Source organism: Oenanthe melanoleuca, chromosome 14, assembly GCF_029582105.1.
Source record: "Oenanthe melanoleuca isolate GR-GAL-2019-014 chromosome 14, OMel1.0, whole genome shotgun sequence".
NCBI lineage: Eukaryota > Metazoa > Chordata > Aves > Passeriformes > Muscicapidae > Oenanthe > Oenanthe melanoleuca.
Window position 1 is genome coordinate 2,806,211 of NC_079348.1, and position 143,834 is coordinate 2,950,044.

At 40.2% G+C, this 143,834-nt stretch overlaps 2 protein-coding genes across 3 annotated transcripts; one reads left to right on the forward strand and one right to left on the reverse strand.

The window, feature by feature from the left end:
* Positions 1 to 9,389: 9,389 nt before the first annotated feature.
* Positions 9,390 to 17,898, reverse strand: TMEM130 (transmembrane protein 130). Its single transcript, XM_056503159.1, has 8 exons — positions 17,329 to 17,898; positions 14,626 to 14,916; positions 13,570 to 13,735; positions 12,989 to 13,158; positions 12,238 to 12,322; positions 11,758 to 11,960; positions 10,683 to 10,792; positions 9,390 to 9,950 (listed from the first exon to the last, which is right to left on the reverse strand). The coding sequence occupies exons 1-8, from the start codon at positions 17,396 to 17,398 to the stop codon at positions 9,774 to 9,776; spliced, it is 1,272 nt and encodes a 423-aa protein (XP_056359134.1). The 5' UTR covers positions 17,399 to 17,898; the 3' UTR covers positions 9,390 to 9,773.
* Positions 17,899 to 18,216: 318 nt separating this feature from the next.
* On the forward strand, positions 18,217 to 91,093 carry TRRAP (transformation/transcription domain associated protein). Of its 2 annotated transcripts, XM_056503161.1 has the most exons (72): positions 18,221 to 18,314; positions 18,457 to 18,530; positions 19,042 to 19,192; positions 19,552 to 19,601; positions 20,566 to 20,676; positions 21,221 to 21,325; positions 21,925 to 22,008; positions 22,755 to 22,811; positions 23,360 to 23,485; positions 23,805 to 23,882; positions 24,108 to 24,196; positions 24,448 to 24,544; positions 24,918 to 25,056; positions 25,551 to 25,629; positions 26,598 to 26,832; positions 27,587 to 27,914; positions 28,023 to 28,120; positions 28,764 to 28,958; positions 29,461 to 29,652; positions 31,050 to 31,215; positions 32,440 to 32,696; positions 33,232 to 33,432; positions 35,193 to 35,344; positions 36,942 to 37,141; positions 37,878 to 38,095; positions 38,215 to 38,412; positions 38,845 to 39,105; positions 40,070 to 40,231; positions 40,539 to 40,635; positions 41,085 to 41,206; positions 42,659 to 42,829; positions 43,556 to 43,624; positions 45,315 to 45,434; positions 45,759 to 45,878; positions 46,233 to 46,397; positions 46,801 to 46,982; positions 47,253 to 47,451; positions 47,865 to 47,993; positions 48,664 to 48,930; positions 49,457 to 49,663; positions 50,541 to 50,699; positions 50,786 to 50,920; positions 51,092 to 51,202; positions 52,042 to 52,188; positions 52,505 to 52,718; positions 53,393 to 53,518; positions 55,194 to 55,340; positions 56,501 to 56,703; positions 57,373 to 57,494; positions 58,335 to 58,548; positions 59,235 to 59,414; positions 59,736 to 59,882; positions 60,526 to 60,645; positions 60,941 to 61,228; positions 61,755 to 61,892; positions 62,271 to 62,383; positions 62,899 to 63,034; positions 65,082 to 65,273; positions 67,115 to 67,310; positions 67,789 to 68,054; positions 69,366 to 69,466; positions 71,605 to 71,806; positions 72,871 to 73,035; positions 74,900 to 74,990; positions 76,439 to 76,638; positions 77,358 to 77,619; positions 83,569 to 83,794; positions 84,176 to 84,393; positions 85,054 to 85,238; positions 87,652 to 87,855; positions 88,782 to 88,976; positions 89,816 to 91,093. In XM_056503161.1, exons 3-72 carry the CDS (start codon positions 19,093 to 19,095, stop codon positions 90,098 to 90,100), a joined length of 11,514 nt encoding a protein of 3,837 aa, XP_056359136.1. In that variant the 5' UTR covers positions 18,221 to 18,314; positions 18,457 to 18,530; positions 19,042 to 19,092; the 3' UTR covers positions 90,101 to 91,093. The 2 variants fall into 2 exon arrangements, with proteins under 2 accessions (XP_056359135.1, XP_056359136.1); XM_056503160.1 differs by lacking the exon at positions 18,457 to 18,530 and having other exon boundaries at positions 18,217 to 18,314.
* The last annotated feature ends 52,741 nt before the right edge of the window (positions 91,094 to 143,834 follow it).

The following is a 143,834-nucleotide window of genomic DNA, read 5'->3' on the forward strand; positions in this document are numbered from 1 at the left end:
AAGCTCCCGTAAATGATTAGTAGGAAGTAGATCAGGGTGTGAACTGAGAGCACATCAGCTAACACCCTGAATTCCTCTGTGTGAAGCAGCTGACTTTACCCAGAAGGTGGCTGGACAGATGCCCCTGTGCAGGTTCAGCTAAGCAGAGAGAAGATGCTACAGATGCAGGTGTTCCTCAGTGCCAGAGGCTGCTGCCCCTTCCTCTTTGCTGGCAGAAGGGGTGTGCCTGGCCATGGACACCTTTGGTCAGGTAGCATCAGCAGAGCCAGCACAACCTGGCCGTGCAGTGGGTGTGAGCTGGTCCCACGGGATTGCTGATGTGAATTAGGGAATCTCCCAGGGGCTGCTCAGAGTGGCAGATCCAGTGCAGGGGCAGGCACCAGCAGCACCTCGCATGGAGGAGCAGCTGCCTGAAAAACGGGCGCTGAGGGACAGCTGAGCTGTGAATTCACACCCCTCTTGCTGCACATTGGCTTTGTGCTTCCAGAGGGTGATTATCAGGTTGCTGTGTCACTGCCAGTGAACCATGGCACCCACCCACCTTTGCTGAATACTCCATGTTATGTTGTACACAGGCCTTGATTATTGTTGTCTTCCTCACTGACTCTCAAGAGTATCAATGTTTTACAGAAGCACAGATGTTACCCAGAAAATTCCAAAGCTGTAGAATTGCCTCATACTTATAATGCTTTTAGCTTCAATTTGATATTTCCCTGAAGGATGCAATGCCTTGTTACATCTCTTTCTGGACAGAAAGTCCCTTTATAATGTACTTATTGCAGAATTTTGTTTCTTCTTCTCCTTCATCTTCTTTTTTTTTTTTTTTTTTTAATTTAAAAGCTTGGTTTGCGAATTGTTTCACCTTACATGACAGTCAGTCCCCAGGAATTATTTCACCTTTCCATAATATATGTATCTGTGTTCTGTCTGTGGTGTGAAAACCAGCAGAATGCTGGCTGTTAATAACAACTGTATATCCACTGCTTTCCTATTGCCCCATGACTCTCCCCAAAGCCACTGGGATTCCATAATCTTGTAGTAACTCCTAATGAACAGCCTGCAAGGGGTGAATTCCTGATGGTTTAGTGTCCTCATTGCCCCTTCTTGTCCTGAAGGATTCCATACTCCAGAGGACAGTTTCAGTTCACCTGTTACTGAACTGTGGCCACCTCTGCAGTGGGCATGGCAAGTATTGAACAGGGTCCATTTGATCAAAAATAATCTGTAAAGGTAGAATCTCTTGATGATTATTTGTGGCAGACATTTGCCTGTCCTGCAGTGACATAGGAGAGCAGCTCCTTAAATCACAGGACTGTCAGGAGCTGCAAACATCTGTGGATGTGGGATCTGTAATCTCTCAGACCTTGACGTTGCTGCTTAATCTCTTCTATTTGTGACTACAGTTTTTTTTTTTTTTTTTTTTTTTTTTTTTTTTTTTTTTTTTATAGGAGTCACATAAAATCCACTGCAGGAAGAAATCCCTGCACATTTCTCATTTGAATGGCAGTAGATACTGCAGGAGGACATGTATATAGACACACATATATATATATATGTAAATAAAACCACAGGGAGCTCTAATGCAAACATTACCACATACTGTGAAGCTAAATGGAGGCCACAGATATGGAGGCATGGGAAGGAGATGTTGAGTTTTCAGGTGGTACAATAATGAAAAGTTGATGTGCCTTGCTGTCCTGGTGGTGACACCCATGAGAGGCCAACACATGCCTCAAGGACAACAGAGCCAGAGAGGTGCAATCACTCCCTATTAAAGTGCTCATTGTTCTGGAACCAAGGACTTCCTTTACTGATCAAAGAGCTGCCTTTGATTAATCAGTTTTGAAATGAATGAATTTCTAAGTTCTTATTTTTCGCTTTTCTTAGGGGAAATATTTCAAAAGCCTTTTGATCTTTGGTGATAGGCATTTAGTAAAAGGCAGGTATGCTTTTACAAAAGGAACCCTGGAAGTCTTGTTGTAAAGGGTAAAGTGTATCAGAAAACATTTAGAACATGTTCAGCAGGTGGACTGGCTTCAGCAGGCCCCTGCACACTCACAGAGTTGCTCTTGTGCTCATTCTTTAGCAGGATCAACAGTTTTAAAAGGTAAAATCAGGCTGCTGGTCTGTGGAAAAAAAGGGCAATATCTACTGCAAAGGTCAGAAAATATTAATGTGGCATCCAACACTAACAGGCAGCACAAATCTCTACAAATAGGCATCCTGCTGGTAACCAATTGAAATGTAGAAGGTAGTTAATGTCTTTCAATTGTAAGTGTCATTTGATCCCCAGGGAGACATTTAATGGATGGTATTTTCCTACTGAGACTCCTGTCTTCTTTCTGTACTTCATTAGTAATAGTTCAGGGTCCTCATGTTAATAAAAAATGTATGTACTGCTTACCTGATTTTTCACATTTCACACACGGTATTAGGAAAATTGATGTTGTTCCTACAGAATTAAATAGAATACTTAAATTACAGGGTGTCTTCCTGTCTGCAAGCAGGTTTCCCCCACTACTTATTAACAAGCCAAAGAGAAGGAAAGAACAGGGCAGAAAAGATAACAATACCTGAATAAAATAATGACTATTTGGAAATCAATTTGCTGTGAAAGTTTCCTCCCTCCTTATCCAAGCTGTGTGGTCTGGATTGGCCTTAGGGATCCTTCAGATTGCAGGTCCTTTCTGAGGTATTTGTGAGAAATGGATGCCTGACTTCTGCTGGAGGTGGACCTGTGATATGAAACACTCATTTACTGAGTATGAATAATTTTATCCATAGGTGGAATCTTGCAGTTTTTTGACAGGGTAGAGCATTAATAGGCTCCTTCCACCACCCCAAGGAGCTGCTCCTCCTGTGTTTGCACTTACACACGTGTTTGAGTGACCAGTTTCAATATTGACTTGTTTTTGTAAAGTTGAGCATGTTGTGTTTTGTTACATAGCTTGTGGTGGTGAGAAAAATCCATTAAACTTGAAGTTAATTAGTATGGGAAGACTGTAATTTATCGAGATTGCCTGAATGGAAGTAAGGGCATTGCTATTTAATTAGCAAGTGCATTTGGATTTGTAGATTATTTTTTCTTTTTGATTTTATTCAAAATATTGTAAGTGCTTTGCATATAATGAAAGAAGAATAGATTGAGGACAGGCAACTGAAAAGACATTAAAAACCTATGGCATAATATTAATTTTTTTTTGCTATTAAGTGCATGCTTTTGATCAGATAAGAGAACTTTTATTGCTGTGGTCTATTCTCATTTTGTGTCTTAATTATGTCTGAAAAGATTCCTTAAATGACAAAGTCCTCATTTATATTACCACAAAGGACCAATCTTACAGAGTTATTAAACCAGAACGTGCCTGTTTGTTGCTTCTTCTGCTTCCCTGTTTCTGAGACCTTCCACTGGAGTCATGGGCACCTTCAGGTGATTTCCATAAATGTTTATACTCTGCTGTGTTTTATTCTGTGGGATGTTTTCTTTTCTTTCCTTAATGTAAGTCATTGTAGATTGAAACTTCTGACTGACATCATGACTTCTCCAAATTAAAAAGTCGTGGGACAAGAGGAAATGGCCTCAAGTTGCACCAAGGAAGGTTTTGATTGGATATAAGGGAAAAATTACTTCACCTAAGTGCTGTCAAGCACTGGAACAGGCTGCCCAGGAAGGCACTGGAGTCCTGATCCCTGGAGGGCTTCACAGCATTTCGGCACAGTGCTGACCCCGAGTGTGATCTCAGTGTGACCAAAATAGGAGTGTTGGTCTAACACTGATACTCAGCTGGGACGGACAAAAGACTCTCTAACAATTTAAAGTGAGAAAGTGTGTGTTTATTCAGTGTGAGGTAATCCTCTAATGCACACTGCCAAATCACAGGTGATCACAGAGTCTATTTATTGGCAAAGGACTCAAACAAATACATATTCATAATAACAGCCCCTCCCATCCCCTGCTTCCTATTGTAATTAGCTTGAATGGCTATTAAGCATTGATTCTTCTTAAATTAAATCTGGGGTCGTTTTCGTGGGAAGGGGTCTTAAAAGGAGGAAGTAAGGGGAGTCTTCCTCACCCTAAACTCCTGACCTTTTCTATCACTGATAATACAAATGATTTCTGGGGATAGTCCAGTCTTTCAAAGAATGGGTTTCTGGTTGCATTGTCTATGTTCCTTTGTGTCTGCTCACTAGTTTTGTCTTTTCCCATTGTAAACGCAGCTGAGAAAACATAAAATGACAGACAGTCAATTATTTAAGTTTCAGATAACTACTCCCTTCTAACTTTTAATTATTTTCAGCAAGGTAACTAAAATCCTAATTTTGTAAGATTAGTGTTTCAAGTGCTGCACGGGGCATCACTGCACTCTCGCCGCTGTTTTTCGGGACGGCGGCCGCTCCTCAGCCTGTCCCTTAGTCCATCCCTCAGACTGTCCGTCAGTCTGTCCTGTCCCTCAGACTGTCCCTTTGTCCATCCATCCCTCAGACTGTCCCTCAGCCTGTCCCTTAGTCCATCCCTCAGACTGTCCCTCAGCCCGTCGGTCAGTCTGTCCTGTCCCTCAGCCTGTCCCTTAGTCCATCCCTCAGTCCGTCCATCAGTCTGTCCTGTCCCTCAGCCCGTCCTGTCCCTCAGTCCGTCCATCAGTCTGTCCTGCCCCTCAGCCCGTCCCTCAGCCCGTCCCTCAGACCGTTCTGTCCCTCAGCCTGTCCTGTCGCTCATTCCGTCCCTCAGCCCGTCCCGTCCCGTCCCTCAGTGCGTCCCTTAGCCCGTACCTGGTCCTGTCCCGTGCCTCAGCCTGTGCTGTCCCTCAGTCCGTCCCTCATTCTGTCCTCTCCTTTCCCGTCCCGTCCCTCAGTCTGTCCCGTCCCGTCCCTCAGTCTGTCCCGTCCCTCAGCCCGTCCCGCCCGGTCCCGCCCGTTCCCGCCGCCGCCATGTCGCTGAGGCGCTGAGGGCGATCCCCGCGCGGCGGGCGCCCCCTGGCGGTCGGCCCGTGCGCGGCGGGGCCCGGCCTGGGCCCGGAGCCGCAGGGAAATAAAAACCGAACACCGCAGGGAAAAAAACACCGAACAGCGCTTTTCTAAACCCTCCGGGCCGGACAAATAAACCCCCTGACACCGCCCTTAGTGCCACCGAGTGAGCTGTTCTTTGCTCTTGCTCCAGAGGGGATGTGTGTCTGTGTGCCCCGCAACATTTTCTGGCCTCCACACAAGATGCTGATACAAAACTTCTTCACTTGTTTGTATATTTTTAGCAAACAAAGAGCTTAATGCTCACAGATTCCAAATCACACAATTCGTTCATTAATTAGTATTCTGTCCTCTCTTGGTTATGGATTTCTCTACTATTCCTGCTAATTTGTACTTTTAATCTTCTTAGTATCTTTTTTCCTCCAGCAGGGATTTTCCAACACAAATATACTGTTTGTTATCTTCTTCTTTACTAGTCCATACATGCTTCACTTCTTGTATCCCATTTCAACAATACATCACTCCCTCCCAGGCCTTGCTCATTGAAGCATATCAAAGTTAGCTTAGCAAAACTTTAGATTTCTATAGTTTTCCCTAAAATCCTGCTCATGCTAAATTTTGGCTGAAAGTGATAGAACACATTGCTTATAATTTATAAGCTAGTTATGATTAAATAAAACGAATTAATTTAAATTAGTTTAAACTGTTAATTAAAAATTAGAAAAGTTATATTATTTCTAATGGACAAGGATTTGGTAGGTGGTGATAATCTTTTTAATCTCAAATTTTATGCAGGTATTTGCAGCTGCCTGTGCTCGAGCAAGCTCCTTCTCTCTGCAGGGCTCCCTTCTGCCTCCAGTGAACAGTGATAATATCACTTTAATGCCTCCCAACATTGCTGTGAGTAAATGCATTAGAAAATTATTTGGCTGGGCTAGTATGCTTAGTATGATCTGCTGCTGTAGTTGGGACAGTTGCACAACTGCAGTGGTTTATAAAACACCAGGCAGAGGAAGGGGATGCTGCCCCAGCCCTGGGGCCCAGCACAGCAAGGACAGGGAGCTGTTGGATGAGTCCAGAAATCAGAGGAATGGAGCAACTCTGCTATGAGGAAAGACTAGGAGAACTGGGGTTGTCCAGCCTGGAAAAGGGAAGGCTTTGGGGTGACCTGAGTCCCTTATCTGAAGGGAGATGACAGGAAAGGTGGAGAGAGACTTTCACAACAAAGTGACAGGACAAGGCAGAATGGCTTCAAGCTGAAAGAGAAGAGGTTTAATTTAGACACCAGAAAAAAGTTCTTTACTGTGAGAGTGTTGAGGCCCTGACACAGGATACACAGAATTGTAGATGCCCCATCCCTGGAAATGCTCAAGGCCAGGCTGGTCTAGTGCAGCCATGGCAGGGGTGTGGAACAAAATGATCTTTAAGGTCCCTTCCAACCCAGGCCATTTTATGATTTCATGGTTCCATGATCTGCTGTGACTGCTCTCTTTGTGCAAGCTGCTGTAGGAATTATACATGCTGGAGATGAGTATACCCAGCTCTGAAAGAAGTTTTTGGAACTTCTTTGCCCCCTGTTTTAGTGGCTGCAATTCAAAAATCCACATTTGTAGAGTATAGTGTGCTGTCAAAGCTGAGATCTGCAGGATCTGAACAATTTTTTGACAGCTGCAGGATGGCATTTCAGTTTCCACGGAAACTGGCACAAAAATCAAGGTGAAGTGTTGGCTGATAATCTAATAATAAAGCTGAGCATTTAAATATGAAGTTCTTCACCTTTGTTTTGCTGAGAAAACTTCTGCTCCTACAGCACCCAGCAAATGCAATAGAGGCCTTGTGTCTTCACAGTGTGGTCACAGCTTGGGCTGTGTAATCTCCTTCCCAGAGATGAAAGACAAAATTCAGCCTTGACCCGTTCAACCACAGAGCCTTATCCTCTGCTTTTAAGATAAAGGGCTGATTTGTCCCCACAATTACTGCACAAACCAACACCATTGTTCATATGACAAATTACAGAGTAACAGAAGTTCTTTTGCTTTACCTGTGTTTTTCTACTGTGCATTTCCAGAACCTTTCTGTGCTCAAATGAATTTCCTTGTAAAAAGTTCTCATTGCATACACTTTTTATCTGCCCACACTCTTGCTTATCACCTGAATTTAATGGCTCTTTGGCTTTGCACTCACTGGACTATTGTTTTGAGTCAGTGAGTTTGATGGTTTTGCTGAACATTCCTTTTTGCAGGTCATTAATTTCTAAGGTTAACAAAATGAATCCTCCTACTGATACTTGCTACGTCCCACTAATCTCATTGCTATATCCTGAGCTGCTCAATTACCTTTTGTCTTTAATTTCAGGTGCATTTATCAAACCCACAGATCAGTCTTTTGTGCAGGAAGAAGTTTCATATTGGATTCAAGAACATATTCATGTGAATATTTCTCATACTTATATTTCAATTTGCTAAGGCTGTTTAAATTTTCTTGCTTAATTTGCTTCTTGACATACCCTTTTAAGTGTACTTTCTCCATTGCTTTTTTTTTTTCCCCAGAGATGTCTTTCTTTCTAACCTCTATTCTTTTTTGCTCTTGAAGAAGTGTCTTCCAGAATTTGATAGTGTTGCCTTTCTACTTTGCAGCACTTTATCTTTTCTACCTCCCTGAATCAGTTGGTTCCTTTGCCATCCTTTCTTCACTCTAGGCAGAGAGTAAAAGTATTCAATATTCTTCTGAAGGACATTTAATCTTTTTTTCTCAACAGGAAATTGGGGATTTTCTTAGGCCTGTCTTTTGTATCTCTGATTCCATTTCCCACTTTTTTGACAGGGCTTGAGAACTACTTTGCCAGGTTTGGCATGATCAGTTGTGTCTTGGCCTGGACATATGGAGGAGAACACAAATGCAAAAACCCAAAGCAGCAAAGTTCATGGCCTAACACCCCCTGGCACCCTTTGGATCACCTGGGTATACATTCAAAAGGAGGCCAAGCATAAGTCTTATTGTTTCAAACCCAAAATATGCCAGTTTCATGTGTCTATAACTGAGTCTGCTCTCACAGATATTGTCTTTGCTAGCAGTACAGTATGGAGGAGAAAGGCCTTTTTTACACATTCATTAACATGTCAATGGGTTGTCTTTAAGAGCATCACAACTGTAAGGGCCACATCTTTCACAAATGTAATGAAAGAAGCTCAAACTAAATTCTGGCTGCAGAAACCCCTGTGCAGTCTGTCTCAGGACTCTGAGCTGCATTTTGCATATCAGAGATCTCTTCTTCCCACTGCCCAAGGACCATGTAGCCATTGACAAACCACACTGACATCCCAGAACAAGTCACTGCCTTTGGCAGTGGCTCAGAAGGCTGGGATCTCAGGAATAAACAATAAAACTGAAGCTCTCAGGCACAGTAGCTTCTTTGCTAATGAGAGGTACATTCTTAGCAGTAACTGGATACAGCTGGAGATAAGAGTTTGATACCAGAGCACAGAGAAAGAATGCAAAGAACACCACTCTTAATCAACAAGCTTGCTTAGAAATACCATTTCTCTTTGGAATTAAAGCTGAAAGAAGTTCTCTTTGGATGGGACATTTTGACAAACACTTGGGTTTATAGGATTTGTTATCTTACATGATCCTATTCTATTTCAAATGTATCAAGTTAATTAAGGGTCATGTAATTTCTTTTACAGAAGAACTGAAGCTCTGGGCTCCTCTGAGGAAGCAAAGAAGTTGGACATGTGAGATGAGTACCCCAAAAACCTCATGGTGAATCCCCTCACATTCAGACAATTATCTTAGAATCATTTTAGAAGCTATGAAAATCCCCAAGCCCACAATCCTCAATGCTTTAAGCAGAGCTGGGGAGGGTGTGTCACATTTTAAAAAAGAAGTGGACACAAAGGCACTTCTGTTTAAAAGCCTCCAGGGTACTCTGAAATGCTGATGGGCAAAGCCTGGCTGAGCAGGAAGCTGATAGTAAATGATAAGTCTGCAACAGACATGGAGTTTATACAACCTTGAACATTGATTAGGAATTTCAATTATATATGCTTTGCTGAGCAGCTTTGAGCCACTGTTTGTTGCATTTTTTGGAAGAGGACCTTTGATGGCTAATTGGGGAGCAACATGTGATAAAAAAGAAGCATGAATAGCCTAAAAACAGCTACTTATACTGATTAGAGTGCTGCTCTATTTTAGAAAGTGGTGGACATGTGGAGGTTTCTGCAGGACCAAAATACTGCTAACAGGTGAGTGTGTCATCACTACTGGAGCTTGACAGAATCCTTTGGCTTAAAAAGGGGTCTTTTAAGACAGGAAAAAGGACAACATAACTAGGTAATCTGGCTCATTGGAAACACCTCCTCTGTTTTCAACCTGGACACATCAGTTCCTTGATAGAAAAAATACCCATTCAACAGTATTTTGGGTGACTTCCATTCCCAGTAATATTGTTGTACATAGCAGAAGAGGTATGTTTGTCTTAGGCATTTTCCTCTTTGAAACAAACAGCAGAAGGAACAGAGAAATTACAAGAGGTAGTGAATTTAGCAAACCTGCACATAAAACAATCTTTCATAAGAATAAAATGCTGCATTTACAGCTGTAAATGTACACCCTGTATAAGTTAAAAATACAAAGCTACTTTTACTGTGTTTCTTGTTTTCTTTAAGTTCAGAGAATGAAGTACTCAAGTGCTGGACTTAAAGTGGTGAACCTCATTGTACTGGCAAAACCAAACCATTCATGCAGCACCAGGCTTTTGACTTAGGCTAAGTGAGAAAGTTAGTGCAACCAAAGTGCAAATGTGTTCTTCACAGTGTGTACATTTTGACTGGCTTGTAAAGTGAGTGTAGAAGTTCATGACTCTCCCAAGCAGCTTCTTTTGATGATTGAAGAAAACATGATCTGCAACACACTGGGCCACAGCCAGACTTGGGATGGTTAGACCGGTGTTCATCAGACAGTGGAGAAAAGTCAAAGTCAGCTACCTGGAAAAGGAACATCAAAAAGATAATTTTAGCTCAGTTCCCACTGGCTCAAGTTCAGCAAGAACACACTGGGCTACAAATGGCACTTGGCCCTCAACCATTTTCACTCAGGCACTAACTTCAAATAGAGTTGTGATTTATAGCTGCTGTGCACATGGCTCATAGGCAGTGTCTCTAGAGTGTATCATTTATATTGTGGCACAGTGGAGAGGGTATTAGGTACTTTCCAAAGTACCAGGAAAGCTACTTTTGATTTAAGAACTCATGCTTATTGCAAAAGCCTTTTGTAGCAAGTGAAAGTATATTAGAGATGGAAGGGAGCTGGGGAGATGGAGGCCACATATGAGGGGTAGGTAACAATTTAGGACTGATTTAGGTTACGTACCCCTCCATTTTTATTATCCTGTATCCTCTTGCACTGTCTCCTTGCTTTCTTTCCTGTAACTACTCTGATGTAGATCCTCTGAAATGGATGCTTCAATGCAAGCATCTGCTTGGGGAATATTAACAAACTGCCCATTATTATTCTGGCAATTTAGAGTTCTCTGCAACAAGCCAGAATATGGCTGTTTCTTCATTTGCCTACACTGTTTGGGTTTTTTGGTGGAACAGATCACATGTACCAAGGAAATTCTCCCTCCTGCTCTGTTTGTCTGGGGATTAAAGAACCTTTCCTATCAGATACCTTTCATGGCTGAACTATCCCAGCTCAAACTAAGAGTAACTGAATACCTCCACAAGATCTTTTTGTGTGTTACTTCGAAAAGTTGTGTACAGCACCAGTATCAGCATCACTGAAACCAGAGCAGTGCAGAGCAGGACAAAGAAAGCTGGGTGGATTCCTAGGAAAAAGCACAAGGACACATTCCTGGAGTGACACAATGCTCCAGAAAAAGGCAACAGCGAGAAGGTAACAATGAAGAAATGTTTAGAAATATTTTTAGGAAAAAGAAGGGATGTGTGTAAGAAGGAATAAACTTTTCAGCCCTTATCACTCCAGATTTTTCTAAAATCTCAGGAGTGGGAGAAGGGTTTGCAAGGGTCTTTCCCTTTATACCCTCTTTTCTCTTGAAGAGCCTAAAAGCCTCCACCCGGTTACATATGTTAGCTCCTGACTCCCCAGGGTGTTTGTGGTACCCCAAGAGGACAGGAAGGACTCTCATCTCCCAGGAGTCTCCAGCACAGAGGATCCAGCCCTGAATGCACACCAGTGCCTTCTGGGGTGCTGCCCTGTCTGCACACAGCTGGCTCACAGTGACATGGTGTGACCAGTCTGTCACAGCCTGGCTGTGCCCTGTCCTCTTCACTTGGCCACCTAACCACTCTCCCAGATGGTTTAGGGACCCAAGAGTGTGACCATGCATGGGGGAGCCAGCAGGAGGGACAGAGACTTGAAATGAAATGGAGGCCTAGAAAAATCTACCCTCAAAAATCCATAACTAAACTAAGCAAAAAGAATTGGGACTGCTTAATTAAGGCAGTATTACAGATGCATATATTTTCCTAGTTATCCTCTCTAACTACAAAAGCTGGACTATTTAAACTGAAAAAAATATTTCATTTAGGTAATACAGCCCTCCCAGTGTACTTATTAGCTTCAAGACACTCTTGGGACTAAGGGTTCAGCAGAACACAAGAAGCTCAGAGCAATTACAGCAGGCACATTATAAATTCTCACTTCCCTTTTGTTCCTCTACTTTTAGGGATGTACACCACATTCTTGAAACCTCATCTGCAGGCTGGTTAATCCGTGTTTGTCCTAAAGGTGTTTGGGACTCCCCATGGTGCTCAGAGTCCCTGCCCCCACCTGCTGGCCGCACTTTGATGCCGTGGTACGTCTGCAGCATGGTCACGCCCTTCTCCACCCTGACACTGAGGCAGTACTGTCCCGCGTCCCTGAAGGTGTGGCTGAGGTTGTAGCAGGAGCCGCTGATCTCCACCAGATGGCATTTGTCACCTTCCAGTGGAATGCACTCGGATTTTATAAGCCAGCATAATGCCAGTGGTGGGCTGAAACGACAAGAGCAAAAAGGCAAAATTAAAAAAAGGTGCTTTACATACAAGGATTGTACTTTTCTGTAGAGATGCAGGGTCTTTCAGACTCTTAGAGCTCATGGCATTTCAAGTCAGGAAAATGCAATATTCAACAGTATTTTCTGGGGGGGAGGAGGTGGTTTTGTCTTTTAAAGATAATTGTTCTGTGGAGTTCAACTGACTTTTTAGGAAACACTGGGGTAAACACTTAGAGAGACAATTTTGGGGGAAAGAAGTTGAGTTTGCTACTTACGTGCCATTGATATGAAGAGATAAATTCAAGTTTTCCATTACATGAGTCTCTCTGGAGCCCACTATGTTAATACTTTTAACAGCATCTGAGAAGAGATGAAAAGCCAGCAAGTCACACTCCACATATAAACTTGAGTCTCTCTGGTATCCCCATGAAGGATTGTTTCCACAGACTTGCAGGTTTGAGCTTCATCAGTCACACAAATAAAACTATTTGTCTCACACCACGAAAGGAAACCTACCACTAGAAATATTATAAGTTTCCTGAATTTTTGTCTGACTGCTTTTTAGTATGTATAATCAACTTCATTAGTTCTTTACATTTTTAATTCTGTGTTATTTACTCTTGAAGCTAATCAAAGCAATAAGACTTTCCTGATGCTTGATTTAACTAATTTATTGTTCAGGGATAGCTGGTGTAAAAACTGAACAAACAATTCCACCATAAGTTACCATACCAAACTTCATTGTTTGAATTATGTGAGAGGCTTTTACAAAAGAAAGTAAAATTATAAGATTAAAAAGAAATGAAATATTTTATATTTCCCCCCTATTTTTTCTGCCCTAGAAGAGCACAATGTCAATTCTGCAATGGAAACACATCACGGAATGATGTTACGCAATCATTGCATGTGAAACAATGTTGAAGCTGTGTTACCACGTCAAAGCTAGATTGTATCTGTACATACTAGCTTGTATCTGTTCATGCAGGGTTAGTTCTGCACTGAAGGTGCAAACCACTTCCCCCTTACCCAGGAGCTCCAGAGCTGCGGTAAAATCCCCAGTTTTCTGCACAGTTTCTCTCTCGTGTATGACACTGCCAGTTTGCTCCCATTCAGCCACAGCCTTCAGATGCACTGTGCGGTTCCCCTTGGAGGAGCAGTTGCAGTAGACAAAGGGTTCCTTGGTAATCTGGTACACCCTGTGTCCAGCAGGAAAAGATGTAGAATCAAAATTGCCTTTCACCAAGTGCTTGGCTATTTCTGCTTTAAAAAGCTCTAATTTATTTTCTTTACAGACAACGTTCCAGTGGCTGTGATTCTAATTCTTCTTTATGTCCATATAAATGAGGATTTATGTCTGGGGTATTTCCTATAGAACTACAATTAGTACAAGATCCAGAGTAAATCTCTCAATTTTTAATTAAACAAACTAAAGATAATGCTAAAAGAATTCACCAAATTGAATAGGAATAGTCAGTGAATTATGAAAATAACTTTTATAGCAGGTAGACTGCTAGCTAATAGTCTGATTTAATTGGAATTTTTCTGAATCAGAACATCTGAATCAGAGCCATCTTGAATACTCATTAAAGCAAAGTAACCACACCTACCCATCTCCAAAATCCCAATTGTAGACAAATGATGCTGACTTAAAGTAATGACTTGGGTCATGAAGAGTGAAAGAAATTCGGGTCACTGTGTCCACGGAACTAGAACCATGTGTGGTAACTCTGCTGTCTTCTATCTGGGCAATGGTGAGATTCCCTGTGATAAATTCTGCAGAATGAAAAGAATGAAGAAGAATGACAACATATGTGACAGAAGAATGACAGCATACATGACAGAAGAATGACAGCGTGCTTCCACAGCACACTCTGTGTACCAAAACATTCTTTCAGATGTACTGGGTAAGTCTTTCTGTGTCCCAGACCAAGTGGGTAAGTGTATTTTTTATCTATTACTCAGTCTTGTCATGTCTGTGAATTAGGCAGTGAAATTCAAATATTTATTTAGTGTTATACAATGGGTTATGATAAAATATCCAATAGAACTAAGAAATAATCCTGGACTGACTGAGTGCAATATAAACTTTTACTATTGATTTAAAAATAGCTGGTCTTAATATCAAGCATCTAGATTCAGAATCAGGCACTTAGCAACATTTGGAAATGCAGCCATGACTTCACATCCAATTTCAGTACACTTGGACAGAGCTTTAAAAGAAAATGTAATGCTCTGCTGATGGCCTAAGATTTGCTGTGTCATGCAACAGGGAAAACTAGCAGATGGTCACTGCTGATGGTCATCCTAACTTCAAGTCTTGAAATGCTGGGAGGCTGTAGAAGCAGCATTGTTCTAGGAGCCTGGGCACCACTGACCCATGCTGATGTGTGAACTGCAGCTGCTGAAACATCTGGTTTCTAGTTCAGTTTCTCTAAGTGGCAGAGGCAGGAAAAAACAGGCAGCATCACAATTTCTTCCTGGATGTAGAGAGACTAGAGCATGGTAACAATTGCACTATGCCACTCAAATCCACCTTCAGCCACAGGGCTGCAAGTCAAACTCTGTTGTCAGGAGCCATATTTACACTGGCTTTCCTCCTGATGCTGGTGAGGGCATGTACAGTGAGTTCCTGGAGAGATACAGGTTTTATTTTACCCATTTACCTGTAATCTGAAGCACGGTGATGTTTCTTGCAATCGGCCGACACAACCAACAGTTTTTGTGAGTCACCCAGACAGACACAGGGAAAGTGCCAGGAAATTCACCAGTCACATTAATTACAGAATTAAACTGCTGCTCAGATTTCTCTATCAGAATCAGAGGAGCATAAACCCAGTTGAAGTGATACACGTTTGATGTGACATTTGTGTTCTTCATTCTTAGCCTGGCCTGAACAGTAGCTTGAGCTCCTGTTGTGATGGGGCCATTGTTGGTTATTTCCAGGCTATACAACTCTGTGGAAATCAGAGGAAAAGGAGTAAACCAAACCTTGTTGTATGACATTTTAAATTTCATTTATTTATTTATACATTTTAACTAGTCAGCTCTAGTTCTATGTCTTACAATGACATTCATCCCAGCAAAGACTTTGCCACCATAATTTTTTATTGTTTAAATAACAGAAACTGCTGCATGTGTATATGAGTTCAAATAAATAGCAGTAAATAATATGTCAGACTGGGTCCTAGAAAGTTCATAGCAGAAGACAGCTTCAGTCTAGAACGTCACAAAAGCTTTGATGAGGTTTTACACCCAGAGATGTGTGCTGGCTGTAGCTTCATTGTCACTAATGATCTAACATGATCATTAGACTTCCAGCTACTGGAAGACCCTCAGGTCTAATCTCTGCCCTAAAAGATGTAAACTTTCAAACTCAGGTGAAATTTCATTCACCAGATTCTTTTACCAGCTCTCTTGAAAAGTTTCTCTAACTTTCCTCATAAGTAAATATAAAAAAACCCAGTAAAAGCATTTTCTGTACTATGGTCAATCGTAAATTTCCTTTTCCAGGGGAGGACCAAAAATCCCAAGGTAAATGAAAGTTGTACCATGCTCTAGTGAGCTGCTGTCCAGAGGGACCTGGACAAGCTCAAAATGTGGGTCCATGGGAACCTCATGGGGTTGAACAAGGCTGAGTGCAAGGTGCTGCATCTGGATTGGGGCAGCCTGTGGTATTCAGTACAGGTTGGGGGATGAAGGGATAGAGAAGGATGCAGGGGTACTGCTGGATGAAATTCTGGACTTAAGCCAACAATGTGCACCCAAGAAGGATATGAGGCTGAGATAAAGATCAGCCAGCAGGCTGAGGGAGGTGATGTTTCACAATGAGGGTGGTGAAACACTGGCGTGGGTTGCCCAGTATAAACATTCAAGGTCAAGTTGGATTGGGCTCTGAGCTACCAGATCTAGTTGAAGATGTCCCTGTTTGTGACAGGGAGTTGGACTAGATGACCTTTAAAGGTCCCTTCCAACCCAACCCATGCTGTGATTCTATAAAATATCAAGGCATATTTAGAGGTGCAGGACCTGTGATACTGAACCAGCTCTGCTGCTCAGAATGACTCACCATTATCTCCTCTGCCATGTGGAACCAAATTGCTTACTTCAGATCTTGCAACTACTGCAACAGGCAGTGTTGAGTTTTGTGGAAAGGATACACTAAATTTTCCAAAAAATAGCAGTGCAGCAGCATTAAAGGATGTGCATGTGTTAAAGAAAATCAACCCCAAGCCCCAAAACAACAGGAAATGCAAAATAGCTGTGAATTGGGACAGAGCTGGGAACAGGATCTGGTTGCTTGCCTCCAACATGGAGCACTTTCCCTTCCCTTCCCTGTATCTGAGCTCTGCCTGGCTCTCCTCTCTTCAGCAGTGCTGGGCAGAGCAAAAGAGCTGGAGGTTCTAATGCAGGTGCCTTTCCTTATCCTCTCTCTCAGCAGCCACCAGACTGATTCAGGGACATGAATCTTTGACCTTTAGAAACTGCATTTCTCACTCATCCATGACCTCTAATACGAAGGGAGCACTGGGACCAGTTAACCCTGTGCTGGCTTTTCTGAACCCATCAGCCTGGGATGGGATGAAAGAGACAGAGTTTGTGCCTGCATTTTATTTTACAGATTACAGGTGCTGAACAATTCTGGAGGCAGAAGAACTGAACTGTAACACTACTGTTCCCATTTCACAGCACAAGAAATGGCCCTGAGTTCAGTTTTTGAGTTAAAAGAGAAATGTTTGTGATTTGATGAAACCTGGCAGAGGGAGGTTTCATGTCTCTAGAAGATTTAGGCTATGCTCCACTTGGATTCAGCAGAATTCAGGAAAAAAATAGCAGACTACCTCATGCTTATCTAGCACTTCTCCTTGGAGGTTATCAGTGCTTTACAAACCAGGGCCAAACCGGCCCAACAACTGCAGCAGCTGGAGCTTCAGTGGCTAACTCAAGGTCACCCAGGGAGTGACCGGCACAGCAAGACTCTCCATCCAGTTCAGGGATTTCTCCTGCCTTTCCGACCTCTCTGCAGGATGGAGCTCTGTGAGTCCCTCAGAGAGGGACTGCAGCTGCCCCGGTGCCTTGTGACCCGCGGCGCGGGGTCAGCGGAGGAAGCAAAGTGCAGCTTTTGGGTTGGAAGCGCAAAGCAGAACCGCGGCTGCCCGGGATGCCCCACCTTCACTGCAGGCACCAAGATCGCAGCGCCTGAAAATAAACTCTGAGCTGCTTCCATCCCTTGTCACAGCTGTCAGGCTCGGGCAGGAACCATCCCCACCCGTGATGCAGCTCACTCCTGAGCTCTGAGCCCTCTCCCCCGCGCCCCTCGCCCGCTCCCCGGCGGCGATGCCAGCACAGACCGGCGGCCCCTTCCTTACCTGCGGCCGGGGAGCGAGCGTGGCAGAGCTGCAGCAGCAGGAGCAGCAGCAGCAGCGCGCAGCACAGCATGCTGAGGGCGGCGGGGCCGGCGCCGGGGCCGGCTCTCGGAGCGGGAGCGGGTCCGGCCGCGCTGCGGCTGCTGTGTCCGCGCCCCCCGGCCGCTCCCCCGCCTCTCCCGGGGGCAGTTCCTGCGGGATCGCGCTGCCAGCGCCACCGGGCTGCAGAGCTGCCGCCGGCTTGAACAAATAGGCAATAAAACCCACAAATGCCTCGCGTCTGCCCCGGAGCGTTTGGGAAGGGGTTTGCGCTGCGCTTTGGTTGCTGCAAGCCCGTGTGAAGGTTCCTGCGGTGGGGCGGGGATGCTGTGCCGGGGCAGCTCTGCTGCTGTTACCGGTCCCGCAGCGCTCCGAACGGCCTGTAACGGGTCCGCTGCTGCAGAGAAGCGACAGCAAAAGCGCCGGAATGTGGTTTTCTGGTGTCCTTTTTTTGTCTCTTTATTTTGTTTTTTCCTGTTTCTTTTTGTATATTTTGGTTTTAATTCGTTCACTTTTATTTGTTTTATTTTCTTGAACTCATACATCCGAAGCACTTTCTCACTCCCGCCCGCCGCTCTGTTTCTTGTGGCGGATCAGTCTCCCCGGGGCGCTTCGCTGCCGGCGGGCCGGGCTGGGCGCTGTGCGGGCCGGAGGCACCGGAGGCACCGGCCGCGGTTACCGGAGCCCGCGGGGCCCGCCTCAGGCGGCTCTCAGGGGCGGGCCAGGGTGGCAGGGCCGGCGAAAGGAGCGGGCGGTGCCGCGGGGCTGCGCGCCCGCCTCCGCCCGGGGAGAGGCGCGGGAGGCGGCACCGGCAGGAGGCGGCACCGGGAGGAGGCGGCCGGAACTGGGCTCGGGCGCTTCCGTCGCGCCCATGCGCTGCCGGCGGCCTCCGGGAGCAACAAAGGAGGGAGCCGGGGGGCCGCGGGCGGGCGGTTCCGGGGAGCCGCGGGGTGAGGAGCTGCGGCCCGGGCCTGCGGGAGGCGGGAGGGAGCGGCCGGAGCCCCGCGGAGGCCTGGGGCCGAGCGCGGCAGCGGCAGGGCTGAGGGGCGGGGGAAGCGCCGCTGCGGCCGCTCACGGTGCCCGTGTTCGCAGGGCGGAGATGGGCTCGGCGTGATGGCGCCTGGCGGCGGGCAGAGAGCCGGGCGAGCAGCGCTGCGGCGGGGAAGGTGAGGGGCGCCGGTGAGGCTGGCCCGGCCGCAGCGGGCCGGGAGCGACACTGACGGGAAGCCCCCGGGGAGGAGGGAGGTCGCGGCTTTCTCAGGGTAGGTGCGATTTTGGGCTGCTCTACGAGCGAGGCAGGCTGCCCGTGTTGGCAGGACGGCTGCTGGCGGCCCTGGCAGAGTGTCCGAGGGTCGCTGTGAGCTCGGGGTGTGGCGGGGCGGAAGGCAGTGACAGGTGTGCGGCGGCGGGAGCATCCCCGAGCCTGGAGGGGAGACCGGGCAGAACTCCCGAATGTGCGTGCTGTGAAAGGCTCAGTAACTCAATATCTGTTAGTACAGTCCTGTCGCAGTGAGTGCTGTACATGCTTGGTGTTGTATTTGTAAGCCTAAGCGAGTTACAGTTGTGGTTTTTGGAAAAGGTGGTCGTCTTCAATGTGTTGGAAGAATGGGTGTAGGTGATGGGATAGCTGCTGTTAACAAGCCATATAAGCTAAAATACTTCTGTATTCTTTTGTAGGTCTGTTGATCTTGATTTTATGTACTGAAAGCTGATCTTTCCTCCTCCAAGATGGCATTTGTTTCAGCACAAGGGCCTACGGTGGTGGACCAAACCACTTTGATGAAAAAATACCTTCAGTTTGTGGCTGCTCTTACAGATGTCAATACACGTAAGGGACTTTTTTCTTATTGAAAGTTGAAGATCTTCAGTAGCTTGTTTCACAAGTGTTGCAGACTTGTTCTGACAGTTAATAAATGAGACAGTGAAGTCTGTCGAATTCACTTTGAAATTTGTTTTGATTTTTGAAGAAGCAAAATGATGAGAAACACTTGCATGAGCCGAAGTGAGTGAGGTGTGTGTGTGTGTGCAGTTGTGTGGTGGCTGTTTGAGAGAGCTGTGTGTCTTATAATTGGGCAGTGATAGCTAAACTGATAAGATCTGATTGCTTCTTTGATCAATGAGCCTGGTGGTTTCCTTCATGACCTAGTTTTATGCTCACATTTTTTTTGCTTGAATTTCTATTTTCAGCTGATGAAACCAAATTGAAAATGATGCAAGAAGTCAGTGAGAATTTTGAGGTAAATGAAAAAATAACAACCCCAAGCAACAAAACCCAACAAAACCCCTCTAACTTTCTGCAATAGCAGCCTTTCTTGTGCTTAATGCATATTAATTGAATTCTGATATTATGCAGTTAAAATATTAATAGTAGCATCCTGTGACTTATGATTTATATTGCTACAAGTCATTGATTTTAGGTTTGTATTTAGGAATTAACCAGGCAATTGAAGAATTACAATTGGACTTAGAGAGCTTTCATTGCCAAATCTTTATTCATTAAGCATTTAAATAGAAGTGAAGTAAGAGATTTTTCTTCTATTTTTTGAATGCTATTAGATGGCTATTAGATTTCTTTTATGTAGTTCAAATGTGTATTGTGCCCTTGTGAAACAGAGGCCCTTCTGATTGCTCTGAGTATTCCATGGTATGAGAGAGGAGCTGTCAGATGCAGAATCTGACATCAGGAGTGGAGATGTCTCCAGTGACATCTTCTGCATGGTGGTGGAGTGATGGATCATCATTTTAGATGAGCAGCAGAGAAAATGTGAAGCACAAGTTAACCCAGCCCTGTGTTAGCAGAAATTATACTTTAGTTGAATACCTAGTTGTTATGTGCCTGTTCTGAAGTTACAGAAAACTAAAAATCATTCCTGTGGAGTTTTTTATCTGCTTAAGCTATTTCTGAAAAAATTTATCTGATTAAAAGAATAGTTTTAACTGCTTAGTCTGGTGATCTGTTTAGAATCTTTAGAAGACTTGGTTGATTTTCTTTGCTCTTCCCATCAGTAGGGAAGAACTTCAGGATTTGTTTTGCTAATGTTCTCTTGGAATTTGCTTGGTTCTGTGTGTGTGTGTCAGCAGACTCTTAGTCATGGAATCTATTAAAAATTCACTGAAAACGTTTAATAGTGATTTTGAATGTAACTGAATATAATTGTGTGATGTCTATTTTGTAACTCCCCATTTTTTGTTCTTAATTAGAATGTGACATCATCCCCTCAATATTCTACATTCCTGGAGCACATCATCCCTCGGTTTCTCACCTTCCTACAGGATGGGGAAGTTCAGTTTCTGCAGGAGAAGCCAGCACAGGTAAACTGTGTAGAGCATGTCCTGCCTTTTGGCTGTGAAGTCCTTGGTTAACCTAATGAACTGATTTAAGAATTGTTAAAAAGAGATCTGTCATTTGGAGTGGAAGTGAAGAAGTCCTGTTTCTAAATAAATTACCTATAAACTTTACTAATCTGGGCTTCTGTGAAACAGGAGGAAAAGTAGGTGCATCAGATTTGGCTTTCTTACTGAAATGCTACACATTGTTACAAATTACTGACTTTACTGAAGGTTAGGAATGAGAGGCAAAAGTTGAATCTTTGTCATTAAATACTTAAAATTGCATTCCTTAAAAAAAGTCTGATTTTTTCAACAGTAAATTTGTTAAATTTGCCTCATTCACATAGGTGGGTAGTAGGAAGGGTTATGTCTTTGTATACAAACCTATGTCTATATGAAATAAAATGAATTTTTTTCAGAATTATTAAACTGAAAAAGATGCTGCAACCAACTGTTGGGTTTTGTAGGCTTTTCAAAAAGTTCTGTCACATCACTATTTTTTTCTTTTTTTTTTTTCTTTTTCCAGCAACTCCGAAAACTTGTGCTTGAGATAATTCACAGAATACCAACAAATGAACATCTTCGTCTCCATACCAAAAATATCCTGTCTGTGATGTTCAGATTTCTAGAGGTATTTTTCACTTCCTCTTTGAAATTTTCAGAAGTATTTTCCTCTACTTTCTTCCTCTCCAGAATTTGCTGGGGGTAGGATTTTCAATGGCTGTGCTGCTGGAGCAGGAATGGGAGGACATTCTATTTAAGCTTCACCCATGCCCTCTCTTACAGGTTTTCTGCATGTTCTCTTCTGCCCTTTGGAGAAACTTGGATTGTACAAGTGCAGGGAACTGTTCTCATGCTGGGCAAGATTTTGTGGCAGATTATTTATTCTTGGGAGTTTGTTTTCTGTCTTGGAATTCACAGCACTGTTGTTTGAAGCTCACATGGGGGTCTCTGTTTGAGGGGCAGTGGGAACAGATCTGGTGGTACACTGGTTGAAATGTCTGGGTTTTATTCCCCCAGGGGTGGATTTAATTTCAGCTGTACTCTAGGACTGCAGGGTATCCAAGGAAAGGCATCTTGCTCACTCAAATCTATGCTAATGGGGCACTTTAGATTGTTAGGAAAAGTATAATTGTACAGGGTTTTGGAAGTGCCCATTGAGTAGTTGAAGAATTTAGTGAGCAGTGAGCTCACTAAAGTGTTTCTTTTATTTTTTTTTTTTTTTTCTAGACAGAGAATGAAGAAAATGTACTGATTTGCTTAAGAATAATTATTGAACTGCATAAACAGTTCCGACCAGCAATCACTCAAGAAGTAAGTCATAGCTCTTGTCACATGGTGTAAAACTTGCTGCCATGCTCTTTGGAATTGCTATTTTGCTCAAGTGGGTTGATTGCTTTGTTTTGCTGTTGTCCTTTCAAGTTGCCTGACCTGTTGTGGTAACCATATGTTTAATTTTTTTTTCCCTCTTGTTTTTAAATCTTAAAGTAATTTTTAGAAGAAGATTGCATAATTCTAGCACCCCTGGGGAAAAAACCTGTTAAAGTTTAGTTGTACTTGGTTTAAATGTTTATGGACAGTATGATCAATTTAAGGAATAAAATTCCCACACAAAGGAAGAGTATTGATGCTGTTTTAGCTTGTAAAGGAAAATCCTGAAAAAGGAGTTTACTCTCATTGACTTCCCTTGCCTCCCCTCTTCTCTCCTGTGACTCATCAAGGGGAATTTGGAAGTTTGCATTGTTATTCTCTTGCTTTTTGTCTTGATTTTTTCTTGGGAAGACGTAGTTGTTCCATAGTAATTATACCTAACAATATTGTATTGGAGCTATGTAGAGATGATAGGTAGATCAGATTCTTTCTAAGTGAAATTTGAATTAATACTGGCAGAGCAGAAGGAGGTAGGAGAACACTTTCAAATTATTTTCAGTTATCATGAAAAATATACTGTACTGGTGAGTAGAGATTTTATGTATTTGTACTGTTAGAGACTTTAAAATTGTTGTTTTAAAATTATTTTTTAAAAATGTCTTTATGGCAACTGACTTCTTCCTTCCTAGATTCATCATTTTTTGGACTTTGTGAAACAGATTTACAAGGAGCTTCCAAAAGTAGTGGTAAGCTTTTTATTTCTCAAATTGCCCTTGCTGTACTCAGAAAACAAGTTTTTGTTTCTTAATTTTATCTCTAAAAGATGCTGACATAATTGTTTTGCATCTAGTGCATTCAGTACAAAGTAAATGTAGTTTAGTGAATCTATTTATCAAAACTATGTCTAAAAATGGTGACATACAGGTTATGATGTGGAAAACCTTCTGTTTCAGGCACACTGTTACTGGTAGGAGAACATGGAGGTGAGGTGTAGTTCTGAAGCAGGGTGAGGTTGGCTGCAGTAGTTTCCATGTAGCCAAATGTGTCTGTTTTTAAAGGAAGGGTGACAGTCTGGTCTTCCCTCCCTGATACAGAGTAACCTCTTGGGATGCTTGCCTTTGGCAGAAGAGCCTCCTTGGCTGGGGGCGTTTCAGGAGGGGTTGCAGGGTGTGTGTGTGGCCCAGGCAGAGCTGCAATGCAAACATCACTGCAGAGAGCAGAAAGCTGCTCTGGGGGAGTTCTATGGAGGCTGTTACTGACATGGTGGTGTTTTTCTCCTGCTCTTTGCTTGTAGAATCGGTATTTTGAGAACCCTCAGGTGATTCCAGAGAACACTGTTCCCACTCCTGAGATGGTTGGCATGATTACAACCATCGTGGTGAAGGTGAACCCGGAGCGGGAGGACAGCGAGACGAGGACAGTGAGTGTTCTGCTCTGAGCTGGGACTGTCTGTAGCACAGCAACACAGACCATGGGGCCAGGCAACAATAACAGACTTGCTTTTTGCTTGTTTTTCTTATCAAAACTTTCCTGTACAAGCTGATTGAAACTTCCCAGATATTTTCTATGCAGCTGTAATTACAGGGTTTTTATTTAATGTAATACCCAATGCTTTTGTGATTTTTAAAAATATTATTATTGTTAAATATAGTGCTACTAAAATCAGCAGTTTCTGTGTTTTACAAACTCTTTTGAATTAATAATTAGACTATTTATAAAGCATGCATTATTTCTTTCAGCATTCAATAATTCCCAGAGGATCTCTATCACTGAAGGTCTTGGCTGAGCTACCTATTATTGTTGTTCTCATGTATCAGGTTAGTACATTTCGGTATATTGCATGTAAATACTTCCTTACTGAATGGCTCATGTAACTTCTGTTGGCTAACATACTAGTAAAATGAATGTGATATACTTTTGAAATTGAAATATCATCTAAAAATAACCTGCTGAGATGTCTTAATTTTTTTCTGATAAGCTCTCCAGTAATTTGACTGCAAGTGTGACTTGTGAATTTCTATAATAATACTTTTTTTTTTCAGCTCTACAAATTGAATATTCATAATGTAGTAGCTGAATTTGTGCCCTTGATTATGAACACTATTATAATACAAGTTTCTGCTCAAGCAAGGTAAGAGCATTTAACAGTATTTTGATGATACTTGAGATAAACTTGTCATTCAATATTGCTCAAAATATTTTTGTCTTCTATGCTGTGATTTTTGATTCTAGCTTTACTGCTTTTAATCTCAAAAGTAGCAACAATTATTTGACTAAAATTTTTTAAAATTTTTGATGTAATTTGAAACTTCACTGAATTTTCTGAGTGAAGGTACTAAAGGGGAGGAACAAAATTGTAATCACTGTTTGATTTAATTTCAGACAACATAAGCTTTATAACAAAGAGTTGTATGCTGATTTTATTGCTGCTCAGATTAAAACATTGTCCTTCTTGGCTTACATCATCAGAATTTACCAGGTAGGATGAATTTTTATTACTTTGGTACTTAATGCATCAAGTTTCTAGTTGCTTTATGGCAGGCAAGTGACCTGCATGACTGCAGTGCATTAGGGGTTGGAGGCAGGAGCATTTGTGTAGAATATCTGAAGGTGGAGCTGTACTTGGTTATCCTTTCAAAAGTATCCTCATATGAATACAAATTAAAATATGTCATTCTCCCTCCCTGGGCATTTATAGAATGACTGTTGTATTTTTGTTTTAGGATTAGATTTTGGGAGAGAAACTTGTGAATTGTAGTGGAGTGCTATTTCACAAAAGTAACACAAACCTTAGAAATAGAATGTTGTAGTAGCTGTGCTCATATTATTCTTTTTTTTTTTTGTTGTTGCAGGAATTGGTGGCTAAATATTCTCAGCAAATGGTGAAAGGAATGTTGCAGCTGCTCTCCAATTGCCCAGCTGAAACAGCACACCTCAGGAAGGAACTGCTGATTGCTGCTAAGCACATCCTGACAACAGACCTGAGGAGCCGTACGTAGCACTTTTTAGAAATGTACCTGTCAACTGAAGGGTTTCTGCTACTTATGTCAATTTAAGAGGCATGTTACTTGTATTGGACTATCACAAGATGCCAGGCCAGATAGAATTGTTGTGTGCAGGTTGCCCAACTTGTTGTTTCAACTAATTCATTAGTTATATGCAAAAAGTTGTTCAAACTTGTAAGTAACCTGAGCATTTTTTTCTCTTTGCAAATATAATTGGCTTTGATTGGGTAATGCAGTGTTACTCAAGGGGAAAGTGTCAGTTGAGTAGGCAGTCACAAGAAATTGTTTGAAAATTTCCTTGTAAATGGCACTGCCTTTTCTAAGCTTCAGGAATTAATTTGGGGATAAAATCACTTTCTAACTTTTGGTGTAAATACTTAAGTGGTTTAATGCTTAACTATTAAGCATTATTTTGATAATTTCCTTTGCCAATTGCTGTGTATGGCTTTTTCATTTTTCTTTTTTTTTTTTAAATTCTAGAATTTATTCCATGCATGGACAAGCTGTTTGATGAATCTATACTGATTGGCTCTGGATACACTGCCCGGGAGACTCTGAGGTATGAGACAGTTTACAGAAATGATCTGGGTGCCTGCCAGGGGTGCTTGCTTTGAAAATTATTAATATTCACAGCAGCTTCTCTATAGGGTCCTAAATATTTGCTTCAAATAACTGATATTACTAGCAGCTTCTTCTGCTGTAATGGTGGCTTTTGTTTAACACTTTGATGGCACAGAATGGTAATATGAGTGTAGGACAAAATAAAAAAAAAGGGTATGAAGATGATTTCAGTTTTTTGAATTGTGGAAGACAACCAAAACAGAGAAACCAATTCATTATCTCCCCAATATTTCATGAAACACTTTATATCTTATGTCCAGTACGAGATCTGAATGAGATTTAGACTGTTTTGTCAATGAATACTTTAAAACTTACTTATTTGCAATTGAAAAAGTAAATGGAGAGCATACTTAACTTTCTGGATCTTCAGTGGTCTAAATTTTAGGTGAGCTTGCAGACCAAATTAGTATCTGAGCTAGGAGAATGCCTTCCTTTTGTTAAAGTATCAAGTGTATCTTATTGATAACATGTATTAGATTTAGAAGATCTGCTCTGCTGGATTCTTTACCTGGTGTTGAAATGAAATGACTTTAACATTTATCAGTTTTCATAACTGCTTTTGAAATCATGCATCATTTATGATTAATTATGAAACAGATTACCAGCACTGCTCAAAATGTGGCTAACATGCATGTTAATGGCATGTAGATGAAAATATGTGGAGGGGTGTTCTGCAGTGAAGAAAGAAAGATCAGAGAGGCAGTACCAGAGTTGTGGGATAGATTGATGCATCATTGGTTTAGATTGCACAAGTTAAAATTCCCATGTGAACTCTGGATTTGCATATGAAAGTAGAAAATTTACACTGAGAAATCTGGGAGTATCTCCAGGCAGTAATTATTTGTTTACTCAACAACATTTTTAGTTGTGCTCAATGTGTTTTCCTCATGCCTTGTTTTGGTTTAGACCCCTTGCATACAGCACTCTGGCAGACCTGGTGCATCACGTCCGGCAGCATTTGCCTCTCAATGACCTCTCCCTGGCTGTCCAGCTGTTTGCCAAGAACATTGATGATGAATCCTTGCCAAGCAGTATCCAGACCATGTCTTGCAAGCTTCTGCTAAATTTGGTAGACTGCATCCGGTCTAAAAGTGAACAGGAAAATGGAAATGGTAGAGACATCCTTATGAGAATGCTGGAGGTATTGATTTGTTTAAAGCATTTGATAATTGCTTGGATATCCTGTTTTGTAGTATGCTGTCAATCACATCTTACTTTCTCCTTTCTTCAGATATGAGAATATGTACTGTATTTCACTTCAGTGCTTCAGAGAAGGGCTCTTTAAAATGCTCTGCAGCTGGGATAATATCTCAAGTGTAGTGGAGATGCTTTGTCAATTCAGCTTCATTTAGTGGCCAGATTCAAAGCAGGAAATTGAATGTCTGTTTTGAGTAGCTTGGGTTTTTAAAAAGAATTTTATTCTAAATTTTAGTTATAATCTTTTCTTTCTTGAGTAAGAGTGTGCAAGAATTGTATTTTTTAATGTCTTCTGGTTATGGGTGTGCTTTTTGTTGTGGGTTTTTTTTAAAGCCCTGAAAGAGGATCTTCACACAGGTCCTTGACAAGGCACAGTACAATCTGGACAATTAGAAATATCTGCTCTTTGAAGACCTAAGGATCCTTTTTAAGGATGTTTATACGGAGATGTTTTTTGTATTTTTGAAAATCAAGGATGCACTAGTTGTTTGAAGAAGGCAAACTAGTTTGATACACCTAAAAATGTTTGCTGTCATTTGAATGACTTCAAAAATAGCTGTAAGTTTTATTGATCTCAGTATGCTGATTTGAAATATTAATACTATTAAATTTAGGATGATTTTTGAAGAAGAAACTGATTTTCTTTTTCTTTCCTCCCCCTCCCTGCTCTTTGATCTGCCTCTCCTCCTTTGCCTTAGGTGTTTGTTCTGAAATTCCACACCATAGCACGCTACCAGCTGTCTGTCATTTTTAAGAAGTGCAAGCCCCAGTCTGAGCTCGGGGCAGCTGAAGCTGCCTTACCTGGAGTGCCCACAGCAGCAAATGCAGCCCCTGTTCCTGTCCCATCTCCTGCCCCAGCCACTCCTGTGGCCCCTGCACCAGTACCTGTGTTTGAAAAACAAGGGGAGAAAGAAAAAGAAGACAAGCAGACGTTTCAGGTCACGGATTGCCGCAGCTTAGTGAAAACTTTGGTCTGTGGGGTCAAGACAATCACGTGGGGCATCACCTCATGCAAAGCTCCTGGTGGTAAAACTGCACTTTTACTTGCATTTATCTCTATCTAATAATTCTACAGAAAAAGCCTCTCTAGAATGAAAGCAAATGGTATTTTTAACTCTCTTATTCTTCTTTCAGAAGCACAGTTCATTCCTAATAAGCAGTTGCAACCTAAGGAGACTCAAATCTATATAAAACTGGTAAAATATGCAATGCAAGCATTAGATATTTATCAGGTATGTAGCCTGCACTTCTATTTATACAGTTACTGTATGCTAGATCTTTTAATAAGGATTTGTTTGTCAGCTAAAACACAGATTACACATATTTTCACTAACTCTTTAATTGGGACCACAACTATTGAGAAATGCTCAATATGAAAAATTAATTTCAAAAGTGAATTTTGAGGTACTTACTATTTGCAAGCCACAGATTATTTTCTTAACAGCTGTTTTTGTCTGTTCATGCAGGCAGGTCAGACTGGAAATAATTGTCTTTCATATAGTGAATTAAATCTTTCCTTGAAAGATAGTTTAGCTAACAGCTGAGGCATTCACATGTCTGTGTTTATCTTCTGTAGTTACAAAGTATTAATGAAATATAAATATGTTTGATTGGGTATTAAGTAATTTACAAATACACTGATATCTTCTGCTGTTGTCTTTCTCCATTTGTTACTTCCTAGTTTTAAAATCTGTTCTGAAAATGCTCAATTTTAGTATTTTTGTCATGGTTGGCTCTTGTGCCCAACTTCTAGTTGTGTGTGGCTTGCATGTAAAACCCATAAAATCTCAGTTACTTTCAAAAGCTATTTTAAGAATAATTGGGAGTAAACTACTGAAATTCTGTAACCAGTGTGTGTTTTCTCAATTGCTGTAGGTGCAAATAGCAGGAAATGGACAGACATATGTCCGAGTAGCAAACTGTCAGACAGTCAGGATGAAAGAGGAAAAGGAAGTTCTGGAGCATTTTGCTGGTGTGTTCACAATGATGAACCCTTTGACTTTTAAAGAAATCTTTCAAACTACTGTTCCTTACATGGTGGAGAGGATTTCTAAAAACTATGCTCTTCAGGTATGTTCTTGTTTACTTTTTAAATTGATAATGAACAGTATGGAGGAAAGAGCTTATGCCTTGAGGTACATATGGCTGACATGGAATTATAAATAATAATATTGAAATTAGCATGTGAGATTTGAAACAGTCTGTGTAAAGAGTAGTATATGAGAATAATTTAAAGATGGATTTTCAAAACACCTTGCCTAAGTGATGCAATACAAACATCAACACTTCAATTTAGAAGATATGAATGGACTTAATTCTTGAAAAGTACTGAACATTATGGACTTGTTTTGTTCAGGTTGTTGTGCTAATGTTCTACTGTTTACAGAATGCAAATCCTATAATATCCATTTAAAATTTAACCTAAGACTTTATGTTAAGTTACATACATGGTTGTTTTGTAACAGCGGAGATGGGGAAAGAAATTTGTCTTTGTTTTTTTAATTCATAATGCATTTATCCTTTTGTTCTTTTTATTACAGCAGTAATAACTTTTTGTGGTTTCTTTTTATAGATTGTTGCCAATTCTTTCTTGGCAAACCCTACTACCTCTGCTCTCTTTGCAACCATTTTGGTGGAGTATCTTCTGGATCGTCTGCCAGAAATGGGCTCTAATGTGGAACTCTCCAATCTGTATCTCAAGCTGTTCAAGTTAGTCTTTGGCTCAGTTTCACTATTTGCAGCTGAAAATGAACAAATGCTGAAGGTAAAGGTCATTTGTGTTAAAAATAAGTCTGCTTTAAAAACAGCCCTCTTAAGAGTTTTGCACAGTCTAACATGTGAGAGTCATTTAATGTTTGAAGCACCATTTGTGACACATCTCCCTTTTTTCCAAATTTCAAGTACATTGTCTTGTTTATAAGAGTTGATTTCTGTGAATATTTTCTTCATATTTGAAACTATGAACTAATTCTGAGTATAAATGGCTGACAATGACTGTGGTCTGTGATTGCCATAAGCCCATGTAACTTCATGGTCAGGACATGCATAAATTCTTGCATATTTTCTCCCTTTGTTTCTGTATCAACTTAAGAGTTTTGCTTGGATTGAAATCACTTTTGTGTGTTGGTGAATCTTGGTCACTCATGTTATATTCAGTGGCATGTACCTTTTGAATTAGATTTTTTTCTATGCTCTTGGAAAGTCTGGGTTTGAGGAATGCTGTTTTTTCTACTGACAGCATATTGTGTATTCCAAGGATCTATTTATGTTGATGAGATCATCTTATTATTCAGTGAATTTAGAAATGCTGAGCTTGTAGCAAGAGTGCACTTTCCTTATAAAAGCAGCAGCTGCCTGTATCTAGAAAAGACATTAAGAATTTAATGGAACACTGATTGTTCTCTCATAATTTCTCTTCAATTTTTCTTCCTTGTACTTTGTACCAAACAAAATTTCTGTGTAGAACAGAGGGGGGATTACCGATTTCCCAGAATCTTTGAAAACTAACAGTAATATGAAGCAATATTCATATAATCTTGCTTTAATTCTTGCAGTTTGTCATCAGAATTAAGGTTCATTTGGATTTTATAAGATGGAGATGAAGCTTAAAGAGTGTAATTTACTACCTTCAGTTTTGTGCCTCTGTTACTTTTTTGTTTCTGTAGGATGGATGATAGGGGCCTTGGGCAGACAATTTAATTGAAAAGGCTGTTTGCAGCATTTGCATAACAGTGTAGAAAGTGTTTTAGATGTTAACAATATCCAGATGTGTTGCTTTTTGTCTCTGGTCTGTGACAATAGTGGTATTTATCAACTATTTTTAATGAATCTTGTAAGGTGTTCTTGCAAGATGTCTTCTATTTTAGAAAGGCTGCCAGTTCCATTGCTTTCTGCCTTGAGAGAGTTTACTTTCAAAATGAAATTTTAGCATTCACAAAAATTAAGAACTAGTGATGAAATTAGATCAGGGATAAATTAATATTGTTAAATGTCCTCTCTTGTCATTCTGACACCTCTGATTTCTGCTCCATCTTCCCAGGTACTAGAGAGGAAATATTTTTTTTCATTGTGTCAGATTTGCAGATTTGCAGAATCTCATGCTAAACTCTTGTACAGTACAATGATGGTAAAATTAATCTTCGAGCTTTATTTTCTTTATAGCCACATTTGCACAAGATTGTGAACAGCTCTATGGAACTTGCACAGACTGCCAAAGAGCCCTATAACTATTTCCTGCTGCTCAGAGCACTGTTCAGATCTATTGGAGGAGGCAGTCATGATCTGTTATACCAAGAATTCTTGCCGCTGTTACCAAACTTACTGCAAGGTAGAAAAACACCTTCTTTCCCCACCCCAGCTTCTGACTTTTTATGTGAATAGTAGTAATAAAGTTATGTATGTAGTTAAAAACCCCTCAAATTAAAGCCCTACCCCTAATAAGTAGCTTCTGATTCTGAGTTAGTGATTGATTTAAATACCTTGAATGTGCTTATTTCCATTTGCTATCAGCTGCTTCAGGCTCCATAGTTTTGGCTGCTTCACAATTTCTGCTGCTTGTTTTTCTTCTTTTCATTATGGAGCTCTTGTGCTTTTCTTGTTTGTTTCTTCTACTTGTTTGGGTTTTTTTTGCAGTGGGTAACTTTTTTGGCATGAAGCTTTTGAGGGATGAGTGAGTAGGTGAAGTAACTTTGCCAGGCCATTGCTGGTTTTGTGGGGAGAGCACAACAGTGAAGCCCTGGCTATTCTGCAATTGAGGGCAGGTGTGTGCACCTGCAAGGGCATGATAAATAGAAATTCAAGTAGTGCCAGACTGCAAAATGAACTGGAAATAACAATCAGTTTGATTAATTGGGCATTTATGCTTGCAAGAACTGTGTTCCAGGAATACTGAGGGTGAGCAAGGAAATGTGGAGAGCTACTTAAACCTAAAGACAAGCTAATCGGAACTATTGCAGGACTGTAGACTGGTCCAGATCTACAGCTGTAGAGACATTTTTGTTGTAGATAGCAAATATATATGTTATCAATAAATCATTATGTAAAACTCTTGTCAGTAGATTTATGGAATATATGAAATTTTTATGGGCAGAAAAATCATTTGGGGAATGTGCTTAGTCTGTATGGGGCAATTAATGTATTTGAACTCACCAAATGTTTCTTTTCAGGATTCAAAATATTTTAAAAACAGTTGTTCTGTTTGTGTTTATTTTTTATTGTTACAAGGCTGAGGTTTGAGTTAAGTTATCTTTTTCTCTTTTTTATCTGCTGTATTTAAATGCTGCCATATTGAGGCTAATATTACACTTTGAAATATGCATAGATGCTTTTTCTTCAGTATGTGTATACATAAAAAAGCATTCATTGCATGACATCCTTAGATGTAAGTTAGAATAATGAATGGTATTAATATTTTGTAAATCCATTATTTACAGAGCTGTAAGCTCTACAGTGTTTAAAAATGTCAGGTTTTTCTGAATTTAGGAAACAGCAATTTTTAACATTAAACTGTGGACTTCCTCCTATGGGTGTATAACTTATCCATAATTTTCAGGACTCAATATGTTACAAAGTGGCCTTCACAAGCAGCACATGAAAGACTTGTTTGTGGAGCTCTGCCTCACTGTGCCCGTTCGTCTGAGCTCGCTGCTGCCTTACCTGCCAATGCTGATGGACCCCCTGGTGTCAGCTCTCAATGGCTCCCAGACCCTGGTTAGCCAGGGCTTGAGAACTCTGGAGCTGTGTGTGGATAACTTGCAGCCAGACTTTCTGTATGACCACATTCAGCCAGTTCGAGCTGAGCTCATGCAGGTAAATGTGTTGTTTTCTGTTAGACCACAAGAGGTCATTGATCTGCTGAATATTATTAGAAATTTGTTACAAAAACTGTCATAAAACCCATGCCAGTCTGATATGAGTGTATAAGGATAGTTGGTGTAGTGCTGTTAAGCTGAAAACTCTGAAAATTTAAAAGTGAATGAATTGTTTTTCCTATATACTTTGTTAAATTGTTATATTCTATTCACTTTATTTGCTTTTATATTTCAAAACTGGCTCTGAGCTTAATTGAGTTCAGCCTTAACTGGCCTGCTTTTTTAATTAAGGATGTTGTTTATTATCCATCATAAGCATGAAACTGCATTCCAGGATAGCAAAGATTTTGTAGCTGATGACAGCAGTCTAAATGTAAAACTGCATTTAGGACAGCCTTGTTACAAAGCACTGTTGTGAACTGAGACAGCTTATATTCAACCTTGGTAAGGAATTTATGCAGGGTCCCAAACACAAGAATAAAGTGTTTTCCTTGACTTTTTTTTTGCTCTGCCCATGTCCCTTTCCACCCCAGGCCCTGTGGCGCACCCTGCGCAATCCTGCCGACAGCATCTCCCACGTGGCTTATCGTGTGCTGGGCAAGTTTGGGGGGAGTAACAGGAAGATGTTGAAGGAATCACAGAAACTACAGTATGTGGTCACAGAAATCCAAGGACCCAGTATTACAATTGAGTTTTCAGACTGTAAAGCATCAATTCAGCTCCCAATGGAGAAGGTAAGGGTTTAAGTTAGTTACAGTGCTGAGAAACCAACTTTAAATATGTCTGGAAGTTCTTTTTTGATTTCTTCTATAAACTATGTAAGATTTTACCCCCAAAATAATAGATTTAGGCATGCTGTACTGCTCTTAAGAAGTGATAGTATAGGGAGCTAAACTGCCCAAATAAATGTTTTCACAGAATGGGAAAGGTTGGAACTTCTGGTGTATTGCTTAGGTTAGGAGCAGGAATCTCACCTAAAAGTCCCTATTTGCTTTTTGAAATGTGTCAAAAATTTACTGTAGAAATTCTTCAGTGGTGATGATTTTCATGACTTTAGTGATTTGGTTTTGTTTGTTGTCTCTAGAAGCACTTTGTACTGTACTGGCTTTCATCTGGCAGTCATGGTGTATCACAAGTGCTTAGCTCTCTCTAATTACAGCAATCTAATCTCTGAGAGTGAAGCTGGATTCTGAGATAATTTGGTCTGTAGAGTTTTAATACTTACCTTTTCAATTAGACTTTCATAAGTAGATATGATCTGAATGTAGTAAGCAATTTTCTTCACAGGCAGCTGGCTCTCTGGCTCCATCCAGCCAGCAGGCTTAAAAATAGCTTGGAAAAGTGATTCTTAAAATGCAGATGTACTGAAGCTGATGAACTGAATACATATCAATACTGTAGTTGCTGACATTTACATGTCCTGCTAGGCTTAATTCAAACTAAGTTTTCCAAAGGATTTTGGTGTCTAACATTGATATGGAGCAACCTTCAGGTGCTTGGTGTTGACCAAGAAAGTGTTATCTGCTCAACGCTTTGTATTTATGAAAAGGAAATGTTAAAGTACAAGGGAAAAAAAAAAGTGAAATTAATTGAAAACAAGAAATCCTTGTTTTCTTTTAGTGCCCTGGTAGACTTTTGTGGTCTGTCCAAAATTAATTTTTCTTTTCATTGAGATGCTGTGATAAAAACTTAGGATGACAATTGGTTAAGTAAATAGAAATACCAAGGAAGAAAAATGCCCACTTTATATCAGGGGCTTTTTCTCCATAAACTTACTAAGCATGGATGGTTAGATTTTACTTGCAATTGGTAATTCTTTTTTTCATACATTCCAGAACAATTTTTATGATTTTTACATGTTTTTTTTACATTATGCCCATCTTATTTATCTTCCTTTGTTTTGTGGGATAAGGATAGAAATTAGACAGTTGTGCTTTTATGTATTTTTATCTCTGTGTGTATGTATATAAACACAAAATAGAAATTTCCCAAAGAGGCATACTCCCCTTTATCTTCTTATAAGATTGATTTGAATTATTCTAAAATGTATTAAATCTTCTTGAAAAGGGGGAGTGCTATTTCCATTAAATAACTGGTGTTTAGAAGTTGCTTACAGGGATATTTCATCATGCATGGAAAGATAACATTTATATATGGGTGTAAATGCACACAGTGTAAGGGATTAGACACAGCAATTACTGCTGAAGGGAAGACAAGGAAAGTTTCTTTTCAGGGGAGAGATACAGTGAAGATTTACCTCATTCATAACTCAAAATTGTGGTAAATATATCTGCCATGGAACTTAGCACCTACAAGAGCACAGAAAACACTGTGGTGTTTTCTCATGCCCTCTGTGCATTTCTTAACTTGGGCACTCCAAACTGTGCATACTTTAAAAGTTACTTTTAATAGATATTAATGATACCATTCCCTTGATTAATGACTTTGTGGTGAATGCCAAGAGGTGTCTGAGTTCTCTCTCTTTCTGCTCCAGGCAATTGAGACAGCCCTGGACTGCCTGAAGAGCGCCAACACGGAGCCCTATTACCGCAGGCAGGCCTGGGAGGTCATCAAGTGCTTCCTGGTGGCCATGATGAGCCTGGATGATAACAAGCATGCATTATACCAGCTTCTGGCACATCCCAAGTATGACAATTCTTTAAACTTAAATGTGTATGTAGAATATATGGGGTCTTTGGAGCAGCCTAGTTTAGAGACAATGATTAGTCGGTGCAATCCATGGGGTTTTTGCCTGCTGGTGAAAAGGAATTTTGTTAGCATGTTTTTTAGTGCCAATGACATGTTAATGTTTCATAGTTTAATTTTCTTCCCCCCAATTACAGTCTGGTGTATAATCTTATTAGATATGATCAATATGATTAATTTTAGTTTCGTGCATTTGAATAATTAGAATATTCTGGTGCTAGTTGTATTTTAAAGATTAACTTGGATTGTGACATTTTGTATGTGCATCTAAGCTTTTACTAAAGTGAAAGAGAAATTTGGTTTCATTTAGTGACTAAGCTACAGCATAGTCACACACAATCTCTGTCTTGGTGTGGGAGCCTTTTATTGAAGCTTTTCTTACATATTTTGCAATTTTAGTTGTTGGTATTTCACGAGTTTATTGCTTTTAGACAACTTTACCATCTTTGCCCAAAAAGTGTGGGCTGACTTTGACTCTTGCAATGTGGTAAGTGTAGCTATAAAGCGTAGTAGCTTTCACAGTTTGGGCTTGTTAGACTTGACGTAAATATAGCTTTGCAATGAGTAAGTTTTGTTGGGCAGTGATTTGATAAATAATGTTTCAATCGTTCAAGATTAAAATCAAATGTCATTTTAAAAAAGGGAAAAATGTCAAAATATTGAAAATTACATTCTGTAATTGAGTTGCAGTGCAATGCCCGTACACCTATTATTGTGTATACGTGGCTTCTTCTGAACCACTGGCTTTAAATGTTGCTGATGAAATTGAGCTATCCATCATGCTGGAGACCAGTGGCTGACAAAATTAATATGGGCTGAGTGAACTGGTCTAGCTCTATCAAAATGCAGGGAAAACAGGAGGTGGAGAAGGAGTTAGACAAACTTTGAGTGCAGTAGCTGGCAGTGGCTGTGACTGAGCTGGGGGTGCTGCTGTGTTGTTGAAACACTAATCTTAGAAAATTAGAATTTTAGTTACCTTGCTGAAAATAATTAAAAGTTAGAAGTTAGAAGGGAGTAGTTATCTGAAACTTAAATAATTGACTGTCTGTCATTTCATATTTGCTCAGCTGGGCTTACAATGGGAAAAGACAAAACTAGTGAGCAGATCCAAAGGAACATGGACAATGCAACCAGAAATCCATTCTTTGAAAAACTGGACTATCCCCTGAAATCATTTGTATTGTCATTGTTAGAAAAGGTCAAGAGTTTAGGGTGAGGAAGACTCCCCTTACTTCCTCCTTTTAAGACCCCTCCCCACGAAAACGATCCCAGACTTAATTTAAGAATTCAATCAATGCTTAATAGCCATTCGAGCTAATTACCATAGGAAGCAGGGGATGGGAGGGGCTGTTATTATGAATATGTATTTGTTTGAGTCCTTTGCTGATAGACTCTGTGATCACCTGTGATTTGGCAGTGTGCATTAGAGGATTACCTCACGCTGAATAAACACACATTTTCTAACTTTAAATTGTTAGAGAGTCTTTTGCCCTTCCCAGCTGAGTGATACACTCCTATTTTGGTAAATGTGTTGCAGCTTCACAGAGAAGTCCATCCCCAGTGTGATCATCTCTCACCGCTACAAGGCCCAGGACACCCCGGCGCGCCGCACGTTCGAGCAGGCGCTGACCGGCGCCTTCATGTCGGCCGTCATCAAGGACCTGCGGCCCAGCGCCCTGCCCTTCGTGGCCAGCCTCATCCGCCACTACACCATGGTGGCCGTGGCCCAGCAGTGTGGTGAGGGCAGGGACACAGCTCCTGAGAGCTTGGGGGAGCTTTGGGGCAGCTTTGTGCTCTCACTCACAGCAGCTGCTGTTAAAAAGTCACATTATTGCGCTCACTTCATAGTGGCTTTTTGTTTGAAGGCTGAAATTCAATTCTTGAAAAAGCTGTGGAAATTATTAAACAAATTTTAAAAAAATAATCAATCACCTAATGATGCTCTGTAAGTGTTACAGCCAATGAAATAACTGCAGTGTGGAACAGCTTTCATAGTTCCAGTATTTGTGTAATTTAATGCTCACAGTACTATTTGCAGATGGTCTCTAATTGGGTCGTTTCCAGTTGTGGTTTTGGAGGACCTTTAGGGGAACTGCAGTGTCTTAGATCCAAAGAGAAAACTTTTTTGTTTGGGCTGTATGACAAGTAATTTGGTAAAAGGCATATTATAAGCATATCACTCTTCATTGTCACATTAATGTAACTGGGATTTTTTATGACTCTTCATTTTAATTAAATCTTCTTGCAGTGCATAGTCTAGTAGATAGAAAAAAAATATTCAAGTAGATGTAATCTTTTATTCTTCTAAGAGTGAAGGATGCCTTACAATCCATTTATATGCAAATAGGCACAGGGCTTGCTGATTTTGCCATCAGCTAATCCAAGAGTAGTAAAATCTAATTAAAAGACTACTCATATTGATATATCCATTGTTTTATCTTTATTTCCCCTCCCCCCCTGTTACAAATTCCAGGTCCTTTCTTGCTGCAGTGCTATCAGGTTGGGAGCCAGCCTAGCACAGCCATGTTCCACAGTGAAGAAAATGGGTCAAAAGGCATGGATCCCTTAGTGCTTATTGATGCCATAGCAATCTGCATGGCATATGAGGAGAAGGAGCTCTGTAAAATAGGAGAAGTGGCCCTAGCAGTGATATTTGATGTTGCAAGCATCATTTTGGGTTCAAAGGAAAGGGTAAGTTTTTTAAAAATGTATTGAAATGATTGAGTTTCAGACAGTGAAATTTTACTTCTAAAATTTTGGAGGCTACCAATAAGCTGAGAAAAGGAAACTGATCATTTCTTCATTTCTAGGCTTGTCAGCTTCCCTTGTTTTCATACATTGTGGAACGTTTGTGTGCTTGCTGTTATGAGCAAGCTTGGTATGCTAAACTAGGAGGTGTTGTGTCCATTAAATTTCTCATGGAACGGCTGCCACTGATTTGGGTCCTCCAGAACCAGCAGACTTTCCTGAAAGCACTTCTCTTCGTTATGATGGACCTAACTGGAGAGGTATGTAATTAATGAATTTTATCAAATAGTGTTGGGAAAATTTCTGGCCTAAATTCACACAGATGGAACTCTTAGCTATCTTGAATTTTTTACTGAACTTCAGAATGCATTTTACCTGCAAGAGTTAGTAGTGAATTCTAGTGATTTTAACTCAAACCAACATCTGAAGTTAGGAATGAAGTCAGATTTTTCCACCTAACTTTGCTGAAGTTTTTGAGTTTACACTTGCTGCTTTCAGAGTAGAAATGTACAGGCCACATGTAGATCACAAAAGAACACAGATTCACTGTCACTTACCACAGGATCACTAAGCTTAGTAGGAAATCAAAATCCTAGGATTCATCAAAATCAAATTCTAAGTTCATGAGTAATGCCTAGATATGTCATCTTTGTTTTGTACTTAGCTGATAAAAATGATCTCTGGTGCCTCAGGTTTCCAATGGAGCAGTTGCTATGGCAAAGACCACATTAGAACAGCTCTTGATTAGATGTGCAACTCCTTTAAAAGATGAAGAAAAAACAGAAGAAATCCTTGCAGCACAGGAAAAGTCTTTCCATCATGTCACACATGACCTCGTTCGAGAAGTGACCTCTCCAAACTCCACTGTGAGAAAACAAGCCATGCATTCTTTGCAGGTGCTTGCACAGGTCACTGGCAAAAGTGTCACAGTCATCATGGAGCCACATAAAGAGGTAAGCAGAAATATTTACTGAAGCAGATCTTAAAGTTGTTTTCCAGTTTGGATTTGCAGAAATGCTTTTCTTAGTATGTTTTCCCATGCTGGTGAATTAAGTTCATAGTGCTTTGATAGCAAATGTTTGTCATTTGCTAAGTTTTGTTGTTCAAATATATACAATGCCTGGAGCACTATAGAGATTCATACAGGCTCTGCTCTGCCTGACTCTTAGTCAGTATTTATAGTCTCATCAGGTTGATCTCCTTCCTTAAATTATGGGCTGCTCATCCTGCCACCAATCAGACATAGGCTAGGCTGTATAGACACTGCATTTTGATACTCAGTTTTGTTATTCTCTAAATATGTGGCATTATTGCTGTGCCTTTCCCTATCCAGAAAGAGACCAAAAGTTCAAAGCTGGTTGAAGTAGCTTTTGGCTAGATACTCCTTAAAGCTGTTATTGTTTAGTCTTTTGGAAGATAATTGAATGTACATAAGTCTTAAGGGCCATGACAACATTCCAGATTATACTGAGAAGTTTCCAAATTGATATCTTACTTTGCTAAAGCTATTTATTGAGGAAAGTGAGAAGTTGGTGTAATGGAAAAAAGTTACAGAAACTTTTTTGGTTTTCTGATGTTTTAGCAGCTTAAAACATATTTGTTTCTTGACTGTCTGAAATGCTTCAGTCTGAAGTTTTTGTTGTTCATGATGTTGTGTGAAGTTATTAAATATTGTAGATCTTTTCATGGAGAATATGTATTAATTACAGCTACTACACTGCTTTGCAAACTGACTGAACCAAAGTAATTCAGAGAATTACTTTTCCTCTTGCCTAATTATTTCTCAAGACACATGTGGAGCCACAATGGAAAATGGATGCAAAGCTACAGCCATGACTAATGGTGTCTTCTTGGTGGCTGGGTCTGTGGGGCCATTTCAATAGCTGTTAATTCAGTAATCTGAATTTCATCATGTAGGTTCTCCAGGACATGGTTCCTCCTAAAAAACATTTGCTTCGGCACCAACCTGCAAATGCCCAGATTGGCCTGATGGAGGGAAATACATTTTGCACAACCCTGCAGCCCAGATTGTTTACAATGGATCTGAATGTTGTGGAGCACAAGGTTTTCTACACAGAGGTACTTTCTTTTTTTTCTCATCTTAGAATGTGGATGTTTCTGTATGATGGCATTAGTACTTTCATTGTTAGAAATACATGTTTTTCTTTGTGTATTTTAAATTTTCACTGAAATTAAGAATTTCACTTTTGAAACATGAAGTGAAGTCTGCTTTGCCTGCAGCAGTCAAGGCAGAAGATCCTCTGGTTTTGAGTTAAGACAAAAACAAAGTGCTGTAGATGTAAAGCTATCTATAAAGGTGGAAGTGAGATAGTGGTGTTTAACATGTGAGTAGCAATATTAAAATGATTGTTTATTTTTTTCCTAGTTACTGAATTTATGTGAGGCTGAAGATGCTGCCCTAATGAAACTGCCTTGCTACAAAAGTCTTCCATCACTTGTACCTCTAAGAATTGCAGCCTTAAGTAAGTAAAACCTCCTAAACAAGGCTTGATGCAGTTAAGTGTCCTTGTGAGCAATGGGCAGTCTGCTTCCTGAGATCAGCAGAAAACATGAGCACTGGAAGACTGATGACTGCTCTCCTGAGGTTACAGTTTAATGGAGAGAATAATGGGAAAGTATTGCTGCCTTTGTAATGACTAGAATTCAGTTTTCTGAAAGGAACCCAAAATATTTTAGGATTAATTATGTTATAAAGCATTAGGAAAACTATAGAATGTTAATAGAATTCCCATTCTTTTACTATTTTATAATGCCTGTTGATTTTGGCAATGCATATAGTGCTTTAGCTGTCTGCAATTTGAGATGACATAAAAAGAAGCTATAAGAGAAGCAGTGTAGAATTAGGGTTTATTTTCTCCTCTCCTTTGAAATTGAGTTAACAAAGAGAACAAATTTACTTTGATATTTGCAGATGCTCTAGCTGCCTGCAATTACTTGCCTCAGTCAAGAGAGAAAATCATTGCTGCACTTTTCAAGGCACTGAATTCAACAAATAACGAGCTGCAGGAGGCAGGAGAAGCGTGCATGAGAAAGGTGACTGTATTAAAACAATATTCCTTTTGAGGCCATTGTTCTCTCTGCTTTATTTCCTTGGTACAAGACTTTGTGGGAAAGTTCTCTACAGAAAATATTGTTGCTCTGTTCAGTTTTTGTTAGTGATGCTGATAAGTTTGTGTCAGATGTGTTTGTTTGGGATTTGAACTTGGCCATAAGGAATTATCCAAGTTGCAACTAAGAATTATAAGTTCTTGGATAAGGACCATGGTAAATCTTTCAGTCTTTCTGTCCAGTCTTTTCCTCTTTCTGCTGGTCTGGTATTTGTAAATGAGTCTTCTTTTCTAAATAGCATCAGTCCTTCTCAGTTGTTTTGCAAATGTGCAGGCTTGGCTTTATTGTCCAAGCTCTTCCCATGTTTTGTCTATGTTCCTAAAAGAAGTGGTGGAGATCCCATTGTTGGTTTTGGAAAAGTAAAGCAGGACAGCAGAATTAGACTCTGCATCACAGTGTGATGGTTACCTTAAGGAACAGGACCCTGCTGTCCTGTTTGAGGTCAGAATTAGTGTCCTTGCCTGACACTGCCCTGTCTGTCCTGTGGATGCTACATTAGCATGTGTAAAGGCTGGAAGGACAAGGAAAGGATGTTCTTTCATCATGATTTGTTGTTCAATAGCTGTGCCTAATTCTGATTCAGCAAGATTTTAATTCCATTCTTCTAAATGAAAAAAAAAAAAAAAAAAGCTAATGAAATTACTTGCAGTCTCTTTGTCGTGTTGTATAGATGGGCTGGCACAGAACAGAGAATTTAACTGCAGTAGTACTGGTGGTTTGTATTTCTTTGTGCCATTGACTGGCCAGAGGTTGTGTGCCTGTTTATGTCACTGTGGTCATGAAAGGGAATGTACTTCTTATTTTTGGCTTGTTAACACAGTTGGGTTGAGAGGTCACAAATAAGGGTTCTTCTGACCTATACATCAGATTTGTCTGATGTTTTTTTTTTCCTTTGATAATCTCATGCCCACAGGATATTCGGTCATGACAGGAAATATTCTCTCTGGCTGCTTGCAGCCAGGCTCTTTTGACCTTTTCTGTTGCTCAGGATGCATGCAGATTGTAACACAGAAATTTGCTCTATTGCCTTCAGCCAGATTCACAGGCAGTTCTTAATATTGGGTCTAAGTAGTTTGCTCATAGCTGTGTATTTAATTTATAGCTGTAGCAGTTTTTCAGTCTGTCTGTAATTACAATCTCCTACTTGATTATTTTATGGAATGTCCTTCTGTGTGTCAGAAATACCTCAGTGCATCCCAAATCCATCTTGTCACTGTGTATATTTCCAGCACAAGACGTTGTTTGAACTGTTGCATTTTGAAAGGACAAAAATAAAATAGGAAAAATCAAGTCAGTTAAATCTATTTAAAAAAAAAAAAGCTTGCACAAAAGTCATGTCCTTCTCCACCTGTATCTTAATTGTGCACTCTCTTGCAGTTCTTGGAAGGAGCTACCATAGAAGTTGATCAGATTCACACCCACATGAGACCACTGCTGATGATGCTGGGCGACTATCGGAGTCTGACCCTCAACGTTGTCAATCGTCTGACATCAGTCACCAGACTTTTCCCAAACTCTTTCAATGATAAATTCTGTGATCAGATGATGGTAAGCCCATCCAAGTGTTTATTTTAGCTCTTCCAGAAGAAATTTTCTTTTAGCTACTATTTTTCTGGTGAAAAATCAAAGAAGTTCAGTTGTGACTCAATATATCTGGAAGTAAAAGATTTTGTTTTTGTTTATTTCATTTAATAAAAAAAACACAATTTCTTTAAACATTTGCATAAAATTTCTAAAGGGCTTTGTAACCAAAAAATTAAGAGATTTTATTTTTTAGTGAAGACTTAACTAGTTATGCCAAGGTTTGGTTGGACAACTTTATCTTTAAGCAAGGTGCCACCAGCACCTTTAACAGTTTTACTTCCCAATGCACTAAATCTGTTTTGGTGCTTTCTTGATTTATAAAATTTTGGGAGGTATTGCTCTGTTTATTTGCAGTGTTTAAACTGAATATGTGGATTCTTTATCCACTTGGCATGAATATTTAAGCATTTAAATGCATACACATCAAACAAGTCATCAAAGCTATCAGACTTAAGTTTTTTGTGTGTATATATATATATATATATATATATATATGTACTTATAATCCCTGCTTTCTTGAAGAAGAAAGAAGACTTCTAGCAACAGTAAACTTTTCAACTTGAGAGAGTGAAAATAACCGATAATTCTTCTCTTTGTTTCCTTCAAAGAAATATTTCTTGTCTCTTGTAGCATATGCTAAAATGGAACAGTCTAATTAGAAGAATAATAGTAATTATCCTTTCTTTGTAGCAACACCTGCGTAAGTGGATGGAAGTTGTGGTTATTACACACAAAGGTGGACAACGGAGTGATGGAAATGTAAGTTAATGAATGCTTTTATGTGAGAAGGGAACAAAGAAGTGGTATTAGTGTTTTGGAATTAAAGGGCTCATTCAGTTGTAAATGCTGCCATAACTGATTACACACTGATGCTTTGTTATGAGCTAACTTGTTGAATTGAATATAGAATATTGAATATCTATTAGAATTTTTAGTAAGGGGAGCTTCTTCTCTGCTGACAATAGTTACTTTAAAGGACTGTTTTAGGTTAGTGTGGGAACAGCTCAAGCATTTGTATTTCTTTTCTCCCTCAGGATTTTCTGCTTAGAAATCTTTCTTCATTGGAATGGTTGATGAGCTGAACATCATAATCCCCCTTTTTTCATTAATATGTTTGATGTTCATAACATAGCCTTTTGAAAATTATACATAATGATAACATAATCCCAGTTAATTTAAAACTTAATTTATTAAAACCAAGTTCAATATTTACCAATTGGGATCACATTAAAATTACTCTCCCAGTGAAATGAATGGCCTTAATGTTGAATCATGGGAATCTGCTCAGTTGTCTTATAAATGGCAAATTGTGCAGAGTAATGGCAGTACTGTGTGCTCTCAGCAATACTGATGGCAATCCCTGCTTCAGTGCAGTGTCCTCTATGTTACCCAAAATCCCACAGCTCTATTAATCTTTTACTAAATGCTTTTATTAAGTGTTGAGATTTATGATTGTATCTTTATTTTTCAAATCAGAATAAAATTACATTGGCTTTTTATTTCCCTCAAAGCATGGAAATGTGAATTGTCTTCTGTTCATGGCAGAGCTGTTTGATCACATTGCTGTTAAGGACACTGAGCATTTTGTACATGCTCAGGAGGAGTAGGATTTTTAGTTTCTGTGAAGGCATAAGTGGTTTCAAAAGGTTTTTATGTATTGTCAGCCCTGCACTTCAGTCCATGAGAGGAGGTTGTGGGGTCTGTCTGGGCAGATCAGGTTAAAGGAGTGGAGCCTAATGCTTTGTGTTTCAATTCAGTTGAGAAAATGCAATGCACTTGATAAAATCATTTTGGATACTGCACACTGGAACTTAGTTTTAGAGAGATAGTGAAGGTGGATTTGGTTGTTTTGTTTTTTCCTTTTCTTACTGAAGGAAACCTACACTCTAGCTAACTGAAATACAATCTCTATTTAAATCACACAAAGAAAAAATGCAAATTATTTTGGACTCATGGAGAATTTAATATCTACTGGGAGAACAGAGCTGACTTTATAGTAACCAGCTGTTTGTGACATAGGCTGTGAGAAAGCTGAGTCTCTCTTTCTTCAGGTGAAATCTGGGGGTGTGAGGTCACCCCAGGACACTGGTGTATAGGAGAAATGGTTTAGGAGGGAAGGTCTGGCTGTTTGGTGCATGACTCACTTGGTGTAGGGCAGTGAGCACTCTAACTCCATCAGCAGTATCATTAGAGTCTTTAGCTCTCACCTGTAAAACACCTCTCTACTGGCAAGGAAAACAAAATTTCAACCATTATACTACCAGAGGGGAAAGGGCTGACTTCCACAAGTGCAATTTTTTTCCTGCATTATGGTAAGTAGATGTTCTGTGTATGTTAATCCTTTGCATTTGGCTGCTGGCTCTGCTAATACAGAGGGAAAAAAAGAAGTAAGGTGTGTGATACTGTTTTTATACATTATAGCCAGTAATATTTTTGTTTCTTTTTACAGGAAATGAAGATTTGTTCAGCAATTATAAACTTATTCCATCTGATCCCAGCTGCCCCACAGACTCTGGTTAAGCCTCTCCTGGAAGTTGTTATGAAAACAGAACGAGCAATGTTAATTGAGGTAAAAAGAGGAAGTTAACATGACTGAAATTTTTGCTTTATAGTCTTCTTAAACATTAGTATATGATAATTATAGTATTTCAAATATGGTGTGAGAACATGTGATGTAATAAATATGGTCTTCAAGCCTTTAGGAGGTATTAAAATTTGTCTTGCACCCTTAGAAGTGAAGTTCTGAAAGTGTCAATGAATTCTCATCATGCAAGTTCTGAACATTTTGTATCTGTATAAATGCCAAGTCAAATGTATTTTTCTGAGTGGTAGTAAATTAGTAGGAAACACTCTATGCTCTGCATTTTTAATTTAAGGTTTATGAATTTTTCAGGCTGGCAGTCCATTCAGGGAACCACTGATAAAGTTTTTGACACGTCATCCATCCCAGACTGTGGAGCTGTTCATGATGGAAGCCACTTTAAATGATCCCCAGTGGAGCAGAATGTTTATGGTAAGCTGTGTGGGGAGAGGAGCAGGAAAAATCCCTCAACTTGACAAATCTGATGAACAAAAAGGTTTTGTCTTTTGCATCTTTTTTTCCTGTATGACCTTGTGGTCCTTAATCATGGTCTTGCTCTTGGCTGCAGGGTTCCTGTTCCTGGTTTTGTATTTCTTTGTCCTGAAGTGTTGATTTTATACCTTTCCAGATCATGTAAGGCTGTTACTGAAGTGTAGATGTTATTTTTATATACATGAAATATAACCTCTGCAGCTTTAGTGTGGAATATAAAAGCTACAGGATGATATAGTTGCCTGGTATTTCAGCTTTTAAAGGTTATTAAAATTATTTCTTCCCCTTTTGCAGAGTTTCTTGAAACATAAAGATGCCAAACCTCTGCGGGATGTGCTGGCAGCTAATCCCAACCGGTTCATCACGCTGCTGCTGCCGGTGGGTGCCCAGGCAGCTGTGAGACCTGGCTCCCCCAGCACCACCACAATGCGGCTGGACCTCCAGTTCCAGGCTATCAAGGTGTTCATTTACCCTTCTTTATCTCTGCACTGGGTGGTTGAAACCTCTTCAGCTACAAGGCTCTTACATCCAGGCTTTCAGTGTGTGTGTGTGCTTATTACAGCTGATAGAAAACAACTTGTAAAAATGTGGAGTGTTTGTAGTCACAGCTGCTCTGAGAAGGGAAAAGAGACTCAAATTAACTATGCTTTTTTTGTCAAGTAGGATACAAGAGGAAAGCATGGCAACAGAAACAGAAATTTATTTTCCTTAATCTGAACTATTTTGTATTTCACTCTTTTGTTTTGCTGTTGAATATTTTAGAACCCTTAATTGACCATAAGCAAGTGCTTGTATATCATTGTTTCTCCTGACAGATCTCTTGTGTGTTGACTGGGCATTTGTCTTGTTTTGCTTTCGACAGATCATAAGTATTATTGTTAAGAATGATGAATGTTGGTTAGCAAATCAACACTCCTTGGTGAATCAGCTGAAACGTGTATGGGTGAGTGAAGCTTTTCAGGAGAGACATAGGAAGGAGAATATGGCTGCAACAAACTGGAAAGAGCCCAAGCTGTTGGCCTATTGCTTACTGAATTACTGCAAGTATGTAAAAAATTTTATTTCTGAGACCCTGCATGTATTTTTTTAAATTTTAATTTGGAAAATACTGTAAAGGTATATAGAGTACTAAAAATGGTTTGCAGTTATTGAAGGGGAAGTATAATGTATTTCATAATACTGCCATTGCCTCTAAACCATGCCTGTGGTACTGGCTGCTGTTGCTTCTCTGCTCCTTTAAAAGATTAGTTTCATCAGCATAGTAGTTAGTGTATTTTTTTTCACAGAAGTTTTGTATTTTATGTGTTTTCCCAGGAGGAATTATGGTGATATAGAGTTACTCTTCCAGTTGCTTCGAGCTTTTACAGGCCGGTTTCTCTGCAATATGACTTTCTTAAAGGAATATATGGAAGAAGAGATCCCCAAAAACTACAGCATTCCCCAAAAACGGGCTTTGTTCTTCCGCTTTGTCGACTTGAATGACCCCAACTTTGGAGATGAGCTCAAAGCCAAGGTAACTAAAGCAATTAAATCAAAGAAGCCTGGTATTTAGGTTTAATTTTCTTCTTGGGAACTAGGGCAACAAAACTCCCTTACTTAAATGTCAATGAGTTTGATAATTGGCAGAGTCATTTAGGTGAAAATATCATACCTGAGGAAGAGCGATAATAAACAGAGACAGCAATTCATCTTGTGTTCAGTGCTGACTGCTTTAGCTTACACTTTCTAAGAATCTATGCCCTTGGAAGGAAGAAAGAGGAGGGGAAAAATTGGTGTGTCTCTTTCTTGGGGTTTTATTTATAGTTTCCTTTTGTAGCTCAGTGAGTGTGTCCAACAGGCAAGTTTGCATGTGGGAGTACTCGAATGTTGGCTGCCATTAGGAGAATATCATGGTACAGTAAAACTTGCTTTGTTTACATTCTGTAGGTGCTGCAACACATCCTGAATCCTGCTTTCTTGTACAGTTTTGAAAAAGGAGAAGGTGAACAGCTGTTGGGCCCCCCAAACCCAGAAGGAGATAATCCAGAAAGCATCACTAGTGTTTTTATAACAAAGGTAACATTCTCTGATTACATTGAAGTTATTTGAAAATTAAAACAAAAAGTTGTTCCTCTCATTTGACTTTTCATCCTGATTTGAATTAGTTTTTCTGTTCTGAGTATTATGGTCTGTTATGTCAAGTGCTTCATAATGTTGAATGTGAGATCCATTAGTCATCAGTGGAATGGGACTACAATTTTCAGTTTATGCTGTTTTCAGAACTGGAATGTGTCTTTAGAAATGGGCTTTACTTGGCTGTAATTCCAGTCTTTTTTATAAGGAAAGCTTTCCATGACCAAACATCAGGGTCTTTCTAATTCACTGGAATGAACCAGTTATAAAATGAATGCTGTTGAAGATGAGGATTGGGATTATTTATTTATTCCTTTTCATAGGTTAACAGTTTTGGAGTTCCCAGATGTGCTCATTATTTAGATTCACACTTCAGGAGGTTGTTTTGTGGGTACTAAACTGAGTTAAGAAAGTAATTACGAGTTCTTAGTCTTCTTAAAAACCAAAAATGCTCAAATGCTCAAATTGCAAAATGCAAAAATGCTTTTTGCTCAAAAAGGAAAAATTTGTGACTTTGCCTTTATAATAATAAAATTTATTATAATACTAAAAGTAGTTTTTTTTTTTTTTTCCTCAACTTCATTCTCTCCTCTTTGATCATGCCTGGGACTAGGTACTTGACCCAGAAAAGCAGGCTGATATGCTGGATTCTCTGAGGATCTACCTGCTGCAGTTTGCCACGCTGCTGGTGGAGCATGCCCCCCACCACATCCACGACAACAACAAGAACAGGAACAGCAAACTGCGGCGCCTGATGACCTTTGCCTGGCCCTGCCTCCTCTCCAAGGCCTGTGTGGACCCAGCCTGCAAGTACAGTGGCCACTTGCTCTTGGCACACATCATTGCCAAGTTTGCCATTCACAAGAAGATTGTTCTGCAGGTATTGACCATGGGCTTGTGTTAAGTTCAGAAGAGTGCTTGCTTTTATTTTAAGATTCAGAGTAGAAGCTGCACGGTGGTTTTGAATGCTGAGTATAGTTCAAACACCACAAATGAATGCAGCAGGCAAAATGTTTAATACAGATTTACTTGGGAATAGGAGAGGATAGAAAGGAGTACTGCTTACCCTCCCTGTTTTCATTTGTCTTCACACAAGTAGACCTTTTGGTTGAATTAACAAAATTGGGAATGTTTCTTCATTTAAGAGGCAGACACTTCAGTTGAGGAACAGTGTGGGGATCAAGGGAAAATTGACAGTGGAGGGAGAAAAGAGAATGTAAAAGGAACACAAGTATATGCTCTATGCTTCTGCTGCTGATGTATCATGATATTTTTAGCAAATTATGAGCCTTTAGAGAAAAACTGTGTTTTTTAGAAAGCATATATTGTTGTTCCCTGTTCATTATAGATGCTTTGTTTTTGTAAATACATGCAGTATTCCTGTTGATGAGAATTGTGCTGTTCAGGTTTTTCACAGCCTTCTCAAAGCTCATGCAATGGAGGCCCGGGCTATTGTCAGGCAGGCCATGGCTATCCTGACTCCAGCCGTGCCTGCTCGGATGGAGGATGGACACCAGATGCTCACTCACTGGACACGAAAAATCATTGTGGAAGAGGGCCACACAGTGCCCCAGCTAGTGCATATTTTGCACTTGATAGTACAACATTTCAAGGTACTTGTGCTGTTATTCTGGTACTCACTGTATCTCCTGTAGCAAGGAAGTAAACTGGTTGATTAGAAAAACACCATAATCTGATTTATATGGCTTAGCTTCAAAATGCATCATTTGTGTGTGAAGATGCTTATCTATAACTGAATACAGCTGTTTAATAGCAAGTAATTTATTAAGCTCTATTATGATTGAAGTTAGAACTCCAAATGTTAGGTTAGAGTCTGCAAGATGAATTCATTGCATATACATTAGCAGTGTTCTTCAACAGGTCTGTGAAGATTCTCTAAGAGTTCTTTGAAATGGTGCAGAACCATATTCTTTGCCATACTCCACTAATCCTTGTTTGTTTGACTTTATATTGGTTTATATGTGGGATTAATTAGATCACTTTTATCTCTAACCAATGTATGTTGGGAAGCATTAAACAAATGGGGCAATGGTGCAGAATGTCAACACAGGAACATTTTTGAAAGCACATATTAAAATGCAATCCAAAGAGACAGCTAATACACATTTTTCAGGAACTGATGCATCAACAGTTTTTGAAAGAATATTGAGTGTGTACAAATGTGAGTTGAAGCTCTTTAAAATGCTTGGAAAAAAATTGGTATAATTGATCTTGAGAAAAACTGTGAATCTTAAAAAGAGCATGTTCATTTGAGTGTGTGAAATCAGTAGTCACTGCTGAAAGTTGTAACCAAAATACTATTTTCAGTGTTCCTGTTAACTTTCCATATTGCAAAATTTGAAGTGGTACAGGTTTAGCAAACTTTGGGATTGATGACTGTTTTATGATTTTGCTTTATTTCAACATTGTAGGTTTTGTGTAGAATGTTATTGGTTAATGACTAACATTTCTGTGAAACCATTTTTTCAGGTTTATTATCCTGTGAGACATCACTTGGTTCAGCATATGGTTAGTGCTATGCAGAGACTGGGCTTCACTCCCAGTGTTACAATAGAGCAAAGAAAATTAGCTGTGGATCTTGCTGAAGTGGTTATTAAATGGGAATTGCAAAGAATCAAAGACCAGCAGGTAGGAAATCAAAATAAATAGGTAAAGATTGAACTGTTCCACAGTTTAATGTACTTTTTTTAACATGCACATTGCTGATATTTCAGCCAGATTCAGATATGGACTCAAGTGCAAGTGGAGAAGGAGCAAGTTCTGCCTCATCTGCTGTTAAAAGAGGATTGTCTGTGGATTCTGGCCAAGAAGTAAAACGATTCAGGACAGCTACAGGAGCAATAAGTGCTGTAAGAGAAAATCAGGATTTGTTCAGAAACTCTAAGTAGTGTAATTGTTTTTTCCACATGACTCAAAACTCCCTAAATGTAAGCTTTTAGCTTGAGCAAGTATTTAAAATCTGTTCTTGTTGTTTTCCTCCTTGAGCTTGCTGATGACTTTTGTGCTTTGTGGCTGTGCAGGTGTTTGGACGGAGCCAGTCCTTGCCAGGAGCTGATGCCCTCCTTGCCAAGCCCATTGACAAGCAGCACACAGACACTGTTGTGAATTTCCTGATTAGAATTGCTTGCCAGGTACTGTGGTTATTCTGATATGCAGATACCAGTGTGGAGTAGCAGCCAAACCCATAACCCCCTCTTTTCACACAGTCCTTTTAGGCTTGGGTTATTCTAATGTTTCTATACTTCATTTTCATGAATAATTTACGTATTTGGGTGATACTGCAGGTATGCTTGTTCTGTTGCCTAGGTTAAATGACAAGAATACTTTATCCCAAAATATTTTCAGAGTTTTATAGAGAATGACTGTATCTAAGGGTAATGATTGCAGTTTTATTTTCAAATCCTATACGTAAAATTACTTTCCTGCAGCATGTAGAACTAAAGCTTTTCACCAAATTTGGAGGGAATTATCTTTTCTAGGATGGGGAAAATTATCTGGGTGTACCTCCAGGCTGATAAATTTTATGACTTTTGCTCCTGCAGTAGACTTAGCAGGTAAGTAGCATGGGATTTTATATCCTACACTCCACTGCACAAAGTAGATGTGCTCTTAAGTATAAAGATGAATTGAATAAAGAGCTGCACATGTTTATAGATACCTTGCAAACAGTAAAGATTAACCATCTTGAGTATGTTCAGGGTTGTAGTAATAAAAGATGGGATTAAACTTTTTAAAATACACCTTTGATGGGGTGATTTGGGTTAATTAGCAAGCAATTTAGACACCAGTTCTGGTGTTTACTATTAGTTGTGAGCTTTTTATGCATTAAATGCTGTGTGACTATACTGATTAAAGTACTTAAGCTCATCCATTTCAGAAATAAGAAATTATATGCATGCATGGAATATGTAATAAATTAATGACTGGGTTCCAAAAGGGTGTCTTTTTGTTAACTCTGATGAATTGCTAGGTAAATGACAACTCCAACACTGCTGGATCCCCTGGGGAGCTGCTGTCTCGCCGCTGTGTCAACCTGCTGAAAACAGCTTTGAGGCCAGACATGTGGCCCAAGTCAGAGCTGAAGTTGCAGTGGTTTGATAAGCTGCTCATGACTGTGGTAGGTAGCATTTTAGTCCTGTAGGACTTTAGGTTTTCCCTGGCATGTGACATGATTGAATATCTATATCTGGATATAGATTTGTACAGTACTAATCTTTCATTTGTAGTGAAATAAATAAGTTGTTAAGTGTGTGAATTGCATCAGTGGTTATAATTTGTAGAGCTTCAGTACTGACTGCTTGGTGTGTTTTTTTATTTTTGGGATTTTTTTTTTTTTTCCTTGGTGGGTTTTAACAGATTTTATCTGAGTTTAGTAATTTATGTAATTCTTGTTTACCCCTACTCACTGCCTCTTTTTTATGCTTTCTCTTTAGGAACAGCCCAATCAGGCCAACTTTGCCAACATTTGCACTGGCTTAGAGGTGTTAAGTTTCCTGTTGACTGTGCTGCAGCCCCCTGCTATCCTGAGCAGCTTCAAGCCCCTGCAGAGAGGAGTGGCAGCCTGTATGACCTGTGGGAACACCAAGGTTCTGAGAGCTGTCCACAGTTTGCTGTCTCGCTTGATGGGAATTTTCCCCACAGAACCAAGTGAGTGGTGTTTTCCTCCTCCTTTTTATCCTTTGTAGCTGCATAACTTAAGTGGTTGAGGGTGGGATGAAGGCACTCTTTGGGATGTGCTAATATTCTGTTTTATGAGTCCTGCATTTAATGGTCCGTTTCAGCCTGCACTTTCAACCTTTGATTAAAAAAGGAAAAGCTGAAATAAGTAATTGTCTGGAGTACATCATTATCCATTGACATAAAAACGTAATAACCTGTGGCTGTCATAACTTTAGTTCAAAAAATGCATGCTATAAATTTAATGTATTTTTACAATTAGAATTCTTCAGCTTCAGAAGTGCAATTTTTTAGTTATTAAGCTTTGCTCTTTTGCTGAAACAAGGAAGGGAGATAAAGTGTAGAAAAGGAAGGCAATAGGTAATATTCTGTGTCTTAATAGAAGCTAATTTAGATAATCTTTTCTTGGAAAAAAGTAAATCAGTAATGTAGGACTGCTTGTCAAATTGAGTTACTCAGAAGAAGTGGTACACTATTATAAAGGACATACTGGTATAATAAAGAGGTTTATATAAATGAGGGATGTGCCTGTGTCACCTTAGATTGTTGACAGTGTAAGACTCCAGTGATGTTTTAGTGCCTGTGCATTCAGTGTAACTGTTCTGTGGGTGATGTTACTAAACTAATCACTCTAAACCCTGCAGGTACCTCAAGTGTGGCTTCCAAGTACGAAGAGCTGGAGTGCCTTTATGCTGCAGTTGGGAAGGTTATTTATGAAGGACTGACTAATTATGAGAAGGCCACCAATGCCAACCCTTCCCAGCTCTTTGGTACGTGTCCCATGTCCCTGGCAGCTCTGTGGGAATGCCCCTCAATCACTGGTGTCTTTGTCATGAGTTTCCTTTCCCATAAGGAAATTGGAATCTGATCTGAGGCAGAGCAAGCTGTGGGAATCTGATCTGTGGGAAGCATTTCAAGCTAACTTGAGAGAGGAGCTTGGGATGTCATAATCTGTGAAGAAAGGGAATGGAGGGGTGTTCATTGTGTTCTGTCTGCTCACTGATGTGACTTGAGAGCAATTTTTGGAGGGTGGGGAGCTGTAGATCTGCTAGGTGGAAGCCTTTTGTATTCAAAGTGCATAGGAAAAAGGTGCAGTATTGATATTAGCCAAAAAATAAAGTAATTTACTGGCAGCTTTTAAGGAAAAAAAGCCAAATCCTACAGGTCCTCTGAGATACAACAGAATATTTCAAGGAATCTGTGTAGAGTCTTATGTGTTCCTGCCTTTCTTTTTAATTTTTAAGTTTCATTTATTAGCTGATTTAGATAGCATATTAAGATTTATGTATTCATAGATCTTAAACTCTCAGTAATCAAAAAATTACAAAAATGCTATTTTATCTTGAGTGACAAAATCTGAATTTTTAGTATAGACTATTCTGAAGAGCTGAAATATTTTTCTTTTCTTGCTTTTTTTTTGTACTTACTGAACTGCTAGACAACTCAGCAGCATGATAGAATGACAGAGATATATTGGTATAATAGAGTTTGGCCTAGAACTGGTTGTGTTGGTAATACAGACCTGAAATTGTACAATGTTGGAAAACCTGCTGATTTAAATGGCAAATGTCCTTCACTGCTCTATTCTGTGAGCTGTGTGGATGGTTGTAATTTCACCTTGGGAATTGCCTATTTGTCAGATGTCAGGACGTGCTTTACATCAAACTAACCATGAAGGATGTTTCTTACATTTTGTCCAGAGCTCCCTTAAAAGCAGCACCACAATCAAGCTGTCAGGAGGTGCCTTTTATATAATTCTGTGGCTCAGAGACTGAGCTTTGGGGGCCAAATTTTGTGCCCATGGGATCAGAAAAAGAAATCACAACTTTGGCAGGAGCCACTGAATGACCAGAGCATGCTTCTGTATATTTGCTGTGTGCATATGTTGAATTAGAAAGTTGGAGTAGTTTTTTTTCAGTAGGTATAATTTTACAGGATGTGTTTGTTTTTTGTTTTTTTTTGTTTTTTTTTTTTTTAAGAGTGAAGTAGTCAACTCCAGTTAGCTTCAATCTACAGAAATTGATTTATGGAACTTAATCATCAGAAAACCAAAGTTATGATCTCTTAATTACCAAACCCAGGCCACTCATTTAAGTTTTTTCTACTTTTTGCTACTAAAATGCATGTGCAGCATCAAGAGTAGTTACATTTTTTTAAGGTCTTGGGGAAATACTTGCTCTCAGTCCCTTTCTTCCTGTCCTCCCTTTTTCCTCTTGCTGTTCATCACACACTTATATACAAAACTTCAAAATATTTTGATTAGTACAAAAGTAACCTTTTAGACTTAGTCTAAGGACTAAAGTTGAGGCTGAAATTTTTCTCCAAATCTCTCCAGGTTTCTGATGTTTGTAACCTGGGTAGTCCCATCCTATCATGGCATCTGTACCTTACTCAGGTCGTGCCCAAGAGAAGTTTTCATTCCTGAAGCCTTGTTTTTATCTCTAGGGACTCTGATGATTCTGAAATCTGCATGCAGCAACAACCCCAGCTACATTGACAGGCTGATCTCAGTTTTCATGAGGTCCCTGCAGAAGATGGTCAGGGAACACCTGAACCCACAGGCAACAGCAGGAACAGCAGAAGCAAATACAGGTATTAACCTTTTAGTCTTGTTCATGACAAGTGTTAAAAGTATTAAAATATCCTCATCCTAAAGGGATTCAAATGACTTTGTGAGGTCTGTGTGCTTTATTTCTAGTTGAAAAATACTTCAGCCTTAGTGAGTAGTGTTACTGAAGTATTGAGAGCTAAAAATGCACTTAGGAGTTCCACTTACCTGCTGGAATTAATATATGAATTTCAGTATTAGCCCAACCTTTTCAGTGAAGGGTTAGTGAAACATTTGTTGAGCATAAAAGAAGCACTGAAATTCTTCAAGGCTTTAGAGTGTTGAGGGGAGAGGGGCTGATTTTTTTTGATTGCTCTGTGCTTTCACTTTTTTGTGCTCTTTCCTATTTTATAATATTGGAACAACTGTGTTTGAATTAACTTGTTGGAGCTGATGCTTTAGCTTTAATCTTAAAATAACATCTTTTTCAGTCAGTATAATTCTGTCTGTTGTCAAAGGAATTAGGTCATGAGTCATTGAAAAAATCAGATAATTTTGCAGCAGAAAATTCAGGGCTAGTAATTTACTAATGAATAAGCTACTGAAGTAAACACTTTGAAGGAATTACTGCTGTTAGGTTTCCAGCCCATAATTTAATTAGGTAAATGAGAACCTTGTAAATTTTATTAACTCTGAGAAACAATTGGAAAATTATTAAACTTCATAGATAAGCAAGTCAGGAAATTAGCTGAACAGAATTAGAGAATTACCTGCATCACAGACAATTTCTTGCACAAAGTTAATTGGAGTTTTTCAGGGGTCTGTAATGCCTTCTACTAAAGATTTACAGAAAGGAAAAAACAGGCTTGCCTTTAGCATTTTCCATGGATTTGGTTTTGAAAGGAGTCATAGAATGGTTTGAGTTAGAAGAAACCTTAAATATCATCTAATTCCAGCCCCTTGCCATGGGCAGGGGCACCTTCCACTAGACACTTGCTAAAGCCCCATCCAGCCTGGCCTTGGGTTCTACCTGAGCTGTGTAGGAATGTAAAATAATAATCCTCTGCACATTATGGGGATGTATTTCCAGGCAAGAGATGATGTTGCTGATATTTTTAAAATTACAGCATCTTCTCTGGATAATTTTTTTTCTAGGTGTTTCATAGGTGTATACACAACTCTAACCCTTGTTTTGCATCCACAGCAGGTACAAGTGAACTGGTAATGCTGAGTCTGGATCTCGTGAAAACTCGCTTGGCTGTGATGAGCATGGAAATGAGGAAAAATTTTATACAAGCTATTCTAACATCTCTCATTGAAAAATCAACTGATGCCAAAATTCTTCGTGCAGTGGTAAAAATAGTGGAGGAGTGGGTGAAAAACAATTCCCCAATGGCAGCTAATCAGGTAAATTGAGTAGATGAAGTCATTATTGCTCTCAAATACTAAATTACTATGATTAACCACTATAATTCATCAGTTTTGACAATGAGGTTTGTAATGATCTGTTAGATATGTTTAGATGCCCTTGATGATGCTTAGACTATTTTCATTCCCTGTGAAAATAGCTACAGCCATAGATACTTTGCATTTTATAGGCTTATATTTGGTATTTGATCTCAAATGCTGGAGAATTTCCTTTAAAGTAAAAATTTTAAAATATATTTCACATTAACCTGGATAGAAAGACTCTTCAGGAGGAAGATGACTAATGCTGGTGTAAATTGTCACTCTGCAACATTTTGTGGCCTCCTCAATCTGCCATATTTTAAGAGTTGAGCTCTTTACAGTCTTTACAAAAGGACCTACACTTTTATAATATGCATCAGAATTTTTTAATCCCTGAACAACTTAAATTTATTTTTAGTCCTAATTTTAAATTCTCCAGCATATATCAGAAGGATAAAAGCTGGAGTTATTTTTCTTTTGGAGAACTATGACCTACCAAGCACTTTCCCAGTACTTTAGAAGTGAAGGAGCCACGTAAAGGATGGCTGAGTTGTAGTTTGAATGTGCTAGTTCTCTGCATGTTTTAAGATGAATTGACAAAATTAATCATGTCTTCTTTTACCACAGACACCTACTCTCAGGGAGAAGTCCATTTTACTGGTGAAAATGATGACTTACATTGAAAAGCGTTTTCCAGAAGACCTTGAATTAAATGCTCAGTTCTTAGACCTTGTTAACTATGTCTATAGGTAATTATAGCAATTAATCATTTGTTGCAGTTTATTGGTTCATAATTTGTACCATATATGAACTTTATAACATGTCATCCATCTTTTTAGGTCTGAATTAAGGGATATTTTTTTTTCCTGAAATGCAAAATCAATTCACTTTCCTGAGACCACAGTGCATATTTATGGAAGGCAATTTGAAAATAGAGGTTCCTTAGTAAGGATTTTTACTTTTGGCACTGATAAAATACCTCCATCCCAACTTCTTTCTTTCCCAAGATACCAAGGCACACTTGTAGCTGTGACTGTATTCTCAAAACTGTGGTTGCAGCTAAGATCTGTCTTTTCACATTCATAGGATATAAATATCCTTTTTCCTTGAAACTTTACTGTAAATTAGACTTTCAGGAGAGTTACTTTCCTATGTAGACTTGCAGATGATGAATCATAATGAAATAATTAAAATAGTCGCCTTATCAACAAATGCCAGATATTTAATGGTGTGCTGCTGCTTCACATTATTTTGCAGTCACTTTGCTGCTGTACTCTGCTGGTTCACTGTACAAAACTTTCATGTGCACACGGTGCTCAGAAAGTTTTATCAATCAATACCATTTGGCATTTCAAACACCATACAGATGTGGCTCAGTGTTTCACAATTATAAGATTTAATCCTGAAAGAGTATTTCTGATAGTTCAACAATCAGCAATATTTTCTTTGCTCTTTCTCTCAAAAACTGCACCTGGACATTCACCACGTGGCTTTTACAGAATGTCACCTTTGAATTTTTAGTGTGCTACACAAAACCTAAGAGTCTTCTCTTTCTAATGACTCTGTTATTTCATCTTTATTCATTTCAGGGATGAGAATCTTTCTGGGAGTGAGCTCACAGCCAAGCTGGAGCCAGCATTTCTCTCTGGTTTGCGCTGTGCCCAGCCTCTCATCCGAGCCAAATTCTTCGAGGTCTTTGACAATTCCATGAAACGTCGCGTTTATGAGCGCCTGCTCTATGTGACCTGCTCCCAAAACTGGGAGGCAATGGGAAACCACTTCTGGATAAAGCAGTGCATCGAGGTAGGGAAGCTACTTGTATCAGAAATGCAATTAGAAATAAGTGTTAGTCCTTGTTTTTCCTTGTTGGGTGTAAAAGCACTATGTGCTTTGTAGTTTATATTGTCTGTATCGAAGCTGAAAATAGCAAGTCTGCTGCCTCAGCTCCTGTGGTGCTTAAAAATACATGCAGTGGCTAAACAGTGAAATGCTGATGCTTGGGAAGTGCCTTCAATATAAATGTTTGAAATCTATTTTCTCTGCCAAAAAGCTTAATGACCAGGTTAATACTACTTAAGGAGAACAGAAGATTTCAAGAAAACTGTTAAAGCTGGAATGTCTCCTGCTGTTAAGGGGGATTGCATTGAAATGAAATTGATCTTTGCTTGGTTTATTTAAAATAAAATGGGGAAAAACCTTAATTTAAACAATTTTCATATTAAAGCACGAATTTAAAGTGACTGTGAACATCCTTTTCAGGATACAAGAGTCTATATTTATTAGCAGATTGAGGACACTTCATACATTTGTAAAAGTACAAAATACAGCCTTTAGGCCTGGGAGATTCTATTAACAAAGGTGATAAAAGGCTTTAAACTTACTGTTGCAACTTTTACCTTGTTTTTCAATATTAAACCATAGTGATGTTTTATTTGAAGCACTGCAGTAACTGTATGTTCAAAAACTCTTGTTGCTTTTGCATGTGGTAGCTGCTGCTGGCAGTGTGTGAGAGGAACACCACGATTGGCACGAGCTGCCAGGGGGCCATGCTGCCCTCCATCACCAATGTCATCAACCTTGCTGACAGCCACGACAGAGCTGCCTTTGCCATGGTCACACATGTCAAGCAGGAGCCTCGGGAGAGGGAGAACAGCGAATCCAAAGAGGAGGTAACTGACAGGAAACTGTGGGAACAGCAGTCTGATGGAGTTCAGCTCTTCTTAGTTTTTCGCCAGATAACTTTGGACAATGCGTGATGAAGATGGTGTTTGCAGATTGTTTCTCTTGTGGTTTGAGCATGTGTGGGTCTCTCAGAACTCCCATTCATTCATTCATTCAGCCTTTACTTCAGTACTCTAGGCAATTAGATCTGAACCTGAAGAAGCAACATGAAATAAATTGGTCAGGAGGGTGTTTTCTATTGTGGAGAAGAAGCAAAAGTACATAGAAGATGCCTGTTTTTATTTACTGGGTTGTTTACTCCTGTGTAGGATGTTGAAATAGACATTGAATTGGCTCCAGGAGATCAGACCAGCACTCCCAAAACAAAGGAACTTTCAGAGAAGGACATTGGCAACCAGCTGCACATGCTGACCAACCGGCACGACAAGTTCCTGGACTCGCTTCGGGAAGTGAAGGTGGGTGCAGGTTGTTGGGGACAAACCACTTTAATCCTGAAACCTTCAAACTGATCTGAGGTGGTTTCTCTTCTTCCTTTTTTCTATCTCACCCTTCTAATTTTTTAGCTGAATGTTTTTAGGTAGACATCTCTTATAATCTGTAATTTCTTATTTGCCTATGGTAAAAAGTTCTTAAGCCTTCACTTCATTGTTAGTTATTACTGTATCCCTTTCTTACAAAATTAAATATTATCCTCCTTCACTGAAAGTATATTTTAACAATTCAGTTCAGAACCTACTGATGATAAACACAGGGTACAGGATCAAAAACGTGTATGTTATGATTAAATAATTTCTAAGAAAATAATTTAGCTGAAAGCTATGTTTAAATAGCTCCACACTAGCAACAACTCTATCCAATTAACCTGATTCAACATCTTCCCTTTTCCCTTCTTACATTTTTGATGGTTGCAGTAATGAATCAGAATCTTGATCAACATGAAAATAGGATTAATTTCTTGTTGCAAGTCTGTATTGCTAAAGGAAACTTATTTTTTTTTCAAAAGACATTAGCATTACTAGTGAAACAATGGTGTAACTGAACTGTTTTGCCACAGGATTAATTGTGTTTTTCTATTTCTATACATCTGTCTGTTTCCAGACAGGAGCATTGCTGAGTGCCTTTGTTCAGTTGTGTCATATTTCTACACCTTTGGCAGAGAAGACTTGGATACAGCTATTTTCACGACTTTGGAAAATCTTGTCTGACAGACAGCAACATGTGAGAACCTCTCCCCTATCCCCTATTTGCAGATTCCTCTTTGTAAATGACTGCTGTTCCAGGAAAATGTATTTGTGTGCTGACTTTATACATTAGCTTTGAGATATTTGCCATTCTCAGACTGCTGAATGCTGTATACCTGTATTGATACATCTTTTGAAAGAAATAGGGCCTTTCATTTTCCAAAGGGAAATGTACTATAGAATGGTTGTTCCCTCTACTAAAGAGGTTTTAAATCTGATTTCTCTAATTGAGGAATCTGAACAGGCAGATGATATTATGTTTTTCCTTCTAGGCTCTGGCAGGTGAAATAAGCCCTTTCTTGTGCAGTGGAAGCCATCAGGTGCAGCGAGACTGCCAGCCAAGTGCCCTGAACTGCTTTGTGGAAGCAATGTCACAGTGTGTTCCCCCCATTCCCATCAGGCCTTGTGTCCTGAAGTACTTGGGTAAAACTCACAACCTCTGGTTTCGTTCTACCCTCATGCTGGAGCATCAAGCCTTTGAAAAAGGACTGAGCCTGCAGATTAAGCCTAAACAGACAACAGAATTTTATGAGCAGGAGAGCATAACTCCTCCTCAACAGGTAGTGTTATATTTACTGAAATACCTATAAAATATGAAGAGAAAAACCTAACACTGATTAGTCCTCCATGAAACCATATCCCCAAGTGTCACATTTTACATGTATTTTAAATGCTCCTCTAGCATTGCCCTGGGCAGCCTGTTCCAGTGCTTTACAACCTTTTCAGTGAAGACATTTTTCATAATATCAAATCTAAACCTCCCCTGGTGCAACTTGAAGCTATTTCCTCTTGTCTTATTGTATTATTGACTTGTTGAGAAATTTTGTTTGCTATGATTTGATCTGTTGTGTTAGGGAAGACAAGCAAGAGTCAGTGTACAAGTCTTAGGATTTTTGTCATGCAATGTTATGGTTGTAACTAATTTCTTGCCTTGCAGAGTTTTAGAGTTTTAATAAGTTTTATAAGCATTTCTGTATTTCCATGTCTCTCTCAGCTTACCTCAGTTTAGAACATGGGGTTTGCTAGTTTCTGTGCTTTATAAAGACAGCTTGAGTGTGGAGAAATAATGTGTCCTTAACCTTGTAGGAAATCCTGGATTCCCTTGCTGAGCTCTACTCTTTGTTACAAGAAGAGGATATGTGGGCTGGGCTGTGGCAGAAACGCTGCAAATTCCCAGAGACAGCAACAGCCATTGCCTATGAACAGCATGGCTTTTTTGAACAGGTACACTCTTGAATTTAGAAATTATCTGAGTAGTTCTACTGTCAGGATGAATATGCTGGTCAGCAGGAAAAACCTTCGAATATTAATTATTAACTGAAGTCTTCTAAAATGGAAAGTGCCATGGCTTCCCTACTGTCTATGGTAGTAGTCTGAGGCCTTGTCATACTGAGGTAAGGTGAAATTTTTGTGCACACCCATTAGATTTGCATGACATTTTTCAAGCTGCCAAATAATAGCATATTCAGGAATGAATTCAACACACTTGAGTTTTTTTCAAGTCTGTGAAGATTTTCTTATTACCTGCTTTTAAAAAGAAAAGAGTATTGAGTTATTGTGTATACAGCAGATGGAAACATGGAATTTTTAAATTTTCTTTAGGCACAAGAAACTTACGAAAAAGCAATGGAGAAGGCAAAAAAAGAGCATGAAAGGAGCAATGCTTCCCCTTCCATCTTCCCTGAGTACCAGCTCTGGGAAGACCACTGGATTCGGTGAGGATTGAAAGCTGATGTAGAACAAGTATTTTACCCTGCAGTAGGAGCAAAATACCCTGCTCTTGGTTTAAAGCATTAGTTATGAGAATAAACTTATCTCAGGACTTAGCTCAGATGCAGGGAAAACTTAAGGGAATAAAAAAAAATGTTTTGTATTCCCTTAACAGAGCCTCAGAAGTGATATGCCTGAATTGCTGTAAAAATGTAATTTGCTATTGGTGGAAACAGACTGGAGCTAAAATTTGTTTTTCCTATTTAAAATGGTTGTTCTGGGAGACACAAAATGCAGCTCTTCCCTGTTCACAGATTTCTGTATTATAACTGATAATAAATAAATTAAAAAAAAAGTCTTCCCATCTGGATAAAACTTCTACAGTGCTTGCAAAGCTGTTTGTAGACAAACAAATAAGCAGATAATATTCTGATACACAACATCTATTGCCACTTTTATTAAAGTTTTTGAGGTTTGTTTTTTTTTGTTACAAAATTGACACTGCATTTGATTTTCTTAGTTGCTCAAAAGAGTTGAACCAGTGGGAGCCCTTGACAGAATATGGCCAGTCCAAAGGTCACATAAATCCTTACCTAGTGTTGAAGTGTGCATGGAGGGTTTCAAACTGGATTGCTATGAAGGAGGCTCTGGTGCAGGTGAGTGAGTGGAAATTTTTTAAAGTGTTGTGTATGGTGTCACTTATCTAAAGAAGATGGAAAACATGTTTGTTTGTTTGTTGTGTTTTTTTTTTTAAGGAAATATATTCTCTTTTCATGGTAGGTAGAGTTGTTCATCTGTGATGAGTTAATATAGAAATATTAACCAGATGTAAAACTGAAATCTAAAAGGTGAGAATATTGCATTACATCACAGATGGAAAGCAGCTTGCAGATCTTTCTTGCATTATTATATATGGTAAGACAATACTGGAATTACTGTGCCAAAGATGCCAGAATTTGCAATAAAGGGTTGAAGTACATATTGAAAATACAATGTGAAGCCAAATCTCTTAAGTAGCAAACTGCACATGCAGCAAAAACTGTCTTAATTAATTTCTCTTGTCCCTGTAACACTTAGTATTTTGTGTCCTATTTAAGTATGTAACTTCAGAGGCTAAGTATAGAAATATTTGAGAAATCTTTAAAGCCTAAAGTAAGAACTATATTGTACAGTATATTATAAGCCTAGGGCTTGATGAGAGTGAAATAGATCATATCTGACAGCTTCTGGTTTTGGACAATTGCAAGTTGAGTGGAAGTGACAAGCCTGAGTAAGTGCTGATGTGCTTTAGCTGCAGTTGTATTAAATGAGGTATTTTCAGTAATGAGACATTTACTTTATGACTGAAGAGAAGATGCTGCTGAAGCCATAAATGGAGCCTTTGTGACTCTGCTCAGGTTCTTGTAAAAGTGTCAGCACACGTTTGCATAAATATTGGGATCTGAAAGAATAATTGATTCTATGCTGCTGTACTCACTACACCAATTTTATTGATATTCTTTAATGTGGCTGTTTTTTGTCAAGTTCCCATGGTTGATGCACAAGAGAGGCCAGAGACGATGGCAAATATCTATCAGCTTTCGTAAATCTTTCTGAAAGATTTTTAATAATCTACCCATTAAAGTTGAGCTATTAAAACAGCAAGTAGCCTTTGATAGGACCCAAGACTCATTTCCATTTGCTCACACTGCCATTGTGTTTAATGATCCAGTAGATAACATAATAAAGAAGGAGATTATTTTCACTGTGTAAGTGTAAGGATGCTACCTGGCACTTTTTCTTTGCTGGCTCAGGCGTAAAAGTCAGCTGAGGATAACAGGAATAACAATTGTAATGGTCACCATACAGTTTATCAACAGGAGGATAATGCAGGGGGATTTCTGTGTTGCATATCAAACCATAAAGGGCTTGATACAAAGTGGAGGGAAAAGAGGTAAAAAAGTTGTAAATTAAAGGCCTGCAGCATCATCTGGTGAGCACTGGCTCAGTGCAAACTTGCTGTAAAATGCTCACAGAATTGAGGTGCTGCACAATTCAAGTGCTTTGCTGGGTTTGCCATATTCCTACTGCTCCAGAATTCTGAGGAAATGGTTTAAAATTATTTTATAAATTATTTTAGCACTATGACCTGACTTTACACATGTGCTCAGAAATCACTTTACATGAATGAGAAGATTGGTCATTTTCATGTTTATTTTCATAAGCTTAGCAATGCCCTGGAGCAGGCAGGGAGTATAGTGCTGCAAGATGTGGGACAGGTAGGGACAGGATCCTTTTAGGTGAGAAATTGCCATTACATGTTCTGGAGCCCCTGAAGCATTTCAGATATAGTGTGTGTTATGTGCTGAGAAGTATCTTCTGGCTTTGTACAGGGAGAATTGTTTGCTGTGAGGCTCCTGCTCCTGTGGCAGAGCTGCTTTGGGCTGGCTCAGCTCTTTGAGCTGCATTACAGTTGTCAGTGGAAAAATACCCCAGCAGCAACTTGGGCATGGGCACTTCTAATCTTGTGCTGAATTGGCAATTTATGTGCTAGTCTGCCCTTACCAGTAACTTTAGGAGAGCTGCAACTCCTCTAGTGACATAAATGTTAATACTTAACCCCATGTTTTTAAAAAATGAGATTATTTTCAAAACATCAAACCTATTTATTTAATAACAAGCAGGAACGATCTTCACCGGATATTTTTCCTAATCCATGCCCAGGTGGAACTGAGTTGTCCAAAAGAGATGGCCTGGAAAGTGAACATGTACAGGGGGTACCTGGCCATCTGCCACCCCGAGGAGCAGCAGCTGAACTTCATCGAGCGCCTGGTGGAGATGGCGAGCAGCCTGGCCATCCGCGAGTGGCGGCGCCTGCCCCACGTCGTGTCCCACGTCCACACGCCCCTGCTGCAGGTAACAGCAGAGCTTACCTCCAGCTGTCCTCCAGCAGCAGCTCTTCTAGTAGCTGCAAATGTAAAATGTTTTAGTGTATGTACTGGATTTATGTAGTACTGGTAGTTTTTGCATCGTGGTATTTCTCTGTTCGAAGTCGCGGAATGTGTGTTTGTATTTCTTCAACTTGTTGCTTGTCAGGAGGAGCTGGTAAGAGATTGAACCCACCTTTTTTCAGACCTCCTGAAATATTTTTGTGAAGCACTTGGCACAATTCTGATTATGTGGAATATGTGGTTTAACTATTACATGAAATGAATTACATGTATTACATGGTAAAAAATGAATGGTTGTGTCCTTTGCAACTTTCACATGCATTTCACCATAACATAAATGGATTTTGGTTTCCTTTTGAAATGTATAAAATAGCAACACCCTGTTGTTTTCTCTTGGATTTAATCATGTAAATATTTAATTTTGCAACTGTAAGAGAAGAATTTTTGAAAGTAGATGTTTTATTGACAAGTATAATCAAACGGAAGTAAGTGCCTAAATCCATCTTTAAAAAATTTGATTTGGCCTTGAGTTACTTTCAGAAAAACTTCTCCTCTGATCTGTGTGGAGCCAGTGTGGAAGTGAGGCTGGGGCAGGATCATGCTGGCCTTGGCTGTGTGGGATTTAGGCAAAACATGCCATTCATTTGGCATTTAAGCTTTGTCCCTGTTTAGATACCCTATAAATATATACCTGACAAAGCTCTTGTTCCTCTGGAGGGAACCTTTCATCTCCAGGGGAGAAATTGTGGAATACCTCAATATTCATAGCAGGGATCATTTCTTGATGGGCCATTGCTCAGGGATCTGTGGCTGAGTCCTGCCTGTGGAAGTGTGAGGACTTTACTTTGAGTTCTCTTTGATTCAGAGGCCTCTGTGATTCTGTTGAAGATCAGTAGTTTCACTCTGTGTGTGTGATTCATAACCAAGCTACACAATAGAAGGAGGGACCTCTATAAAATGATTCCTCCTGTGGGTAGAGCTCACACAGCAGCTCATACCTTTGAATTTTTATAATATAAATTGGTGCATCAGATAAAGTGAATGAATATGGAAATTTTCTCTATATTCAGAAGAAGTTATCAAGAAAATAGGTACAATTTGTGAGCTCACACAATACTATTAGATTCCTTCTCAATGAATTTAATTCTTTCCTGCTTAGTTTTCACTTGTATTTCAAATTGACTCCCTGCTCAAGAATGGCAGCATCTGCAGCAGGAAAAGATTAATATTACTAAATAAGGTATTTAAGTGCTTTCAGATATCAATTAAAACAAGCTTTTAAAACAATCTAATATGTATATATCCCTCATGAAGAAATGATGAATTAGCCAGTGACTGACAGAGGTACAAATGCAGTCTTGAATTTGCACTGCAGTAATTACTTTTTTTAATATCAGATAGTATGTGATTAAATACCCAAGAGAAAATTAAATTTATGTGATGAATGGGTGTAGAATGAAGGTTAAGCTACTGTGAGAGCTGATACTGAGATGATTGTAGGAAAATATTACTTTAATTTATTTTGTTTCAAGATACTTCACTCAATAAATTTGGACTGCCTTTTTTTTTCTTGAATAGTTATCTCATTTGGTTGATTAACAATGAATACAACTGTTATCTGCCAAGTGGTAGCTTAGGGAATACTACACTGGCTTTATTGTACTACAGGTAATTAAATTCCATTAAAGTTTGTGGGCCTTTTCTTCAGGTGGTTGAAGTTTTAACAAACTGTCTGCTGCCTTTAGTGGGTTCAAGATTGCTGCCATCTTCTGTTTGTTGCTTATTTATACTGTTTGTGTTTTCTAGGCAGCACAGCAAATAATTGAGCTTCAGGAAGCAGCCCAAATAAATGCAGGGTTGCAACCAACTAATCTGGGGAGGAACAACAGCTTACATGATATGAAGACTGTTGTCAAGACTTGGAGAAACAGGTTACCTATTGTGTCAGATGATTTATCCCACTGGAGCAGCATTTTCATGTGGAGGCAGCATCATTACCAGGGTAAGTCTGCCTGGTCCAGCATGCATTCATCATAGAATCTTGTTGTAACCCAATACCAAGAGGTATAAGGAATGTTTTAACCCTTCACACCTGTCCCTATCCTGTTGGCAGAAAGCCAGATTCCCCTCCCTGACCCTTTCCTAGAAAAGACTGTTATCTGAGATTCTCTTTTGCCCTGGCACCACCATGAAATAAACCACAAACTCTAAGAAAAGCCAAGGAGCCTCTTTTGATCCTTTGTCCTATCCTATGCAGTGCCTAGCTCCTTCTTAGAGACTGACACAGTAAATAGCTAGGAAGGAGTTATAGCATTACTGCAGAATCTTCCAGACAGCACTTAAGCTGTTGGTGGCTTGATTTTGACAAGTTTAGTTTTTATTCCATTTTCATTGAGGTGTTTGATTCTCTAAGTCCCCATTTCACGTGTGCAGGGCGCTGCTCTCTGTACAACCACACACACCTCCCGTTTCCTCCCCAGCCATCGTGACCGCCTACGAGAACAGCTCCCAGCACGACCCCAGCTCCAACAACGCCATGCTGGGCGTGCACGCCTCCGCCTCGGCCATCATCCAGTACGGCAAGATCGCGCGCAAGCAGGGGCTGGTCAACGTGGCCCTGGACATCCTGAGCCGCATCCACACCATCCCCACCGTGCCCATCGTCGACTGCTTCCAGAAAATCCGGCAGCAGGTCAAGTGCTACCTGCAGCTGGCTGGAGTCATGGGCAAAAATGAGTGCATGCAGGTAGGGCAGCTGCGCTGCTGAAGCTGCTGTTGGAAGTCGTGGCCATCAGGTGCATTGATCTGTGTGGGATCTATCTGGTTTCTCTGGAAGCCTTGAGAGCCCCCTGGCCAGGCTCTCAAAGACCTGGGAATGAGACCCAAAAGTCTCAGGAGCTGGATTTGTGCCCCTGGAAAAATCGACCAACACTGAAAAAGCCACAAAAAGAAGTAGAGTATAAATTAGACTGTTAGATTGTAGAAAAGATAGATTTTTAGAAATCTTTATATTAGAGAGTTTTAGCTAAGATGGAGGATTTGGGGTGTGGTATGCTTCTTCCTCCTTCTTCTTCTTGCCATCCATATTAGAGTGCCACCTTGGCATCCTTTTATTGCATGGGGACAAAGCTGGACAATGTTATAAAGTTGTAGTGTATTGGAAAATAATTGTAAATATTAAGTATGTAATTTAGAGTATAAAAGATAAGACCTGCCTCTGGCAGGTGGATTCTGCCCTGGATGTCTGGCTGAACAGATTGCTGTTAGCTGGACAAAGAACTTTTGAGATAAGAAACAATAAACAACCTTGAAATCTCTGAGAACAGCCTCCTGCAGCCTCTCCTCAGCAGCCATCAGAAAAACCCAAATCCCAGACCACCTTTATGTGCTCCTGAGGTGATTCCAGTCTAAGGAGACACCACAGGCTGTGACAATCTAAACAAGCTGCCTGTATCTAGAACAGGGGCTGAATTGCCTTGGCTGTGCTTTACTCTGCAGGGAGTGTTGTTCTGAGTAATGCTGTTAGTCTAAAGCAGTTAATGTCCTCTGTGAATAGATTAAAAATTAGCTGACCCAGAAGTAAAGTGGGAGTAGGTTTTTTGAAATCTTAAAAGATCAATAAATGGGACTTTGAAAATGGCATTATTTGAAATGGAAGAAAACAACACTGCTGCAAGACTAATTGAAGCTCTGAGTGTCTGACTCATGAGTGGTGGATGCTGTCAAACTGAAGTTAAATTGTATGTGTTGAAAAGGAAAAAAGTGATTTTAGGCAAAACCCACTGGCATGTGGTTGACCAGCAAATGAACCTTGTCATATAACAATATAAATAATATTCTAACATAAACAAGGTGGGAAAATAGGGTTTGTCTGTAGTATTTGGTTTGCATAGGCCAGTGGAAATTGTCAATCTATATTTTTTAAAATGAAAATGAAATACTAGAAAGTAATGTTATTTAAATTTCAAGATAATAATTTGGCTGTTGTTTTATGGCACTTTCATTTAACAAAGCCTTCCCTTTTAAAAGACTTTTCTCACTAAGGTTTATTTAACAGGGTCTTGAAGTTATTGAATCAACCAATCTGAAGTACTTCACCAAGGAGATGACTGCAGAGTTTTATGCATTAAAGGGAATGTTCCTGGCACAGATTAACAAGTGAGTATGCTGGCTGCAGGAGGCACTAACACACATCTGAAAAAAATGCAGCCAAAGTATTCAACACAGGATTTGAGCAGAAAAGCTGTTCCTTATCTTTATACCAGCCTAAAATTTCTCCCTGCTGTGTAAGAAAGTAAAAGTATCTGTGAGAGTTCCTTTGCAGTTTGGAGATGTAATGATTCTATATGGTTCTATATTGAAGCCTTTTAGGAAGGAAGTAGTAATAGTTTTGCTGTGCACTGACAGGCATTTTACTATTTTGAGGAGGATCTCTCTTTAATTCAATAAATAAATATTTAATCAGTCAAAATTTTGTTTGGTGATGTCAAAAAGACCCCTTCAGATGTCAAGAGCTCTTAGTGGGCATGGGATTTCATGGCAATTTTGCTATATGTTACATATGGGTGGAATAATTCCTTTACCAGTGCATTGTGGCCACTTATGGAGTGAAATCCATCAGTACACTGCAAGCTCATATAGCAGTTGAAGTCAGGAAATGATGAATATCTTCTTCTGTGGATACAAGAGGGAATTTTAAATAGACAAAATGCAATTACTTTGATGGAAAGTGCATTGGGTTTTTATGTGGTCACAGGCTTAATTGTAGCTGTGGTGTAAAGAGAAGAGAGTGTGCCTCCCCCATGTTTTTAGATTATTTTAAGTTCTTGCAGAGAATTAATCTGCCTGTTCCCTCAGATTAAAATGGATAAAGGTTTCTGTTTAAAAACATGGTTCTCATGTACTTACATTTTCTTAATCTTACCAAAAAACACAAAAGCATTTTTTAACACTGCAGTTGAGGTCAGGAATTTGGGAAGGTTTCAGTTAGGACCAGTGGCAGTGTTGAACCTGAAAACAGGACTGCTGATTGATTACCTGTGTGTCAGTGGAACTGAAGTTAAAGGTCACCTCTGCTCCTGCATCCTCCTGCTGCCCATTGGCTGGACAAGGTGATAGAAACCATTTAAAAAAAAATCACCTCAGGTGTCAGGAGTGATGGATTGTAGAGTGGGAGAAAGGAAAAGGGACAGAGAAGTTCCTTTTTTACAAAGGAGCAGTAGTGATACCAAGTCATCCATCAGGCTGCTGCTGGGCTGGTTCACTTCAAACCTTCATCCAGGGTGCAGGAAACTCTGAAAGCAAGGACAGTAATGAAGCACAGAAACTAACACATGACAGACAAAGCTGTTTTCCTTTGTAGAGTTATCCTCAGTAGCTGGTCATTTTAATTTAGTATTATAATCCTCCAAGCTAATATTGTTATGTTAAAAATACATTACAGGTAATTTTAAAAAATGAGTCAAATAAGCATCATGTTACTTTCATATGGTTTATTTCAATGCTTATTCTGTAAGGGAGAAGTGAAGCTCTTTCTATTAATAAGGAGTCTTGAAATACTTCAAGTTTCTGCATTTTGGTAATGCTTATGTGAGTTTTCTCATCCTTTATTTTTATGCCTAACATAAATTCCAGGGCTGTATGCATATTGGGATGAATCATGCCAAATTTTGGACTTGTGACACTTGAGGAAACATGGAGAAACCTCAGAAGTAACAAACAAATAATCTTTTGGTTACCCAGAACTGTGTGATTAGCCTTCAAATTCCTTCATTTTTTCCTGTTGAAAAAAGAAACTTTTACAGCTGTGGGGATGAGTGAAACTGACTGTTTCAAGAAAGTGTTGATTGTAAAATTTTTCTTGACTTGTCTGGAAAAGGAGCTAAGTAAGATGCACTCCTCTAAAAGATAACTTAAATAACATCTTCCCAATGTTGCTTTGCTCCTTTTTTTACTCAGTGGAACAGCCTGTTTTTGCTTCCACTCCCCTTGTGTTATCTCTTTTCTCCCAGTTTTTTTGGTTTCCACTGCAATCCACTGGAAGGTGTGGTTTTTTTTTTGTTTTTTTTTAAGGAGATTTTTCACACTTATGAAACAGTTTTCATTATGAAGCATTTACTTTTGTAGGTGCTGAACTTTAAAGAAAGCAAAATGACAAGTTGTAAGAGACCTTACTGGAAAACTTAATGCAGTATAATGAGTATTACAAAACTAATTGCTTGCCCTATCAGAAATCTGACTCACACTAGCAAATACTTAATTATATAAAACTCTTATTCTTGCTTGTCACCACGCAGGTCTGAAGAAGCAAACAAAGCTTTTTCTGCAGCTGTGCAGATGCATGATGTGCTGGTGAAAGCCTGGGCCATGTGGGGGGATTACCTGGAGAATATCTTTGTGAAGGAGAGGCAGCTTCACCTGGGGGTGTCTGCCATCACCTGCTACCTGCACGCCTGTCGCCACCAGAACGAGAGCAAGTCCAGGAAATACTTAGCTAAGGTAAGTCTGGGTGCTCAGAAAGGACACAGCTCCACCCCTAGGGAAGGGCTGGGCTGCTGGTCAGTGCTCACAATTAGAGAAAGGGTTCCTGAGGGAAAGCTTTAATTTAGATGGAAGGGCTGTGTGTGGTTGCTCACAGCTCATCTTGGGGTTTTGCACTTCAGTGGGATGGCTGGGGTTTCATTTAGATGTAGAACCTTTCTGTAGGAGGAGGAGGACAAATCACAGCATTTCTGCTACACAGTGTGGTGGAATACTTGCACAAAGTCATCCTTTGGTGCTTTAAAAAGTAACATAGTTTGTGGTCTGTTTAGCATTACTACGGATAAATGATATTGCATTTTATTCCAGATAAGCCTTTTCTGTACAGTTTTACTCTGAAATTCAGAAAAATTTTGGCCAAAAAAAGCTTTTTGTATTGTATGTTTCTCAGTTTGGGGATATTTAATCTCATAAAGAAAATTTAAAAAATTGTACCAGAGCAGGGAAGACAAATTGTTTTGATCATGAAACAAATACAGAAAATATTGTTTGAGGTTAAAGGTGGCCTCAGTAGCCCTCTGAAGTTTATCATTCTCCCTGTCTGGTTGCATAATAGTTAATGATTTTTAGTCAATGCTCAATATATCTACATTTAAATTAAACTAGGGGTGGACAGTTAAAATAATTAAGAATACCCAAAGATATAATCAAGTTCTTGCATCAAGGTTCATTTATCTGAGTTGTGTATTTTAGGCTATATAGAATTACCTAAATTTATATCCACACCCCCAGCCAAAGATGCAATGAATTTCTGGAATGCAGTCATGTTTATTTGCTCTTTTCTGTCTTGTTTCATAGTAAGGAATACACTTACATTTATTTTTCACATCCTTTATATATTTCTGAGGGGAAAAAATAGCATTGGCCAGGCATAATGAATGTAAATTCTTGTCTCTGAGGCAGCTTTAACACTTTCAAGGACTCCACATTCATATTAATAAAATATCTCTGCTTTTGTGCATCATAAGATTGATGTGTCTTAAATCTAAGCACTGAGAGATCCTCTTGAAATTCTCTTGTAGGTTCTTTGGCTGCTGAGTTTTGATGATGATAAGAACACCTTGGCAGATGCAGTGGACAAGTATTGTATTGGTGTCCCACCCATCCAGTGGCTGGCCTGGATCCCACAGCTGCTGACCTGCCTGGTTGGCTCTGAGGGCAAACTCCTCCTCAACCTCATCAGTCAGGTACAGAAGATCATCTCTAATTCTTTATTGGCTGTAATCTTTGTTGGCAAGATGAGACACAGATATTTTTTAAAGCAAATTACAAATGGTATTGTTTGCAACTGTTGATGTGTTAAAAAATGGTAATTTCTGCCTTTAAGCAGGATATTTTAAATTTCAAAGCGAGTTTTGCTTACTGAGATTAAATCCAGTGAAATTGTACCCCTATTTGCATGAGGCATTATAGCTCTCCCTTTGGAATTCTACTTAATGTGTTTTTGTGAAGGAGGTAGAACACATAAGTACATAGTTTAAAATGCTTGTAACATAGGAGTAAAGAATAGTTAGATTTAGTAGCTAAAGGGCAAACTCTGTCTGGAAGTGTTTTGGTGTTTGTTCATTCAGATTGATATAAAGCAGATGTGGAGTCCCATTGATGCACAGGTGGCCATGGGAAGCTCTCACAATACCTGAATTCCAGGCCTGCACTGCTCCAGTGTTTCCTGGAAACTGGCACAGGACCACTGCTGTGCTGAATTCCTCACAGAACTCCTTTCTTTCCCTCCCCTCTTGGTTGTTGAGATATGGATGTAGTGACCATGGAGGTCCCTTCCAGTTCAGGGTGTTGTATGATCCTGTGAGACTGAGCTCCCCTGTGTTTGCTCTTTCAGCCCTCTGAGAATGTGTTTTTGTAGCTAGACATATTGTCCATTTGTGTTGGGTGTACACAGCTCCAGATAAGTATGTGTGTGCTGATGTACTCATGTTGCCTTCCCTCTCTCTTCATAAAATTAAATTGTAGCTTTGAAGAGACCATGCTGCCAAGCAGCTTCAGACACCAAAGTAGGTGAGGCAAACTTTGATGGATCTGGATTGGTATTGTCTGGCAACACTGGAGGGCTCTACTGTCTTCTGACAGAAAAAAACTCATTTCAAGACATTGTAGACACTTCATTTGTTGAGATCTGTATAAAATCTGTAAATATCACAGATACTCCTGTTTGTCTTGCCTTTAAACTTCAGGTACATAGAAAAAGTATGAAATCAAAAAACACCATGTTTTCTATGCTACTGTTTTAAAACTCCACATTTCTCTTCAAATAATTTTCGAGTTACAGCATGAAGCATGTGTGTGTCAGGTTAGTGATCTGTCATAAAGATCAAATTACTGAATGCTTCAATCCTGTTGCAACATTTCCACCACTTACCATATCCATTTGGATGGAGAAAGGATCTATGATTTAGTAAAATTGTGGCTGAAGAAGCCTCAAATGATGTCTTAAGATGTGCTCTACTGCAGGTAGCAGACACATGGTTTCTTTCCTTTAATAGATACTGAGATTTACAGATTTAAATGGGATGCTGAATGTCAACATCTCTTTAGGGTTGTTTTTTTTAATGGAAGCCATAAAATCCTGTTTTTATTTTTGGGTGCAGTTGGTATCCCCTTACATTAAGTGCCACAATTAGGTGGAGTAAAGTTACTCTCTAATGGGCTCTCTTCTCAGGTATGTGGGGCTTGCTGGGAGTTGTGGCCTAATTTAAAGACTAACTGCTGTCATTATGTCTGTTTTTCTTCCATTATGCACATGAGTAAGATCTTTGAGCTGGCCCAGCTGGGGCTCTGACATTATGCTGCTTTCAGGTTTATTAGGCAATATGATCTGGAAGCCCTAATTAGATAATGTCTTAACAGTGTGTGCAGGGAGCTACCAATTCATCCTCCTTGGGTTTCTGTTACTGAAAGAATCTTTAATTTCCATAAGCTGTTGTTTAACTCAAAGAGCTGATTATTCCTGAATTTGACTCATTTACAAGAGAATGTCTGTGTTGATGTGATCTGCAGTCAGTATTCCTTCACTGAGAAGTGTGTATCTCCAAATAGGTGGGAAGAGTTTATCCCCAGGCTGTTTATTTCCCTATCAGGACCCTCTATTTGACCTTGAAGATAGAACAGCGAGAGCGCTACAAGAGTGGTGAGTCTGGTCCTCATGGGATTGTTTGAGCTCTTTCTAATCCCACTTAATTGTTGAGTTTCATTGGATTTTGCAGAGAAAACAGATTCTCTAGAAAACATCCCAATTAGCAAGGCACAGGAAGAAAACTCTTGATAAGCTTTGCTTGCATTGATTTGTTTCTGTGAAGTTAAACCTGCAGATGGCTTGAGCTGTCTTGAATTTTCTTGTATAAAATACCAAGAGGAGTTTATTCTCTTTCATTCTCATGTCACCTTAATTATTGAGAATCACATGTTTATCTTGATAAATTTGTGGAGAAGTAGAAAATTCTTGGTTTATAAATATAGGAGAATGTCACAGTTTTCTAAGATTGTCTAGACTTTTTCACTGGAAGCATGAACCATGCAACATTTAGTTTATTTTCAAAGGAGCCACACTTGTAAAAATAATATCTCCATAATAACTTCTTCTGGTAAATTTTCAAGTAAAATGAGCATCTCAGTTTACACCAGATAAAAGAAATGTTTGGGAGATGGGGAAAGCATTCAGCAACTTGCACAAGAACTCTTTTTCCCAAGAACAAATCACATCTGGAATAGTTATGTCAAATGATTCCATGGAATTTAGCTGTTCTTTTGTCCCATATAATTTCCTGGGAATCCTGGGAGAGCTACTTGAAGAACTCTCATTTCAATTCTATGTTCTTTGTTACAAAGTACATTGTTTATTTAGTTACCCTTTCCATTTGGGAATTAGTTCATTAAATTTCTGTATAAAATTTGAAAGGGCACTAATTTGTTTATTAATGTTTTGTTTTTGTTTGGGTACTCTTTTGCAGAAGGAGATGGCCACATACCCCAATAATTTATTCTTTTCCAGCAACAGTAACATGTTTCCCTGTAGTTTCTGCCAAAAAACACTGCTGAGTGGGTGTGTGTGAGTTAGTGGGGGTCATCTGATGAAGCAAAACTCTGCTTAATCACTGTCAGATGGAGTTGTCATGCTAGAGATGTTTGGTGCTAAAAGATACAGACTATGACAGTTTGTCTCTTGTTGGCATCAATGTATTTATTCTTTAGTTATGTGTGAAAGGTCTCCCCAAAAGAGAAGGGAATAAACTGCCCATAATTCAAATAATTTGATCCTATATGAAGCAATGTCTGTTGCTTCAAGAACACAGGTTGGTCATGTAGAAGCTGCACCTTCTATATGGTTTTGAGGAGTGTTTATTTTTTACTTTAATGTTGGGAAGTCTGTACCACTAAATAGCATTGGATGCAGAGTTTTCTCTCTAAAAAACTCCAGTTTTCTTCATAAAAAAATTCTTTCTGAAGTTCAGTAAGGAATACATAATTAATATTTAATGTAAATCTCTAGCCAATTCTTGGAACAATTTATTTGATTTCAGACACATATCAAGTTCATGAAAGGTAATACTTATTTCCTTTTTAATGTTCACTTTCCAGATTCAGGGCAGCAGCAGCCAAGTTCAGTTGGAAATCAGTCCCACTCTGCCTCAGACCCTGGGCCCATCAGAGCCACTGCCCCAATGTGGAGATGCAGCAGGATCATGCACATGCAGAGGGAATTGCACCCAACACTTCTGTCCTCTCTGGAAGGCATTGTGGATCAGATGGTCTGGTTCAGGGAGAATTGGCATGAGGAGGTATTTCAGAACATCTTCAATGTATGGATTGTCTAAGGGAAAATATTTACCCAGAATTAATTTAAAACACCCAAGTATAACTGTTTGTTTTGATTAGTAAACTGATGTTTGTAGAACTGACTGCTCTGATTGGGGTTTAAGGATCTTGGTTATTTCTGGAAGCAGAACAGGGGTTTTGCAGAACTGTTAATGCCATGAATACCTCTAGGATTTAAGCTGTTGCTCATACTAACTGAAAATCTATATTCTTACACTAAGTTTCAGAGATACCAGCTTTCTTTTGATCTGGTGGTCTGTGACAGGTGGTGATTATCACCTAAGATTTGCATTGCAACTGAGAGCAGATGGACCTGCCACTCTGCTGTTACTTGCCTCTCAAAGTGTTGGACTCTTCTGTTCTCTCTGCCTAGCACAGTGTTTATTTGAAGGTTTCCTCACTTTTCATATGTCTTAAAATATGAAAAAAAAGTTACCTGCTGTTGAAAGAGCAAGTTGTCCTGTGTGAAGCAGCATTTCCCCTGCTCAGTTTGTTTGTTTGCAGTGCTAATGAAATTCAGTGCTGTCATTCTGATTGCCCCTCTGATGCACTTTAAGAGTAGAATTTTATGCAGGTGTTTCTGAGAGCATAATTTTACTATATAAAATGCAGTGTAGGAATGAATATTTGGTGTCAAATCAGGCTGATCTTCCTGAGTGTTTTTTCTGTTTTCTGTTCTTAGGTTCTCAGACAACTGCAGCAGGGCTTGGCAAAGTGCTACTCCGTTGCCTTTGAGAAAAGTGGAGCTGTTTCAGATGCCAAAATCACTCCTCATACACTGAATTTTGTCAAGAAATTAGTCAGCACCTTTGGAGTAGGTCTTGAGAATGTCTCTAATGTGTCCACCATGTTTTCTAGTGCAGCCTCAGAGTCACTAGCTAGGAGAGCACAGGCAACAGCTCAAGATCCTGTGTTCCAGAAGTTAAAAGGACAATTTACAACAGGTAAATGTTTAATTTTTTTTTAAATGTTGCTTTTAATCTCAAGAGAATTTCCCCCCACAGTTCAGCTATTCTACTTTTTTATTGCAATATCTTTCCTGAAAGAAAATTTAGAAAAAAAGCACCTTTCTGTCATTCAGCAAACCTGAAATAGTTTTGTTCCTGTCTTTTGTGCAGTAATAAATGTCATTCAAGTGGAAAACAGACATCAACCTAGAGAATATATATATATAGTTGTATTTTTACTATTGAAAACTGTGGTTTGATTACATATATGTTTTAAGATAAATTAGATTACATCAGTATAGTATTTTTGCAATTTGCAGAGAACTGCTGGCTGTATGTGAGGGGCAGTAATGATCTCTATCTCTCTGTGATGGCAGAATTAAATGAAATTTTCACCCCAGAACTCCAAACTGATGATTTTATGTGAAGTTTTTAAAAACAACCTACTTCTGATGAGTAAGATTACTTTAATGTTTTGGATAACAAGATTATAAAAATTCTATTACCCAAATTTACATCACTGCTAAATTGAATCAATAACTTTAATCAGATCTAATAAAAAAAGATACTTAAGGGAAGTAGCTTTTTTGCTTAATTCATTTTCTCTTAACCAGTGGTTACATATTTGAGTATCTGATCTTGATTTAAAATTCTAAGAAAAGCTTGTTTACAAGCTTGATTTGTTTGGTGAAATGTGTTAAGGCCACGCAGCTCTTATGTGACAGAAAGTGACACTGATTGGCATCAGTGTTTTGGGTTGCCAGAATTTTGAGTTTTGCATAAATTCCTTGGCTTTTCTTTAAACATAAGTGAGAGTGTTTGACAAGTGTTTTTTCAAGTATTTTGCTGATGATATTGTGAAAATAAGGGAACTGATGGCTGTCCTGTGAGAAGAGCTGAGTTGTGGAAGTGACCTACATATCCTGTGCATGCCATGCACTGCACAGTGTCCTTTCTGAGGCACAGCAGTTGCATGATAGCAGATAATGAAAGTCCTGAACCATATGATTCAATTTTTACTGGATGAAGTGTACTGGGGAGGGAAATGGAAGTAGAAACACTTTGTGTGTCTTTAATGGGAGTGTACAGGGGGGAAAAATCATTGGATAATGATCAATAGGATGAAATTCTAGAAGTCCAAATGCTGGATTCTGTACCTAGCACAGAGTAATAATGGCAGGTAAAGGTGTAAATGGGGAGAGGAGAGGCTGGAGACCAGCCCTGGATCAAGGATGTGGGGATGGTTGTGGTCAATCCCTTCCAGCTGAAATGCTCTACATTAAATACAAGTTTGGACTTGATTTTAATTTTTAATAATGATTTCAAGTCTGTACATTACAACAGTAGTATAGCCACTTACTGGTTGCTGTAAGTGTTGTTGATATGCTCAGTTTTGGTTGGATTTGAGTTATTTTTGGCCTGTCACAGTAGCTCCTACTTCTTTTCCTGTGAGCATAAGAGAGCTCTGGGGTTTCCAAGGTGTAAAGGAAAAGTAAATACAGTGCCAGACTAAAGTCTGCAATATCTAAAGTAATATTTCAAAACATTTCTAGAGAACCATTTAAGCAAGTTTAGTTACAATTGAGTTACAACTTTTAGTTAAAAAGTGGAGAGGAGTTCCAGTATTTTTAATGCTGTTTTTATTTTTGTACATCTTTGTGATCTATAAATGGTTGTTAAGATTTTCAGATTTTCTCTCTTAATTAAAGAATTATATGGAAAAACAGATAAACCAAAGTATGACATAGGCCTGGTCATAAAAATCATGTAAAGTCATCAAATGCAAAGTGTTTGCATTTAGGAAACTTCAGTTAAATACCAGTAATTACTTTTTTTGGACAATTTTGTGTTTTATTTTTCAAGTACGATGAATTGTAGATGTCTGCACGTAATTATTTTGCTGAGTGCTGGATTAGATTTTATTTTAATCTGTTACATTCAGTTAAATTTACAAATTAAATGAGGGAAACCTGAAGAAATTAAACCAATCAGCATACTTAATAATTTCTGTAACTTGATTCATTATGCAGGAATGAAAATAAGTTTTTTATTGATTTTGCAATAACAGTGGAATTTATGTAAATAAGTGAATAGGATTGTGATTACTGTACTGAAGATAGCAAGGGCTGTTTTAACATTATGAGAAACCAGCTGTAGAATGTGCCTGATGTGTCCTCCTGTCACACCACAATGTTCATGTTTGTTTTTCCCATTTTCAGTACCAGTTGCATTTGGATGATGGACAGATAATTACAGTGGTTGCCTTTCATTTCAGAAGTATCCAAGCTAAGGAGTGTATTGGAGTAAACTTTTGTCAATTATTCCAGATTAATGTTGACAGCTATGGTTTATAGACACTTGGATTTGGTTGCATAATCATTCCCATCAGCATCAGAATTGTATTTTGATTCCTGTTTGGAGCCACTGGAGACTCTCACACCATTTCTTATATTCTAAATGCTTTGTCTGCAGCAGTCTGGTCTGTTGGAGCTGTGATAGGTCATCTTTATCCATCCTAATGTTATATTATAAAAACAAATTTTGCTTTGAATTTTTTTTCTAGAACTTCAAATGCATAGTTCTTTGACCATCTGTTCTTTGTTCTTTCCTTTTCTGCTAAACCTTTTGACATCAAAGAACAGAAAATGCTGAAAAATGCTCCCTTTGAGAGCTCTCTCAGCAGTGAAAGCAGCACAAAACTTGCCTCAATTGTCCTTTTGTGGGCAGATGATAGTTTAGAGTTGGATCAGCTTCTTTCTGCAACCATCTCTCCACTGAAGCTGAATATGAATGGAAAGTTCCAAAATACACCCTTGAAGGGCACAGTAATTTCCTCAAGACTTTGTCACCCAGCACAAAGAATCCTTCACTGTGGTAGCTCTGCAGTCAGGAGGAAGCTCTTGAAACCCAAGTGTGGCTCTGAACTGCCAGGAGAGGGCAGGGGAAAGAGCTCTGTTCATTTGCAGCATTTTTAAGGATCGTTTTTTTTTTCCACTTTTCTCAAGAGTGAACATAGTGTACTTTGGCAGCTTGTTCTTTGCTTCCCTTGTAATTTTTAGGTAACAGGATATTATCCAGGAAATCCAGATAAAGAGATGGATAATATTGGACCTTGGTGTCTTGTCTTTGCAGTCTTGATTTTTTGGAGCTGAGTGATAAACCAGAAATCCTGCTTCATATTTCTACTTTCCTCTCACTGAGATTTTCCATCTTTATTTTTTTTTCCAAAAGTTCTTGTGATATTGAAAATAAGTTTTGAGAAGTAGAGTATATAAGTGTTGAATAATAACTTCAAAAGCAAGACAGCACTTCAATTTTGGAGAAAGGTTGGATCTTCTTCAGTGCTAGGGGCATAGAGGATTGTCCTGCTCTGTGCAGCTGAGCTTACAGCTCAGTCCTCAGAGAATGGGTGTCTTGGCTTTTTAGCTGGAGATCCTTGAGGTGTGAACCTTTAATGGAATCACTCTTCACATGATCAGAATAATTTTAAAAAAATCTTCAAATGAACTGTTCCTTGCTCTAAAAACATTAATAGCATGTTGCCTCTGATTGCCCAGAGCTATTTTCTTCCCCTGTAGCAGAAGGGTTTTTATGTACAGTTCTGGAGTCTTAGTTGGAGCCTTTGTTTTTTTGATGCCACATTAATGTTGTGTAGGTCAAGGGGACTGGAGGACACAGAGGGTTTGATGCTCTAATTTTGCTGTTTTGAGTAAGATTTTTGGTGTTTCTTCCTGAGGAGTGATGGTACAGCCTTCAATCAAAGCCATCAGGTTTTTTTTTTATGTCTGTCTCACTGGGAAGAAGATTGTGCCCCATTTCTGCTTCCATTGAGAGTGGCAAGAAACTTCAGCAGCACTGAGAAGAGAGAGCAGACTGCTTCCACTGCAGTCTGTGCCATGCCTTCAGTGAAAAGCTCCTTTAAGGATGAGGGGAAAACTTCCCATCCTTTTCAGGAGTAAGTGGTAAAAGTAGTGAGGAACTTAGATCAGTGTGTGTTAGCTGGAGAAAGGTGTTTTCCAGTACTAAGTACTGAAGAAATGGATTTTCTTTTGAAACAAGACCACTGTTTGTATAGATTAAGTTGTCTGCAAAGCAGAGAGACTTTGTACACAAACAATGTTTGGTCTTGTATTTCCCTTTTTTCCAGCTGAAGTGATTTTTCTTCTCAGATGGGCTCTCTGTGGCATGAGCAGAAAAACTAATTGAACTCTGTTTTTCCCATCTGCCACTGGGAAACAAAAGAACAACAAAAATCCTAAAACAGGCATTCAACAAACTAGAGCTGCTCTTGTGGTGAACTGAGTGACTTTTTTTTTTGTGAGGAAACTATATTGATGCATGCTTTTACCTCTTGGCTGATTCACATTAGCACAAAAACTAGTTGCAGTTTGAGGGTACTTTCCTGCACCTCTGAGATTCAGGAGACAAATGATGCAATAATTTTGTCACTTTGATGAAATGATTTACTCCCACTGCTCACTAGAGGGTAGACTTGGGATTTTAATAAGAGTGTTTTACAGTGATATTGCAATAGAAGCACTGCCCACAGCGGGCAGAAAAAGAAAAGGGAATATTACATCCATAAATATGAAACTGTATTTTTCATTACAGACTTTTTCTTACAGAAGTGAAAAGGATTTTATGTGAGCTGGATTTTTGCTCTGTTTTAGGCTGGTAAACTTAGGTGTTTCACTGAAAGCTTTTAGCATATCAGTTTATTGTGGATGCACAGTGCAATGTGTTGGGTTATACATTCTCTGATATTTATTTAAGCAACAGCAAAGTGAAAGCAATCCTAAGGTGCATTGTTTTCTTTGGCATTAGAATCCTGGATTAAAGAAAAGAACTTAGAAGGGTGTTTGTATAGAGTGACAAGACCTCTGCTGCTTAAATGAATGTTTTATGTTGTTTGTAGGACTAAGTCTTTTGGACAATCAGAGTTTTGAGTGGTTTAATTGTGGTTGAAAAAAACTTTTATATGCAGTAATTGCTGTGTGCACATACTTAATTCACTCTTGGCACACTTGCAGGCAGATGCTTGTAGCATATTTATGTGGTCAAATTTTCTGAGCAGCACTCATGTTTATTTTTTGATATTTTTGTCAACTTAGGAAAATATTGAGTGTATGTAATGTTGAAATTAAGGTTCTGCAAGAAAATTTAAAATAATTTTTAAGACTTAATTTTCTGTTGTATTGCATAATACTGAAGATTCTATTCTACTGTAAATCTCAGAATTACTGAATTGTCATTCTCTTTTTTCAGTTGCTTTTTCAGTTGAGATATGTTAACTTAAAATGGCACCTTCTAGGGAGTGGAGATGAGTTTAAAAATTCAAGTCTGTTGGTTAACTTGCACAGTTTGGGGTGCCATAATGAGGCTTACAGAGAGTAGTTTGTCTTCTTATCCAAGTGCATTTAATCTTTCATTGTTGTGGCACTGATGTGCTGAGCCATCATTTCATGTATGTGGTTTATTCATTTTCCCTCTTTTGGGAAAATCAAATTTATTTATTTATTTATTTATTTATTATTAATTGCTTTGTCTGAAGCTGTAGTGAGAGCAATGTTGGGAAGATGGTGTTGGTGTGGCCCAGAAAATGCTCAGCATTGCAGTGATTTCTGTTACAGAATTAGTAGAAACAGTGCTATAAAGTAAACCTACTTTTCTTTTTCACTAAGTGGTCTGATCTAATAATTTGGAGTTTTACTGCTTTCTTTCTATGCATTATGTCTGGTTGCAGTATATAGAGAATTCAAGGCAATAATAGCATTTAAATTTTTCATTATATGCTTTTCAATGATTGTAAATCAGGAAAATCTTAGGATGTTTGTTATGTAATAAAACCAGAATATTTTAGGGTTGTATACAGAAAAGAGGTAGCAGATTCTGGCAGGTTTAAGCTTTTGTTATATGTTTGTTTTGTTTTTTTGGTTTTTTTTTCAGATTTTGACTTCAGTGTGCCAGGATCAATGAAACTCCACAACCTTATCTCCAAACTAAAGAAATGGATCAAAATCCTGGAGGCCAAAACTAAACAGCTTCCAAAATTCTTCCTCATAGAGGAAAAGTGCCGCTTTCTAAGTAACTTCTCAGCTCAGACTGCAGAAGTGGAGATACCTGGAGAATTCCTTATGCCAAAGCCAACACATTACTACATCAAGATAGCAAGGTAACCTAAAAATTCCTTTTGGTAGTAATTCTGAAAGCAGAGAAGAAAATTAAAGCCTCATCCATCCATCCATCCATCCATCCATCCATCCCTCCATCCATCCATCCATCCGCTCTGCAAAAGTTGATGGATATTTTATAGTAGATTTTATAGATATATTTTATAGATTTTATACATATATTTTATATATGTTTATTACATAAATAGTCAAACTTTGATGTAAGACCTTTATAATTTATCCTCCTTGAAGAATCTGACGTTCGATCACTCAACACCTGCACTGTTCAGGCGCGTTCGGTTTTCTTGTACCTTGCTGCAAGTCGAGGTTTGTGCTTTTATTGTGAAAAGAGTCAGCAGGGTGTCACCTCGTGCTCCTGGCAGGTTCATGCCCAGGGTGGAGATCGTGCAGAAGCACAACACGGCGGCTCGCAGGCTGTACATCCGCGGGCACAACGGCAAGATCTACCCGTACCTGGTGATGAACGACGCCTGCCTGACCGAGTCGCGGCGCGAGGAGCGCGTGCTGCAGCTGCTGCGCCTGCTCAACCCCTGCCTGGAGAAGAGGAAGGAGACCACCAAGAGGCATTTGTTTTTCACAGGTACCAGAGCACAGAGATCCGTGCTGGTTTTGGTGCTCAAAAGGTTGTAAACGCTGGAGGATTTTGAATATTCAGAAGGTAAATTCGCATCTGTCTGGGTGATTAGTCTTGGCTGGAGCTGTGGCACCCCTCTGGAGAGGTGCAGCTGATTGCAAGGGGTCTGGGGTGTTTTCAGAAATGCTTATGTGCATTGCTTAGCATGTTAAATGCACCTGTGAATATTTAAGGCAGAGATGCCACTGGTCCTGTTGGTGTGGAAATGGGTACACATACTTCAGAATAAACATATAGAGACAAGAGAGACAGAACAAAACCTCTTCTCCCCAAGTTGTGATACATGAATACTGAATTCCTTTTACATCCTCCACATAACACAGAAGAAATTTTTTTTCTTTTTTCTGCTGAATTTCATCCGTATTATCCTCTTTCCTAAAGGTAGATAAAAACATGAAAATTTTAAGTGCTCAATTTTTTTTTTAAAATACAGTTAATATTTCTGTTAAGATATAATAAAACCCTGCTGTAACTCTTTTTCACCTGAGCTTGCAAATTAGTTATGAGCACAGCATTAAAGATTTTGTTGCTGGGCTTCAGTTGATGATCAGGCTGTGTGACATCCTTTGGGACGTGGCTGAGCTCAGGTTTGCTCTGCCCCTGCAGTGCCACGGGTGGTGGCCGTGTCCCCGCAGATGAGGCTGGTGGAGGACAACCCCTCATCGCTGTCCCTGGTGGAGATCTACAAGCAGCGCTGCGCCAAGAAGGGCATCGAGCACGACAACCCCATCTCGCGCTACTACGACCGGCTGGCCACGGTGCAGGCGCGGGGCACGCAGGCCAGCCACCAGGTACTGCACGGGCTGGGGCTGCTGGGGACATCCAGGGACTGCACGGGCTGGGGCTGCTGGGGACTCATCCAGGGACAGCATGGGCTGGGGGACTCATCCAGGGACAGCACAGGGCTGGGGGACTCATCCAGGGACAGCATGGGCTGGGGCTGCTGGGGACTCATCCAGGGACTGCACGGGCTGGGGCTGCTGGGGACTCATCCAGGGACTGCACGGGCTGGGGCTGCTGGGGACTCATCCAGGGACAGCATGGGCTGGGGGACTCATCCAGGGACAGCATGGGCTGGGGGACTCATCCAGGGACAGCATGGGCTGGGGGACTCATCCAGGGACTGCACGGGCTGGGGCTGCTGGGGACTCATCCAGGGACTGCACGGGCTGGGGCTGCTGGGGGACTCATCCTGGGGCTGCTGGGGGACTCATCCAGGGACAGCATGGGCTGGGGCTGCTGGGGACTCATCCAGGGACTGCATGGGCTGGGGCTGCTGGGGACTCATCCAGGGACAACATGGGCTGGGGGACTCATCCAGGGACAGCATGGGCTGGGGCTGCTGGGGACTCATCCAGGGACTGCACGGGCTGGGGGACTCATCCAGGGACTGCACGGGCTGGGGGACTCATCCAGGGACTGCACGGGCTGGGGGACTCATCCAGGGACTGCACGGGCTGGGGCTGCTGGGGGACTCATCCAGGGACAGCATGGGCTGGGGCTGCTGGGGACTCATCCAGGGACAGCATGGGCTGGGGCTGCTGGGGGACTCATCCAGGGACAGCAGCACAGGGCTGGGGGGCTGGCTGGAGCCTGGGGGACTCATCCAGGGACAGCAGCACAGGGCTGGGGGCAGTAGCAGCCTGGGGGACTCATCCAGAGACAGCAGCACAGGGCTGGGGGCTGGCTGCAGCCTGGGGGACTCATCCAGGGACAGCATGGGCTGGGTGATTCCATCCAGGGACAGCAGCACAGGCTGGGGTGGGGCTGGCCAGCAGCCTGGGCAGCTCCATCCAGGGCTGTCCAGCACCCTGAGTGTCCTGGGCAATTCCACCCTTCAGGGCTGTCCAGCACCCTGAGTAATTCCAGCCAGGGCTTTCCAGCACCCTGAGTGTCCTGGGCAATTTCATTTTCCCCAGCACCCTGAGTGCCCTGGGCAGTTTGGTTTTCCCATCACCCTGAGTGTCCTGGGCAATTTCATTTTCCCCAGCACCCTGAGTGCCCTGGGCAGTTTCATCCAGGGCTTTCCCAGCACCCTGCCTTACCCTTGCAAATTCCCCTCAGTGCTTCTTCAGAACTTAGGAAGTTCATTATGTACTAAATAAAAGAATATTTTGGAATTTAGAAAGGTGATAGCAGATTTTGACAGGTTTAAGTTATTGTTATATATAAAGCTAGGACTTTGCTAGAAGGTTTTCTACAGAAAATAGAAATATTCAGCAGAGCCTGTCTTATAAAGGCAGTTCAGCTTAGCAGGGGTGTGTGTGTTTGGTAGATGTCATTAGATGTTAGACAGATGCAGGTGAGGATTGGATTTTTTGCATTTGTTTTGATTTTGTGCAATGAGAACTCTGTATCTCTGGAGTTTTAGGTGATCTTGGAAAGATTTTTTTAAAAAAAGCTGTATGTGTATTGCTGAAAGTTGTTTTGGTAAAGGCAACTGAAAACAGGCAGGGTGCTGATTGATATTTTTTTTCTCTCTTGTATAGTGCTTTAAAAATAATTAATTGACAGCATGGGAAGCAGCATTCCTAATTTACATAAGCAGCTACAGCATGGTGTGTGAGGCAGGCTTCCCATGGTCTCCTAATGCTTCTCTTAAAATTGCCAATGGATCCATTCATCTAAACCAAACTGAAGCAGTTGGGCAATCTCACCTAATAAATGAAGTACTCAGAAAGAACAAAGCTCCCTCTCTCTGTAACCTCCACCAAACAACCAGTTGTGATATATAAAGTGGTTTTATGTTTTTTTTTTCCTAGCTTTAGTGGAAATTCATACATAAAATGCCAGTCCCATTCCAAATACAGCTATTAGAAATTACACAGTAAATATGCATTACAGACAGTAGTTTAAACAATTGTCTCAGACTTTCTTTGTTACAAAATAAAAATGGATGTGCTATGTAACATTTGTTTCTATTTTCAGAATCCTTACATTTGAAACTTTAAGGACCATTTAATTGAAGTCAACATGACTACCATGCTGTCTGCTGTAACAGAGCAGATCCTAATTTTACTTCTTTTCCTACCTAATTAGACTAGTATATGCTATAGTAATTAAATATTTTGGTAGATTTTTTTTTTTTTTTTTCAACTTTTCCCAGAAACAAGAAACAGCAATTAAGAGCAGATTGCTAGTTGCTTTAGGTCAATTTGTCTGTTGCTAAGAACATTAAGAATGCCTTTTCCCTTTGCTGTGCAGGTTCTCAGAGACATCCTGAAGGAGGTGCAGAGTAACATGGTGCCCCGCAGCATGCTCAAGGAGTGGGCCCTGCACACCTTCCCCAACGCCACCGACTACTGGACCTTCAGGAAGATGTTCACCATCCAGCTAGCCCTCATTGGCTTTGCAGAATTCATCTTCCATTTGAACAGGCTCAACCCTGAGATGCTGCAGATTGCCCAGGTGTGCTTCAGTTTGTTCAGTCTCTCGTCCTGGATCAGAGGGATGTTTGCACTCTGCTTTTGGAATGAGTCAAAGTTCAGCAGAGATAATTAACTGTGCATTTCAGCTTTTTGTTTGTGGTTGCACATCCTGTTGGGGGTACTTTAATCTGCATTCCCCTGGACATCAATTCTGCCTTCTGTGGTGATAGTTTAGAACTTTGTGAAATTGTTCCTCCTCATGTAAATGACTGATAAGTCTCTCTTTTTCGTCATTTTTCAAATATATTGCTTTCAAAGTACCTTTGTATTAAATCTTAATTAAATCAGTTAGGTGTAAGAATTTAAATTAAATCAATTAGGTATAAGAAAAATAAAATTTAGAGCTTCATGTTCTTAAAGGGCTATACCCCTTTCTCTTTTGAGCATATCCACCAAGCTACACCTCCTATTAATCATGATTTTTATGTTTTAACCCAACATTTAAAATGAGGTTAGCCACTTTAAAAAAGAGCAAAGTGGGTATTTATTAAAGTCTCAATGTCATTTTAATGCATGGAGAGCTGCAGTCTGTATAGCAATTAGGATTTTTGATCCCTTTGTTAAGTGTTCAGCTGTTTACCCACAGTGAACCCTAGACACTGAATGTTGTCCCAGAGGTCCATTGGCAGTGACTCTATACAGATCAGGACCAGAGGAATCTGTTCCTTATGTTTGGTATTACATGTGTTTAGTAAGGGGTTTGGGCACAGCATTTTGAGAGAACTACTTATCTTTGTGCGTGCCATTATTTAAACTTCATTGCTCAAAAGTTAATTGGCTAAATGAACAAAAAGCTATCGAGCAGTGCTGGACCTCAGCATTAACAGCAACAAAAATCCAACTGCTTTATTCCACGAAGGAAAATCAGTTCATGTGATTGCTTTTGTGCATGTCTGTCAAACCCAGGACACTGGCAAGCTGAACGTGGCCTATTTTCGCTTTGACATCAACGACGCCACGGGGGATCTGGACGCCAACCGGCCGGTCCCGTTCCGGCTCACCCCCAACATCTCCGAGTTCCTCACCACCATCGGGGTCTCAGGGCCCCTCACTGCATCCATGATTGCAGTGGCTCGCTGCTTTGCACAGCCAAACTTCAAGGTTTGTGTCCCTCCTGCACAGTAACATGTGTTTGACAAGTTATAAACTCAACAGCCCTTTTTTGGTGGAGGTAGGGACTGAATGATGGTGTGTATTTGTTTTGAAATTGTACCCTGAGGTCATCACAAAGGCCAGCTGAAATTCTGGAAATGTTTAGAAATGCTTTTTTTTTATGCATAAATGTTTAATTTGACTCAGACTGGACACATGCAAGTTTGCTTTAGAAGCTTCAGACTGTTGGAGTTGGCAGATTAATACCAGTAACTCAACTCAGAGATGAGAAAAGATAGGAAAGGATTTGTTGCAGGCATTTCTTTTTCATCCAAGGATAGAATTGGCCTGTATAACATATATGTGTATATATATTAGATACATATGTATGGATGTTGTAGTGAGTGTTTTTTCCCTGTATACCAGAAAGTAATATTCCCTGAGAGTGTAATGACTGCAAAACACCCTCCAGCTTTTCCAAATCTTTGCCCAAGACTTCTGTGTGTGTGTGTGTGTAGTAAAAGCCATGAGTTTAGTGGAGTAATTTAAAACTAGGATGTACAGAAGTGTATCTGTGTATCAATATATCTTAATATACATTACTAATTTCTGTAGGAGTCATTGTGTTGTGTTTTTGTAATGAAAACTTTTTATTAAAAGAAACACCTGGAGAAGACATAATAAAGGTGTTTGGAAGCCACACTTGCCTTGAAAAGTCTGAAATTGCAACGTGGCACCAAAAATGTCAAAATGCTGTTGACTAAAATCTAATCACAATTCTCTAATCTGATAGAACCTGATTGTTCTTTGGATTAAGTGCAATAATCTGATTTTTCTTCTTCATATAGGTTGATGGCATCCTAAAAACTGTGCTAAGGGATGAAATCATTGCATGGCACAAAAAAACCCAAGAAGACACCTCCTCTCCCCTGTCAGCAGCTGGGCAGCCTGAGAACATGGACAGCCAGCAGCTGGTGTCCCTGGTTCAGAAAGCTGTCACTGCCATCATGACTCGCCTGCACAACCTGGCTCAGTTTGAGGGAGGGGAGAGCAAAGTCAACACTCTGGTAGCAGCTGCAAACAGCCTGGACAACCTCTGCAGGATGGACCCTGCCTGGCACCCCTGGCTGTGACTTGAAACTTTCAGTAGTTTGTTGTTTCTCTTGTTTTTGGGATTTTTTTAAATTGTTTTTTATTTTTATTGTTTTTTGTGGTGTGAGCCATATTTTGTGTTAAGAAAATGTGAAAAAAGCTTTCCACATGATGGCTTAGCTGTCACACTGCATTTTGTCAGTTTTCATTCTAGCTGTGTTTATAGTAGTATGGAGTTTTTTACTGTTTTTAATTTCATGAGGAGACATTTCCTCCTGTTTGAGCAGTTGATATGCAACAGCAGCTTTAGCAAATAGATTAAAATGAAGAGAGAAAAATAATATACAGAAAAAATCTAATTTTATGATGAAGACTATGAAACTAGCCTTGTTAGATTTAGGGTCTGCCATTCCTAATAACCTGCAGTATATAAATTTTTATATAATAGTAATTACTAAAAAAAAAGAAAAATACAGTAATCCCAGTTACTGAGTTTTACTCTGTGAAATTTTACTTAATCATTCTCTCTTCATAATGCCAAATTGAAGGCACAGATAAATGCTTTTAACTTTTAAGTTTGCTTCAAATTTACCCAAGCAATGTTGCTTTGTACAGGCAGTTTTGTACCAAATGTTATAGAGGTGAGATTTTGTTAGGCACTGAGAAAATGATGATCAAATTGTGCTGACTTTTCATGGAGCACAACTATGTACAGTAAAAGTGTAAACCACTTAGAGTATTTGGTTTAGTTGTGGACAGTGTTTGGGGGCAGTTTATAAAAGGATGGAAAAAGTCATCCTTTGATACCTGTATTTGTCTGTAATAGAGGAAAAATGAAATCTTATCAAGTTCTCTTTACTGTTTAGAATTACAGTAGCTTCTTTAGAATCTGTTCCTTTGTAATTTAAGAAAAAGAGCAGGTTAATGTTTCACTTGTCTTTCTGTTGTGTTAGCATTTTTATAAAACTTCAGTGTTGAGAATGTTAAATTTGTACAGAGTGATTTTTTTCAAAATAAATATTTTATAAAACCTCTGTGGTATTCACTTTATTTATAATGTTTTTGATGTTAGCCTATCCTTGTATTATGGATGAATCAAACATGGCCCTTCATTCCCATGCTTGCTGCTCCTTTTGTATCAAAGAGTTTTGCTCTATGGAACTGTGTACAAGGGGAAGCTCAAATAAATGAGTGCTAAGGACTATATAAGGATTTGGAATATGAACATAATAATTTTTTTTTGCCAGAGACTTACTTCCTTATCAAAATCATGTTGGCAAGAATAATCTTTTCATAAAACATAGCACTTCCTGCATGTGTCACAACAGACTCAGTCTGCAGTCATTCACAACTGAGCTCAGTGCTTTCAGGGCTTGAAGGGAATTGTTGCCTTCCCTTTACTGAAGGCTGTAATGTTTGCAGCTGTGAAATCCAGCACACACTGCACAGAGGAGTTGCAGGATCATTTCATAATCACTTGCACGTCTTGGATATGTCTGAGAGACGACAGCATTCCCTGACAGGAAGTCATCAGATAATTCAGCTGCTTTTCTGTCCATGATAGAAATCTTAATGGGAAAATGTGAATGGGAGTTAAGAGACAAACTTGGTTCTCTTTAGATTTGTGACATCTCTCTTGCTGAAATATACTCCTAAAAGAAGACTTGGGGTGTGAGGGAGCAGAGAGTTATTTTAATGAGCTCCCTGATGGTGTTAATGTGCAAATGTTAATACCTGGTTCTCTTCTTTCATGAGCCTGTACCTCAATTTGTGAGAAGGTTTACACAGTCTTAACACAGTTTTACCACCAGCTCCAGGAGATAGATCTGAAAGCTTTTAGTTATACATGAGCATTCTTCAGAGCCTGGGGGATATCTGGCATCTCTTGTATCAGCAGCAGCTGTCCATTAGCAGGAAAGTGCTTTGACAAAGTGCAGGGTATGAAGTTCCTGATTATCTTCACAAACATGTAGCATCTATCTTAGCTTCATTTAATTTTTTATGATTGTAGATAAGGGTTCTCTCTGTCTTGTTAGAGATCCATGCTCAGAATGCATCTTGCTGAGCAGATATTTGAAAGTGAACTACATTAATTGTCAATTCACTCTAAGTATTCCCTTCAAGGTCTCTCCCGCAGATTAGATACTACACAAAAAAGGCCCATGTCATTACTCTGTAAAGTCAAACACTTGAGAATTCAGAGAGGTCAAATTTTCTCTGAAATTGTGTGTTTTGAGCATTATGCCATTCTCCTGGTATGTTTTTTAACCCTTATGGAGTTAAGGACAGATTTCACCAGATGTTCTTGAGGGTAACCAATGACAAGCCCTTGACACCAAAGTTGTGCCACCCATAATTCTGTATAAAATAGAGATGTACACGTTGGGAGACCTTGGCACATGTACCTGTGTTGGGGGGAATTGGGCACTCTGGGAGGTCACTCAATGAACAGAAATATTAATAACTAAGAAGCAAATTTGGCATGAAAAACTGGATAAAAATGTAAGCTGTGGATATTGTATGGAGAATAAATAGTTGTCAGGTTTCTCAAATTACAGTAGGTTTTGTCTCCTGACTTTTAGAATCATGTTTGCCTCTGTCTTTATTAGACAATGCTGCTGCAATTTAACTTTTTATTATTACAGTCTGCTCTCAAAGTAGATTATCAGAATTCGTTTGCTTAAGTGCATTGTACTCTGAAACAAAAGCCTTTAACAGCAGTTGGATGTTTGAGTCCACCCTCTGAAAGTGGTGTGCCACTTTCCTCTCCTGTAATTGGGCTGCCCATGAATTGTCAGATACAGGGAGAGTGAGCAAGGGATTAGTTGTTACTGGAAGATGATGACTCAAAGTGTTTCAGTGGCAGACAATGAAAGCTCTGTTTCATAATGGCAGTCGAATAAAGTTGCTTTTAAGGCTCCTGTTTCAAATATGATGTATGAACTGTTCCTTTGTGGTTTAGAAGCCTATTCAGAGAGAAGATTTCACACTCACAGGAGCTTTTAATCAGCTCAGTGTGGGTGAATTTCACATTTAAGAGGTTCAAGAGAGCACATGTGAAACAACTGGTGTTTTGTGTGTGGTTTACCATCATCATCATCCCTGGGCTGTGCTGGGTCTCACTGTCCCTGTGTGCATGTCACCTCACCTGGAACCTCCTAAACCAGGGCTCAAGGTGCTGAAATGCAGGGAAAAAAAAGGAAGTCTGTGAAATTGTTAACTTAAACTTTCATCTCTTGGCTGTGGCCTTTTCATCTTTAGCTGAGCATTGCCTTTCCCTGAGAGCTCCAAGCTTGGGTTGTGCTCCCTCTCTGCCTTCAAACTTCTCCCTCCCCTGTTATAATCCAATGCTTTACTCAGAATTTTTTTTTTATTCCTTCCAATTCCCCCCAGAACATACCACAGAGGATTGCAGCATCCTGGCACTGCATCCCCCCTGTGCCAGGGGGGACCTGCTGGGTGACCCCTGCCAGCCCTGGGGAGAGAAATCCTGGGGAGGAGAAGGGAGAGAGGGGAGGGAGGGCTGGTGGGTGTGCCAAGGGCAGTGACCGAGGGAATCCATTGCAAAAACAGGGAATTCTAGACAAGGAAGCAGGAGAGTGGCAGAGATGAAGCTGAGCCTGGTGAAACACAAAGAAAGAGGCTGCCCAAAGATTTGTTTTTTTGTTTCACTTCAAGAATTGCCAACAAATCAGGTGGAATCCCCCAGCCCAGATGTTCTGCTGAGGTCAGCGAGCAGCCTGGCAAATGTTTCCAGCTGGGGTAACTTGCTCTGCTGGGTGGGTTGGGCACAGCCAGGGCTCAGGACACCCTCAGGGAGACTCAGTGAGGTATGTTTTGGTGTTACAAAATGCATTTTTATTTTCTTGTTTGTTTTGTTTGGAGTGTTTTTGTCCTTTGGTGATGCTTTTCCCTCTGACTTCACTGGAGCACTATGTGTGGTTAATACACTCTTGAAAATCCTTCTTGAGTGAGCTGTAAAACCCGTGCTGACCTTGTGCAGCCCCGGAGGATCCCAGCAGCTGCTGTATGAAGTGGGCTGGCACAGCTGGCTGTGTCTGCACCTGCAAGGGACAAGCACTGACTGCTGTGGGCTCTCCTCTGCCTGCTCTGGCAGTGTGCTCTGGGCAGGAGCAGCTCATTCCCTGTTGGGCTCAGCAGCACAAACCCAGTTAGAGCTTTGTATGAACTTCTCTTGCCATTTCAGCCACAATGCTTGGATTTCTTGGGAGAAAACCCTTGACTGTCACAGAAATCAGCTGTCATAACAAGGCACTCGTAAAATCCCGTTTCCAACCCACCTGGTTCTTGTGCTGAGCCTGCTGTAGATGTTTGGGATATTTGGAGGTGCTGTTGGCTTTGGCTTGTTAAATTCATGTGCTCCACACCCTAACACCAGGCTTCACTTGCTGCCTGCAGCCTGATTTTACTTTTTGGGAGAAAGGATATTTGTCCAGGTCCCAAGACACTGTCAGGATTGTACCTTTATCAATCAGGCATTGCTTTCCCTCAGTCCAGCCCCTGGGAACTATTGCAGTACCATATTAGAGAAGCTTGCTCAGTCTGAGAGCTGGGAAAGGACAGACCTTTGCTGGCTCTTTGTTTCTCTTGATACTAACCCATTAATTACTGTCTCTCTCCACTCCTTGCTGCTGTTTGTAAGAAAGTGGCATTAAAGAACCTTTTCTGCTTATTCAGCAAGAGCTCTCATCAGTAGCAATTCATAAACCACTTTAGAGTGGGTCAGTGTTGCTTTGCTATCCCTTGAAGCAATACTAAGAGGCAGAGAACTTTTAAATGAGGTCTGGTGGTGTCACTGAACTGATGTTTCTTTGTGTAATAGCTGCTCCTGCTCCTTTCTGTACCATAAAAAAAATAGTGATTATCAAGGAATGAAGGATGCCACATTAAAATTCTGTAAATTAACTCCATGCATTATTATAAAATCTGGTTTTTAACCTCTCATGCAGTATAATGTATACTATCTAGTACTATGCTATAATTTATCTTTCAGTTTGGGCATGTGAAGGAACTACTCCCCATTTTTGTGAGGTTATGTGGAGGAGTGGGGATTGAGATTTCAGGGTTCCTTGTCTAACTCTGTGTGTGGTGAAAAGTCTCTGGTATGAAGTAAATCTGTGGGGGAAAAGGATTAGATATTTTTTGATATTTGTGTGTTGTAAAAACATAGTGGCTTTGTAGTCTGAGTGAAAAGAAGTGTCTCCCAGTTAAAACAAATTTCTTGCCTTGCCTCTCTAGGTACTGCAGTCTGGGTGGTCCAAACTCAATTTTGTTGGGATTAAACGAATTTAGAGAAAATTTTCTGGGACAGTGTCCAAGATTCTGTGATCTCCCATAGACCCTTTGCCCTCTTCTCCATGTGCTGGCAGGGACAAAATGTATGGACATGCAGAGGAGATGGCACAGGGACAGTAACACTGAGGCAGGGCAGAGGAACTTGCCCTGCAGGCTGTGTCTGCTCCCCAGATGTGGAGCTGGATGCACTCTGTGTGGGATGTGCTGCCCTTGCTTCAGCCTTTGGAGATTTCTGGAGAGAAAAGAGTCATTTTTTTACTGTGGCCTGTAAACTCTTGGTGAAAGTGCTGGGATGTTTTTGTATCCTGGAAATGGATCAAAAAGGGAAGATTTATGGAGCAGAGACACTGAGGAACTGGATATGGGGACCCTTCCTCTGACCATCTACTCCCTGGTTTTGATCTGGTGATTTGGGGAGAAGAAAGACTCAAAATTCCTGAGCCTTTCACAGTCTTGCAAAAAAATAAATATTAGCTTGAGGTGAAAGTATTAGACTTGCTTGTCTCTGCTTTGGCTGTTCCACTGAGCTGGTGTGTTGTGAATGAGGTAACTATGAAAGTGCCAAAAAGCTTGTTTTGCTCCTCCTGTGGCAGGTGAGATGCTGTAGAGCTGTGGGATGGCTCAGCACAGACATGAATTCTGTGTTCAGCTCTCAAACAGGCTGTCAGTCAGGCAGGGAAGGATACCCAGCTCAGTTTAGATTTCATTCACATGTAGTTTTTAGGCATTTATGTGTGCCATGGGATTCATCTGCTCTTTTCTGTGACCTGAATGGAGGAATTTTGCTGTGGTAATATTTACATCCAAGGGTGCTCAGCTTCCTTTGTGGCATCCTGCAAATCCACCTAGAAGAACTCAGCTTTGGTAACTGTGTTTTTAACACCACACGTTTGTTTTTTTTTTTTTTTTTGTGAAATAACTTCTTAGACTGACACAAAAATTATTCTTTAGGGGGATTGATGTAATGTCAATGTAACTCAGTGTCTAAACCCCCACTTCTTAACAGGAGGTTTTATTTTAGAAAACATTTTGTAAGTTTTTAGGCTCTTTCTTAATAAGAGTAGATACTTGGGTAGGCTGTGCTTGTGTAGCTCTTGGTATTTATTGCAGCAGGATAAGCAATGCTTGAGAAGAGGATTTTCACCAATTTTTAGTCCTGTCTTTGCAAAATATCAGAGCCATAGATTTCAGGGGTTTTGTAAAGAGCAACATCACAGAATTAATGGCATAATCCCTCACTCCAGATTCCAACAAGACAAAACACTGATGTATTTCCTTTGCAATGAGAAACTGCCTTTAGCTTCTCAGTGTTTCCCTTTCAAATGTTAAGCTGAAGAATAGTCTTGGTTTTTCTAAAGAACAGAGTATCTTTGTCAGATCACAATCTTAAAAACCTCACTATTATTTACACAGACCTAAATGCAGATGCAGAATTGGAATTGTCCACTGGCTGCAGTTCATTCTTGGAGGAGTGCAGGGTTTGAAACTTAGTTTACAATTCCTACATCTGAGGGTGGAAAGCAGCTCTGACATCTGCCAGCCATGGCACAGCTGGCAAATGCCAAGATCTGTTTTCTGTTTCTCATTGACTCACTTTGTCACGTTGGTTATTTCACCCCTTTCTCCTTCTGATTTTCCTGCTACTCTTTTACTACTGCTACTTTTTTTCTTAACGGAAAAGCTTGAACAGAGCTTGGCACAATGAGAGGCCAAAGCAGGATTGTGTTTTTAAGTGTCCCTGCTGTGTAAATAATGTGTTGTTCTTCAGCTATGATTTGTTTCATCACTCAGGAACTGGGTGCCCCAAAAAAGAAATGTTACCCCTTTTACATTTAGCAGAATTGTTCCCATTTAATTCATGAGTGTTTGGCACTTTTGGGGTATTCTACTTTTCCTGGAGTGGAAGAAAGCACAAACACACAGGTTAATTACCCTAGCTGGAAAATTTTTCCTCTCTGTATTTGCAAATTTGGTTAACAATTATATTCTTATTTTGCCTGAATCAATGGTAAGAACTGCACACTTAGAGCTGTGTGATTCACCTCTCTATGTGCTTTTAATGTTATTCAGAAGTAGCAGGGATAAATGCTCTCAGTTGAAGCAGTAGATTACAGAACATGAATCAGTGATAAAAATGTGCAAATGGACCTGACATCAGTGGTGTAGCTGAAATATCTTTTCATGATTGCTCTTAGGGATTTGCAGTATCTGTCCCCACCATCTTTAATAGGTGGCTGTTCATGAATCAAATAATACAATTTCAGTCAAGAAGCAACCTGCCAATGGGAGGAAGTGTATGAACATAAATTACATAATTATTATTCAGCTTGCTTCTATGCATTTAATCACAAAACAGCAGAAGCCTGAAGATACAAAATAAACCTTAAAGGCATCATAATCTTAAACAACAGTAGCAACACACCAACATGTGCCCTGTAAAATAGAAAAAGATTGGGAAAAGAGTGATACTCCTTAATTTATTTTCCTCTTTTGTGATCATTAGGCAACAACACTAAATTAGTTTACAATATTTGCTTACCAAGTCAACAATTCTTGAAGCAAAGCTGCAGAGAACTGGAAACTTACTGGGATGTGTGGATGGTACCTCCTCTTATTAGAGGAAAAGAAAAAGAGGGGATTTTATCTATATTTCCTTGGGGCAACCCTCCCTGTGTGATAGATGCAGTGATGTCTGCCTGAATTTGCAGAGAGCCTGCAAGAATAGACCTGAGGGGAAAAGTGCTTCATCTTTTGGAACTGGCTGCTGACACCAAGGTCAGCCATGGATTTTTTTAGTTGTGAACTGTGTTCCTGTTTATGGACAAAGAGCAAGAGTCATGCAGTGGATTCTTGTCATCAAAAAAAATCAAATTTCTTTTGTAGTCAATCAATAATAAAAATAAAATTATTTCTTCTTCTTATGAATAGATATCTCTAATATTTTCCCTTTCTTTTGGGTGCATTTCAAATATGAAATTCTTGTTCCACCTGGGGGTGCAGGGCACAGCCAGAGCCCTGTGCTGGGTGCAGGATGGGTGTGGGGGCCACAGGAGTTACCTGCACCCAAAAAATGACCCAGGGATCTGATTTTTGTCACTTTAATTCTGTGTACATCACAAACAAACGAGCTGTAATGGGAAAAACCATTTTATCAATATCCTGTGTCAATGATATGGAGATTAAGGGCAGCTGGATTCCAGCAATAGCACAGAATGTTGGGCAGAGTATTCCTGTGCAATTTAATCCTTTAATCCATGCAGTAAATAAATGTTTTTGATCTGAAACACAATCACTTTGATTACAGCAGCAGAGGGGGATAGTTTTTATTCTGCTGTGTTATGTGGGCAAGATAGGAAAAAGACTGATGGAGGTTTGTCAGAGTAAGCCCTATAAATGTACTATAAATGTACTATAAATGTACTATAAATGCTGTTATTTAGACAAATTAATCTGTGGGAAAGGGCACTGTTATTAGCAGAACAGACCAAGGCTCAGTTTTTTTGTGGTAAGTATTCTCCCAGAAGAGTTTTGTTTTCAGAAAACAATATAATTGCTGTTCTTTTTTAACTATCTTCAAATGAAAATAATTTTGATTTTTTTAAAAAATTCAATGCACTTCATGCAGACAATTTTACCTTCAAAGTTTAAAAATAGTAAAAATCAATTTTTAGGCCTTTTTTTAGTTCAACCAGACATATAGTCCATTACAACTTTTTTGAAGGGATGCTGTTGGGATGTTCTCAATTTAAAAGCATCCATTTCATGTCAAATTAATACCAAACTTTATGCTTATTTTTTAAATGGTAAAAATATAGAAGATACTGTGCTGGTGTTTTCAGCTCACCTGCAGCTGCTATTTAAAGGAACCTTATGCTTTGGGCTTAACCAACTAAAATAAATGTGACCCTTCTACAGTGATGGGGAAGCAGATCACTGTAATTAAAGGTGGTGAGTTATTCTGAGAGTATGAATTTATATGAGATTAATAAAAAAAAAGAGATATTTTTGGACAGAGATGCATTTAACAAAGAATTTGAAAAGGTTCATCCAGAAAATGATGGATGTTTGCCCAGGCTGAGTGCAGCACTAAGTAAAGAAAGCAGAATTCACTCAGCCACCCTCCATGGAGGTGTTTGTGGGGGTGGAGAAAAATGAAAGAAATGGGGGATTCAGCCCCTTTTATTAGTTCAGAAATCTCAAGTTTATTTTTGATTTGCTCCAGTCCATTTTATTAGAATGGCCACTGGGCCCCTTAAAACAAATTTTACTGTCCAATGCCTCTGCCTGATTTCTCTCTCAGTTTTGCATCCCCAACCTGTTGCTCTTTTTCAAAATTTGGAAAATAACATCCTTAATCATGGATCCAGCCTTGGTGGCTATTGGGGGTTTATTTAAACTATAATTTGTTTGTAATATCCTTTTACTTGAAATGTTATGGAGCATATTATTCCTATTTATTTATTTTTTAAAAAAAAATGTTGATCCAGTTTTATTTTTAAGGCAATAATTAATTATATTTCGATATTTGAATTATCAATCCCTTGTGATATCTCAAATAGATATGTTTATGTGCAGAGCTTAAACTTTTCATGAAAGAACTGTCATTTTCTTTATTTACATGCTGCCCACTACAATGGGGCTTTTATTCATCTGAGCTGTCCCTAAGTAAATAGTTAATTGATGAGGCATTTTCCTCAGAAATCCAGAGGGGCTTTTTAGTATTTTTTTTTTTAAATGTAATATTTTAAGTCTGATTTTCCATCCTACCAGCTATAAATCATACCTGTTTACAGATATGCATGGAATTCTGTGGACTAATGATTGGAAAGTGCTATCACAGGAAAACAATGGTGTTGCACAAGAGTTGACTCCCCCAGGAAATTGCAGAGCTATCTCAGTGCTCAGGAGGTTTAAAACTGTCAGTACTTGGTAAAGATGAGTAATAGCAATCCTAGGTGTTCTCAGCCTTGAGTTTTAAAATTGTTTTCAACTCTCAATGCAAATGTCCCTTTCAAGGTGAAAAATGTCACACCAGAAAGGCTGAAAAGTTTCCAGGCAATTACACTGGTGAATAAGTGTGTAGGGATTCTTGATAACTTCCAAATAAGCTCTTTTAAAATAAATAATAATAGTGAAAAAGACAAGAGGCCTTTGTAATTTATATATGGGCTGACTGGAGAAAATGAAGCATTGAGTAAATCTCTAAAGCTATTTACTGATTGCTGAAGTCTAGAAATGATTTTTTCAGTTCTGCATTAAGGTTGGCTCTGCAGCTCCACTAAGGCTGTCAGGTTTTGTGCCATGACATGGTCAAGTCTCAGTCACTGACCTCCAAAGCCCCAAATTTCATTTTAAATTGCAAACCAATATTAATAGGCAGTATCCCATCCACAGTTTATCTCCTGTTAATTTGACAGAACATATAAGCAGCAAATGTGGTTTCACTTTTTTCTCACCTACATCTCTCTGTGCTGTAGAGAACATGAAGTCTTTCACAAAAATTTTTCATATTTATATTATGCCAAGAATCTGGCTACAGGTGTAAAAACCTCCTTTTGTCTTTTCCTGGCAATTTTAGGAGGTTTAAAGACAGAGGCAAAGCAAGAGTGTTGTGACTGCTGCAATTGCAACTGAGCAAATGAAGGTTCATATTTCAGAGGACAGGGAGGAATTTGTTCAGTGTATGTTGTGATTCTCATAATTTTCTGTTGGCATCTGATGGTTGGTTGATGGGCACCCAAATGGCAACATATTCCTGTTTGACACAACTGAGATTTAATGCTGTGTTGTCCCTCTGAAGAAAACAAAAGTCCTTGTATGTCAGGAAACAAACATTCTTCCTTGGAACTATTATTTGTAGGCACTTTGAAAAACAGCTTTTTAACCTCTGTTTAGCAAATTCCCTTATGCAAAAGGGAGTTTTTATTACTTAAACAATTATTATTATTATTTAATGTGAATTTGAATTTTAAATAATCCATTTCCAAAGGAATGTCTGCACTTGATGGCAATTCTTTCTCTCATCATTATCCTTTAGGGGAATAGTACAGAGTGTGCCTGGAGAAACCTGGAGGCCCTCTTAGGAAACTGCATCTTGTCTACAAGGAAAGGGGGTGTATTTAGATGCTTTACAAATGGCAGAAAAAAATCTGTTGTCATTTGTAGTCTAAATGGAAAGAATGAATTTTTCTTTTAACATTCATGGTGACTCTGAAGCATTATAGGCAAAACAGCTGAAAATACAAATTTTAAACAACTTTTCTTTAGGCAAAAGGGAGCAAAGAAGGATTAAAGGTACTTTACTTCCAGGTAAAGGAAGCACATAAGAAAGAATTGTGTGAATCATGTACTACAGACAACTTCCAAAGATATGAGGCTCTATAACTATTTTCATCTAGAGCTTTATGGAAGTAATCTGGAAAATTGCTCACACAAGGATAACATGGAAGCAATTCCACTGCTTTCAGTGAGTTAGGAACAAATGGGGCAGCCATATGTGAACATGTTTTCCAGCTTGGAGCTACCAGACTCTCCTTTGTGCCTGCTTAAAGCATCCAGTGAAGCCAGTGGGCACTGGGGCCAGTTGGAGGTTTCATCTGGAGCTCATTTGGAGCAGTCTCACAGCAGAGCTTGTGCTTCCCTTCAGTATGTGACTCACAAAAAAAGGAAAATCAGGCATCTTTTCACCCTTTCAGGTGGTCAGGACAGAACAATTCTGATTGCTGCTCAGGAGGGAATCCCCAGGCACACACTGCTCACCTGGAGGGATTTCCCTCCCAGCTCCAGCAGGGTAAGGCAGAGCTGTGAGTGTGGCCAGGAAAGCCTCATGCTAGTGACAGTGCTGTCTGCTGAGGCTGCATCTCCTCAGAGTTTAAATTTGGGCTTCTTGACCACCTGCAGAGGGCCATGAATGGGCTGATTCCAGTTTAGAAACTCCTTGTTCTGCATCCTCCCTGCCTGGGCTGAGCACACTGAACTAACCACCCTCCACCCTTTCCAAACCTGCCTTGGAAAGGACAAGCCCTGGGTAAGCTTGGTGTGCTGAATAGCTTGGAACAATGGGTGAAATATGGCCACTGGCTGAATTATTTGTAGTACAGTTGAAAAGGTAAGTGTAATTGAAATGTAAAAGGTGACTGAAAATGGTAACTGTGATTTCAGTTACAACTCTTACCTTTAAGGATCAATGGTGTGTGTGAAACTGCAAGCTGTGTCCATTATAGCTTATCAACAGAATAACATTTGTTGTTTTCTCTAAGTGTCTCCTTTTTGCCTGTGAGGAAAAAAAAAAAAGTTTCAAAGTATTTTTCCCAAAGGAATAATTTTCCATGATATATTGATACACTTGGAAAGCAGCACCTATCATGAAAACATCATTTCTTCCCCACCAATTATGCAGTCACTGAGTTGAAAGCCCGTTGTACACTCCTGCCAGGAGCAGATCAACACCATGCATCTCTGAAGCACTGCTTTGATATGGACCTATTCAGATTATCAGTTCCAGCTCTGTGTAACCATTTTATTATAATTGACCTGGGTTTGTTTCTACATGTCTCCCTCATTAAAATGTATAGCACCTGGGCTAATGGATTTTGTTTCCATCAAGATATAATGAGGACTGGCATATCTGCATATTCTCTGAGTGCACCAAGAGCAGAGACAAATACTCCATTTTATTACCATCTGACAGAGACATAATGATTGCTGAGAAACTCATTACCATCATATTATGCAATGATTTAACTGGAAAACCTTGCTGCAGCCTGGCAGTGGTGGAGCTCCTGGAAATGCCTGGTTTTGTGTTTGAGTAGCATGAACTGAGCTGATTCCCCCCACCCCGTGTGCTGCACACAATCTATTTGCTTTGCAGATTCCTGACTGGCTTTGAGTGTATTTCATTACTGTGTAATTAAGGAATATCACTGAAAGGGTGAGAAAAGCACACATGATGAAAATACAGGTAGTGAAGGTACAAGAGGGAGAACTAAATATTCTCCCTTCTCTCTCAGTTCTCCCTCATTTGCACACCCCATATCACTGTGGTTTCTGGGTGTTACAGGTTCATAGATAAGGCACCCTGGCTCTTCTTTTGAGGCAGGTGAGAGAGTTCCAGCAGCTCTTGGCCAACTTTCCTGCAGCTTTGCAGATACAGACAGGTCCTTAGAGATAAAGGCTTTTCCAGCTGCAATTTGTGTCTTCGTTCTCTGTACAACTTCCCTCTTCCAAATGGAACTGCTGAGCTGATTTCTTCAGAGCTCAGTTTAGTGCACAAGACCGTGACAGAAAATGTCACTGAGCACAGTTTATCACTGGAACACAAAACCCTCAGTAATGCAAAATAACACGGTTCAGCTGGCAAATGCTGGCTGCAGTCACTCTGCTCTCATGCAGGGGAGGGGGTGAGCTGATCATTTGTCTCTGTCACCTCAGATAGCAGGTCCTTAAGTGTTCTAAATATCTATATAATAGTCAAGAAGGCTCAAGTCAAGTCCTCAACCCTTCCAGCCTGTTTGACAAATTCACCTCAAGGTTTAAAATTTCACTGCATGTGAAGGGGTGGGAGCAATGTTCCCATTTCTCCTCCCAGTGTGTAGAATTCACAGTGCTGAAATATATTAAAGGGCTCATTCTTTCATATATGTGTCAATGGAGAAATGCACAATTTTAATGACATGATGTTAAGAGAGTTTTGGTATTTTGTAAACTTTTTCAAGTTCAAAAATTGTGTTAACTTTTCAAATTTCAAACATTGAGCAGCCCTAATCAAATGTCAGGCTGGGCTGATTTTTGGGATGGTTTGGGAGTGTGATTTTATATCATTGGACAGCTACTTCAGCAACCTGGAGCCCTTTGAAAATAATTTGTTCTTTTAAGTAAGTTCAGTCACTAAAGAAACATACAATGTGTTCAGACCACACAGATGTGATTTATTTGGTGAGAGGAAGAGCAATCTAGAAATCTAACTTTAGCCATTTGATTTGAGTACTGTAATTTGATTTCAGTCAATGGATAGAGATTAGTCCCTATATGCAGAAAGAAAAATGCCAGGGATGATTAACAAACCTGTCTCCATCTAATCAGCAATGAGAACTTTGCAATAAAAAAGTCCATAAAGGCTAAATTAAATCCTGAGCTTGTTTACCTGTGTTTTAGGATTTAGAAAGGAGAAGAATGGGTAAACTTCTTCTGTTTGTGGACAGTGGTGAGCAAGTTAACAGGTTCAAATGCCTGCTAATAAAGGTAATGTGAAATTGATAAAATAGGACATGCATTCCTGAAAATAAATGGGAAGCTTTCTCCATATTCAGTGTTTGATCATGTAAGTAATTTAAGCTGTGTTACATCACAGAATTGTCAGCACAGGATTTCACCTGGGAGAATTGCTATGGGTTTACAGAGCAGGTTTCCCAGCTGGAAAATGAACCATATGGTGCATATGCCAAACCCAGGGAAGGAGGTAAACCTTACACAGACCAAACAGATTCACTCTTAATTAAGATCAGATGGTGCCTGCCATTCATCAGGATACCCAGGCAGTCTATTTATAGTTACCTTGATCTTGGGTGTGAAGTTGTTGTATCAGCAAATTTCTCCAATCACCTGAAATCAGTGGAGTTTCAGGGATGTGGAAGAATATTCAATGTTCAACATGATCCTTTGTGTTGGGGGAATTCTTGTGAGTGGAGATGGGAAAGGCTTTTTAGTCTGTTCTAAAAGCCTCATTTGCTCTTGAAAACTTTAAAGATTATTTTACAAAAATAGTGATGTGTATAAACCAAAGGGATCTAAAAGTCCTTATTGGAGTACAGATGCCATCAATCCTCAACTGCTAAGTTTTGTTTTATTTTCTAACATATTTAAGTCAGCCCCAACTGGCTCCTCTTCAAAGTAACCCAAAATCATTCAGCAATATTATGTCAATCCCACAAAAGCTGGGACTCTTCTCACCCAGGCTGAGATTTCCTTATCAATGATACAAGAAAAGAAATATTTCTTTTGTAATGCAGCTTATGAAAAACACACTCCTCTGGAAGAGTCTGTAGATAATAGTTACTGGCCAGCTTTGGCACTGAGTCTTTTTTTCACAGCATTTTTTCTTCCCTGTAGCTTTATCTGCTTTTTGGAGAAGGCAATGACTCTATCCATGTCTTATATCCAGGACTATGGAGTATATAAGAAAGTGCCATTACAATTTTTTGAGTACTGAGAAGGAAAACACAGTTGTACACAGAATTATTTCCAACAAATTGGAGAATAGCTGCCCAAACATACAAATTTGGAGCTCAAATATTTCCCTACCTCGCATTATTCTTGCACTCAGAATCCCATGTGGACTGTATTGACTAGAAGGAAATTAGGTCACTGCACAGTGAGGCATTGAGCTCATTACTGATGTTATAAAGGATTGTTTTCCTTAGGTAAGTACAAGGATGCTGCTAAAATATACCATGTGTTTGTTTTGGGTAAACATTCTGCTGTAATTCAATTTATGAGAGGGATCTTTCTCTTAAAAGCATTGGACATGTCTGCATACTAATAAGAGATTATGTTCTTTAGCTCTCCATACTGGAGAGCCTGAAAACAGGTAATTTAAGTCCAGGAGAAGTATTTTTACAGTGTAATTATGAAATAAGGAAGACAGCACCCAAAATGACAACCAGGATGCTGATTTTGGAAACCTCCTTTCTTTGGAAACAAGAGCTGTGTTCATTCTTGTGTTTCTTGGTTTGGAGGATTAGCATGTTTTAATGTAAAACATAAATAAACCATATGATAGAGAAAACCACTGAAAACACCTAGAGTTGTGCAAACTTCAGAAGGATGAGAATTGCTTTTTCCCCAGGACAGGTTTGTGTCTACAACATACCAAAATGAGTCTGTTTATTTTGTTGGGGTTTTTTCTGTTTTTTTTTTTTTTTTTTTTTTTTCCCTGAATTGTAAAAAATCAGGAAGTTACTCTGTAGGGAACAATATTTGGTGTGGCAATGGGATATGGAAGAAGCCAATTCGTGGTTATCCTGTAAGAATAAATTCTGAGGGAAATCCTTTTACATCTGTAAGCATTCAATTCCAGAGTTTGGTAAGTGATTCTTTCCACTGTTATGCACAGTTTAACTGTTTAACATGAATTCTCACCTCAGAGGCAGGCACAGCTCAGGGAAGCACTGACACCAGGCCTTTTATTCCAGAAAATTTTCTTCACTGAAAGTGTGGCCAGGCATTGAGATGGGATGTGGACACTGCTGAAGGCTCAAGGAAAAATCCAACCTGGGTTTTTCCCAGGCTGGTGGCTCTCTCAGCCCCAGCTCAGATCTTTCCCAGGCTGGGGACTTTTCTCAGAGATGAACAAGAGAAGGAAGAATGAATAGCACAGATTTACACCTGTGTTGATCACAGAGCCTGTGCTGTGTGATGATTTGCAGAATAAATGTTTTCAAAGAGGTGTTGCTTTCTTGGCCCCATGAGCCTTTTCCATTCTGTATGGCACCATTAATCCTCTATAAGTGTGGTGGCCTCTCAACAAACCATTTCTTCTTGCTGCCTTGAAGAAGTGGTGTGTGTGCTGCCAGATTCACCATTCCCAGTCTGGCAGTGCAAGGGGATGCCCAGGGAGGTGGTGGAATCACTTCCCACCCCTGCAAGGGTTTGAAAGGTGGATGTGGCACCTGGGGAATGGTGGTGCTGGGTTAATGCTTGGACTCAAAGATCCTGGAGGTTTTCCAGCCTGATTCCACAAGGAAATTCCACAAGGTGCCCGTGGTGGTGTCCCAGCTGTGCCAGGCTCCCTGTGCCAGCCCAGCCCAGCTGTGGCTGGTGTCCTGCAGTGTCCCTGGGGCACAGGACAGGACACAGACCTACCTGTGCTGGGATCTCCTTCTTCAGAGTCACTCTGGAACAGAACAGCTTCTCTTTATTTCCTGAGTTTTCATTGTCTTTTAATTTAGGAGAGTTCCAGTCTGCTCTGGAGGTCTGTTTTATAAGTCAGTCAGAAAGTGTATTTGTGAATCTGATAAAGCAAGGACCTGTGCTTGCTGTGAAATATGAGCCTGATTCACAGCCCTCCTGTGCTCTGGGAAGTATTTCCATTGATTGCAGCAGGCTTGGATCTATTCTTATTTCTGTGAAAATTCTGAAATAAATGAAGCTGCTTTAGGTCATTGGGAATGAAGGATGGCAGCTGTAGGTAGAGTGTTATTACCGTGGTGCCAATAATCTCCAATTGTATTAAAGCTGTTACAAGGTATCCATGGGAAATAGTTCTTTTTGTGTGGGACAGATGATTTCTGAGTTCCATATGATTTTTTTTTTTCTTTTCACTCCTGGTTTGTCCTGGTTTCTCTGAGGCTCCTGATTTTTGTTCTTTTATTCCCCAATTGATGTTCTGGTTGCCCAGGGAGCCAGTAGCTCATTAGAGATCCTGCTGGATTCCAAAGTTTGGCTCCTCACCTGGAGTCAAGGGTTGACTGGCTGGACACCAGTTGCCCAGTAAAGCTGGTCTGTCATCCCCCTCCTCAGGTGAACAGGGGAGAGAAAATATTTAAAAAAAGGCTCGTGGATCTAGATGGGGACAGGGAGGGATCACTCAACAATTGCTGTCAGGGGCACAGCAGACTTGGGGAAATAAGTGCAATTACCAAGATTTCAGGAGTCACATGATTTAGAAAAGCTCATTCTCTCCTGTATTTCCTCCCCCTTTTCTCTGTGTGACAAGCTGAATAGTGATATTCTCCTTTCCTTAATCCCAGGAAGTGGCACAGCAGGTAATGGTGCTGGTGATCTGTCTGTGCCTTGGCCCTGAAACACAAAACTCAGCCCAAAAGGAGAGTGGGGACTGGTCAGTGCTGGCCCTCCTCCATCTTCATCTTCTCTGTTGAGACAGGTGTCACTTAATGCCAGGAGCAGGGAATGGCTCTGATGATGTGCAGACTTCTGAATGAGGAACAGGAATAGAACTGCTGGCTCAGAGACATTCCAGAGTGTCCATTTGTCGTTGCTACTGTCTAGGATTTGGGGCAGAGACTAGAATTACTAGAATTCTTGTTGTCTTGATCATCAAAATCTGGCTTTGGATTTGGGAGAAAGAAGGAGGATGGTGTCAGGACACCTCAGTCAGGACAGAACCTGCTTCTGCTGCCCTGGGGATGCTGAAGCACCATGCAGGGCTGGGATGCTGCCAGCTGCAGCACTGGGCAGCCTGGGGCACTGCCAGGGCTCCTTGGTTTGTTCTGCTTCCTGCAGGGCTCAGCCTGGGGGCTCAGCTCATTCTCATGCAGGGCCACCTTTGCTCAGCCTCACCAGTAACATCACTGCAACTCAGCTTTAATTGGCCAATTTTTTAAAAGCTGCCACAGTCTTTAGGCTCCTAATGACTCCTAAAACATGAAATGAATTCCTAGTCACTGAGGCCAAAACAAAAATAAAAAAGAGCTCAGTGCTTTTTCTGCTGTGTTTTTCTTGCCTTTTCATGGGTGAGTTATTATAAAGGAAGTTATGTATCCCTGGAGACATTCATTATTGTAATGATAACTGGAAAGGGCTTCCTGTTGAGGAAATAATGACTGTATCCTGGTTTGAATGAACTCCAAGAGAGAAAGCTCTGTCCTTCTGCCTGTCCCAGCATGATGCCCCTCCACAGGGGCCCTGATGATTTCTCCATGGAGCACAGGGGAGAAGCTGCTCCTCACAGCACCCACCTCTGGCTGTGCTTGGGACCCCAAATGGGAGCCCAAAGGGAGGTGATGGAGCTGGGGAACACATTTACCTCCCTCCAGGTCCCACCTGCTGCCACCTCCTGTGCAGGGACCCTGCCAGGGACAGCCACAGCACAGTGATGGGGGTACCCTGAGATGCCAGCAGCTTGTTTTGGGGAGGAGAAGGGATCTCAAGGGAGAGCTCTGGGAGTCTGGGAAGCAGAAATTCTAGAACAGCAGCCACTCCAATGCTTTTCTACATTCAGCAGCATTTTGGAGGGAAACCTCAGTGGATTCCTCCTCTTTTCCTGAGCTCCACAGCCTGGAGCAGCCTGGCCCTCACTCCTCTGAACCACCTGTAAAACCTGTAAATGGTAGACAAGGCAGGAAGGATAACCATGGGCAAACAGTTTGGATGAAATTATCTTCCTTTTCTATGCACATCTGCTTCTGTGGACCTTCTGGGCAGTTTGGGTCATTTACTGAGGAGTATTTGCCCAGGGCTCTATTGGGTTATTTAGATTTTGTTTTAAGTGGGCTGGGGAAATGTATCAGTTCCAGCAGGGAGAGCAGAGAACCATGCAGAGTGTATGGCTGATTGGAAAAAAAAAAAATTAAAATAATTAAAGGAAATCACTGACCTTGGATTAAATGTTGCTGTCAGCTGCTCAGAGCATGGAGCTTTGCATAGCTGTGGGGTGATTATGCAGATCAAATGCACAACCAACCAGAAAATAGGAATTCTGTTTTGTAAAAAGCTAGAATTGTGCAACAGAACCACAACAGCATCTCTGCACCCAGGGTGGCAGGGGCAGGGCTCCTTCAGTCTGGATCCATAAGCTGCACACAGAGGCCAATCAAAATTCTCACTCGTTCAAAATCCTTTTATTCTAGATAAAAAATTTCATGGTTAATCATTATCATCTTGTTCCCTTGCTAGGTAATTAGTATTGCATTGTTGCTTTGTGCCTTTCCCTATGTTCCCTTCATGTTAGAGAAGTTTAATTGACATTAAAAGAAGAGGAAATTAAAGGGATTTTAATCAGTTGGTCTGTCCTATCTGTTTTAAAAAGAAAAGCTGGAGTAATAGAAAAATAGGCTGGTGTCTATGCTCTCTTATCATCCATTTTGCTGTTCATTACTGAATTGATGAGAATGTCTGCTTTGCATATTTAATCATAGAACTGCTTAAAATATGACTGGGGTTTCTTCCTGTTAGTGCTTCTCTGGGCAACATTAGAGGTGTAAAGAGATTTTGCCTATTATCTCAACTTTTTCCAACAAAAAACCAACACTGTGAGGTGAAAAATGGGCACTTACTGTAGTTTTCTCAGAAGATTGTTTGATATCTAGAGTAAGATTTCATCTCATAAAGAGCTAAGTAGGAAAAGAATGTTATCTATAAGAACCCTTCAAATCTATGGTTTAACATAAGAGTTTGCTTGAAGGTGTTTATTCAGAGATTTTCTGAATCAGGACTTTGGTGCATTAAGCTTGCAGGATTTATAAATTCCCAATGTCTGGGTTATAAAATGGTTGGTAAACTTATCCTGAAGGCAGCAAGAGAGCAGTACAGGTCACAAAAAGAATATTTGGACTATATTAAATATTCAAATCCTGAGACATTTTAAAAACACTCAAAATAATAAACCCTTTCTAGAATTTGACTCAACCAATAAAATTAGTTTAACATATTTTAGTTACCTGGATGAAAAGTGAAAACATTGGTCTCATTTTTCTTAAGCAGGGATGTTGAAGAACTATTATTGTCTGTCAGTTTTTCCTATAGTGAAAAGCAAATATGAATTTTAAATATAGTGTTTATTAGGCTCTCTTCTGAAAATTGCAACAATGAAGAAAATCAGAGAACATTCTTTAAATAGCCTTGGAGAATTTTTTTCTAGAAGAATAGGAGTTGTACAATTCATGGTGTGCTGTTCAGAGGTGAACTCAAACATGGCATTTAATACAAAGCAAATTGTTAGGGACTTTGGGCTGTGCACACTGGAATGAGCAGGAGGGCTGCCCCTGATTTCAGGGCAGTGAAAATGAGATCCTGGCAATTCTCCAGGGCAGGCTGATGGCAGAACTCCATTGCCTCATTAGGATTTTGTACTAGGCTTTGTTAAGCTCTATTCCCACCCAGCTTTTATCCCTGAAATGAAGGAGAGCAGGAGATGCTCTGGGTGGGTCCCTGCTGCTGCTGGGCAGGTGGAAAGCAGAAAAATGCTTGTTGGGTGTGGCTTTGGCACCTGGCTGGGGTGGAGATGGCCCCAGGAGCTTTATTTTATTTATTTTATCCTGGGAGGGGAGACTCTCCTGAGCTGGTGCTTTCAAACCCTGTGTGGAACCTGCAGAGACACATTGGTGGGACCAGGCTGTGGAAATGATGGATATGGAGAGGGAGGTGCCTTGCTCACCTCTCACAGCCTGTGCTCACTCACCCACACCTCCCCATCACAGAGCTGGGCACAGGTTTTCTGAATCCCCAGGAGCACAGAATTATTCCCTTTCTATTCCTGGCATGTGATAGCAAGTTGGGCAAATTGCTTATAAACCCCAAGACCCTCCCTAGGATTCCTTGGATCCCTGAGCTAAGATTTTTTGGGTCTCAGAGGTTCATGCAATCCATTCTGATTTGTTGTCCATAGACAAATTTTGGAGATCATTGAGAACTGACAAAAAAAATAAGCTGCAGTTTTTTTTTCTTTTGTAATTTTGAAACTTGCTGTCTAAATATGATGCTTGAACTGTTCTGATTCCGCTGAAATGAACACAGACTTCTTTGCTTTGATTTTAATAAACAATGGATTGGCTCCTCTGCCTACATGTTAGTAATTATGAGAGTAATTGTGTGTGACTGTAATTACTCCTGTGCTTAATTTTCATCCTGGTTAAAGGCAGAAGGAAGTTATCAAATAAAAAATGAAAGTGGTTTGTTCCCAGATATGGAATCATGTTCTTGCATTAAAAAAGTTGTCTGACAGGCTAGATGAAGTGCAGATCTCTTCTGGGAGGCCTTTAGCTATTGTGTGCCTTAAAGAAAATGTATTTACAATGAAAATATGTTCCTCTCAGATTTTTTTTTTTTTTGTGTCTTTTGGAGAACGTGTCTTTGTCTCTTGGAGAGACATCACCTACAGGAAAATCACAAACCCTTGGGAACATATTACAAGAAAATCTGTAAACGAGAGAAGGCAAGGACAAGTGCAGTGTGGTTCTCCTTGGTGTGAGATGACTTTCTCTGTAACACTGGTCACTTCCTTAGAAAGAAAAAATGTTCTGAAACTTCTTTTTCTGAAGCCCTTAATTGGGATGTCCTTGTAAATAACTGCCTAGAAAGCATGGAGACAATTTAAAAATGCTTTTTTTGTCTTATAATAACAGTGCTACAGCAGTGAAGATATTGTCTGAGCTGCCATGAGAGCAGCTCTGTGGATCTGGAGAGGCAGTGCCAGCAGTACAGGGTAGGTACAGGTTAAAAAGCCCCCTTCATTTTAAATTCAATGAGGCCAGCACTAGAATACAGATTCATTCCTGAAGCTCTTTCCTTCTCTTTTGAGTGACTGCAGCCTCTAAGAGGAGCACAGGCAGCACCATTAGCAAGGACAAAGGGACAGCTGTGCTGCTTTTCAGCAAGTGGGCAAATAAAATAACTTGGACAGGAGATCTGAGGAAAAAGGAGACTCAAAACCAAGACCTTTGATTAATCAGCCATCTCCATCCAGCAGTAGTCCCTGTAACAATTCCTGTGTAGAGTTATTTCCTAGCAATGGCACTGGAGGACATTGCACATCTCCAGCCTTCTCTTTCCCTGTGCAGAAAGCTTTGCTACAAATTGACAGAAGTCCCAATGGTTTCACAGCAATCAGCAGCTTCCTGCAGGCTTTGCAGGGTGTTCTGATGAAGCCTGGAGTGATGAGCACTGATGGTCACTGCTGAGTGCTCTGGGAAAAGCAGGACCTCTGGTGGGATTTCCCTGTGCAGAGCCTTGCTCCCTGAAGCTCTGCTCATTTAATCTGAACTTCTCTTTTATTTATTCTGGGATAGGAGTCTTATAATAAAGGCCCTGTGTGTCAAATTGTTTTAATGAATTAGACCTGTAGGAAGCCACTAACAGGGATGCTCTGTGCCACCAGGATGCTCTGTGCCACTGGAACACTGTGCCTCTGGGATGCTCTGTGCCACTGGAACACTGTGCCACTGGAACACTGTGCCACTGGGATGCTCTGTGCCACCGGGATGCTCTGTGCCACTGGGATGCTCTGTGCCACGAGGGGGAGGCAGATGCTGCTGCATCATCCCAAGGATGCACACAGATGTAGGTGAGGGCTGGGCAGAACCCTGACACTGTGATGAGCTGCTGAGACCTTGCTCTCCTCACAAGTCACACTCACCGTGGGCTCTGTCACTGCACAGGTGACAACCTGCCCTCCAGAACTCCACTGGCACTGACAAGGCTCACTGAGAGGAGATCACAGCACTGGGTGCCTGTCTCTGGCCCAGTGTGGTCTGTAAAGGACAAAAGTTCCTTTCTCATCTTGTCCCCACACAATACCTGCATTGTTGCACTATCTGCTGCTCTGCTGTTCCTCTGTGCCCAAAATAAGCCTTTTGCAATCCTTCTGTTTCAGGCATTACAGGTAATTTTTTCAGCTGCCCCCATATGGGAACATGCCCTGGGAACTTGCTCAAGCAGAAGTTTTGCTGTTCTTTCTTAGAGAACTGTGACCTTCCTTCAGAAATTCAAGTGTTGCCCTTGGTTTTCAGCAAAGATGAGCACATATTTACATCTTCACATAATTATATTTTATGATAACCTGGTGCTAATGTGAACACCAAATTGAACATAAGAATCTAATTGTGTACTTCCTGTTGAATAATGCAAGCAAGTAGCAGCCATTAGCCTTGTACTGTCTGAGAGTGCAAGGCTCTTCCCTTTCTGGAAAGCACACAAACAGAAGGCAAAGGAACAAAATCTCACAAGGTTGTCATTGTTCCTTTCTCTCAAATCAGCAGCAGTGTCTCAGTGGGTCAGATTCCCAGCACTGAGCACTCCCTGGTGTCTGGGTGCTAAAAGAGAGGGTGTAAAACATGTTGGAGCAGCTAGCAAGCCATGCTGAAAGCAGTGGTTGCACTGAATGCCCTTCTGGTTTGGAAATGCTGACCTTGGTCTGACACTGAACAGCCTGGGAGCCTCAGCCAGCCCCAGGGCTCTGCTGATGGGGCAAAGTGGAAGGACAGGAAAGAAATGGAAAAATTATGTTGAGTCTGAAGGACAGAAGGAGTGAAAAGTGGCAAATGGACCAGCACTCTTGGCAACACCACCTGTTCCAGGTAACCACTTTTAAAGCATTCTGCAGTGTCAGGGGTCAGACACCTCCAGGTTCACTCACAGATTCAAGTTCAGGACTTGGTGTGAGGTTCTGATTTTCAAACCTCTTTTCAGTAGGGAACCTTCCTCGTGGAAAGGGTAGGAAGAAAAAGAGGAATTTTGTTTGGAGCAGAGTGCAAGGCAAAAGAATCTGCAGACCTAGCTCATTAATGAAATTTGGAAGTGGGCTGCAATGTTTTGACAAGGCTGTCAAAACTATTGTTTTCAAATGACTGACCCAAGTTGTTGTCACTCAGTGTTTTTGCAAATCCAGGCTTTAGCATGGGGTTATTCATCAATTTGGAGAACTGAAATGTAATTGTAAAACAAGAAAAACATACAAAATGGAGTGAAATAACAGATCAAAGGTTTCTTGATTTGTGCCTCAGCCTTTCTTTCTGTCCCACTGGTGTTCAGGGGCAAGGGAAGAGAGCAGAGGGGATCTTCCCCTGAATATAATCTCCCAGCAAGAGAGAATTTTTCTCCTTAGCAGACAGAAGCTTGGGAGAGGGATGAAGGTTATCCTTATCCCCAGTGGATCATGTACTTAGTGCTGGCACTGGGAAGAGTGGCAGGATTTAATTAATGGTGTTTCCTTTGTCATTCCCATGGCAGTCACTCACAGTCCCACTTACAAACAGTTCTCACTCTCCATATTCACCCTGCTGGGATTCAGACTTGCACTGTGGTGGATCCAGTCAGCATCATGTACCTGGAGATCCCTCCTGTGCTACAAGCTACAAGTTCAGAGAGTGTCTTTGTGTCTTTTGCTTTGCACTGGGAGCACCAGCTGCCAATGCACAGCAGAGGCAGCTCTGAGTCACTGCTGCTCCTGTTGCTGGCAATCTCAGTATTTGCAATCACCACTGGGCTAATTGTTATGAGAAGTGCCACTCTCTTCACACATCTGATGTGTGTTGATTGTAGCAGTGTAACAGAACAGTTTGTAACCTTCTGCTTCTCCTCTGTGTGAAAGGGATGTTTCTTTTCACTCTTGTGACAATTGAGACATGAAAAGCTGTTTCAGCTGGGGCTGTGCATGATCCAAGTCTTGTGCCTGCCCTCTTCTGTCACAGAGCTCCTTTATTCCCCTGGGGGAGCTGTGCAGGTGAGGGTTTGCATGAACAACATGGGCTATTGTGCCTTCACCTTGCAAGGGAGAAGTGCCTCTTCTGATGCCTGTGAAGGTTGCACAAGTCTGTCCTCTCAGCAAAGTGTCACCTCCAGATGACAAACAGAATGTGTGTAACAAAACAAAACAAAAAGTACTGCCAAAAAGCACACTTGGAGATTTAGCAGTTGTATGAAAGGGAAGAATTGTGGCAGAGAATGAATTTAATGGACAACATCATGACCTGTTTTGTGGGAAATGGCCTGAAATGGCAAGCAACAACATTTTCTAATTTTCAGGAGCAGGGAAAAGGCTTTCAGCTCACTGCTTGTAGCACTGTGTGTTGTGGCTTGGCTTTGTACTGAAATACCAATAACTTAATGTTTAGCTGAGAGTAAATGCCTTTGGAAGCAAGAGGGTGAGAATGGAAGGGTTGGTGTTTTAGGCCTGATGTTTGTTTGATTTCTGGATATAATGAAAATGGTCTTGATACGTCAATGACCAATAACTTCTCTGAGCTTCTCAAATAGAAAGGATGAGTGGATGTGCTGCAGAGTGACATCTTGTGCACGCACAGCTTTTCTTTGCAAGGTTTTGCCCCTTGTCATTCTCATCACATGGTAACTGGAGCACTGTCATTGCTCTGGAAGATGAAGAACTTTTTCTTTCCACATTATTCCTGCTAATGCTACTCAATTTTTTCAAACAGATCAGTGTATTGACTTACTAGCTCTAGGAGAAAGCAGGACCAGTCCTGTGAACACAGAGGATAAATCTGTCAGGCAGAGAAGCAGGGATTTGTGATACAGAGAAGTCAATACAAGACTGTTGTCCTGAAGTCCCTAATCCATTTAAGCTCTTGTCTCAAAACACATTAGTATGTACATTTTCCTGTAGAGTAACCAGCATTTACCCTGAGACATGTCCCTGCCTTGAAGGGTAGGGACAGATGGGCAGTGCATATTTCCAATATGACAAACATACTTAGGAAGTACCTATTAATTATTCCAAAAAATGTTTACATTGACCCTTTTGTTTTCATAATCTCAAGGTATTGAATGAATTCTGTTTGCATTCCAAATCCATATAAACAAAGAGACTATTCCTTTATGGAAACACAGCACGGAGTGGGAAAATTTTCTTGAAAGGATTTTATTTTGTCAATCCTATAAGGGATTCAAACTTACCACACTCTTAGTATATCATCTAGGGGGAGGGATTGTTTCTTTCTCTTGGTTTGGTTTGGTTTGTTTGTTTCTTTTCTTGTATCACAGCTTTGCACCAGTAGCTTTTGGTATATTGTCCTCATGTTATATTCCCATTTCTCCCTTTCTCTTCACTAAAAATGAGACTCTAGTTAAAAATCCACTCACTTCTCCCACAATGTTTCCAGCTGAGAGACAAATCAGGCCTGTATCATTTTTATTTGGTAGCTGTCAATGCCATTTTCCTCTGAGGTACTTTTTGCAAACTGTGGCCATGATTGTTTCATAGCTGTTGCTTTCAGACATGCCATGCACTCCATCTGTCAGAGCCAGGAAATATGTCTTAGCCTAATTATGGTGTTTGTGAGGAACAGACTGATCCACTGAGCTCTAGCTCCTTTCCAAAGATAGGTCTGAAATGAGGTATGTACATAATGTGGTGGCTTTTTGTGTGGTCAGGGGAGATGACAGTGGAAGGTGGGAGGAAGGAAGTGGCATGGGGATGTTACAGCTGCTGCTGCTGGCCTGTGCCCAGCACTGACCAAAGGAAATGGGTGAAGGATGTTGGCCCCACTTTACTTAACCAGGCATGTTTTGACCTGTGGTTTTTATCAGATGGTTAAACTGCAGCACTTGCAGGCAGTTCTCTGCACAGGCACAGCCATTTCAGTTGATGCAGTACAGGCACAAATGCTGAGCAAGGTTTGTTTTCAATCTTACAAGCATGTTTCCTTCTGGAGGTTGAGTTTCTGGTTTCTCTTTAGAAACTGGCTCCTCATATGTCATATGCTCCATGTCCTGCACAGTGATTTATTTGACATGTGAAATAGCACTACTCAAAAATGTTTTATTTGTTTTGTGTGACAGTGGGAGGGTAAGAATTGTGATTGGTCATGTGTTTTATAAGGAATCCTCCTCTGGGATTGGCATTGCACTCCCTGGTATAACAGAGCCTCCTTTTCTCCTCTGTGTGTCTTGAGGACCAAGTGGAGGGTCTTGCTTGGGTGACCTTTTCATCTTCAGGGAAGAATAAATAAAATCCATGAGGTTTTATCAGAGTCCATCTGCTAAGGAGAGCTTTACAACGTTGAGAAGTCAACTGGATTAAAGGATCAAGATGGCTTTCTGAAATTTCAGTGCTGAGAGTTCTTTTCTGACTCTAAATAACCTATTGCAGGCTTATCACAAAGGAATATACCACATAATGGATGGCAGTGAAAATCCAGCCATCAAATAATTAACTAAATTAATAATCTCCAGAAAAAAACCCCCAACCTGATACATGATTTCAACGGGTTATAACTAAGAGGAAATGCTTCATAATTCAAATTGGTCTTCCAGTGTGTTCTTTAATTAAATTACCTTTCTGTGGAACTGATGGGATGTACTTCATACACAGTGGTAATTTATTGAGGTAGAGTCAAGGTCTTTTCTGGAAATGTTGACACCAGAGTGAGTCAACTTCCCAGAAAAACACCAACGACCTACATAGCTTTGAGTTCTGTATTTACAGTGGGCATCTTAAAGGCAAGATTGGCCTATTTATATACAAGTGAAACCTTATCCTCAGTGTCTCTTCTTACATTATTGGTATTTCTAGTCTGTTCCACGCCTGAGGATGGGTGAGAACTCTTGGCAAAGTTCTGCTGCCCATATTTGTCTGGTGAAGTTTAATGAGTATTTTTTCACAAGGCTGTGTCAATGGAGTGAGCTCAGGGTTCTCACAGTGTCAGGGTGAAGTCCTGAGGGTGGCTGTGAAATGCTGCACCCCTGGTGTCAGAAATGGTCTTTGGAAAAGGAGAACAAACACAGTAATTGTGCCATTTCCCTTACCCAAGGAAAAATGAAGACATTTTTCAGGGCTAAGAGCTTCTCTTTTACTGGAACCTCTGTGTCAGAACAAAATTCCAGTCTGGAAAAAAAAAGCAGAAATATCAATGTTTCCTGCAGTTTGAAAATGAGAAAAAATGTCAGATTAGTTCCACCTCTTCTTATTAGGACAATATCAGAAATATTATTCAAATGAAATAGTTTTAATTGAAATACTGATTTAAACTCACTTTGGATTTGTGATCTAGGTTGTGGTGTTTAACTTTTATGCTTAAATATTGATTTCTGAATCTACAGTGAGATATACTGAAATGAATCACATTTTCAGCATTGGAGATGCTTTGATAGCCTTGCAGTACAAAAGGAAAGTAAAAAATGAATAGTTTTGATTTTGTATTCAGCTCTTATATCTCAGACAAAGCTCCTTTCTTTATAAATAGAATATGAGGACTGTAGAAAGCTTCATTCTAAACCAGTGTCCTTGAATCCAGATGAGATGGATTGCTTGACCCTGAGGTTATTTAGGTGTCAAGTGTGTAGAAGTGGTTTTTTCTTTTCAGCTTGTGGGAAGTGTCTCTTACCTGGCTGGGCTCTGGCCCCCCTGGATCCAGTGTGTGCAGGGCAGGTGCCTGTGGGTGGAAAAGCAGCCCCTGGGCTCTCTGCACCTCAGCTCTGGGTGCCTGGGGAGTGATGCAAGAAAACACTTTTGTATTTATTGTGCCACTCAAGCTGTGGGCAACTTTTAAGAAATCAGTGATTTTACATTGCTAAATTCTAGTGGTGTTAGGTGGAGAAGTGGGTGCTCAAGTGAAAATGGCTCTTTCCCCACCTAGATATTTTTATTTCCCTTTCTTCCTGATTATTTCACCTAATACCTTCCACTGACCTTTCAAGGACTTGGTACTACAGCTTCCTTTCCTCCTTAAAAAAAAAATAAAAAAAATCTTCCTGTGGTTTTGAGCAATGGGATAGCAGTGGTAGCCAAGACAGCTTGGACCATTAGAGTGATCACCTGTTGTCTTTTATCACTGGTAATTTTTCTCCAGCCAAGCTGCCTATTGTTATTTGTCCCTTTCTTGTTCCCAGAGCTACAAATATAATCAGTGAATTGGAAAGTTTTCAGGGGTGGTGGCTGTAATGAGCAGCAACATCCTGCTTGCTTCAGGTCCAAATTTAGCCTATGTGGAGAATCTTCCTGGATTTGGCAGACAGACTCATTTTGTGAATGCAAGAGGATTAAGGGTAAATGGAGTCATTATACTGAAAGCTTTTCTGCTGTTTCCCTTCAGAAAACATACCTTCACTGTGTCATATCTGGGATCCTGATTAAGCCAAATTTAATTTTCTTTTTTGACTTTGGACGTGTCAGGACACAGAAAGGTGGTACCTGTGTACAGATTGTCACTGTGCTCTGATGTATTGCTTTGGGGATTGTATTTAAGGGCATTGCTAAAATCCCCCTTCCTCCCAGCCATGATTCTAAGACAAACCTGTGTGAGTTCAGACTTTCCTTATGTCTCACCTGTAACTGGGCAGAATTTACATTTTTTTTTGCTGTGAATGGAATTTGGTATTTGGAGTCCCAGTTCTGCTGTGTTTTCTTTAGGAATCTCCATATTCCAGCTGCCAAACTGCAATTCAAGTTGAAGTGTAACACTTTCAGCACCCAGTTTCTACCCTAATGACCTTGTGGGACTGTTCATGTGCTGCAAAGTCCTAGAAAACATCATGAGGCAAAACAGCTAGAGAATGACATGCTTGTGGCTGATTGCAATCCAATTATTTTTATTTCTAAAAGATAATAACACCCAAGCAGGAAACATACAGTGAATCTTTGCCTTCTGAACCTGCTCCTCCATGTCTATGAGCATAAATCAGTAATTATCAGTAGCAATTTCTTGAGAAGTGCAGGGCTTGGGGCATGTGTACAAAATTACAAGCCTGATGCCAATAAAGCTCAGGGTGGTTCCCAGAGAGCCAGAGATGCTTCTCTCACACTGCCAGGCAGTGGTCTGTCCACATCACTGTGTTCATTCAGTTATTCTCATTGTTCATGCTGTAGTGTTTAAAAAAAAATCCAAGCCCAAAAACTTGACTGGATCTTTTTTTTGTCTGTAAGAATGTTTTTGAGAAATGCAGTAATTCCAAGGAGGTGGCATCTGCCATGGTTATGACCTCAAGGAGGAAGAACACTTGAGTTTGGACTTGTGCCTCCACACATGTGCATTTCAGGAGAATTAAATATGTGTTCCAGGCAGAAGGAGAAGCAGTAACTTCCCAGCCAGCTAAATGCTTGTTTGGCCCATTCCCCATCTCCATTATAGCTGCACTTGCAGCCTGACTCCAATCCATGGCAGCTGCCAGCCAGCCCTTGGCATGAAATCTTTTCAAACAACCTGTTTCATAAATAAGTTGGTGTTTGGTTGAACCAGAAAGTTTCCCTTTGTGGTTTTCCTCCATCTCCTTGTTCTTTCTCTTTAGTCTGAGGAGCCTTGAGTCATGTTCTTATTTGGCTGTTCAGCCTCCAGCTCAAATGGAATAGGGTTACTGCTTGGCAATGGGTATTTACTGAATAAGTTCCACCCTAGGAACCAGGGGAATGTCTGCAGAGAGTGATTAATTTTGGGGTTGCACAGCAGCAATATTAAGAGTGAGCTGAGAGTGAGTTCTGGGATTAAGGATTTCTGAGAGGGTTCCTGAGTTAAGCACCTAAATTAGTGACCTGCCTTTCAAGACAAAGGAGCTTCTGGCAGATTCCATTGTCTGTAATTCCCCTTTCTCTCAGTTTGCCTGTCACATGAAGGAGATGATTAGCTCACTGCTGGATAGGGCAGGGCTTGATTTGTGTTTTTAACAGTGAAATGATAGTCTAAAATAAAAGCACTGACATGAAGCAGAGGGGACCTGGATTTCATTTCTGACTCTATCACAGAGGACATGTCAACCTGGGCAGCTCATTTAATCTCTCTGTGCCATGGTTTTCAGTTGGAAAATAGGGCAAATCCTATTTTACACAACTTCTTCCCTTCTAGCTCTAGTTTGGATCATTAGACCTCTCTAAGGCAAAGGACATTTCTCACTCTGGGTATGTTCAGTCCAAATCTGTGATACCTAAATATAATTCTGCTGCTAGCAGGATAAAGAGCAAATTATTCCACAGAATCTCAAGGACTTGGGGCTCACTTTGCTGCTGTTCCAGTTTGCAGAAGTTTTTTCATATTTCCTGAAGTATTCACTACAGTTCACTCAGGCTTTTTCAGGCTTGTTAGAATGTGTTTGGGAAGCAGAAAAGATGAGCATGCTCCAGTGCTGGGTACTGTAATAAAATCCTCCATTTCCCCCATTAGACAGAGAGATTTCCATGGCTGCTCTGGAACAAGCTCTCAACACTGCTCTAAAACACCTGTACTTTTTGTACTATTATTTCCTTCTTCAAGATTTTCTTAAGTTTGGAGCATTTCATTTAATCAAATAAGACATGTTTGCTAACAGATGACCTTGTTAAGTATTTTTAATTAAGAAGACCAGCTTTTCTTTTTTTTTCCCCCTAGGGAATGACTTTGTGACATATTTCCAACTGAGTGTTCTTATTTTCCTAGACAGTTTTTTATTTACAGACACCACATAAGTGATTTGCTTTGCTTTGACATTTTCCAGCTAGCTAAAAGAAAGCCACCTTTTGCTATTTTTTCAGTGGGGGCCTTGCTATCAGAGGACTCCTTTCTCTGCCTGTTTGTGGTTTATGATGATTCTTTGTTTAGTCAGAATATTTTTTGCCAAGCCAGGAAAAAGAATCACTTATTGACCTGACTTTTATTGCTGCTCTGAGCCAAACATCACCCATAAATTGAGCATCCTCTTTTATCTGAATGAAATGCTGTAAATCCTATTAAACATTTTACCATTTCTCTCTCTTGCAAGAATGTTGGAGTGTCATCCAACCCAGAGGAATAGTTTCATTTTTGTTATTAAATAATCTGGTCCTGTTCTTTATCAATCTCTATTTTAAATGAGTTTGGCTAAATTAAATGACTCTTTATTGTGGCTGGCAAGACAGAATGGTTTAGTGCTCTGGCCTTTTATCTCTGGAGACCTGAAGGCCATGCTTTTGGTCCAGATAAGGCTGCTGAAGCAGTATAAAATGACATTCAGCAGTCTCAGAGGACTGTTAGCAGAATCCTTTAGAGCTTGAGAGCCCTTCACAGAGACTTTTAAGAAAGTTCCTTTCCAATCACTGCATTGTGCTGCTGTAGTGCACAAAGATGATTGGAAAACTCTCCTGCTCAAGAGCAAATCCTTGTGCTGATTTCCTGCTGCAGGTCCCAGACAATCAATTTGTTTGGATTTATCTGAGTCTGGTGGGTCTGGCCAGGTCCCAGGCCATGCTGCAGTTTGCTCTGCAGGTCCATCCTGGCAGAACTGTCCTTGCTTTTTATTACTTTGCCCTACTCCAAATCTCCAGGAACTCATTTTACCTAGAGGTAATACATTTATTTATTAATCTGGGGCCCAGTTCAGCATTTTTAGGTGGTGCTGAGGGCTCTGCACACCATCACATGCCCAACCAGAGATGGGATTTGTAGGGTCTATGGGAAGAGCACATGGTTCTGTTGGAACATTGCAGCAAATGCTGTAAAACTGGAGTGGTTGTGAGAAAACTGCATTTCTCTGCCCCACAGGGTCTGTGTGCTGCTGTCTTGTAGAAAACCTTTTAGTTTTAATGGCCAATCTCTGATTTGATTAAAAAAACTCCAAAAACAGAAAAGAAAAAAAAAAAAAGAAAAGGAAAACAAAAGAATTTGCTGTTACAGAATAGCCTCAATGAACTTTCTGACTGTCATCATAATAACTTCTATTGCATTATGTTTGAAATTTCATTATGCTCTACCCTGGCACTGATTCACCTAGACAGTGAGAAAGTATTAGGACCAGCTTATCAAATAGTTGCAGTAATAAAATATTTCCTGCCTTTCTGTGAAGAGCTTTATAGAATTAGGGAAAAGGAAGAGGTACAGCTGATGAGGGCTTCATGATGCCTCATAGCCCAAGTGCTTTTTGTGTGTTTTTCTATTTCACAGCTTGTATTGGATTTCACAGATAAAAGACTAATCTTGTTGCTTTTTTGGCATAATTTGTTTTGTCTGCTTCATGCAACTAGGTGATTTAAATGGTCCACAAGTGAGAGATACCTTGGGGAAAAAAAACTTAGTTTTCTGCTTCATATTATTCAGACTCTAAAGCTCAAAGTAATTGAATCTCTACTCAGAAATGAAGATTGAGTATTTTTGTTTTAAATTTAAGTGTCTATATAAACATGATGCCTCAGGGCTTTGCTGATTTATAATGTATGTGGTTTGAAGGGTGCCTTGGTGGCTTCAGCAGAACCGTTTTCATTTTATTAGACTTTGGGAACAAAATATGCAGCACATAATTCTTCTCTTTCCTGCACTATAATACAGCTAATGCTCTTTTCTGTCATGATCCTGTATAATGCTATTAGCTAAGCAGCTGTTCTGTACCTCAGACACACTAAAACACCTCCCAATATTGGTTCCTCCATGCACTAATGATAATCTCCATGCAGTTTTTTGTGTTTTCCTCCTTCCCCCTGCTGCCTCAGGCATGGCCACGATGCCATGAGCTGCTGGTGGGCTGCCCTCACCCTGAGCCTTGGAAGGCACAGCCTGGGGGCTTGTGCTGCCTCTCTGCTCCTGTGGCTGGCAGGGGACAGGCCACCTCCCCAGGTGTGACTGAGCTGAGGGATTCCCCATCCTTACTCAGGACAGAGCCAGTGCTCAGGTGATGTCTCCCATGGGAGAATGGAGGCAGATCCATGGTTTGATATTTCCAGCCAGCTGTGTTATGGCTTAATCTGTGTCTGATGTTTCCAGGCACAATCAGTTCAAAATATATTCCTGTAAGTTAAAAACCAGGGCAGGTGGGAGAGAGCCACAGCTGGAGTGAGCATGGAACAGTGCTGGTGGCACCAAAGTGAGCACTGCCTCCTGAATGACCTGCCCAGCTCTCATTTGAGACCCAGAATAAAGCTGGAAAGTTGCAGAACTGGCAATATTATATGAGAACCACCTCAGTGTGACTCTGATCATTTTTCATGAGCCTGTATTTTTCTGTGAGAACCAGTTTCACTTCATGGACTGCCAGTGGTCAGTGCTCTGCAAGGCAGTCCAGGGCTGAAATTTGGAATGGCCACAGTCTCATAAATGCAGCAATTTATGTGCTGTAATCTGAAGGTGAGACCATAGTGATGCTTGAAGAACCCTGTTCTCCTCAGGGAGCAGCAGTAAATGTGTTTAGTTTGGCTTTTTGGTGACAGTGTATTCTGTTGATGTGCAGTGAACTGAGGAGTTAGACTGGGATAAGTGCTCTTAGTATTGGTTTCTATTTGGGAGTTTATTCTTGTCAGTCAGGCAAGGACAGTGGAGAGAATTATCTATAGCTTGGTATAAATCCCTCAATTTCTGCAGAAATGCAGCCTGTGTGAATTGAGTTGGTTCTTTTAAATTTTATTTAATTTTTAAGTTTTTACTTGCTTAATGGCCATTGATGTATGAGCTGGCCTCCTTTTGTGTGCAGGAGGCAACAGCCCTTTTGCACTGTAAAGGCTTCATATGTTTTAAAAACCTGTGGGCTCTGTAGAAGAATGTTCATTCTGCACAGAACTGACAGGAAAATTGGCTTTAAAATTGTTCAAATTATTTGAGAGTGTTGCTCCTTGCTTGTACTTAGACACCAGTGTAACAGGTCCCTTAGAAAAACCTAAGACTTGGCTTTAGACAAAGTGGGACTAACACTTCCACTGGCACCTTTTAACCTGGACTGAGAATGTTTAAAGGAGTTAAAAATTTGTGTGTCTGCTGGTAAAGTGTTACTAGACCTCTCCTCAAGCTCTGTATGAGAGTGCACAGGGGTGCACACAGAAGGGAACTGGTATTTTTGTCTTTCTTTGCTGGAACAAAGCAGTTGCACTCCTCAGCCAGTTGTGTGTGTGTGATGTGAGTGTTTTCCACCAAAGGAATGGTGGATTCTGATGGTGCAAGGTGAAATCCTGTTTTCCTCCTGCTCCTGCACAGATGCTGATACATGAAGCACAGACTGTGTGGGGCAGTGAGTGCACTCAGCTTTTCCTGCTCAAAAAGGGATGTTAGCATTGCAAAGATGAAGTCTGCAAATCACTTTTTTAAACTGAGCTCTTTGTCCATGTCCCACACATCCCTCAGGCCACTGGCTAGGAATTATCCCACACTGTTCTGCCTATTCCTATCCCTGGGCTTTCCTCTTCACATTTATACAATTGCATGTTACCTAAATACACTGTATACCTCAGGAAAAAAGTTTATTTTTTATTTTTACTACTGTTCAATTTCCTGGTGTGCTGCTGGTTTCCTCAAGAGCCATGAAGCAACAGCTGGGACACAAAATGTACTTCCAACAGATCAATAGGGGTATATGTGCCTTTAGAAAACAAACATTTTATTTATCTTTTCCTAGAGCAGCCTCTTTTCCACTGAGAACAAACATAATCTGTCAAACTGGCAATATTCTTCTCATGCCCAACTAAAAAAACCAAATTAATTTATAGTATTTCTTGCTCTGAATACTTCTGGGAGGCATTTGGACTGTCATTCTACCAACTTCATAGGTGAAAAGAAAAAGAAAGAAAGGAAATTCTGTCAATTAAAGAAAAATTATTGTGACTAAAATATGTGAGGTCAATGAATAATTTTAGAAATCCACTTTCACATTATTTATTTCAGTTTTTTACTTTGCTTTGAGTCCCAGTCCCAGTTTTGAGTTTCAGGAAGATACATCCCTCATCCAACCCTGCTTTCCAGCAGCACAGCTATTGTAGAGAGGGAAAATTGGTTACCAAAATTAGGATACAAATGGTAGATTTTTCCATTTTGATGTACTGATCTGTGGGGCAGACTCACAGAAAGACAGATGGTGTTTTCTGCTGAATCCCAGATATGGGTAACCTCTCTATTCTTTCTCCCCCAAGAATTTTGGTTTCCTTCTGGTGGAAGTCAGATTGTGTGGCAAAAAGAATGAGTGATATCCCCAGAATGCCAGAGTTGGTGAATTGATGGGATTTGCCAATGGTCATTGAAGGCATTTGTGGCAGAGCAGGGAATTGCTTTGGATCTTGTGAGTTCCAATATTTGATGGATTTTTCTGAAGGTATTGCTTTCTTAACTTCTTCCCCTCCCCCCCTTTTTTTTTTTCTTGTTATTCTTTCTTGACAAATTTTCTTTGGCAGTTTGGCAGCATCCCAGATATATTCTGATAGACATCAGAGAACTGAATAAAAATTAAATTAATACAATGACAAAAGCAGTCAACCATTTCAGTGACAATCAGAAAAGGTGTGGGGGAAAAAAAACAACCAAACAAAAAACCTCAAACTGCTTCTAGAATAAAACCATTACTATTCATGAGCCATTACTGAACTTTTCATTCTCATATCTGATTTATTTATTTTTTAATAGCTTTGAAGAAGGAAGAAAATAAGATCAAAATTGCAATGCAAAATGACAAGTGTTCGGTTCATTATTGGTTCCAGCTAATAAATATGAATATTGCTGTGAGTCTCTTTCAAACTGTGGGTATAACAACTGAAATTTCATCCAAGCTAAATGAGGGAGCAGTTAAAAACATCTTTATTTAGTGAGGGGTGAAAGAATAGAGGCTGCCTCCAGAAGCACAGAATGGTAAAACACAGAGAAGTTAGTCTGGGTGGATTCAAGCACTTCCTTGCACTAGCAGAGCATGGTGAGAGATTGCAGTGCTGGATATGAGCAGCACATTTTTAAAAGAAGAAATCAGGAGCAGAAAAACTGAGGAGATGATCAGAACCACTGGGAACATCTCTTTGAGGAGCAAGATGAGAAATACTCTTCTTGCAGGAAAATAGGGTGTTATTTCTTCTTTACTTGAAAAAAAAAGAAGAATAAAAAGAAGGTAAGATTACATGGAAAAAAAAAATAGGTTTCTTCTCCACCTTATCTCCATCTTATCTCCATCTCCTGTTTCTTTTCTGGATGTGGGTGACAGGTTTGGTTCAGTGCTCAGGTGCAAAGGGAGGTGACGAGGTCCAAATTTTGGGCTGAGCCTCAGCTCATACCAGTGAGCACAGCTGTCTGCTCTTGACCCCTTGTAAGGACAAGAAGTGCAGAAGCAAGTGGGAAAGGTGATTGAGTTCTCTGCTCAGTTTAGGGCAAATTAGATGTCATCTGACACAGGATGGTTTCCAACTCTGACATATTTTACTGTCAAAAAGTGATGCAAGGATGAAAATAGAACTGCTGGAAAGAACCAACGTTCATCCCTCTTCTGACCAAACTGCAGAAAACAGGATAATTATAGGTGTGTGGGGGATGAGGAACCTTCTGAACTTTGCCATTTTCCCTGTAAACACTGAGCCCAGAGACTCATCCAAGCTCTGTCAAGTAAACAGTGGGAGTCCCTTGCTATGGCCTAATGAGAGAGGATGGTGTTCAGTGGGTTTTTTGCTTGTTTGTGGGTTTTTTGGTTGGTTTTTTTTTCCCTTAAAATAGGATTCCATGTCAGTGTGGATTAAAATACATGCATTAAAATTGCACCTGTGTGTCAAAAATTTCCTCCTGTATTGCCAGGCGCACAGCTAATCACATCTCACCTCTAGGAAGGGTTTGGGTTTCCTCATCTTCTCTTTTTTAGCCTAAAGAGAGCAACCATTCTGCTTTTGCGAAGCTTCATGTATAATAAATATGACATGCTGATTATAAATGTATAGTGCCACCACAGTAAATTTCACTCAGACATGGTAAATAAAACAATAGGAAATTACCTAGTCAGTGATTTACTGACAGATTTTCCTTTGGTGGTTGCTGTTTCAGTGACTATAAACTCCAGACCCACAGTAACTTTCTGCCATTATCATCCCACACTCTGCAGTTATTTTGCTTGTTTTATGGTGTCAGTGTTTTTCCTGCTCAACTGCATACCAGCTAATTTAGCTTAGATAAATGAGCTGAACTCAAAACATGGTGTGACTGTGGCCCTAATGGATTTCTTTTTATTAAAAAAGGGGAAAACAGAAAGTTCTAAACCCATGCAGCATATTTGCAGGATATCAATTAGCTCTGGGTGGCAGAGACACCCTTGAAGAAGGTGCTGAGCACGTTATCCATCTCCTTTGTCACTTCTCACTCAGCATGTGCCATATGGGAACGTTCAGCAGAGATTTGTGTGGAGGTAAACATCATCTTTCTGCAGCAGCTCACCCATGGAGCAAGGTTTGACAGGCAGCACTGCTTGGATTTGCCTGTAGAGCTGTTCTCTAGTCTGAAACTGCTCCTGCCTACTCAGCCTCCTGCCCTCCACAGCTTCCTCTGCTGAGTATTTTAGTTTTGTGGGGAGGGGAGGTAAAGTGATCCCTTTACCCATTGGAATCTGTTATAATGTCAGATTTCCCAGGTTAAATTTTGTGAACTCTGCTCCCAGCATGAGCTGTGCTTTGACTGAGGCTCGCCCGTGCCACCAGTTCTTGCAAACATCCCAGAGTTCATGAAAGCTTCAACACACCTCAGAGGATAATAAACTCTGGAAGATGTATCTGGTGAATATTTCTGTGTTTGAGGGCCCTCCTTGTATTTGTGTCTATGAATCTCAGGCAGCAGCTTCCACCCCACATGGGAAAAATTGCCTGCATGGCATAAAGCTGGTGCTGGGATGAAGGGAACTGGTGGGGCACAACTGCTAAACCAGCATTGCTGCCAAAGAAATCACACAAAATATTTTACTCTGATTTATGATAAGGTAGCAAACATTCAGGGCACTCATGAGTTAACCCTGATTTAGATTCACCTACTTTTTGAGCAGGTCTCAGCCCTGATGAGTCTATAGTGCACAAACTGTTTCAAGAGATGCTCAGCTCCAGTTTCATGTGTTATCCATGCTCTGTGTCTGAAATGTTCCCCTCAAATCCCATTAAATCACACCCTATGTGCCAACATTCTTCTCAATTTTCTGACCTTTTCAAGCAAGATAAAAAGCCACTCATAGGCATCTCTTTAGCCACATTTTTCTGTTGATAAGAATTTTGAGTGCTCATCTAACATTTTTCAACTTCAAAGCTCTTCAGAAGTGAGTGGCCTGATCCAAAGTCCATTGAAATAAATGAACAGTCTTTCTGCTAGCTTCACAGGGACTCAAGCAGTAAATTGTGCTCCCAGTCCTGTCATGTCCCCCATCTATTCTCTGAATCCCTGCTATCTTTTGCACCTTCTAAAGTTTTAGGCTCTGAGTAGTCTCTCTCCTATTGTGCTCCTGTTTGCCAGTGGCATGAGAACATTCCTGAGAGCAACTTTCTGAGAGATGCTCAAATGTGGGGTATGTATAAGCCCTTTGTAACTAAAATACATTTTTATATATGAGCTTCCACCCTGCCATTCACAGATGAGATGGCAATGAGGTCTCTATTTTGGTAACAAAACCAGCTCTTCGATTTTTCTGTGATTCTTTCTCAGCCCTTCTCACTGATGGAGAACTCCATTTCTCCTGTCAACAATCTGGATGGGTAATTCCACTTCTTTAGGGACTACAGCAGGCTTTATCCTGGTGAAACTATTTCAAGGGTCCTAAACCCCTTTGCTGCTCACAGCTTGGTCAGTGAGGATCCCACGTCCTCTGTGCAAGGATATAGGTGGAGATCATTTAACAGCTCTGCTTTGCCTTTAACAGCTCCTCCCCATCAGTATCCTTTATAACTCCTGGTTTTCTTTTTGCACTATTGCATCTTTCTGGCAGATTTTTGCTTTCTCTCTGCTGCAGAATGCTTCTGCATTAGCTCTTCCCCCATTTATGTTTTCTCTTCCACGTCTATTGCATGGATTTCCCCCCACCCTGTGCTTTATCAGCTTTCCCTTGTTTATTTATTAATTCCAATTGTTTTTCCTCTTCTCTCTACAGGGTACTCTGCTTCTGCAGAGGCAAGGGAACATTTTAAGCTGCCAGTGTGTGGGCAGGTGGTCAGCAGGGATCACTGATATTAAAAATAGCTCTCCTTCAGTCTATTAGCCATTGCTGTTGCTGTTTTCATTGCTGCTTTTTCTTCGAGTCAGCTGGAGCAGCTGGAGACCTTTGGTGACAGTCACAGGCAGTCACAGACCCAGGAGCTCCTTGGGCACCAGGACTCTGATTTACCTCGTTGCTTTTGGTGTTTTGAGCACTGTCAAAGCCACATTTAACAGAGTGCACAGGAAGAGCTTTTACATGTCTGTGTAACCTTCTGTTCTTATCACTGCTAGGCTTTTCATTACCTCCAGTTATCTGTCTTTTCATTAGGTTGGGGCTTGCATTAAATTACCACTTGGTTCTTCTTATTCCTGCACTTGAATTCCTGGACCCTACTCAATTCACTTTTTATTTTTCCTCCTTTAGCAGCACAACCACTTAAATCTGCTACAACAGAAGTTAGAAAACTGCCCTCATCTTGCTGTTGCAATTAGATAATTCAGCATCAAATCACCTCAAATTCTCTGCTTTTCTGTAAGGAAAGTAGATTCTGCCAAAGCAGCCAGATTGCTTTTGGCTTGTTTGCTTTCTACATGAGTCTCTTGGCACTGTCTCCCATGTTCCTTTCTTTGGGCTGGTGTTGAGTCCAGATTTGCTACAAACAAGATGCAGGTTTTCTTCAGCAGCCAGTGATTAAACATCAGAGCATGCTGCTGTAGAAGGTGATGGGGATCCTCAGCTGGAAAGTGAAAGTGAATCTGTTTAGCAGTGCCTTCTGTGGTGAAATCCAGTGCTGGCTGTTGTGTGAAACATCAGTGTAAGTCCTGAATTTTTGATGCACCGTGGGAGCTGTTGTTGTGTGCCCAGTGGGAGGGATGATGTGAGATCTGGGGCTCCTGACTCTGTCAGAGCCATGTGTTGACAGGCTCCAGGAGCTCTCTGGGTTTCCTGAACACACAGTTTAATGATCACCATCTCCCACGTGGTGTGTAACAAAATGTAACATCTAGGGGAAAAAAATGCTTCAAGGAAATCATAAACTGTGAAAATCATATGTTTGACTTTACAGGCCCCAGTCAAAACCAGCACAGACTATCAAGTGCTTGACTCCAGGGTTGAAAAAGATAAGTATTTCACTCCACATTCCTGTTTTCAGCAATTCTTGCTCATTTGTTAAATGAGGACTGTTCTATGGGCTGCTAATGTGTTTGAACATAATTCAATGTTGTATTTTGGTTGTAATTCATGTTTCTTGCAGCTGCCAGCAGTTTAGGACCTGTTTATAGAGAACTAGATATTATACATCAGTTCTTTTGGGGCCAAGTTTGGCAGGGAAAGAATCTACATAAAAATAGTGAAGATGGCAGTTACTGGTGCAATTATTGGGTAAGAAGTAGGGATAGACTATGGAGGTATTTTATAGTTTTTGGTTTTTCTCTCATTCATCCTAATGATCAATCTCAAAAGCTATACATCTCTTTCTTCCACTGACCCTCTCCTTGATACTCTAGTAAAGAAATAGGATTTCTCTAAAGGCAATTTTCTCCCAAGAAACAGCACAGACCATTTCCTTCTGGACTTCATTGCTTACAGAAAATTTTCACCTAGGTAATTTCTACAGAAAATGGAAGAGTTTATAGCAGAAAAAATGAAAGCAATTAGTTTTCTGATTAAATTCACCTTGGTATTGAGAAGCAGGTAAGTATTTTCTGTTTCCCTGTGCATTCAGATGGAACAGACCTGGTAGAACAATGGGAAAGGCCTCAGTATAGAAAATAATAAAAAAGTAATTGGCTCTTCTGTGTTTCCAATAACTGTCCTGGGTTACTGTGTCCTTTGGGGAAGCAAACACATCTGTCCAATGCACATGCCATTGCTGTCACAGGGCTCTGTGAGTGCTAGATATGATTAATTTGTTTCTGCTTACTCTGATTTGATAACCAGCTCTGCATTTACAAGCACCCCCCAGCTGATGCTGTTGCTGACACTGGTGCTGTAAGGCACTGGGGGTGTGGCATGTGCTTTTCTGCAGACCTGAGCAAGAATCACCTGTGTCATTCTGCAGGTAAATAGTGCATGTGAGTTAAATCATACCTAGAGCAGGAGGAAACATCATCTGCTCCTTGAGGAGTTGCTCCTTGGGCTCTAAGGTACTCCCTTTACTGGCAATTATTTGCTCTCCTTTCTCTCCAGGAGAAGGAGCAGGATGATGAATGTCCTGTCACAGCCCCAAATGTGGATGTGCTCCTTCCCATCCAGTGAAAAGAGATCTATATGTGTATATATATATATATATATATATAAATATATATAATCCAGGGTCTGCATTTCCCCTGCTGCTGTCAACCTCTCCTCCTCAGCTGCTGACCCATGGAAAGGATGTGAAGGAGGGAATTCAGGCTCTCAGTGCCTGGGTAGGTCTATTATTCATATTAAAAATCTGGTCTTAAAAGGTGCTACCTTAGAGATGGGCAGCAGTGCAAAGCTCCAGGTGGTTTGACCCTGAACAGCTCCTTGCTGGTGGGATGGAGCCTCACCTTGGCAGCATCACCCTGGCAGAGTGAAGGATGACAGAGTTACTGCAGTGACTGAGTGAGGAGCTCTGATTTAAACTTCAGCCCTTGTTCCTTCAGCGTTTCCTTAGGTGGAATTTCCTTTTCTCAGGTGTCAGGTTTATGCTTGCATTCCCTTGGATAAAAACACAGCTTTGTCCAACTGAAATAGTTTGTTGTTTCCACATGCACAGAGATAATTAGTTGCTGGTTCACGGAATCAGAAGTGGATATTGCCCTTGTGTGCTGAAATGGAGAGTGATGATAATTTTCAGAACAATAATTTAATTTGCATGGCTTTGGTAGTTAAAGCAGCCCAGGTGTTTGTTGTTAGGCTGTTGCCTGAAGGAAAGCCCACAATTTCTTGTTCAGTGCTTTAGATTTAAGGGTTTTGTGTGCCTCAGTCTGAAGTGTGCTTTGGAAAGCCAGAAGCTCTGTTGTCTAAAAGGGAATAAAAGGTGGATGGAGCTCTGAATCATGGGCAAAGGCTTTCAGCCTGAAACCTGTGTGCTTTCTGCAAACCTTATTTGTCTAATGAAAATGGACCACAGACTTTGTCCTGTTCCTATTGTGGAGTTCATCTTTAGTGCACGGGGAGCAGCACAGGCTGCTCTAGATCTGCAACTCCATCTACAGTGATTTAGTAACATTTGCACAAAATGTTCTTTGGTTTGAGGATTTTTTAAGTCAAGCTGAGGAAGAACAACAGACATTTTCTGTTTTGATGACTCTTCTGATTGCTCCTGTTATTTTGTACCATTTTTTTTAGCATTTATCAAAATAGTGCCATGTTTATCTGAGGTGTGAAAAAGGTCCTGTCATATATTTCTTTGTGAAAAATGGTTCTTCACTTTAATCCTGGCTTTACCTGGAGCACACTGTGTCCTGAGAAATCATCTTATCCATCATTTGACATGTGATTTTGTAGGGGCAGATGTGAAAGGACCCCACAAAATCATCATCTGACCTGTTTTTTTGTGGTGTGACCCAAGTCATAAAAATTGCTACTTTTTCTGCTACAGGTACAGTAATTTTAAGGGTATTTTACCTGCATTACCCATGAAGCAGCAGTTTAGCCTGTTTGCTGACAATACACATTACTTTTGGGATTTTAAGCATATCTCTACTTTCCACTCTACTTTAGGAAGAAGTCTGAAGGATTCTTAGAGATATATTTGCAGTATGATTTCTAGGGATCTGTTGCACACCTATTTCTGCCAAGGAGAGTTATTTTGTTGTCAGCATGTTCATCTTGTGAAAGATGATCCAGTATTCACCAGAAAATGTTGTGTGACACTTATACTGTGAGAGGTTTTCCAACAAAGTCCTTGGGAGGCATATGCAAATAAAAGAAGTATTTTATTGAATGGATTTTGAGTCAGCTGCAAAAGTGGACAATGTGAATGCTTGTATCTTCAAGAGAGAATTTCTTTGAAACAGTCATCCTGTTCCTAAGGGAAAATGCAGTAATCATGGGTAGTAGCTTGGGAGGTCAAACTATTTTGCAATATGAAAATCAGTAGGGCTTTATGGGTGTAAACACTATTTTACAGTAAACTTTCCATCCTCAGCAGCTGATTGCTGTGGTGCTCTCACATTGTGCTCTGCAATTGTCACCATTAATACTCTGATCTTTGGCTGAAGTGCAATTTAAATTACACCAACCCAAAGTGTTATCCAACAAAACAACCTTTTGTATTTTGTAACCTTGCCTTTGCAGGAGCATTTGGTTTCCTATCAAGTTTGTTTTTATGTAAATTTCCGAGAAGATTTTTTTCTTCTCAGAGAAACTATACAAATTTAACGATAGTTTGTACCTGATAAATTATTAATCTGGCAGAAGTTGCTGGCTAAACAATTCTCTGTTGTATTAGAAGTGCTGTTCTGCAGTAGAGTGGGGAATTATTTCAAGCTTCTGTCTGGAGGCAAAGGCATTCATACCAAATTCCAAGTTAATGCATGAGGCAATATTAAAGCTGTTTAAGTGCCACCTCTGCCCACTGACTCATTTCAGTCCATATTCCTTTGGTGGCTGTTGAAATCAGAGAATGATTACATGAACAAACACACCCTGATTTTGCTTCCTTGGCTTCTGTCTGTGATCTTTGACTCTTCAAGCCTTACTGAGGAGTTTACACTTCTCAGTTAACTGCTCAAAAAAAACCTGACATTCATTTGTCTTTGGAAGATTTAGGAGAAGACCTTTAATGTAAAGTTTTGGAGACCTGTGAGCTGTAAGGCTAAAGCCAAGCCAGCTGTTAATGCACTGGAGTGAAGTTGGCCCTGCAGATAACCAGCAGCTCTTCAGTGCTCAGCAACAGTCTTGTGTTTTGCCTAAGGTCACTTTAATTACTTCAGCAACATTAATCCTAAATTAGCAAGGCTTATGTATGGCAAATGACTTATCTCTATTAAAGAGGGCAGACATTTTCAGCCAGAAAAATGATGATGTTTGCAAGTGATATGCTGTCAATAGAAAGGACAGAGAAAGAAAAGATCTTATTATGCATTTCCTGCAAATGGACATTTGAAAGTCATCCTCCCTGCTACAAATATATAACATGGTAAAGTATTTTCCTCTAAGCTCTAGTTTGTTTCTTGGCTCTTTGGGCTTTTTTTATGCCATTAGTGCCAACAAATTCTGCACCCTAGGCCCAGATAAACATAGTTATAGATAAATACAGACAATCCCAAGCTGGAAGGAGGAGAGCATATCCTGAAAGGGGATTTTGTTCTCTCCATTCCCATCCTGGGGTGGGGGCAAGGACAGCACTGAGCAATGGATTTCAGGAGCAAGGACACAGTTCCCTTGATTCTGGGCAGAAGTGAGTGGAGACCTGGGGTTGGTCACCCTCCCACTCTGCTCACAGCACACTGAAAAGTTTTTAACCTGCTCCAACAGGAGCTTAAGCCCAGAATTAGGTTATAATGATTCCATGGGAGATGGATTAGAGCTCCAGGCAGAGCTCCATGGAGGCTGAACATGCAGCTCAGAGGAGAGCTTGGCCTCTTTCACTTAGTAAAATACAGACCTGGAAGAGCTGTGATTTGTTTCTAAATGAACACTGGAGGAGGAGACCTTGCTGGTTTAAGAGTGAGGGGTGAGGGTTCTCCAAGAGTGCATTTGGGTTTGTAATTAGAAGAGTTTTTCTCAGACCAGTGGAGCAGTAGACTTCTGCAACAGCCTGCCAGGAGAAATCATCAGGGTGAAAAATCTAAGCTTTTAAGTTGAATTGAAGCTGACAAGAGGTAAGAGCAGGTTGTAAAGGAGAACTTACACATGTGCTTTAATAAATAATTGAAACACTTAGCCAGAACATCAGAAATGCAGAGCATCACTTGTAAATTGTTGTCATGGTATTAGTTATTACTACTGCAGCTGAGTAAGGTCAGCACCTTTTTGGTGAGGTATGTGAAAAGTGAGGAGCACTCCTGTTTCACAGTCTTTAATTGGGAAAGACAGACCAAAGGTAGCAGGGGAAACAGCAGCAAGGAGAAACCTTTGTTTCTCTTCAAGTGAAGTGACTTGCCCAAGGTCACTTGGCATTTCTCATTTCTGCCCCCAGTGCACACATTCTCTCTTCCTGGAATAAAATGGGTGAATCCTGCAAGGCACATCTCATTTGTTATGAGTAGTCAGGTGAGAATTCTTATCTTGAAGTTTCAGGAGGTGCTGGTACTGCTGCCACTGCAGTGAAAGGAACATTTTCCTTAACACATACATAACAAGAGCTGTAAAATAAAAGGTGAAGTGTAGAATGGTTAAGATACTGCAACTGGACAATTAGAATCCAGCACTGAACAACAGCAAGTGGAGAACTTTCTGAAAAATGGGAAATTCCCCTGTTGTGCTTTTGAAACTGAAGTTGTTCCTACTATGGCCAAATAATTAACATAGACCAAAAAGTAAAGAAAAAGTAGTTAAGTTAATGTCTCTACTTTTAGCTGAGAAAAATCCCAATCCATGTTTTACCATGAATAAATTGGCTTCTCTTTTCTCTTCTTCCAATTTCTAGTGCCCTAAACTGACAACAAAACCTTTTTTCTTAGTTCTGGACCCTCCCACATGTGAAGAAAACCCTATAGCCTTTCAAAAATCCTATTTTTAATTGATTGAACTTATATAAGCTTCCTATTATGCAATCTTTTTCAAAGTTTATTCCCCTCCATGAAGAATTTCTGCCACAGTTGTTGAAATGAGATGTAACACCTGCTTGATTCAAGTGCTCAAAATCCCTTTTTTTCTGTGCCCACAAGGTTCTCTCCTGTGCCTCTTCTCTTCCTGCCCCATCCTTGAGCTCTGTCAAGCTCCTGAGCTTGCCCAGGGTAAAATTAAATGTCAGTGTTGTGTTCCCAAATAATGCTACAGCAAGTGATCTCCCACTTTGCATTTGGTGTCAATCTGAGTTACTGGAGTCAGTCAGTGGGGCAGGCAGAATGATAAAACCTGACAGGATTTCCTGATTGTCAGTTCTGCTCTCATGATAGCTGAGCTTCCTTCCCTGTGCTGCACAAGCAATGAATTGATCATAGGTGCTGACATATAATTTATCATCGTTGGACACCTTGCTGAGTTAAACAGGACAGTTTGTCTCAGAGTGATGTTCCAGATGTGTGCTTGACACCTCTGGATTGTTGCACTCTGCTTTTGTTTATCATCTTTGAAATTCCAAAGGATAGAAATTCACTTTTTAAAATAATAATAAAAAATTAAACTTTGAAGAGCTTGGAGACCAGCTAAAGGAATTGGCCAGTTGGGCTCATTCATTTTAATACCAAAGACAGACTTTGTAGAATTGATGTCAGAAGTTCCTTTTTTATCTCTATATTGTTTTATATATCTGGGCTCCTCTTGTGTTCTCTTAGTTGGGTTTGAGTTCACAGTTTATTTGAAAATCAGTGCTCTGATGTGCAAGTTAATGAGATAAAATGTTTCATATTTGGCAATGGGCATTTCAAGCATTCCTTGGCTTGGATGATGCACTAATGTCAGTCACTCTTTTTGTTAGATTGATACTTGCTGACATTAATAATGTATGTAAGAATTAACCAGGAATTATAGACAAGTGCTTTACTCCTTTCTTTTATGTCATCATGAGCTCTTGCTCCACATTTCACTTGGAGGAAAAGTAATGCATATGAGCCAGACTGTGGCTGAATTTTTGGTGGCTGGTTTTGGAGTGTGCTGGCATTCCTTGGTCTTTGCTTGCTGTTACATTGGACCTCAAGCTAGAAAACCCATGAGCAAAGCCCCAGTGAATTAAAAGAGAGACTGTTCTTTGTGAAAAATCCACTCTGAGCAAGTTAACTCTTTTTGTGTGTAGGGGAGAGCCACAGCAATCTGCTTATTTTGCACAAGTTCCTCCTGATTTAACAAGATGAATCAATTAAAAAGGCAGCCAGATGTGCCACTGTGTGTCATATTAATTTAAACATTGTTTTCTGCAGTTGAAAACTTTATATTCAGTAACATGTTAGATTTATCCCCCTCCTCCATTCTCTCAGTCTCTGATGCACAAAATTATTAAACTTAATTGGGTTTCTCTGGACACTACTCATTTCTCAAAATTTATTGCAATTATACAATGCCCATAGCTCATTTATTTTTTTTCCTAGTGATTAAAACTTAAGACACTGAAAAATGTTATGTGTATTTTCCTTTTCATCACTAATCCTTTTCTGTCCTCTGCATTCAAGACACACTCTGTAGTCATGAATCATTAAAGTTGCAAAATTCAGAGGCAGGCTTAGTTTATAGTTAAGTATAGTAAAACCAGAATGTAGGTCAGAAATCTTGAGACATTTATTCTAAGATATTTTGGCTTTGTTTTAGAGGTTGTTTTTCTTAACAGTGAAAACATTCCTGTATTTCTTATCTCTTATTAAAGCAAAAATTGGAAGTAAAAATTTTTCTAAGTTCATGGCTATTAGCAATTTTTTTTTTTTGAACTCTAGTTATTAAAAATATTGTGTGAACAACACTTAGTGATGCAGTTACACCCAAGCAAGGTAGAGGGAGATGAAAGGAGAGGAGGGAAGAGTGGCTGGCAGTCTTTAGGTTTCATGAGCAGGTGCTTATAAAACATGTTCCATGCTGGGATGCTGCTTTGTCATGGTGGTAGGTGAGTGATGGAAGTGAAGAGGGTTTAATTAATACCAGTATAACAACTAGGAGTGTTTTTATCATTAGCCAAAGTAGGAGGCACAGATATTTCTTCAGCAGAACCATGTGTGTGCTCAGGACAATGCAGAGTATGTTAGTTTGATATAAACACAAATCATGAGTCTCTCCCAGCTGAAATAGCAGCAGAGTTATTCAAAGCAAATATAAAAACTTCTGTTTCCAGTGCTGGCAGAATCATGCTTGGAAAATAAACTTGCATCTGAAATGTAAACATGTCCTTTAGCTCACCAGGCTTTTGAAATCAGCTGAAGGGAGTTGAGTAAACACTGTGGGGTGGAAATATGGTGGCTGGAGATACTGTAGAGAGAAGTGATTTGAATTGTTCTTCTCTTTGGAGCTGCTTTGTAGGCAGAGATGGGACTGCAGAGTCTTGTCTTTGAGGAGCCCACAAAATTCACTGCATGAAGTTACCAATGGTTCTTGCTCCCAGTGTTAACAGAGGACAGTAAGTGTGCAAACATTTATGTCTGGCCAGGTTCATCATCTTCTTCCTCTTCTTTTCTCCATGGTGAAGATGGGTGAAAGCCAAGGGAAATATCAGCCATCTATTTGCAAGCTTTTTTAGGGACCCTGTTTGTGAGAGATTGATATAAGCATTTTTGGCCAAATCTTGCTCACATGGCAGCCAGAGGAAAACTCTTTTGACCTGAATGGGAAACGAGTCAGGCTCCTGATACTTTTATAAGTTACATAAAATATTGCCTTTCCTCTCAGATATTTCTTCGAGCAATGAAAAAATAAGAAAGTGTTTCATTTCTGTCAGGTTTCCAGCTGAAGTCCTCTAAGTGCTTTAGAGCTAGTGTGGGTTTGGCCTCAGAGCATCCCTGTAATTCTGCTGGCACTCATTTCAGCATTATGGATGGAGAGGTGAGAGAAGCCACTTGACATTCTCAGGCCAGAGCTGTATGAGCACCAATCTCCTCTCTGGCACTGCTCCCACAGTGCTATTTTTCCTCCTTGACTATAATGTGTCTCTAGTAGCAAGTTGGATTTTTTTTCCTCCAGTATGGGCTCTTGAAACAGCTGAATAAAGCATCTCAAAATCAAAACTAGGCCTGAGCTGCACAGACTTCAGCACTACATGACCCTTAAGTGTTGCAGAGAAAGGTGACCTGCTCACCTGGGAGGCCAGTCTGCAGCAGGAAATAAAACAGGTGAATTTTGGTGATTATTGGGCATGCCACACTCTCCCCAAGTTCTAAGGGACACCTTACTGCACAGGCTTATTCAATCTATCATCTCCCTGGAAACTCCCTATTCAGATAAAAAATCCCTTCAGCTTAAAATATGAAACAATATCCTCTTCTAGTGCAAAATGAAAACCAAGCCTCCCATAACTAAATGATCATGGGGACTACAGCATTTAATTTCATGAAAGGAACTTGAATTTGATAACACAAAATTGATTACAGCTTGCAAAAGACTGCTGGAATTTCCACTTTTCATTTTCTTTGTAAAGCTCGTGGGTAACTTGTTAATCAGTCATTTCATTGTGATCTAGCCTGTGTATTCCACAGATGTGGGATTCTTGTAAAAAAAAAAATAATTTTGGATGCCTTTCACCCAGACATTCCACTTGTGTTTAGTTCATGGAGAAATCAATGCACTTTATGCACCTTCTTAAACATACCAAGAAGTGGTGTTTGAGAGGATGAGAAACACCATTGTCAAGTTCTGGGAAAAATGCTGGCATCCTGGAAAATGTGTTTTCTGTAAACAGGATAAATCCCCCACAACCTGGAGGTTTTGTTGTTGTTGTTCTTAAACTGAGAATAGTAATGAAGCAATTGCTTCTGGTCAAATGAATGTTTTGTTTCCATTTAAAGATTTTATTGTTTAGTCTTGAGTTGTTTTTGTTTTGTTTTGTTTTGTTTTGTTTTTTTGCTATAATTGACAATTTTCTAAATACATTTCATATCAAAAGAAAGAAAGGACCACAAACTTTTAAATATGTCTAAGTTGCTATTGCCATATACTGAGCCTCTGGCAGCATAAACCACCTTGAGCTGAAGTTTCTGGGCACATCTGTAAACAGGCAAACACTGAAGCTGCATGAAAAGGGTTAAGGAGGAGGGAAAGAGAAGGAAATTTTGACTTGGCTCATGCTTGTGTAGAAGTAAAACCCTGTGAAAAGTTCAAGTCCTCCAGCACAGACCTTTAAAGTCATACAATCAAATTGATTTTCATGCAGGGGGAGCTGCCTTTCACATGCAGGAGATGAGCACATGCACAGAAGAAAGTGGGAGGATAACTGGCAAGTTTAATTCTGCTCTGAACCTGGTCCTGCTGTGCCACAGTGGGGGAGCCCTGTCCCTTTCTCTCCTGCTGAACAAAGGGAACTCACACAGATGATGGGAGCAGAATGCCCAGAGCAGTGGATGGTGTGACTGCACGTGCAAACCTGTTTGAGAGAAAAACACTCAGAGCCTCCCACCCACTGCCCCTGCCCCCAGTGGGATGGGGGAGAGAACTGGGGGAAAAAAAACTTAACATTCATGGCTTGGGATATGGATTAATAGCACCAAACCAAGAAGGAAAATAATGATAAAAGGATGATAACATACAAGACCCCCTGTCTGGCTGCTGGCCATGATGCTGTGGCATCCCTCCCAAGCCATCCAGTGGTTCCATGAGGCTGCACATGGAACCAGCCCCTCTGTGACATCAGCCCAGCAAGGGGGGCATCCCTGGCTGCCCTGGAGGTGACAAACCCTCCTTCCTGCAGTGCCAGGTGCCACTGGCAGTGGTGGCTCTGCTGTACCTGCCCCATGGACACCTGTGGGTGAGTGGGAGCTCCTCTCTGCTGGGGTGGGGTGAGCAGCAAAGCTCTCCAGTGCTGCTCAGCAGCAGCTAAAACAGTGCTCTGTTGGCTTTTTCTCATCCTAAACACCAAACAGCACTATGCCTGATACTAGGAAGAAAAGCCACTCCATCCCAGCTGAAACTATGACAAACTGTCAAGCAAAATTGTAAAAAAAGAAAAGAAGGAGATATTGATTCAGTGCTGTGCACCTACAGCTCACAGTGAAATTTTTCCATAAAAAATATGGCACAGTCATGGCCTGTGGCTGCTCTGTTTTGCTGCCACTGGTGAGGCAATGGGGTAAGGCAGAGAAATGGGTTTGTATTTGTTTTCCTTCTGTTAAAATGAGATTTATCCTTAAGAAAAGACTCCAATACTAGATTAAAAGAGCATCTTGAGAATGATGGAAGTGAAGCAACTTGTGAGATAATATTCAGCTCCTTCTCTCACTGGTGCTGCCACTACAGTTGAATTCAATCCCTTGAGAAGCTGTGTCCTTGTAGCAGTGTGTTTTAACAACAGATTGCCCTCGGTTAGTAATGAAAATGTTTCAGTACTACTGTGCTTGGGGAAAATGGTTTCAATAGTGCTACAGGAAATCCCCAGCAATTCTCAGTGTCTCCTGTGGCTGAGGTACAGGTGTTACACATGCAGTGTTAGCCTGAGTTTGGTCTTTGATGTGTCCTTAAGGAAATGGGAAATGAGATTACAGCCACACTCAGTGTGTGAGAGAGCCCAACACCTTCTCCCACAGGTTTTGAAGCCAGGCTTTGATTTAAGCCATAATTGATGGAAAGTGGACTTGTCCAAAGTATTTAAGTTCATCCATCATTCTTCAGGAGAGTAGATGCTGATGGGAGGGCAAGACCTTAGAAATACCCTTTGCATGCTCCCCAACCATAGGAAATGCTTTACTTGCAGGTTATTAAATATGTTACAACCCCACAGAAACAGGTGACCTACATCACCTCCAGCCACATAGATCTTTGCATGTGATCTGCTGAAAAAAAAAAAAAAGTGTAGCTGTGATTGAAATATCTTATTCCACAGAGCAGGGTGAAATAGTGAGGATGTTATCCAAAAACATCAAAATAATTTATCTGGTCTTTTTTCTTTGAAATTCAAAATGGTAATAGGATATTGCAAACCAGCCAGTTGTCGTTATTTAAGTGATTAATTCAACTTTCTTGGCCAAGTTAAATCAAATCCTTTTTCCTTTATGAATCCATTTTTTGATTCTCCAGATTCATTGCTTGAGGATGATCTCATGCCATTGCATGAATAACACAAAAATATCATTTATCTAGGGCTGATCCCTGCCTCACCCTTTTCTCTGACTATTGATTTCTCCAGGTGTTTAATTTCTGTACCAGGTAATAAGATACTGATCTGATCTGATTAGGAGGTGATGAGAAAGTGAAACATTTTGATATACAATACATTAAAAAAAAACCTGATTGAGAAATAAAAGGAAAGTATAGAAGTGAGCTCTTCTCAACATTCACATATAAAGAGAAAAATACAGAAAATCTTTTAAATCCCTCCAAATCTTGTTAGCTAACAGGTCAGATTAGCCACTTTAGATTTAAACTTGTACCCATTTGACTTTTTTCTCCACAGCACTTTGAAGTTGTTAAAGGGCCTGTTGGTAAGTGAAAGCAGTTGAGTCACTGTTTTTTAAAAGTGTGTTGGGT

What these genes read in the sequence shown, in the direction of transcription:
- TMEM130 (XM_056503159.1), bottom strand. Translation starts at nt 17,398, where the DNA reads ATGCTGTGCTGCGCGCTGCTGCTGCTGCTCCTGCTGCTGCAGCTCTGC. An exon ending in CACCGTGCTTCAGATTACAG is followed by an intron (nt 13,736 to 14,625) that starts GTAAATGGGTAA and finishes TTCATTCTGCAG; the next exon opens with AATTTATCACAGGGAATCTC. An exon ending in CGCAGCTCTGGAGCTCCTGG is followed by an intron (nt 12,323 to 12,988) that starts GTAAGGGGGAAG and finishes ATCTCTTCTCAG; the next exon opens with ATGCTGTTAAAAGTATTAAC.
- TRRAP (XM_056503160.1), top strand. Translation starts at nt 19,093, where the DNA reads ATGGCATTTGTTTCAGCACAAGGGCCTACGGTGGTGGACCAAACCACT. An exon ending in TCCAGTTCCAGGCTATCAAG is followed by an intron (nt 46,398 to 46,800) that starts GTGTTCATTTAC and finishes TGCTTTCGACAG; the next exon opens with ATCATAAGTATTATTGTTAA. An exon ending in AAAAGGACAATTTACAACAG is followed by an intron (nt 77,620 to 83,568) that starts GTAAATGTTTAA and finishes TTTTTTTTTCAG; the next exon opens with ATTTTGACTTCAGTGTGCCA.